The 136,272-nt window shown below is 57.3% G+C and overlaps 5 protein-coding genes across 9 annotated transcripts in view; 4 read left to right on the top strand and 1 right to left on the bottom strand.

Annotated features, from left to right (window-relative positions):
* DRG2 (developmentally regulated GTP binding protein 2) overlaps nt 1-12,965 on the top strand; it is a 19,063-nt gene extending 6,098 nt beyond the window's left edge. For both annotated transcript variants that reach the window (XM_059378409.1, XM_059378411.1), the window contains 11 exons: nt 2,030-2,119; nt 2,582-2,642; nt 4,220-4,310; nt 4,876-4,948; nt 5,041-5,131; nt 5,952-6,049; nt 6,452-6,528; nt 7,746-7,834; nt 8,611-8,669; nt 11,812-11,865; nt 12,212-12,965. In XM_059378409.1, the coding sequence (XP_059234392.1) occupies nt 2,030-2,119; nt 2,582-2,642; nt 4,220-4,310; nt 4,876-4,948; nt 5,041-5,131; nt 5,952-6,049; nt 6,452-6,528; nt 7,746-7,834; nt 8,611-8,669; nt 11,812-11,865; nt 12,212-12,298 (870 nt within the window). In that variant the 3' untranslated portion in view covers nt 12,299-12,965. The remainder of the gene's footprint in view (nt 1-2,029; nt 2,120-2,581; nt 2,643-4,219; nt 4,311-4,875; nt 4,949-5,040; nt 5,132-5,951; nt 6,050-6,451; nt 6,529-7,745; nt 7,835-8,610; nt 8,670-11,811; nt 11,866-12,211) is intronic.
* A 7,561-nt stretch (nt 12,966-20,526) lies between these two features.
* Nucleotides 20,527-71,104, top strand: MYO15A (myosin XVA). The gene is made up of 65 exons (XM_059380588.1): nt 20,527-24,108; nt 26,144-26,226; nt 26,822-26,885; nt 27,463-27,572; nt 27,915-27,989; nt 28,251-28,341; nt 31,676-31,681; nt 32,026-32,129; nt 32,256-32,319; nt 33,429-33,542; nt 34,008-34,169; nt 35,435-35,548; nt 36,007-36,065; nt 36,156-36,279; nt 36,516-36,611; nt 37,037-37,168; nt 37,619-37,744; nt 38,376-38,453; nt 39,254-39,402; nt 39,517-39,562; nt 39,734-39,858; nt 40,129-40,246; nt 40,526-40,701; nt 41,177-41,261; nt 41,916-41,969; nt 42,066-42,147; nt 42,233-42,363; nt 42,854-42,949; nt 43,921-44,156; nt 45,506-45,687; nt 45,972-46,044; nt 46,252-46,443; nt 46,751-46,902; nt 47,009-47,103; nt 47,561-47,681; nt 47,903-47,970; nt 48,045-48,122; nt 48,282-48,462; nt 48,581-48,713; nt 49,044-49,149; nt 49,290-49,362; nt 50,683-50,804; nt 51,038-51,097; nt 51,557-51,632; nt 51,974-52,089; nt 52,174-52,292; nt 53,309-53,450; nt 54,078-54,189; nt 54,268-54,342; nt 54,821-54,999; nt 55,617-55,732; nt 56,006-56,078; nt 56,338-56,410; nt 56,649-56,722; nt 56,971-57,053; nt 58,519-58,649; nt 59,682-59,776; nt 59,957-60,034; nt 60,353-60,449; nt 61,647-61,807; nt 62,202-62,335; nt 63,951-64,084; nt 64,396-64,529; nt 65,736-65,876; nt 68,677-71,104. The coding sequence occupies exons 1-65, from the start codon at nt 20,527-20,529 to the stop codon at nt 68,776-68,778; spliced, it is 10,563 nt and encodes a 3,520-aa protein (XP_059236571.1). The 3' UTR covers nt 68,779-71,104.
* A 2,764-nt stretch (nt 71,105-73,868) lies between these two features.
* On the top strand, nt 73,869-98,871 carry ALKBH5 (alkB homolog 5, RNA demethylase). Its single transcript, XM_059380699.1, has 4 exons — nt 73,869-75,418; nt 84,413-84,493; nt 93,680-93,835; nt 94,652-98,871. The coding sequence occupies exons 1-4, from the start codon at nt 74,649-74,651 to the stop codon at nt 94,827-94,829; spliced, it is 1,185 nt and encodes a 394-aa protein (XP_059236682.1). The 5' UTR covers nt 73,869-74,648; the 3' UTR covers nt 94,830-98,871.
* A 7,156-nt stretch (nt 98,872-106,027) lies between these two features.
* LLGL1 (LLGL scribble cell polarity complex component 1) lies at nt 106,028-122,541 on the top strand. Of its 3 annotated transcripts, XM_059379610.1 has the most exons (23): nt 106,028-106,164; nt 109,483-109,580; nt 111,685-111,766; nt 111,855-111,985; nt 112,934-113,092; nt 113,172-113,334; nt 113,413-113,548; nt 113,880-113,934; nt 114,097-114,251; nt 114,334-114,557; nt 114,769-114,836; nt 115,879-116,032; nt 116,109-116,213; nt 117,007-117,299; nt 117,623-117,770; nt 118,000-118,153; nt 119,133-119,425; nt 119,920-120,184; nt 120,379-120,493; nt 120,671-120,783; nt 121,062-121,182; nt 121,340-121,416; nt 121,975-122,541. In XM_059379610.1, the coding sequence occupies exons 1-22, from the start codon at nt 106,084-106,086 to the stop codon at nt 121,413-121,415; spliced, it is 3,189 nt and encodes a 1,062-aa protein (XP_059235593.1). In that variant the 5' UTR covers nt 106,028-106,083; the 3' UTR covers nt 121,416; nt 121,975-122,541. The 3 variants fall into 3 exon arrangements, with proteins under 3 accessions (XP_059235593.1, XP_059235591.1, XP_059235590.1); XM_059379608.1 differs by lacking the exons at nt 106,028-106,164; nt 109,483-109,580 and having other exon boundaries at nt 111,189-111,766; nt 113,416-113,548; nt 121,975-122,539; XM_059379607.1 differs by lacking the exons at nt 106,028-106,164; nt 109,483-109,580 and having other exon boundaries at nt 111,190-111,766; nt 121,975-122,537.
* Nucleotides 122,542-122,575: 34 nt separating this feature from the next.
* On the bottom strand, nt 122,576-135,482 carry FLII (FLII actin remodeling protein). Of its 2 annotated transcripts, none has more exons than XM_059379605.1 (30): nt 135,374-135,482; nt 133,674-133,784; nt 133,286-133,357; nt 132,022-132,102; nt 131,613-131,698; nt 131,329-131,490; nt 131,019-131,122; nt 130,446-130,621; nt 130,193-130,350; nt 129,473-129,557; nt 128,925-129,072; nt 128,604-128,740; nt 128,191-128,403; nt 127,728-127,907; nt 126,975-127,057; nt 126,764-126,838; nt 126,435-126,518; nt 126,161-126,332; nt 125,505-125,609; nt 125,224-125,415; nt 124,901-125,089; nt 124,651-124,790; nt 124,319-124,565; nt 124,025-124,179; nt 123,876-123,936; nt 123,660-123,788; nt 123,471-123,577; nt 123,269-123,374; nt 123,109-123,174; nt 122,576-123,021 (listed from the first exon to the last, which is right to left on the bottom strand). In XM_059379605.1, exons 1-30 carry the CDS (start codon nt 135,434-135,436, stop codon nt 122,887-122,889), a joined length of 3,822 nt encoding a protein of 1,273 aa, XP_059235588.1. In that variant the 5' UTR covers nt 135,437-135,482; the 3' UTR covers nt 122,576-122,886. The 2 variants fall into 2 exon arrangements, with proteins under 2 accessions (XP_059235588.1, XP_059235589.1); XM_059379606.1 differs by having other exon boundaries at nt 128,604-128,737.
* Between the last annotated feature and the right edge of the window lie 790 nt (nt 135,483-136,272).

Genomic DNA, 136,272 nt, shown 5'->3' with positions numbered 1-136,272 from the left:
GAGGCTGCTCTGTCCCAACCAAGGTCCATTCTAGGACCGCATGTGGCCCCTGTAGGTGTCATGCCTCTGCCTGCTCTACTCTGGAACGGTCCCTTTTGCCCAGACCCTAGCTCTAAAGAGACCAGATAGCGGCCCTGCAGAGAGTCCACGCTCGGGAGGTGTCCACTTGCTTCCCCGTGGTGTGCTTTAGCCAGCTCGTCTGTCTCTTGTATTTCCTGGGAGCCGAGAGTCAGGTGGAGACCCGGGACTTGTGGCCAGATTCTGCATAGGAGATGGGGCAGACCTCATTTTGTACCATGCCAAAGAAAAACCCCTGGTTGCATTTCCAGAATGGCTTAGGGGGAGGCATGCCCTGTGTCCCTTCTGAGTGGTTGCGTCAGTGTCCCCTCAAGTCCAGGTAACTGGGAAGTCCGCTGCAAGGTGCTGCCGCAGTGGTGTGCGGCAGTCAGTCCCTGTCAGCATCCCCCTAGTGACCTAGTGAATTGTCCTTGCCTAGGAGGTTTGTTAGCCGTGGTAAAATGTCAATTTTCCAGTTGTCTTCCTCCTTCCTCACTAATTAGCTGATGTTCCTCTGGGGAGTAGCGCTTTCTCTCATCGGGGTCAGCTCTTTGGTTTGCCTGAAAAAGTTCCTGGAAAGGCAGGACAAGTGCATATGTGCTGCTGTTAAATGACCAGCAAGATGTTGGGGTTAGAGCTGTCCCGCAGGGTGACCAGTAACTGTTTTTAAGCTTTAATTCTTCAAGTGTTGTGGTGGACTCCATCAATTTTCACCTGGTCTTGATTTTACTTCCAACCTGCCAAGGACTTCTTTTCCAAGCCCAAGCTGGGGAAAGAGCTTTGTTTACCAAGTGTGCCCTTGAGGGTCTGGCCCTGTGGCCGGATCCTACCACCCTGCTGGGGACTGGGGCTTTCCCACCAGGGGAGGGCCCAGGCCTCCCCCCCGTAGAGACCAGACAGGGTCAGAGTGCCCTCCTGTTGGCCTCCAGCAATGGTCACTCAGTGTTTCGGCAGCCCTTGCTCTCAGGGTCACCCCACTTACCCATACTCGTCTGCCCCACCAGGTTTTTATCTGTCCTTAGATTTCTAAGAGGCCCCCAGGACGGAGAGTGTCTGGATTTGAGGCCAAGGTTTCCTTCAAGGTGTGAGGGTATATGAGTGGGATGTGCCCCCAGCCTTCCTGGTTGCCTGAGAGGCAGGGTCCACGTGGCCCAGTCACAGCTGTGTCTCGGGCTCTGTTCCTGGTGCCCTGCTGACTAGGCTGGGGCCAGGGGGCCCGGGCTGGGTTTCTTCCCCTCTGGCTCTGCCCACTGCTTTGTTGGCCCTCTGGCCCACTGCACCCATTGCTGTGGCCTCACCACACTCTGGGCTCGGCACACCTTGTGCCTTATCTCCTTCCACCCCATGCAGCCCCCCAAGGTGGGGATCGAGCAGATGGCCAGCATGCATATGAAGGCCTCAGAAGCTCAGAGGAAGAAGTTTCTTCCCCGGGGGGAGCCTGGTCTCTCTTAACTCCCAGCCAAGCCACGGCTCTAGTCTCACAATGAACCGTGGCACAAGCATTCCTATCCAGACCCTTCCCAGCTCACCCCTCAAAAGGTGTTGCCAGACCCTTCCTGTCTGGCAACACCTTAACCTGCCATCTGGCTCTGTCTCAGACCACGTCTGTCCCCTTGCACATCTCACCCCTCCCTGGGTGAGCAGCGCTCTGAGTGCTAGGGGCTGTTGCCTGCTTGAAGTTCTCTGGGGCCCAGGAAGGGCTGCGGGTTTGGTGGAGCGAGGCAGAGGACTCCGATTTAGGAACCGGTTCCCTCTGGCCATGTGAGACAGGCCTTGAGGCCTCCAAAGAAGGGGGTGCCTTCTGGTGCCCCACCCGCCCTGGGCAGGGCCAGAGGTGACATTTCCAGCCGTTGAGGCTGAAGCTGAGGAGGGAGTCTGGGCTGCCTGTGTCCAGCAAGCACCCGGCCCATGGGGATCCTCTCAGGAGGCTGGGACAAGACTTCTCACTACAACGACCTTCTTTTCCTCCTAGTCCACCTTCTTGAGTCTAATGACCTCCACAGCCAGCGAAGCCGCGTCCTATGAATTCACCACCCTGACATGCATCCCTGGGGTCATTGAAGTAAGTTGGGGCATGCTTGGTTCCGGAAGGGGAAAGTGTGTGTGCTCGGGTTTGCAGGGGTGTAGATGGGTGTCATGGGGTGTGGGTTGTCCGTGGGGAGGGGGAAGACTGAACTGAGCTGCCTTGCCCTCAAGCACTGGGAGCTCACCGGTACCCGTCGTGCTCCACATCCCACACTGCCCCAGCTTGGGTCCCTTGTTCCCAGCTGGCCGGATCCCTCTGGCTCCCGCGAAGCTTCAGAGTCTGGGGCCACTGGGGTCCCGGGGCTTGGAACCTCCGCAGTGCAGGGACATTTCTGTGCACTGCTCTTACTGTCACTGGAGAGCCCCTCCCTGGCGGCTCCTCAGCTTGTGCGATAGCGTCTGTGCCGGACTGGGGTGGTGACAAGGCCGGGGTCCTGGGATCAGGCAGGCCCTTCCTGCAGGGACTCCTTCCCTGACCGTCTTCTCTTCCCCAATACAGTATAAAGGAGCCAATATCCAGCTCCTGGACCTTCCTGGGATCATCGAGGGTGCAGCACAAGGTAGGAGGTGGGGACAGGCGGGGGGGAGACAGGGTGGACCTCGACACCCCAGCCCATCCTCTTCCAGAGCCTGTTGAGTGTCCTGACCTCATTGTTAAAATCGGATGTGGCTGCAGGGCCTGATGGGTTGGGGGAGGCTTACAGCCGCCCACACCGCTTTGGCTTCATCTCATCCTGGCTGGCCGCGTTTTAAAGCCAAGGAAACCGAGACCCCGTGGGGTGAAGTGACTTTCCCAAGATCACATAGCTCACCTGATGGGTTTGAATTCACTCTTTCACTCCACGGGCTCCAGTGTAGCCCTGCAGGAACCCCTACAAGGAGTGGACACCTGTCACTTGTGCTTCTCGTCCTAGAGCCTTTGTTGTTTTGGTTCTGTGTTCTGAGATGGGAACATGCCCGTGGCTTCTGGTGGTGGTGGGGTGGCCTGCAGCCTCACAGAGATGGGAACCAGCTGACGGTTCTCTGGCAAGTGACGGGCTCTGTGCTGGCCGCTGTCCCGGTCCTCAGCTGGCCTTATGACTTAGCAATTGTCACCATTTCCTTTTCGTAGCTGGGAGAAGTGTCAGGGATGACAGATAAAGGGTCTGCCCTGAACTGAAAGGGGCTGCCACTCAGGGGCAGAGCTGGGGTTGGCCCCCACCTGTCTGGGTCTGCAGCCCCCGCATGGCTGGGCAGCGGGGCCTCCTCCCTGGGGGTCCATTTGCCGTCTCTGCCCTGCACCCTCCCATACCCCACTGTCCTATCAGGGCAAAGTCCCGCCTGCTTGCATTGGGGCAGAGGGAGTGGCGATGGTCCCCCAGGAACCTGCTGTCCTTCTATGTCGTGGGGTTTGGGGGTGGTCTGGCCACAGTGGGGGGCAGTGTGCGGATGGTGTCAGGAGGCAGCTGGCCCATGAACATCACTGGGCCCAAGCCCCTCTTTCTCAGGAGAGAGGCCAGTCATGGCTGAAATCTGTACTAGATCCTAGTGCTGTGACCTTGGCAAGGTGCCTGGCTTCTCTGGTGGCCTCGTAGCCACAGGGTCTGGTCCTTATAAAGTGGCGGTCCCCACAGCTTCTCTTCCTGTGGCGTCTCGTGTGATCCGCTCTGCAGCCCTCAGAGTGGGGCTGGGTCATAGCACCCGTTTCCAGAAAGGGCAGATGTGTTAAAATCCTCACACCACACTAGCTTTGTGATCTTGGGCAAGTGCTCAAGTATCTCTAAACGAGGTCTCCGTTTTCTCCTCTGTGAAATGGGTGTGAGAACGCTGCCGGTACACGATAGTTTCGAGGACTAAGTGAAGAAATGTTCATGAAGCACTTGGCAGGAGGCCTGCCACATGGTAGGGACAGGGGGAGAATGGTACTTCTCTGGGGGTGGCAGTGTCACATTGCCTTCTCTCTACAACAAGCCTCCGGGAGTAAGACAGCACGTGGAACAAAGAACAGGGCCCGGGAGATCCCAGCCCAGGGCCGGCAACGTGGCAGAGACCAGGGAGGAATGCTAAAGGACCAGAGTCTGGGGCCCCGTGGGCTGGGTGCAGGTCACACACAGCCTGCCTCTGTCACCATGTCACCATGTCTCTCCCACCCATCCAGGTAAAGGCCGCGGACGGCAGGTGATAGCTGTGGCGCGGACGGCAGACGTTGTCATCATGATGCTGGATGCCACCAAGGGAGAAGTGCAGAGGTCTGCAGGCTGGTGCGGGGCGTGGGCTGATCTGGGGAGGGCCCTGGGCGGGCTCATGGGATGCTGTGGCCCAACTGCTGTGACCCTGAACTCATGATGGGTGGCCCAGGGGGTGCTTGGGCGTCTCCCACGTGGGAGCAGTGGCAGGCCTGTCCACAGGCTAAACCCGTGCGGTCTGCCTGGAGCATCCTCTTGCAGAGGCTTGCGTCTGGCACGTAGACGTCTGGAGACTGAGGGCTGTGCTCTGCTGGCAGAAGCCTCTACCACTGGTCCCTCGCCGGCACAGGCCGTCCTGGCTCTGGTCCCCACCTACCAAGGCCGACGTGCCTCAGTTGCTGCCCAGACCCATGAGGAGCCTGGCCCCAAGCCACAGATTTGTTCATACCCTGACCTGCTGACTGAGGGGCACACCTCTGCCTGGCAGCAGCCTTGGCTTGCTGGGTTCCTCATTGGGGGTGAGAGGGCACTGGTCTCCCTCCGGGTAGGCAGAGGCTTCCGATATAGCACGGAAGCCGCCCAGCCTGCCCCCGGCTTCACTGGTGAAGGTTTGCCGCGGCTCTGCCAGGTCTCTGCTGGAGAAGGAACTGGAGTCTGTGGGGATCCGCCTCAACAAGCACAGGCCCAACATCTACTTCAAGGTGAGGCCCCTCTCACTGGGAGGCCAGGCCCAGGCAAGATGGGGACGATTACCGCTGCCCCTCAATGAGCAACTCCCCCTTCTCCTCTCCAGCCCAAGAAAGGCGGCGGCATCTCCTTCAACTCGACAGTCACACTGACCCAGTGCTCGGAAAAGCTGGTGCAGCTGATCCTGCACGAGTACAGTATCCTTTCCCAAAGCAGCACAGGAGGGGCAGCGGGAGACGGGCGCCTTGTGGTCCAGGATGCTGACACACCACACCCCAAGCTGCCCTGGAGCCATCCGAGCAGCTGCCAGGAAGGCTGCAGCCCAGTGACACGGAGCACTTCCTATCCCCTTTGCCTCCATGCTCCCCAAGCTACAGGCTGGTCAGACCACAGCTATGCACTCAGCAATGCCTTCCTTACTCCCTGCGGGTTCTGGGACTGGTAGCCAGTCACATCTGGAAGGAAGGTGACATGGTGAGGGAAACAGCCCCTGAGGACAGCCTGGATAAGCCTCAGGGAGAACCAAGGGCTAGGTGAGTGTCTGGAGGACCCTGGAGGACAGGGCAGAGCCCCAGAGGCAGAGAAGCTCAGCACTTGGAGAACTTTCCATGGCACAGGCTGTCTGCAAGGTGTTGAGGCCTCTGTCACTGCAGGTATGCAAGCAGAGGCAGGGAAGCCTCCGGAGGAGAGTGCTGCATGGGGGCAGGTGGGTTAGGCCAGTGCTTGCAGACAGCACTCGTGGCCCTAAAGCCTGGGCTGCCACTGAGCATTCTGGCAAGTGCATTTTTCTTCTCAGCTGGCAGGCGAGTGAAGCCACCGACTAAACTTTACATGTTCTGGTTTCTGTTGAAAACATGAGGGTGCTCCCCCACTTCACTGTCTTGTAAAACCTCCAAGGCAGAGGAGCTCCAAGGTCCCTTTCAGCACTCTGTTGCTTGCCTGGCCGTTTGGGCCCCTCCGATGCAGGGACCTGAGGGGCTGCTGGTGCACTGGTAGCCCTTAACCTGAGCCCCTCAGAGATCTTCAACGCGGAGGTGCTTTTCCGAGAAGACTGCTCCCCGGACGAGTTCATCGACGTGATCGTGGGCAACCGGGTGTACATGCCGTGCTTGTATGTAAGTGAGGCCACCCCCCCGCCCCCGCATGTGCAGGAGGGCTGACCCCCATGGGAGGCAGGCGGTCCAGAGGAGTGGGAGGGGCCTGGAGTTGCTCCCCCCCCGCCCCCCGCCTTTGCAGCTGCGTGAGTCCTGCAGACTATCTAGCTTGGCACCCGGGCTCTAGTCCAGCCTTCCCTTCTGGGCATCGGCAGCAGCCCCAGGCCCCCACAGCCTTTCCCTATCCTCAAGGCAGCAGGGAAGGGAGGCCACTGGCATTGGCCTCCCTAGCCCTGTGTTGCTGCGGCTTGCGGCTTGCAGAGGTAGGAACTATGGGCCGAGCCAAGGCATTCGAGGACCCATTTCCTGCACTTCTTTGTTCCTTTCCCTCCCTAACACCTACCTCCCTGGTCTTGATCCCAGGTTTATAACAAAATCGACCAGATCTCAATGGAGGAAGTGGACCGCCTGGCCCGGAAGCCCAACAGTGTGGTCATCAGGTGAGCACTCGGCTGCCCCTAGTCCTTCGTGTATGTGAGCTCGTCAGGCCTCCCGGGCACCTTGGCCACACAGGCCCTCTATGTGCACCCAGGGCTGAGGAGACCCAACTCAGTAACGGCTTTGACCTGGTTCTACCCTGGAGTGGCCTGGGCAGAGTGGGTGATGCGGGGTGGGCTCTGGCTAAGAAAACAGAAGGGAAATAGTGCCACCTATGTAGAAGGTTCATAATCACTGAGGCCTCAGAGCCTCATAGTCAACGGCCGGCCTCAGAAAGCCCACGGGTGTGAGCCAGCTCCTCCTGATCTCCGGAAGACGGGGCTTCCAGCAGTGGTAGCCTGGAGGGTAAAGGGAACTGAAGTCTTTGGGTGGGCGGGGCCATCCTGGCCGTGGCCCCCAGCCCTGCTTGGAGTTGGGGGTCTTGGGGTGCTACCTGCACCTTGGCTGAGGGCTGTTTGTTCGCTCCTCACTGCCCCTACAGTTCCCTCCTCTGGGCAGCCTGACCTGGGGGCTCTGCTCTGCCAGCTGCCCAGCTCAGACAAGAATCTCTAGCTTCACAGGCTTATGGGGAGCAGGATGCTGAAAGACTGAGTGGGGTGACTGGTGCAAATGATGGGTACGGGTTCTGGACCATCTGCTAGGCATTGCCAGCTACTGCCAAGAGCAGCAGAGAGCGGGCATCCTTCCCGAAGGACAGCTCAGTTCCTCTCCTGCTGTGTCCCAGGCTCCCTTCAGGGGCTGCCGAGAACATGTCATCCTCAAGGTGTGAGGTCACCTTCACACCACACCTTCACCTGCTGTGCTCACAACATGTCATGCTCAAGGTCATGTCTGCAAACGATCAAGCCAGGGGCTGCCCCATCACAGAAATCCCCACCGGGCAGTCCTGTGGCCACCAGTCTCCCAGCAACTGTCAGGAGGGAAGTCCCCCTCCAGGCGCCCTGCATCCCTCAGCGCTGCTGTGTGCTCTCCACAGAGCGCCATGGAGACCCCCAGGAGAAACAGCTGAGCTCTCCTGGGCATGACCATGGCTGTGACCAGAGGCGCCGGCAGCTGAAGTGTCAAGCTGCTGTCAGATCTGCGGGCTTGGTTCCCATGGGTGCCAGATGGGCTGCACTGGCCTCGGTGTAGGTTGTCATTTGCACGAGTGAGAAAGCAGGCAGCCCCGGTCTCTGAGCCCATGGGGGCTGCTCTGACTGGCTGCCTTCATCCCTGGCAGCTGCGGCATGAAGCTGAACCTGGACTACTTGCTCGAGATGCTTTGGGAGTACCTGGCCCTGACCTGCATCTACACCAAGAAGAGAGGACGTGAGTGTGGTGGCGGGCAGCCCAGGAGACGGGCTGAATCCCCCTCACGATGGGGCTGCCAGGCTCTGCCCAGTGCCCCTGACTCAGCTGGTCCGTACAGATCACAGCTTTTCTCCCATCTCACAGCTGGCACTGCCCTCTGCCCTGGGCTGCTAGAGACCATGGCTGAGATATGCTGCTTTCTGGGGCTGCTGGTCCTGAGGATGCCCCGGGTTGGGGGGTGGGAGTGGCTAGAGGCCGGCCTGTGGTTCCACATGGGCTACAGTGATCACCCCCCTCCCAGCCTCTTCTGGGTCAGGACTTGGGGCACGTGAATACAGGGGATCCTTCACCGTGTGGAGTCTCCCCCACCCCCACCACCTCTCAAACCCTGTGACCTTGCAGCTGAGTTCTGGCAGTTTGTGTAGCCTTGACCTTGTCATCAAGGAAGGAGCTGCAGCTGCCCCTGACTGGACGCCAGCAGCTGTCACGTCTTGCCAGTGCTGTCCAGATGCTCCCCGTGACTGGACTTAGTTAGGGCCCTTGTGTCTGATGGGGTTGCAGGCTGCCTGAGTCCTGGATGTGGATTTATGTTGATTTCCTGTGTTAAAGTCAAGGTTGCAGAGCACCACACAAGGACCTGTAGGGAGGGTGTGCTAAATGGCGAGGGAAAGGTTAAACCAAGGCTGGGGGCTGGAAGGGCCTCTGTCCCCTGATGGAAGGCAACCACAGAGTAGCTTGGGGCCATAACTGTGCTTGCTTTCCTGTACCCCCACCTCCAATGTCTACCTTCACAGAGAGGCCAGACTTCACAGATGCCATCATCCTCCGGAAAGGGGCCTCCGTGGAGCATGTGGTGAGTTGCCGAGTCATGTCCAGACAGTGAGTCAGGGAGGTCACTGTGCCCCCTACAAGGTCTTGCCGAAGGCCCTCCCAGCCCTCTGCTGGCTTGAGTGACACCAGCTGCGGTAGCAGAGTGGCCGTGGGCAGGCCCCAGAATGAGACCTGGGGTCGCCTCCCAGCCACCGTTCCCAGCTGCATAGCGAGCCTGCAGGCTGCGCCAGAGGCAGGCATATTTTGCCCACCCTGGTGGTGGCTAGGGTGTGCGGTTGCATGAGGTCCCCGGCAGCAGGCCAGGCACTGGGAAGGTCCAGGAAGTAGTGGTCATCCCCATCCTGTCACATCCTCGCGCCGCAGGCCTCTCAGAGTCCCTGTTTTCTCAGAGTCCTCTGTTTGGCTGCTCCACCATGGAGAGCTGCTGCCCTGGGGAATTTCTGTATTGTTAACTCCAAGTTGTGTTTCCCCAGTGCCCGCCTACGGCTCAGAGTTACCACCTCCCTGCCCATAGCCCCTCTTAGCTTCCTCTCCCCCAGTCAGCCCCCCACAGCCCTCCCTGCTCCCACTTCACCCCCCAGTAGCTCTGAATGCTTTTTGCATTCAACACACATTTACTGAACACTGACAGTAAACAGAGCAGCCCTAGTTCCAGCCAGAACAGGGTCCTTGGGGCGCAACAGATGCCAAACACCCAATGCCAGAGTCAAGAAGTCACACCTAAGGGGGAGTGCAACAGAATAAGGGAACGGGGAGTGACCCTGAGTCTACACAGACAGGTCAGATGGTCTCCGGGAAGGGGACCTTATTGGGCCTGTAGATCAGGGAGGACCTGACCTTGAAGAGTTAGAGGTGGTGGAAGCCCTCCCAGGCAGAGGAGTGAGGTATACAAAGGTCCTGGGGCAGAGGGGCCCTAGGCTGAGCCTGTGGGCTCCGAAGGGGAGGGTGCATTCCGGATCTAGAGTTTTGTTGCAGGCCCAAAGGTCACCTGTCCCTGAATGTGACCTTGCGCCCTCTCTTACAAAAGCATATGGGCTCTGTAAGAGCTGGTGAGGGCCCAAGAGCCTGGAACAATGTGCCAGGCTTTGGTTTTGAGGGGTTTTGTTTTCCATCTAGCTCATTTCTTCTCAGGATCTGTATGGTGGTCAGGTGGTGGGCTGGCCTGCAGGCTGGGCTCCTGCATTCGTTCATTCAGCAAGCCCAGCCCAAGGCCCCTTCCAGCTAGAGGCCCTGATACAAAAGTATGGGGCTCGGCCTTGAAGGCTAGCATGCCCGGCAGAAGCCACATCCCTTAGATGACTCATAAGGAGCTCCGTGGGGAGGTCCCTGTCCCTACAAGCCTGTTTCAGAACCTGTGAGTGAGGTGTGTCCTGGGGACCGAGCAGCTGTTGGTACAGGGGGGCCCCCCGGGTGCTGGCCCTCGGTGGGGTTACCCTGCCCCTTCTGTGGGTACTTACCTCCACCCTCTCAGGCCCTGGCTTCTTGCCCAGGAGGATGTAGGACTTCAGCCACTCCCGGGAAGAAAGCGGGAGATAGCAGGAGAATGATTTTCTAGGCAGGGGGAAGAGCAGGTACAAAGGCCCAGAGGCAGGAGCAGATATGGGGAGTGCTGGCTGTTTGCCGTCAGCTGCACAGAGGGTCAGAGGCAGGAGGTGCTAGACCCAAGGGTGAAAAACGCCCAGTGGGGTGGGGAGGGGCTTTCGGGGCCGACTCCAGAGCCTGGACTGTGTCCCCCAGAGCACTGCGTGCTCTTCAGTGACCACTGTTCGCCCTCCCCACAGGTGCCTCCCTCCCGGCACACCCAACTGTCCCAGTGCCACAAGGTATATACAAGGAAGCCTGCCCAGATGCTGACGGCAGAGACCCAAAGTAGAGAAACCAGGGAGACATTGGAGTCAGGCAGATGCAGGATCGTACCCTGGTTCCTCCATCCTGGGTCAGCCTCCCAGTGTCTCAGTTTCCTCTCCAGGGTGTAACTGACCCCCCAGGCTCCGGGCCTTTGATACACCCAGCCCTAGTGTGTAGTCCGTGACAGCTGTTGAAGGCTTTGCCTCCAAAAGGGTCACGGGCTGTACCCCCCGCCCCCCGAGGCAGCAAGCACCTTGCTGGGCTCTCAGTGGTGAGAGGTGTGGTGGGCGCAGGGGTGCAGGAGTCCCCCCATCATCAAACAACACCATCTCTCCCCCAGTAGAAAAGATGGCCTGGGATGACCTTCATTGTCCCTAACTGCTAGGGTCAAGTACAGAGAAAGACACCGGAGGCCCAGAGCAGGTGGGAAATGCTCTTACAGGCTCAGCATCCTCGCAGGAGCGGGGCTGAGGGCTCGGGGCTCTGAGCAGGACTTATAAGGCTTGCAGGCACGTGGGAGGTGAGGCAACACCACATGGCCTTCCCTCTGGCCCCCCTTCCACTGCCCCCGCTCTACTCTGCAACCGGGGGCCCCCGATCTTGGGAAGAGCTGGCTGCCCCTCCAAGGCCCCCTGCTTCTAGCTTCCTTTTTTTTTTTTTTTTTTTAAGATTTTATTTATTTGACAGAAACAGTGAGAGAGGGAATACAAGCAGGGGGAGTGGGAGAGAGAGAAGCAGGCCCTCCACTGAGCAGGGAGCCCGATGCCAGGCTCTATCCCAAGACCCTGGGATCATGACCTGAGCCAGAGGCAGACCCTTAATGACTGAGCCATCCAGGCCCGCTTCCAGCTTCCTTTAAGAACTCTGGGATTCCTGAGGCGTGGGGATGGATGACGTCCTGGGCGGGAGGCTCCAGCTCCCAGCTGTGGCCAGGAGACGAGGACCAGCTGTGGTGACTCCAGGCTGAGGTGGGGTGTCCTGAAAACCACCCCCACCCATCCGAAGGGGCATTTGCCGGGGTTGTCATTCAGGCAAGGCCAGCAGAAGGCTGCTGATAGCCAGATCCAGGTGTCTTATAAGGCTTTGAGAACATTTCTAATGGGCACCACAGCTTTCAGGCCAGCCTGGAAGTGGGAGCATCAGAGCAGCCTGCTGCGTGTGGCTTGATCCTGTGGTATCCACAAGGCCACTGCTCTCTTGAGCATCTGCCTGGGAAACTGCTGCCGCTTAGCACACAGCTGGGGCTTGGGGGTGTGGCCAGGTGCAGGGGGCTAGGGTTCAGACTCCTCTCACTGTCCTACTCTCCCATCCTCCAGTGCCACCGCATTCACCGGTCACTCGCCAGCCAGTTTAAGTACGCGCTGGTGTGGGTAAGTCTCTGGGCTGGAGATGGGTGGGGTCATACCCAGCATTGCCCCTGGGTTGGGCAGGAGCATGGCATCTGTGCTGTTTTGCCTGGCGTCCGGGTTTGGGGGCCTGCATGCTGACTTGTGCTGGCCTCTCCCACATTGGGATGCGGGGATGGTCAGACTCCTGGGGACATTGTCCTGTCTGCAGGTGGTTTTCCAGTGCTGTGGCCCCCACTTCAGACTCTGGCATTCCTGTCCCCCCAACATACCTACCGCCACACCTGCCATCCTCCTGTCATAGCTATTTCGGGCTTGGCCCTGCACAGGACAGAGGCTGACGTGGTCCCTCTGTCTGTCCCCCGCCTAGGGCACCAGTACCAAGTACAGCCCGCAGCGAGTGGGCCTGACCCACACCATGGAGCACGAGGACGTCATCCAGATTGTCAAGAAGTAGTGCCTCCTGCTGGGCCGCTTGCCTGCCCACCCTGTCTCCCCGGGGAGTCAGACCCAGCCGGACACACCAAAGCCCAAACAGGAAATAACGTGCAAATACATACACCCCAGGAAGGGGTCTCTCAAGTCTCCACTGTTTCTGGAAGTTTCTTCAGTAGGCAGATGTAGTGTGTTGGGGCAGAGGGACATGGTTGGGGAACTTGGGCTGGTCTGGTGGCATTTCCCATGAGAGTGGCCCCTTGGATGGAGATTCTGTGTTTGGAACCCTGGGCCTGTGCCCTACACTCAGCACCCTCAGGCACCGACAGGGCCTCATGCGGATGGCTCGCTCAGTGCCAGGGCGCGGAGCCAAGCCTGCCCAGGTCCCAGGAAGCTCTGTTTCTGGTGGGGCGCCTTGGGCCTTTAGCTCCCGCCATCCTCTCTGGCACTTGAGGAGCGGGTCTCCCAGGACAAGCCCTCTGCCCCACCCCAGGGCTGCTCCATCATCCCTCCACAGCCTGAGGAGCCCTGATGTATGGCCCTCCTGGGGCCACCCCTGCCCAGAGCCCACGACCCAGGGCCTACACGGACGCCAGGAGTGGCAGCTTCGGCATTGGGTTTCTGTACTTTTTCTCTAAGACCTTGGTCTTGGCTCTCCTTTCTACAATAAAGAGTGGAAACAATCCCTGTTCAGACTGAGGACAGTTCTGTCAGTTGGCTGGACTCTGTCACCAGGCTGGGTCGGGGCCAGCCACGAGCCTGGGGATCTGAGTATGGATGGAGTTCCGGCTGTGGGAGAGCAGGCCCAAGTCTGGGGTGCAAAGGAGAGTGTGGTGGACCTCCAACATGGTCTCTGAACTGGCGTGTGGGCCAGAGGCTGTGGGCCCCAGATGTGGCACCTTCCAAGGCTAGGCCTGGCTGCCAAGGTGGGGAGAATTCTCAGAAGGTCCTTGTGACTTTTGGGGTGGCAGGGAGGCTCCCCCGGGAGAGCAAGGTAGCCAAGTCTGTCATCTGTTACCTCAGCAGGCGGGGGTGGATGGGCCTTGGTGTGGGGCCAAGGAGGGGCAATACGTGGTCACTGAGCCTCTACCTGCCAGAGTGGGTGTGGGGCCGTCCCAGCAGCCTGGTCTCCAGGAGCAGCAGCATGTCCTGGGCTTCCACAGCTTGTGAGCATGCAGCTGGGATTTCAACTCCAGCTGAGGCTTCTCAGCCACAGGGGAGGCTTCCTGGAGGAGGTGGGCCTTTTGGGAATAACAGGTTTCATGGGGCTCCCAGGCACTGGGCTGGCAGGAGACAGCGAGGGCTCCCCTGGAGGTCTTCAGGTCCAGCTGGGGTGTGGAGCAGGCCCCCTGCCCTGCTTTCCAGGCTGTTGCTGGCTCCTCTGTCAGCTGCTCGGGCTCCTTTCCTGAGACAAAACAGGAATAATAGACATCATTAAATATACATGGGGCCCCAGGCGGTCGGCGTGGTGGGCTGGGCCTCTCTTCCCTGCAACACCGAGCTGCTGTGCTGGGCTGGCCATGTTCCTGAGGCCATCCGCAGGACCCCCATTAGGCGGCATGCAGGCAGGGAGCAGGCCACGGGACCCAGGTAAGAAGACCCCGGCCCAAGGCCCTTGGGGTCTGCCACAAGTACCTCTCCCCAGGCTGCAGAGAAGGGAAAAAGGGAGAGGGCTGTGGCAGAGCTGGGCCTTGCCCCTAACTCACAGTGAGGTGCTCCACCGGCCTCAAGTTTTTTCATCCATAAACTGGGCATGATGTGCACAGAATCTCCCTCTCAGTGATGGTTGGATGCCAGGACAGGTAAGTGCTATGTGACTTACCTCAGCCCTTCTCCCCACAGCCACAAGGCCTGGCCATGAGGTCCCATGTAAGGCTTTCTGCCAGGATGATGGTCACTGCCACTTTCTGCCTTGCAGTTAGGGAAGGGCTCTGCGTTCATGGAGCATCAGATCCAGGCCTACTCTGTGCACCAGGCTGGCTGGGAAAGGCTTGGGGGACAACAAGGCTAGAGATCAGGCAGTGTGGGCAGGCACTGTCGGAGTCTCCAGCCACTGGGCCACCATGCTCCTCACCACAGACAGGGTGTTTCCTGGGCCAGGTCTGTGTGTCCACAGACCACGGCAATCTGCCTCTCTGTGCTAAACATTTGGTTTTCTGGATGGGTGGCTCACGTCGTTGTACTGTCTGGGCCTACGTGAGAGCTGAAGGAACCATGGGCTGTGCACACCCAGGTCGGTATGAGCTGGCAGCTTGCAGGGCCTCATGCCAGAGAAGAGGTCCTTAGGGCTGGAGAAGCCCCCCCCCCCCCCACGGTCCCTGCCCCCACCCAGCCAGGCTGAGCTGGCAAACACTGGGCCCCGCCAGAGACAGCCCCCCTGTTCCCACCACTCACCTTCCCTGGGCCGCCTTCTGTGCAGGGAGGTTCAGGCCAGGTTGATCCAAAGCTCCTTCCTGCTCAGACAGCCTGTTTCCGTGAAGGTCAGTGAGACCCACACACTCCCTCAGGCCCGGCCACAGACCGCAGGGCTGTGTTCCCAGAGAGCCCAGCCTGCAGCTTTACAAGGCTCAGGGGCAAAGGAGCCCAGGGTGTGAATATTTATCCCCATCTGTGCATTTCTCTCCATGTCCCTCCTCCTCTCCTTAGATTTCAAGCTTCCTCCTTTCAGCAACCTCCGTTGGCAAGAATCTCCCTGGCCAAGGCTCATCTGCCTTCAGAATCCCCTCTGGCCTGGCCCCAGGAGCGGGACTGGGGGGCTTGTACCACCTGCTGGGGAGGGGTGCCCCCTCAGCAGCTCTTTGAACTGCCTCTGCCCCACCCCCACCCCCACCCCGGCCCTCAGCTAGGAAACTCATCTTCTCCAAACGCTCCAGGCTCCTCAGCACCCACTTCTCCAGGATGGAGAGGCCGAGTCTGGGCCGCCTCCTCCAGGCCTTCACCCTGCAAGGGTTGACTCAACCTCCCTCTGTTTCTCTCAATTTCTCTGTCTCTCCTGGGTCTATCCCACTGATTTGCCACCTAATCTGTATTAGTCGGTTGTGCTGCCAAAACGAAGTGTCACAGAATGGAGGTCCTAGACCACAGAAATGGATTTCCTTGCTGTTCTGGAGGCTGGAGGTCTGAGATAAAAATGGCGGCAGGTTTGGTTTCTCCGGAGGCCTCTCTCCTTGGCTCACAGGCTTACAGGCCCCCTCAGCCAGCATTTTGTGCACCTTGTCCACTGAAAAAATTATGAGCCCCTGGACATGTCATTCTCTTTGGCCACCTCCTTTTCATGGCTCAGCTCCTCCAACTACCTGCCCTCCCCCGTGTCAGTCTCCTCAGCCACCAGCTCTCCCCAGCCTGCTGCCCAAATAGCTCCTGCCTCAACCTGATGCCATACGTTTCTAGATAGCTGACCATTTCTAACCATGTCTACCTGGCCCAGCAAACTTGGCATAGCCAGTGAGCGCTCCCTCACCTCCATCCCTCATAGTCCATAAGGGCTGGAGTGGGAGACCCCAACTTCTTCCTCTGTCCTCCTATACAGGCTCACCCCACCCCCTGCCTCTGTTTCATGTGACTTGTGGATCTAAATTTCCCTGCCTCCTCATCTGGGCACCCCACGGTCCCCCCAACACTCCCTGTGCTAGAACAAACCCCAGGCTTTGCCACACAGGGGTCCAGGAGCTTCTCCCACACTTTCCAGGAAGAAACATGAGGCAATGGCCCAGAGCACGGACACTTGGGAGCCAGACCACCCAAGCTCGACTGTTTCAGGCTCTGTGGCCTCAGGCAACTCACTAGACCTCTCTGGGCCTGTCTCCTCATCTGTAAAGTAGGAAGAATGATACCTACTTCCCGAGGTTGGAGTGAGGGTTGGATGAACGCTGTGTGGCTGGGTAGTTCGAACTTCCTTGCTGGGGGTTCTCTGCTGAGTGATGGAAACTCTCTAATCCGGAGGTCTTCATCTATGGAGTGGGAAGAGCAGTTCCCGCCTTACATATCATGCAAATTTTGTGAGATATTATATATCTTAGATTATTATATATTAGAGTAAAGCATTCAGGACCAAGCCTGGCACACAGTAAAACTTGGCAACGTTGAATACTTTTGTTATTTTCAAAATACATATGTGGCCTTGGCACTCCTGACAGCCTAAAACCCTTTCAAGGCTCCATGCTCCTCCAGGGACAAAGACTGAAGTCCCACCCCGGCTGCCTCCAGGTCTCATGGAACAGTTCCCTCCTGCATCCTGGCCGCTTCTCACTCCACATGTTCTGCCTCCCCTTACATATCATGCAAATCTTGATTTGCCCCTCTCACCTCTTGGCCTTCCCACATGCTGTTCCACCTGGCTGGAACACTGTTCCCTCTTTCATTTGACCAGCTCCCACTCATCCTTCAGATCCTGGCTCAGGGGCACCTTCCTGGTCTTCCAATGGAGTGTTACATCCTGGCCTTCAAAGCCCGTCTCGTGGCCAGCAGTGTCCCCCTTGGGGAGGCTCTTTGCTTCAACTCTATGTCCCCATGACACTGAGAGTTCCACGAACACACAGTCTGTGGCTGGTTCCAGTCAACCATGGAAGCCCCTAGCACCCAACACAGTGGCTGGCACTGAGTAGTTAAACACCCCGCTCCACATCCCACTGGGCTCCTCAGAGCACCGTGGGCCCTCCTGCAGCAGGAGTAACCTCAATCTCTTCTGAACTGAGATTCAGACTGAACCTCAGTCTCTTCATCTGAACCAAGGACTCTCAACTTATGGTAAATGAAGAGTGTGACTCTGGGACGTGTTCTTGAGCCCAAACCTACCCTGCCTGCTCTCCCTGCCCTCAGTTTCCTCAACTGTCACATGGACCCTGGGAACAGGGTTGGATTTGTGGTCCCAGGCCAACGTTCTTCCCAAGAGCTCCTCTAATGGGGTGTTTCCACACACTGTTTCCAATCCTTTTTCTCTCCATTTTCGCTTTTCCTTTTTTCAGATGTTAGTTTTTTGTTTGTTGGAATCAGAAATGCACTCACATGGTTCAGAAATCCAACTGATACAGAAAGATTTACAGCTGGATAACCATTTTCATCAATTTCTTGAATACTTTTCTCAATATTTCTATATGCACATGAAAGCAAATAGCAATGTATATTCCTTCCCCTACACTTGTTGCAAGAAAGAAGGCCTGGGTATGAACCATAGTCAACACTGTTCTCCACCAGCAGATTCTGGGGATTGTCCCCTATCTGTACACAGAGATCATCTGAGCTCCTTTTTATGGCTGTGTAGTACTCCACCACGGAAGGCACTATAGTGTAGGTACCAAGGAGTAGCTCGGTGTGTATACCGTTCCTGTGTGCACAACAGGGCTCTGCAGGATGGAGTCCTGGCCATGGGCTCCTCCCTCCCTTTCTTTTTTCTAACAGCTTGAGATACAATTCACATGCCACATGGTTCACCTATAAAAGTGCGTCTGATGCAGTGGGGTCTGATACGTTCACAGGCATGCACGCTCTGTGACCAGAGCATTCCTGGCTTCCTTGAACCTTCTCCCATCAGGCTGGGACGACCCTCACCCCCGCTGCTCCACAGGGACCATCCTATGGTAGCACTCAACTCTCCATCTTTGACCAACCTGCCCCATGTGTCCACTGGGCGCAGCTGCTCTGCCCTCCTCCCCAGTCTACTTTCCCTCTCTTTGTCCCCAACAGTGTAGCCTTGTGGGGTTCATGCCTTCTCCTTCATCTGCACTCATTCCCTGGTGTCGTCCTTTGGAACAGTCCTTCAACACTGCCTAGGTGCTCCTGATGCCTAATTGATGTCGTTAGTCCTCATCTCTGTGGTGCACCCCCACCCATGCCCCCACTGAGTCCCTGGAGATGCCCGATGGACACCTGAGACCAACAGTACAAAGCTGAGATGTCTGGCCATTAGGCCTCTACCTGTTCTGCTCACAGTGTTCCTCATTCAGCCAGTGGCATCTCTATCCTCCCCCTTGGGCAGGAAGGAAACCTCAGAAGTACTCACAACATCCCTGTAAATCTTAGTGACTGTGCCTGCAAAAGGTACCAACATCCCACGACTACCCTCCAGCTCTGCCTCTGGCCCAGGCTCACCCTAACCACCATGCTGCGGCTTTCACAGCAGTCTCCTGCCTCTGCCCTCACCCGCTGCCCTCTATCCACCTGAAGCAGCCAGAGTCATCCCGGGAAGACCAAGGTCAAATTCCACCCCTTCTCTGCCACAACGCTCCCACTGCAACACCCTCACTTGCTGTCAAGGCCGAGTCCTCACCCTGACCTCTGACCTCACCTCTCATCTTCTCCTCTCACTGCACTCTGGTCACTCTGGTCTCCCTGCTTCTCCATCACATCAGGGCCCTCCTGTTCCCCCCCAGGGGTCCCTCCAACACCTCCTGCAGCTCTTGCCACCCCCCCCCATGTCCCTTCCCAGTGTCACCTTCCCCAGTCCTTATTCAGTGTTGCACACACACAGTCCCTCCCTGCTTTATTTTAACCCACAACGCTCATCACCATCTGAACAATTACAGTTCTTCCTTATCTTCCTTGTTTGTTGACAATCCCCCCGACCCCTGTATGTCAGCTCCCCAAGGGCAGGGTTTTTCTGTCTCCTTCTTACCTGTATCCCCAGTGCTCAGCCCATGAATGAACAAACAAACTAGGGCACGCTGGCTACAGCACCTGAGGGACAGAGGCCAGGCTGGCTGAGGAATCCAGGAGGGAGCCCCAAACAGGGACACGGCTGGGCGATCGCTATTGGCATGTCAAGAGATAAGCATCATGGAGGCCTTGGTGCCTGAGGGATGGAGACCTGACTGGGTCTCTGGCTTGGCCAGGGGTTAAAGCAGGGCCTTCAGCATCCCCTCTGGGGTGAGCTCAGTTAAGCCCTTGCCTTCACCTATCAGTAACTGAGGATCTGTCTTCCGCTGCTCTGAGTCCCGTATGTCCTGGTCTTTGATCTTTGGGCCAAGAGGGTAAGAGGACCTGAGGCCTCAGGTTTCAGAGCTGCTGCCCCTGAGTTCACACCCCCCAATGCCCCCTGACACCCACTGTCTAACAAGCAACAACCTATACCACTTATGACGCCAATTCTCAAAAGTGGACTGGTCATGGGCTAGATGGTGGGTGTCTGGCCTTGGGGCCAAATGTCCACACTGGAGCAATGAGCTGCACGCAAAGAAGGCAGCAGCCACAAGAGCATGGCCTTCTCCACAAGGGCAGAAACTGGGAGGAGATTCCAGGGCTGGGAAGGCATCCCAGATACGAGCCACACATGTGGCCCCTCTAGCCACTATGCTACCCAGCAACTCCACCAAGTCTTGCTTCCTCATGGAGAAGACAGGGCATGGCTTACCACTTCCATCCTACAGATGAGAAAACTGAGGCCCAGAGGGGATAAAGGGATTTCCCAAGGCCACGCAGCCAGTTGCTGGCAGAGCTAGGAGTCAGAGCCATGACTGACCCAGCCTCTGTTTCCTATCCCAGCCCCCTGGTGTGCAGCTTCACAAGGCCCTCCTGGAGTTTCCTGAAGACACCCCCACTTTTTCCTGCCTTCTGAGCTGGCTGCCCGTTTCTCCCCAATGCATTATTCATGTTCCCGAGAGCTGTCCAGCTCTGGTTACACTGACCACAGCCCTGGACACCTGCTCTACCCGCTCTCCTCCTCCATTGTCTAGGTCCTCCTGGGTCCAAGGTTCCCGTCCAAGGTAATTCGGTGGGCTTTGAACCTCCCACGCTGGCTCAGGAGAGATGGCTTCCCTCTGGAGCAGGACACATGTGCTAGGTGGATTCCCACAGGAAGCTTCCCTGCTCTGGGACTCAGAGTCTCCCTCTGTGGAGTGGCAGTGGTCCAAGCATTCACTTCGGTGGGCTGAGGTGGGTGAGCCATAAGGAGGGCTTGACCCCTCAGCTTGGTTGTCCTCCTGGCGATTCTAAAGCCAAGGTGGTCGCCCAGCACAGGCCTGGGCCAGACCTCCCCTGCTGCCCAGTAAACAACACCCACACACTTTCCACCGCCGCTGGGGTGAAACCCAAGGCGGCTCTGGAGGAGATGAATTATGGATCCGCCCTCCCGGAATCTGGTCACAGCCAGAAGCAGCTTGGCTGTCCCTTCCAGGGCCACCCGGGCCAGTGCTGCCTGCTCCCAGCCCGAGGAGGCCGCATATCCAGCGGCGGGCAGGAGACACAGCGTGTCCCTTTACCTCCAAGTCCCAGAGCGCGTGACACAGGGCGCAGCCCGGTGGGGAGCCGGCAGCCACCATGGCAAAGGAGGAGGAGGATGAGAAGAAAGCTAAGAAAGGGAAAAAGGGGAAGAAGGCCCCGGAGCCCGAGAAGCCCAAAAGGAGCCTGAAGGGGACGTCGCGGCTGTTCATGGGCTTCCGCGACCGCACACCCAAGATCTCCAAGAAGGGCCAGTTCCGGAGCGCGTCAGCCTTCTTCTGGGGCCTGCACACCGGCCCGCAGAAGACCAAACGCAAGAAGAAGGCACGCACAGTGCTCAAGTCCACATCGAAGCTCATGACGCAGATGCGCATGGGCAAGAAGAAGCGGGCGATGAAGGGCAAGAAGCCGTCCTTCATGGTCATCCGCTTCCCGGGCCGGCGCGGCTACGGCCGCCTGCGGCCGCGCGCCCGCTCACTCAGCAAGGCGTCCACAGCCATCAACTGGCTCACCAAGAAGTTCCTCATCAAGAAGGCCGAAGAGTCCGGCAGCGAGCAGGCCACGCTGGACGCCTGGCTCAACCGCTCAGACTCCCGCGTGGGCTCCCGCAAGCTGCCCTTCCCGTCGGGCGCCGAGATCCTGCGGCACGGAGGTCGCCTCCGGAGGTTCCCCCGCAGCCGCAGCATCTACGCGTCCGGTGAGCCGGTGGGCTTCCTGCCCTTCGAGGACGAGGCCCCGTTCAGGCCCTCAGGCTCCCGCAGGTCGCTGTATGGGCTCGAGGGCTTCCAGGACCTGGGCGAGTATTACGACTATCACCGCGAGGGCGACGACTACTACGACCGGCAGTCGCTCTACCAGTACGAGGAGGAGGAGCCTTACCTGGGCTACGGCGGCTACGGCGGCTACGGCCCCTACAACCCGGCCTGGCCGCCCTATGGAGACCACCCCCACGGGTACCCGCCCGAGGACCCCTACGACTACTACCACCCGGACTATTACGGCGGCCCCTACTACCCCACGTACCCCTACGGCTATGGCTACGAGGATTACGAGCCCCCATATGCGCCCCCAGGGGGGTACGCTTCCCCCTACAGCTACTATGATGGGTACCAAGGCGAGCCGTACCCGCACGGCTACTACCTGGATCCCTACGCCCCTTATGAGGCGCCATACCTGCCCTACAACCTCCCGTACGACCTCCCGTACGACGTACCCTATTTTGATCCCTACGGAGGGCCCTATGGCGCCCCCTACGCAGAAGGCATCTATGGTGGCGCGGACCAGGCTCTCTACCCTCCGGAAGCACCCTATCTTTACCCAGAGGAGCCGGCCTTCGCCTACCCGTGGGCACCGCCGCCCATCCTGTCGCCCCACAACCCGTACGCCCACCCCATGGATGACATCGCGGAGCTGGAGGAGCCAGAGGAGGCGGGCGGCGAGCGGCAGAGCACCTCCTTCCGCCTGCCCAGCGCGGCCTTCTTCGAGCAGCAAGGCATGGACAAGCCCGCCAGGTCCAAGCTGTCCCTCATCCGCCGGTTCCGCCTCTTCCCGCGGCCCCAGGTGAAGCTGTTCGGGAAGGAGAAGCTGGACGTGTCCCTGCCCCCGTCCCTGGACATCCCCCTGCCCTTGGGGGATGAGGACGAAGATGAGGACGAGGAGGAGATGCCCCCAGTGTCCCGGGTGCCCTACGCCCACCCCTTCTGGGGCTTCCTGACGCCGCGCCAGCGCAACCTCCAGCGCGCCCTCTCCGCCTTCGGCGCCCACCGGGGCCTGGGCTTCGGCCCTGAGTTTGGCCGCCCCCCACCCCGCCCGGCCACCTCGCTGGCGAGGTTTCTCAAAAAGACGCTGTCGGAAAAGAAGCCCATCCCGCGGCTCAGGAGCAGCCAGAAGGCCCGGCCGGGCGGCCCGGCGGTGCGGGAGGCGGCCTACAAGCGCTTCGGCTACAAGCTGGCCGGCATGGACGCGGAGCGGCCCAGCACGCCCATCGTGCTGCGGAGGGCCGAGGCGCGGGCCCGCAACAACAACAACTCCCGCCGGCCCCCCGCGCCCGCGCCCCCGTCCGCGCCCGCGCCCCGTCCGCCCTCGCACTGGAGCGCGCTCCTCTCCCCGCCCTCAGCCGGGCGGCCCCCCAGCCCCGGCCCCGCGGCCCCGCCGGCCCCGGCCCCGGCCCTCGCAGGCCTGCCCCGGCCCGTGTCGCCCTACGGCTCCCTCCGCCGCCACCCACCGCCTTGGGCCGCCCCAGCTCACGTGCCCCTCACGCCGCCCGCCGGCTGGTGGGCCTTCATGGAACCTCCTCCCGCGAGCCCGGAGGTGGCCCCCGACCCGCTGGCATACCCGCGCCCCCGGCCCTCCTTCAGAGGCTCCCGCCGGCTACCAGCGGCCTTCGGCCTTCCCTGGACCCCACTGCCCTCTCCCCAGGCCTCGCTGAGGAGCCTGCCGGGCGTGGGCTACCGCTCGCCCGTGGGGGGCCTGTCGCCTCAGCCATCCCTCCGCGCTCGGCCCTTCCAGCCTCCCTTCTCGCCCCCACCCCGCCGGCCCCGCTCGCTTCGAGACCCCCTGTCCCCGCGCCGTGGCTCTGGGCGCCTGGGGCCACCGCGCTCGCCAGTGCTGGGCTCCCCGAGGCCGCCCTCGCCGCCCCCTCTGTTGGGCCACAGCTCGCGGTGCCGGTCCCTCAACCTGACCTCGCGCCTGGCGCACACATGGCGCCGGCTCAGTGAGCCCCCAACCAGAGCGGTGAAGCCGCGGGTGCGCCAGCCCTTTCCCGGGCCTCCCAGTGCTGGGCCCTGGCCGGTGGCCGCAGCTGCCCCTGAGCCCCGGGAGAGCCAGCGGGAGTCTGAGGACTCAGAGACACCCTGGACAGTGCCCCAGCTGGCCCCCAGCTGGGATGTGGACATGCCTCCCGCCCAGCGCCCACCCTCTCCCTGGCCAAGAGGTGCAGGCAGCCCCCGGGGTTTTTCCAGGCCACCCCCGGTGCCAGAAAACCCCTTCCTCCAGCACGTGGGCCCTGTGCGGCCCCCTGCTTCCCAGCCTGAGGACCCAGCCTCGGACATGACCAATGTCTTCCTGTGTAGACACCATGACCCAGGGCCTGGACAGTTGCTAAAGTCAGCCAGCCCGATCCCTGAGAAGCCAGAAGAAGAGGCTGCTCTGGCAGAGCCTCGGCCACCAGCAGAGCCTGAGCCCTCCAGCCTGACACCCCCCAAGGATTCCCTGCCAGAGCGGAAGGCACTAAGGCTCAGCCTCTCCCACCCGCTGGCCACATGTGATAAGATGAGAGCCACGGGACCACCATGGCGCCGCTGGGGGACACTGCCCAGTGCCCCAGCCCCCTTGGCACCCTCTGGAGCCCCAGCACCCCTGCCCAAGGCAGGTGAGCGGCGCCAGGCAGGCCCTGGGCGCTTTGCAGTGGTCATGCCCCAGGTACAAAAACTCAGTGCTTTCCAGCGAGTTCGTCCTGCCGCCCTGCAGCCCCCTGTCCAGGTGACCCAGGACCCAGAGTCCCGCCCCAAGCCAATAGCCTGGAGTTTGCTCGTGTCCTGTTTCTCGCTACCGGAGGAGGCCCATCGACCCTGGCCACAAGTGCTCACCAGCCCCCAGTCCTGCCGCCTGGGCCCTGGAGCCAACTGCCTGCCCCATGGGGGCCCCTGGGAAGAAGTTGGCCCCAAAAGCTGGTGGAACAAGGTATGAAAACATAGGTCAGAGGGAGGGTTTGGGGGTTCTGTCCTGAGAAACAGGACAGGAGACAGCTTCACGATCCTGGTGAGCTGCTGCCTGCTTGGGCCTCAGTCTTCCCATCTGTAACCCGAGGAGAACAGCATTTGGGCTTCCAGAGCTTTTGGAAGATCAAACATGAAGGATGCCCAGCACAGGTGCACAATACAGAGACTCTGGAAACTCCTCCCAGTCATTTTAAAGGGAAGGGATCTTGTCCTAGGTCTCTGGGCAGCCCTGTCCTGGGCCAGTCTAGATGGTGCATCTGCCGCCAGCAGCCCCTCAGAAATCTTATCTGAGTACAGAACTTCAGGACATGCCTGTCCCCCCTTTCCCATCCTCACATCCATGTTCACACTGTTTCTGTTGCCACCTCCTGACCCTCCCCCGGGCTGGAGTCTTCCTCTTTCAACTTCCTGCTTAAGGGGAGTTCCTTAGGCTGCAGAATTCTGAACTATCCAAGGGTGAGAGGCCCAGGATCCAAACTTGCCGTGTCCTCATGGTATGGGGAGGAAACTGAGGCCCAGAAGGCCACACAGTGGATGAAAGACCGACCCAGGAGTCTGCCTGGGCCCCCCGTGGGGTGCAAGGCAGGTGGCTTGTCTGAAGGGTGCCAAGCTCATGCCTGGCTACCACACGCATGGCGGAACGCGAGCCTGATGCTGGGTGGCCCTTGGTGGAGGGGGGTGGTCACCGGAGACTCCCCCGGGACGCTTGGGGTGGGCGGGGCACGCAGGGCGGCCGGTGTTTCTCAGCCTCTGCACACGGTGCCCCGGGGAGCGGGCGGCCAGTTGGCCTGGCAATGGCGACTGGGGCAGCCTGGCTGCTGGGGGGGCCCTGGCCCCGGCGCCGGGTGCCCCGTGCCGTATGGGCTGCAGCATTGTGGGAGCGGGGCGCGGGGCGCCCAGGGGTGAGGGGCAAGGATGCCTGGGCCCTCCTCACCCTGGAATACGTGAGTGGCTGAATTATTCAGGGTTTGTGGCCACTGGTGCACATGGCCAGACGGGTGGGCGGGAGGCCAGGGCCTGCAGGGTGATACTCTCTGTGCCCTACTTAACAGCCTGGTGACAGGCCTACAGCACGCAGGGCTCCCTCCTGGTGTCCCCTTCCCTTGCCCGCTCAGAGGAGGGTGCAGGGAGGCTGGGAGGGCAGGATGCACACACGCTCTCACAGTCGTGTGGGTCACAGGCAGGCCTTTGGGCCTGGTACACGTTCTTAGGTGTACTGCAGCCAGACTTTGAGCAAACGTGGCATCCTTGGTGTCATGAGTGTGCACACAGATGGGCATGGTGGAGATCCCACAGCCCACGGAGGGGCGGGGGAGGCAGTGCACAGGACCTTTGTCTTGAGACCCCCGCCAGCTGTGATTGAGAGAGCCCCAGCCCTCCATGCACTTGAGAATGGGTCAGACGGACCCTGAGAGCGTGTGTGTCTTAGCCAGGCAGGCTAGGCCCACGTGCATGTCCACAGACATGTTGCAAGACCACTGGTGTGGGTGAGAGTTGCATGAGCTACGAATGCCTTTGCATATGGGTCTGAGCGCAGGGGTGTACGTGTTTGCCCTGGGCTGGAAGCAGAGGTGTGGTGCTGAGGGGCACAGTCTCAGTGTCCGCCCTCCACCAGCATGTGTATGTTCATTAGATGGTCACATAAGCAAAGATGTGGGGTCCACCCAGGGCCAGGATGTTGTCACTGGGACAGCATAAGGTTGGGAGGACTTCCAAGCAGTCAGAGGGAACAGTATGTGCGTGTGCTCAGCTCCAGGTCAAGGACACGGGAGCACCTGCCACAGGGGACACATGGGCACAGGGCAGGCCTGTGTCCCTGAGTTGCAGGCAGACTCCATGGGCCACAGTATTCCACAGCAGGGAGGCCCCAGGACCCAGTCTGGCTTTGGCCTTGGGGTTCTCTCCTCCCCAGCCGGAGCAGGTCCCAGGGGTGTGCAGGACAGGCAGCCGTGCACAGGTGCCCTCCATCTGGGCTGACCCCAGACTCTCTCTGACAGATGCACTCCATCCGCAGCCTGCCCCCCACAAGGTTCCGCGAGCAGTGCCGGGACGATGGCGTGGAGGACATGACGCAGCTGGAGTGAGTGGAGTGTGGAGGTGGAGGGGTGGCCAGGGGTCACCATGGGGTGGCCCACTCCTGGCCAGGGCGCCTCCTCCTGCGAAGGGGGCCTCTCACCTCCTGGAATGTTTCCAGAGCCTCCACATCCTCACCTGTGAAGTGGGGTCATGTGGCGTCACAAAGCCAGTGTGTGCTTGTCAGAGTCATACAGGCCTGATCAAATCCCAGGGCCACCACCTCCTGGCTGGGAGACCTTGGGCAGATCGCTTTGCCTTTCTGTGCCTCAGCTTCTCATCTGCAAGATGGGGGTGGGTGGCTGTTACTGTGAGGGTGCCGGCACCTTGGAGGGGCTCAATATGGTAGGATTGGTGTCATTATCGGTCGCGATGACTCAGCCCTCACGTCTGCTTCCCCAGAGGATCCCCTTACCCAGGGAGGTAGAGACAGTGATTAGTATAGACATGGAGAAACCAAGGCACGGAGAAGTTAAGGACCTTGCCCAAGGCCTCACACTGGGTTGGTGTCAGAGATGGGACTCGAGCTCAGGCCTTTCTGACCAAGGCCCTGCTGTGAGGGGGAAGGTGGGCCTTGATGTCTCCTCTTCGCGCCCTCCCAGAGACCTCCAGGAGACCACCGTGCTGTCCAACCTCAAGACAAGATTTGAACGGAACCTCATTTATGTAAGTCCCAGGGCTGGCCCTTTCCTGGGCTCAGAGCACAAAGGTGGCTGCCTCTTGGGACCACAGTGGGAAGCACAGATTTCTCCTGCTGAGCTCCCAATGTAAGGCCTCTGGTTGGAAATGTGGGCTTTCTACCATTTGAGTATAACATGCTAGAGTCTGGGGTTCTAGATGGTGGATGTCACCCACAAGGGCTCTGGCCACCTTAGAATGCCCTGGGCTCCTGACTCCCTCCCCACTCTAAGCAGGAGAGGTTTGACCTCACCTTGAGGCAGAAGTTTCTGGAGCTTAGTCCTGACTGTGTATAAATGGAGTACACAACTGCTGACATGGCCACCTTTGCAGATTTCGTGGCTGTGGGGTTTTGCTCACTTGAGCCTTCTCCAAGCCTCAGCCTGGTACAGTGTCTGAAATCCTTCAGCCAGAGTAGAGGACCCATTGAGCTGTCAGAGGGTCTCAGGTGTGAACACAGAGGCTAGGCGGCCAGAGACACCTGGCTCTGTGGAAACAGGCTCCTGGAAGCAAGGGAGGAGGTCTATGAGGAGGCATAGCATTAAAGCCACCGTCTACCCAGCAGACCTACATCGGCAGCATCCTGGTGTCTGTGAACCCATACCGAATGTTTGGAATCTATGGGCCTGAGCATGTGCAGCAGTACAGCGGGCGGGGCCTGGGAGAAAATCCCCCGTGAGTGTCTCTGGGGCTGGGGCGGCAGGGGGTGGGGGGGTGCCGCCCTGGGGTCTCCTGGGTCGCTCTGCCTGAGCTCGGCAAGTCCCTGCCTGTGCCCAAGCCATGCATAGGGTCAACTTACCTGTTCGGCCCAATGGTCTCTCCCCGAGTCTGGCCACAGTCCTCTCTAGGTCAGAGGCCTCCGTGGCTCCGACCAGAATGGGTGCAGGGAGCATTTTCCCAGGATGAAGGTAGAGCAGAACTGGCTGCTTGGGTGGACAGAGATGCTCTCCAGCTGACCCCCGAGGGGTTTGAGAGGCAAGGTCCTGTCCCAGTGATACCTGTGGCCTGTCTCTCCAGGCACCTCTTCGCAATTGCAAATCTTGCTTTCGCCAAAATGCTTGATGCCAAACAGAACCAGTGCATAATCATCAGGTGGGTCAGGCTGGGGACCTGTGTGGGGACCGTGGGGGCAGGGTGGGGGATGGGGGAACGTACGGGAGGAATCTCAGATGACAGGTCTGCATCAGGCCAGACCTGCTGTGGGAGCTGGGGTAAATCACTTGGCGTCTCTGGGCTGGGCTGGCCCGCCCACGTCCTCTTATGTCATAGGAGGTCAAAGAAAGGTAAGGGTAGGGGGACCCCAGAAGAGTCTGTGACCTTGTGGATGCTCACTCGGCTCCTTTGCCCGGTCAGCGGAGAGAGCGGTTCTGGGAAAACCGAGTCCACCAAGTTGATTCTGCGCTACCTGGCTGCCGTGAACCAGAAACGAGGCATCACGCAACAGGTGAGTCTATTGTGTGATCTGCCTGAGTCCCCAGGACTCCCGAGCTTAGTGCTCCCCCTGAGACAGGCTCCTAGGCCCCACTTGGAGGATGGGGAGGCTGAAGCCAGGGTTGCACTGGGAGGGCTCCTAGGTCTTTGGCTTTTTCTGCCACCACACTCCCCACCCAGGGCATGGCTGCAAGGGAGTCCCTTCTGCCCATGCTCCAGAGCGGCTCTGGTTCCTGCCCTGCCGGGCCTGGCCAGAATAGAAGCCCCCTTTCTCCTGCCTGGCCTCATCTTCCTGGTGGTGTAAGAGACAGGACAGGCCTAGGCATGGGGGTGGGCTGCAGAAGATGCTGGGGCACTGAGGACATGGAATCTGGGAGATGCAGGCTCAGAGCATTGTGGAGCATGCTAGGTCCTCCAAACCTGAGAGTGTTAGGCCCTCAGGAAAACTTTCCCGAGGACATACTGTGTGCCAGGCCTGGGCTAGGAGATGAGGAAGTAGGCAGCAGTGATGCAAAAAAATGTTCCCGCACTAATGGGAATTTCATTACAGTAGAGGAAACAGAAGGAAAGAAATACACAAGGAAATTACATCTATGTGAAAGGGTGGGAAGTTGTGGACAAAATAAATAAATAAATAAACAGCAAAACAATAGAGGAGGTTGGGGGGGGCTTGGGGGTTTGTAATTCGAAGCATCATGGTCAGTGAAGGCTCTACTGAGAAGGCGAGGGAGTGGGCCCTAAAGACATCTGGGGAAAGAGCAAGCAGGTGGAGGGAAGGGCAAGTGCAAAGGCCCTGGGGTGTGAGGAGGTTTGGTGTGTCCACGGGATGGCAAAGTGGCCTGGGGGAGTCCAGGTGAGGGAGGACAGTGGCTTTGACCAGGGAGGTAGTGACGGAGGTGGTGAGCACAGCTGGACCCGGGAGCAGTATAAAGGTCAGCCAATGACTTGCTGAGGGACTAGATTTGGGGTGTGAGAGGGGATCGGTCCAAGGGCAACCCCAGGCATTTGGCATGAGCCATAGGCAGCGTGGAGCTGCCATTAGCTGCATGGGCAGGGCAGCAGAGAAAAAACAGGTAGGAGTCTTTTCTCCCGGGGAGTCTGCTGGGCGTCCCTACAGCGGTGGTGGGAAGATGGTGGATATGCCACCAGCCTGGAGCTCAGGGAAGGTGAGGCTGGAGGCAAAGGCCCAGCAGCTCAGACTCCAGAACCTTCCTTTGCCCCAGGCTGGGCTTTCAAATCCTCTAAGTGTGGATTTCTAGAAGGACTGTCTAGGTGGGCAGGGCAACGTGGGCTTTGAGCACTCCTATGTCCAGTGTGATACGGAGTCACACCAGGGCGGCCCAGCAGCCCTGGAGGCAGGTGCGTTTGTGTCCGTTTACAGACTGGGAATCTGGGGTCGGGGAAGGGAGAGCACTTACCCAGAGTCCCAAAGTGTGGGGGTGGAGGAGCTGGGGTTTGAAGCTCAAGGCAGAGAGCTGTCTCGGCAGGGATAGGGAAGGATGATGAGAGTGGTAGGATGTGGCTGGGTCTGGGAGTTTCTGCACCAGGCCTTCCATAGACATGAGGATAGGCCTGCCAGCTGTGATGCTGTGGGCTCATTTCCTAGCTGCTGCTGGCCCCGCTCACATAATCTGAAAGTCCTTACCTAGGGTCGGTTTCAGGTACGGCTGGATCTAGGGTCTTAAACAACGTTCCTTGTTTTGGCTCCATCCCCATCTATGGCCTTCATTCATTCTCAATCTCTCTCCCACTGATCAGCAAGATAGGGCCACAGTGTGCCACCTGTACCTTCTAATGTGCCAGGGAAAGTCTCAGGGTTCTCTCTTGTTGGACTATTTTGGGCCTTGTGTCCTCCCTGGGCCCAGCTGTGCCTCAATGGGCCAAGGCCTGGGCCAAAGTCTCTGCCTCTGGGCTGGGAATGCGACAGGCATTCCCCAGGGTGGAGGGTGGTTGGATTCCACCCAGCCCAAACTTCAGGCCGTCACCCCACCTGCGGTTGAGCTAGGGGGCGCCCCAGGACCCCACGTTCACCCAGCCAGCCCAGCAGTCCTCTTCCCAGCCCCTGGCTGTGTGCTAGGGACAGAGGAGCGGCTGACTTCCACTCAGACACCCTCAAGGGGATTCCAGAGTAGGGGATAGCGTGGGCCAACATCCAGGCAGACACCAACTCACTGAACAACCCCAGGCCAGCTCACACTCTTGTCTGGGCTGTGGTCTACTCCTTTGTGCGATGGACATGGTATTTCCTGACTAAACGGGACCATGACCATGAACAGGTGGAAGGAACTGGCGCCTTCCCCCAAGTAACATTTCTGCAAAGAGCAGGCCTTCCAGCTGCTTCTTTCCTAAGAATTCATCCCGAGGAAATGACTCAGCCTGAAAGTGCTGTGTACACAGTTACCCACATGCTTGGCACGATGTTGTGATCTCACTTGTGGGACTCTGCAGTCCCCTGGCTCACACCTCACCTTTCCATGTGTTTCCTGATCTGTGAAACAGGTGCATCAGTACCTACCTCCAGGATGGTTCGCAGCCATATAATTAGGGCCACTAACCCTGTAATTCTGGTACGTGGTAGGTGCCACTGGCTCTGCCTTGGGCAGCTCTGCAGTCCTAAAACGCTGGTCTTCGTGTCGTTCATTCAGCACATATTTTTTGAGGGCCTCTGATGCTCCTGGTCTCATGTAGATGCTGGGGACCCAGAGATGGCACGCAAAGATTTTTGCCTGTGGGGGCTGACGTTCTAGGGTGGGGGAGACATGATGCAAGGAAGTGAGGGGGTTTGCCTGGTGCTGAGGGCTCCAGAGGGAGAGAACCCTGGTCCAGAAGCTGGCGTGGGCCTGGATCAGGAGGGCTTTGCAGGGCGAGGGAGGGAAGAAGTGGAGATGGAGCCAACCAGGAGCTTGGCTGTGCAAGGCTTGGGTTTGAGCCTGAGTGACGTGGAAGCCTGAGGGGAAACGTGACCTAACAGGTGTTCAAAGGACCCCTGGAGGGAGCAGGGCCAGGATCAGGAAGGAGACTCCCCTGGGAGCCCAGGTGATTGACAGGTGGTGATGGCCATGGGGACGGAGTAAAGAGGACATCCCCAGAGCTTTTTGGCAGGTAGACCCAGCAGACTCCCACACCCCGGGGCCACACGGCAGGCCTCATGCCTAGACAGCTGGGGTCTCAAAGATTCTTGGGTTTGCTCTCACCTGGCAACCCCCCTGCCCAGCCCAGGGGCCCAAAGGGGCCAGTGGTCGCTCCATGCCCCTGGTGTCCTGGAGGGAGAGGGCTTCAGTCCTATAGATGACCTGCTTCTGTTCTTATCCCTCTCTCCTCCTTCTCCGTCCTGGGCACTCCTGAAGATAAAGGTACTGGAGTGTGCCTGTGTGCGTGTGCATGTGCGTGCGTGTGCATGCGCGTGCACTCGTGTGTGATGGCAGGATGGGCAGGGAGGGGCATCCAGAACCCTGTCCTGGCTGGGGGCTGCTGTGGGAGGGGCCGGGGGCTGGGAGAGTGTAGCTGTGGCCTGAGTGTGGGGGCTGGCAGCATGAGGGGTGTTGGGGACACTGGGGAGACTCAAGGATTCTACAGAGAGCCCACCAGCAGTTGCGCCTCACATAGGGGGTTCATATCTGGGAAAACCTAGGGGTGGCCCTAGCTATACTCCCTACTCCGGGCCCCCAGAACAATTCCCGCATCTTCTGGGGTCCAGATCCTGGAGGCAACACCCCTCTTGGAGTCCTTCGGTAACGCCAAAACCGTCAGGAACGACAACTCCAGCCGCTTTGGGAAGTTTGTGGAGGTCTTTCTGGAAGGGTAAGTGGGATGGTGGTAGGAAGACCCCCCCCAAGATTTTGCGGTGCACCACATGTTTTAGTGCAACCCCTCAGAGCCCATGCCGGCCACCACCCTGCGCAAGCTGACTGAGCTCCCCCTTTCCAGGGGCATGATTTCTGGTGCCATAACCTCCCAGTACCTGCTCGAGAAATCCAGGATTGTGTTTCAGGTGGGAAAGGACCTCCAGGGGCTCTTGTGCACTGGGAGGGGCTGGGGGTAGGCAGATATGCAGAGCCTCGCACCTGGTGGGGCTGGGGCAATGTTGAATTAATGAACAAACACATGTTTCTGTGTGAGCATGTGATCTCCTCTCCTCTCTCACCCCCTACAGCCACACTGACACCTTCTTGTCCCCGAAGCACACCACCCATGATCCTGCCTCAGGACCTTTGTACCTACGATTTCTTCTCTCTGAGCACTCCTCCCCACCAGACACTCACGTGACCCAACCCCCATCTCCTCCAAGTCTCCCCTGAAATGGTACCTGCTTGGGGGAAGCTACCCCATTTAAGATGCAGCCCCTCCACTTGGGTGGCTCGGTGGGTTAAAGCCCCTGCTTTCGGCTCAGGTCATGATCCCAGGGTCCTGGAATCGGGCCCTGCTTCGGGCTCTCTGCTCGGCAGGGAGCCTGCTTCCCTTCCTCTTTCTCTGCCTGCCTCTCTGCCTACTTATGATCTCTGTCATAAAATAAATAAATAAAATCTTAAAAAAAAAAAAAAGATGCAGCCCCTCTCCACCCCCCCCCCCGAACCCCCACCCCCTCCCTGCTTTATTTCTCTCCAGAGCACTCTGTTCTATCTAACATGTCTTATTTTCACTAGCGGTTGGCAGGGTGTCTATCTCCACAGCTAGCAGGTGGGATATCAAGGGCTTCTGTGTCTCTTGTTCCCCACTGGGTCTCAAGGGCCAATAAGAGGGCCTGGGGTGCAGTTAGGGCTCAGCCGCCCAGGCTGAGAAACCATTATGAGGCCCGACATGTGCACATCTGGGCCTTGGACACAGTACAAGTAGCTGGGTATGCCCAGTGTACACATGAGACCTTGGTCTCATTCCTCCAAACAAAATTAAATCCTGACCAGAGTCCCCTTCCTACCACCATTCCAGGGCTTCTCTGCCCCTGCACCCACCCCCAATCAGAGCCAGGCTGGGGGCTCACTACTCACAGGTGCCCGGTCTCACCTGTATCTGTATGGGCAGGCACACCTGGCCTCGTATGTGTGTGGGGGGGTCACCAAGGTGGGTGGCTCCCTTCTCTGCCCCTGCCCACCCCTGCTACAGGCCAAAAATGAGAGGAACTACCACATCTTCTATGAGCTGCTGGCCGGACTGCCCGCCCAGCTGCGACAGGCCTTCAGTCTACAGGAGGCTGAGACCTACTACTACCTGAACCAGGTGAGCCCTGGCAGGCATCCGAGGGCCCCCAGGCCTGGTACCCCTGCCCCATCACCCTGGGCAGGCTGAGAGAACCAGCTCATGGTGTCCTGATAGCCAGCTAAGGGGGTGGGGATTGGCGGGGGGAGGGCACAGCTTTGGATTTAAAGTGTGTCTTATCACAACAAGGTGACATGCATCTTTGGGGTCCAGAGTGGGGGTAGAGGAGGCCTACCTGACTTCATTTCTCTACAACCTAAACAAAGATAAGCAGCTGGGAGTTTCGGCACTTCTGGTTTTGTGCCTCAGTTTCCTCATCTGTGAAATGGGGACAGCATAAGACCATGTTTTAGGGTTATAGTGAGGATGAGATGAGCAAATGTATATAAAGCAGTTGATCAGGGCCTGCCTCTTGGCCCATGGGAGTGGGACAGAGTTAGAGTGCCTGCCCAGGGTCCCTGACCCCCCGCCCCTGCCCTTGCCCAGGGCGGGAACTGTGAGATCTCAGGGAAAAGTGACTCTGATGACTTCCGCCGGCTTCTGGCCGCCATGGAGGTGCTAGGCTTCAGCGGTGAAGATCAGGACAGCATCTTCCGTATCTTGGCATCCATTCTGCACCTGGGCAATGTCTACTTCGAGAAGTATGAGGTGAGAGCCCATAGCCTGCAGGTCCTCTCCTCAGAGGTTTGGGGGCCATGGATATTGGCCTTTCAGGGCAAGCCATGCGCATTTCATATGTTCTCTCTCCCACCCCTGCCCCAACCATTGGGGTCACTCCTCTTTTTCTTATTGATTTATGAGAGCTTTTTATATATGAGAAGGAGACCAACTCTAGGTTCCTGGTGGAAACTGCCAATATATTTTCTGGCTTGTCATTTGTATTTTGATTTGTATCCAGGGTGTTTTGTTTTGGCGCTTTCTTTGGTGGTTGGTTGGTTTTGTTTTGTTTTATTTTTTGCTGTGTAGGTTTTTAGAATTATTTTCAGGTATTTTATTTAGGAACATTTTCTTGTATAAATTTTAGACTTTGTATCATTTTTAGAGAGGGACTTATCTCCCTAAATTGTAACAGCTGGGGCACCTGGGCAGCTCAGTGGGATAAACCTCTGCCTTTGGCTCAGGTCATGATCCCAGGGTCCTAGGATCCAGCCCCAAATCAGGCTCCCTGCTCAGTGGGGGGACTGCTTCCCCCTCTCTATCTGCCTGCCTCTCTGCCTACTTGTGATCTCTGTCAAATGAATAAACAAAATCTTAAAAAAAAAAAATTGTAACAGCTTTCACCCAGCACTTTTTCAAAATGTGTTACAGGGTGTGTGTGTGTGTGTTCACATTTAATCTTCGGTTCATCAGGAGTTTATCCCAGTAAAGCATGAAGTAGGAATCTGGTTCCTTTTTTTTTTTCATGTGGTTACTCAGTTACACTAATACTGTAATTCAAGAAATAGAAATTTATTTTGTACTAAATTCTCACATACATTTATGCCTAGTTCTTCATTTCCTGTTGTGCTTTATTAACTTATGTATTGTGTGTCTATTTCCCACTGTTTTATTTTGTTTTTTAAAGATTCTATTTATTTTTTTGAGAAAGAGAGAGAGTGTGTGTGAGTAGTAGAGGGAGAAGGAGAAGCAGGCCCCCCACTGAGCAGGGAGCCCGATGTGGAGCTCCATCCCAGGATCCTGAGATCATGACTTGAGCCGAAGGCAGACGCTTAACTACTGAGCCACCCAGATGGCCCTAAAATCCCCCTCAGTGCTTTAATTATTGTAACTTCATAACACATCTCCTTGTGCTCCTCCACTCCCCTTCTATCTCAGAAATTTCCTGTTTTTTCTAGCTTATTTATGCTTTTTACATGAACTTTAAGTCAAGTTATGTAGTTTAAAGCATGTTGCTGTTGATATTTGGCATATAGACAGATGCGCAGGAAACGGCCTCGGTGGTGAGCGCCCGGGAGATCCAGGCCGTGGCAGAGCTGCTCCAGATCTCCCCTGAGGGCCTTCAGAAGGCCATCACCTTCAAAGTGACCGTGAGTCCCAGGACTGCAGGGCTGTCAGAGCCTCCCCCCCCAAGCACCTGGATGGTATGGGCTGTTCCTTCTGCCTCGAATGCTATTCCTTCTAGTCCTTCAAGACCTGATGCAAGCATCCCCCATCCAGGGCACCACCCCTAAGCCCTGGGTGGGTCATTACCTCCCCTGGGGCTCCCACAACTGTTGGCCCTTCATCCCTTCCCAAGGCTATCTCGCTGGGTCTGTCGCCTTATGCATGTGTCTCCGCTTTAGACCAGTGGCCCTGCCCCCACCCGCAGCATAGTCAGGCAGAAGCGGGGGTGAGGGTGTCTTATTCCACCTCTGGCCAGCCATGTGCCTGAGACCAGTCACACCAACATTCCTGCTCTATTCCACGTGCTCCCCCCAATCCTCCCGGGGGCTTCCTGGAGGCAGCAGCCAGCCCGCTGCCATTCAAGGGCCTCATCCTTCTGCAGGAGACAATGCGAGAGAAGATCTTCACCCCACTGACTGTGGAGAGTGCTGTGGATGCCAGGTGAGGCCTTGCCCCTCCCTGCCTAACCCCCAGATTCCTGCACCCCACCCCCGCACCTTCCCACCTGTCCCAGCACCATCTCTGCTCCAGGGATGCCATCGCCAAGGTGTTGTATGCGCTGCTCTTCGGTTGGCTCATCGCCCGGGTCAACGCTCTGGTATCCCCTCAGCAGGACACGCTGTCCGTCGCCATCCTGGATATCTATGGCTTTGAGGTAGGGCTGCACGTTGGGTGAGGGGCAGAGGACATTAAGCCAGCTCTCCCTCCCTTCTCTGCTGACAGCCCCCCCCCCCCCGCCATCTCCTCTCTCCTCCTTCACATACCCCCCGGAGGCTTTAGAAGGCAAGGAGGGCACTGGGCATCTGGGGCCAGTGAGCGGGGCCCTGGGTGGGGACACGTGGGCTACTGGCCAAGGAGGGAGCTGGCCCAGCCTCACCACCCACCTGGCAGGACCTGAGCTTCAACAGCTTCGAGCAGCTGTGCATCAACTATGCAAATGAGAACCTTCAGTACCTTTTCAACAAGATTGTCTTCCAGGAGGAGCAGGTGTGCAGAGCCTCCCTGAGCACTCATGTCCCCTCCTGATGGGCCAGTGGGCCTCCTTGGGGCCAGGCAGGGCAATACTGGTTCTCAAAGGGCAAACTGGAAGTGGTCAGGTGGAGGGGAGGGAAAGGTGTTCTGGGCCGGGGGCCAGCACATGAAGGCTTGTGCTCTGGACACAGAAGATGCTGGGTGCTGAGCCGACAAAAGCCCTCTTGGCGTTGTGGGGGATCCTTCTCCCCCACTGCAGGGCTGTCCCAGGGGGAGGGTGGAACCGGACACAGAGATGGTTCGTGTTGCCCTCCCAGGAAGTGAGCTCTCTGTGGGAGCAGAGGTGCCCCTGGCCAGACCCTTTCACGGGGCTCCAGCCTAGGAGGCAGGGTGGGTGCGGCCTGGGCAGGGCAAGGAGGCTAAGCGCTGTATGCCTACAGGAGGAGTACATTCGGGAACAGATCGACTGGCGGGAGATCACCTTTGCCGACAACCAGCCATGCATCAACCTCATCTCGCTGAAGCCCTACGGCATCCTGCGGATCCTCGATGACCAGTGTTGCTTTCCCCAGGTGAGCCATGGGTGCTGTGTGAGCCTGGTGAGGTTGGTCAACGTCTCTGAGCCTCATGGCCTCATCAGGTCCAGGTCCTGCCTTCTTATCTGCTCTGGCCTGGGGGACAGGAGCTCAGGGCACCCAACCTACAATTCACAACCTGGGTGACGGAGGCTGGATAGGGGGCTGTGGGTGTCCAGAAGAGGGTACCAGCCTGATAAGTTATGGAAGGCTTCCTGAAGGCGGTGACCTTGAGGCTGGACCTCAGACTTTGATTGGAAGATGCAAGTCCAGGGTGGGATTCCGCTTAAGCCTCCCCAGTCAGGGCAGTGGGGCCACTGAGGGCAGCTGTGACTTGCTGCTCCCCAGCGCTCACCTGGAAGCAGTTTGGGCTGGAGGATTTGCCACTAGTCCCAGAACGGGGTGCCCGGGTCCCCTGAGCACCCGCTGACCCCCGCCTGCCCGCAGGCCACAGACCACACATTTCTACAGAAGTGCCATTACCACCACGGCGCCAACCCGCTCTACTCCAAGCCCAAAATGCCACTGCCCGAGTTCACCATCAAGCACTACGCAGGCAAAGTCACCTATCAGGTGAGACCCAGGACAGCCTGCACAGCGTCCGCAGTTGGAGACACAAGCACACCAGGGGCTGCAGACACTCCCCCTTGGTTCTAGTTCTGGCCCCCTGCGGATCCTCAGCTTTGTGACCTTGGGCAAACCGCTTTACCTCTCTGAGCCTATGTGGGGACATCTGGAAAATGGGGCTAATGATAGTGCCCATCTCCTGCGCTGAATGTGATAAGGAGTAGCTGTTACCAGTAACGACGCTGATCCCGTCACTCTGTTATCTCAGACATGTCCCTGCCCCGTTTTCCTCATCTGGAGGACAGATAGAGGACAGGGTTCTCCACTAAGGATGGGGCCAAGACCCAGACTGTTTATATGAAGCTATGGCTGGTGCCCCATCCCCGGAAGATGGGAAGGGTATTGGGGGCAGAAGGGGAGGGGACCACAGGAGGGGGAAGGGTCCCGTATTCTCTAGGACAGATAGGGAGATAGAGGCCCGGAAGGGCAGGGACAGAGAGCCCCTGACCCACTGTAGGGAAGAAGGAAGGAGGAGGGGAGCAGACAGACTGAAGCACACTGGGGTAGGTTATCCCCCTGCCCTGCCCCTAGGCTGCGTGGGCTCCAACCCAAGCTGCCCCTTGTTACCCCTTTGCAGGTGCACAAGTTCCTAGACAAGAACCACGACCAGGTGCGCCAGGACGTGCTGGATCTTTTTGTGCGGAGCCGGACGCGGGTGAGCAAGCTTCACCTCCTACCGCTCCTACCGCTCTGTCCCACACCCCCCACTCCAAGAGCAACCAGCCCACCATCAGGTCCCTCTCTCGGTCCAGGAAATGGGGAGGTCCCCTAGGTACCCAAGGTGCTGGCTCTGCCTCTCGCACACCCCAGGTCCAGCCAGGCTCTGACCCTGATCTCAGCCCTAACCCAGAGTCTTGCCTTGCTCTGTACTTTCTCCCATTGTTGGTCCTGACCCCTGAAGAGCCATGCCCTTAGCTGGTCCCACTGGATCACCCTGCCTGTCCCCCGGCCCTACCCACCCAGCCTGCCCTGCCCTGTCCCTTCACTGAGCAGTTTTCCCAAATAGCCCTGTTGTTTCCAGACACCCTCCCCCATTCCCTGGGTTTCCACCTTCTTCTCTGTCAAATGGGCACCCTGCTGAGGTCATTGCCAGAGTTCATGACCATGTGTGTGGAAGGTCACCTCAGGATCAGCTGCACAGTCAGACAGAAGGAAAAAAGTCAGCCCGACCACAAGACAGGTCCCTTGGAAGGTGCTGAGCACCTTGACTTGAGAGGGGTGTGGTCCAGGAGGACAGTGGCCTTGCAGAGAGGGCAGGGGCACAAGGAGGTGGTTTTCTGATCCCTGTGGTCTGGAGATTTGGCTCATTTTGTTTTTAACTTCTTTTTCCCCCCACCCCGGTCTCACCACCAACCTCTGTTTCCTTGTTTCTGTCTCTCGGCCCCTACCCTGCCGTGTCTCCCTGTTTCCGGGCACCTGGACCACTGCCCCGGCCTGCTGCCCACCCCTGCTCAGGTGGTGGCACACCTCTTCTCCAGCCACGCCCCACAGGCTGCCCCTCAGCGCCTGGGCCAGAGCAGCTCTGTCACCCGGCTCCACAAGGCACACACAGTGGCCGCTAAGTTCCAACAGTCGCTCCTGGATCTGGTAGAAAAGATGGAGAGGTGAGCATGTAGTGGGGTGGGCATCCAGCTTCACCTCTGACCCACATCACCACCTTTATGGTCAACACTTCCCTCTCTGGGACCTCACACTGCCGTCCTCCTGCCCCTGCGCAGGTGTAACCCCTTGTTCGTACGGTGCCTGAAGCCCAATCACAAGAAGGTATGTGAAGAGCCAAATCCTCTTCCCCATGATGTGTGACCTGGGGCAAGTGGCTGTGCCTCTCTGGGCCTCCATCCGCCCAGCCCACTGTGGGGACTGTTTGTAACTGCTAGTGCCTGGGGCACGTGGGTGGACTGGTGTGCAAACTCCCTATCTGGGCCGTTCTTACAGGAGCCAGGCCTCTTTGAGCCAGACGTGGTTATGGCGCAGCTGCGCTACTCGGGGGTGCTGGAGACTGTGCGAATCCGCAAAGAGGGCTTTCCAGTGCGCCTGCCCTTCCAGGTGTTCATTGACAGGTACCGCAGTAGGGTGGTTCCTGAGCTCCACAGATCCTTCAGCTCCCCCGCGGCCCCAGAACCCAGGCAAGACGCAGCCTGCCATGCACAGTTGCTCAGGTTGTTCACCACCCAAGCTCATCATCGGCCAGCTATCACAGAGCAGATTTATCCTTCCGCATTTTTTCCTAGTTTCACTGCCTGTGTGTGTGTAGGTTCTAGGAGTAATTTGAAGCTATTACAAATTTCCAGCAGGTGGCAGTAAAGTGTCTTATTCCACGGGAACCTTAGGTACCGCTGTCTCGTGGCCCTCAAGCACAACCTGCCAGCCAGCGGGGACATGTGCGTGTCCGTGCTGAGCCGCCTGTGCACGGTCCTGCCGAGTATGTACCGCGTCGGGGTCAGCAAGGTGAGCCCCACCCCACGCGCCGCCCCTGGAAGCCACAAGTTCAGGGGCTTCAGAGTGAGACGATGGAATGAGAAACGGCGCGACCGAACATTCCTGACCCAGAGAGCAGCGCGGTGGGGCTTGGTCCCGTCTGGGGACCGTTACTCGGGCCGGGCTCTCCACCCGGTTCCCGGTCGCAGCTCCTCCCACCTCTCCGAGCTGAGCCCGCCCCGCACCCACCCCAGCTGGTCCTCCCCCGCTGCCTCCCGGGAGACCCTCACGGCCGCCTGCCCTCCGCAGCTGTTCCTCAAGGAGCACCTGCACCAGCTGCTGGAGAGCATGCGGGAGCGCGTCCTGCACCTGGCGGCCCTCACCCTGCAGCGCTGCCTCCGCGGCTTCCTCATCCGCCGGCGCTTCCGCTCGCTGCGGCGCAAGATCGTCCTGCTGCAGAGCCGGGCCCGGGGCTACCTGGCCAGGTACCCTGTCCTCCCGGGGCAGGGCTCCCCGGAGGGGGGGGGGAGGGTACGACGACGAAGCTCCCTGGCCCCGAGGCGTGCAAGTAAGAGCTGAGCCTCAGCCAGAAGGATGTTCCCACTATGGCTCTGCCTTGGGCCGTCCTGCCCACCGAGCCCATGGCCCTCCTGATCTCTCCAGCCAAGAGGGGCCCCAGCCTGCATCTTAGGAGCCCTGGGAGGACAACCCATTGGGGTGGGCCTGCTCCCAGCAGTGTGGTCCAGGCCCTGCCACTTAATTGGCTGTGTGACCTTGGCCAAGCCACTGCCCCTCTCTGAGCTGTACAGGGCTCCCATACTGAACTCTGGGTGCTGATATCCTGGCCGGGCTGGCGTGGGCATCTCTGCACCTTGGCCACCCGGTGATCCCAACCCCTGCCTGCCCCATTCCCTCCCCCACACACTTCTTTCCACCCACCCATCCCCCCACTCCCTCCAGGCAGCGGTATCAGCAGATGAGGAGGAACCTGGTGAAATTCCGGTCCCTGGTGCACACATACATGAACCACCGTCATTACCTCAAGGTGCAGGCCGGCCCCTCCACCTGCTCCAGGGAACCAGGCCGCAGCGGGCGGGAGGAGGCACTTAGCACCTAGGAGGGGACTACTGGCCTCACACAGTCCTGGGTTCCAATGCCCACTCTGCCACTCGCTAGCTGTGACCTTGACCTTGCCCATCGTCACTTTACCCGCCTTCCCCAGGGGTTGTGGAGGGGGTTCTGTGAGATCTTGCTCATGAAGGATTTGGCCTGTGCCAGGTTCACAGCAAGGCCTTCAGTCGTCGGGTATGACAGAATTTGTCGACTGAAGCCACCCTAGATACAGTTTTCCTTTTACTTCAATGCCTGTCTTGGCCTGTTGTCATATAAACCAACGATGCAAAGGACAAATATAGTCCCAAAGCCTTGAAGAACTACCCGGCTTCTACTGAAGGCTTTGTGAAGGGAGAGGAGGGGACCACCTATGGGTCTTTCTCTTTCTCCCAAGTATTACTCCCTCTGCCTGGTGTCTCTGTCTCTCGCTCTTCCCTTCCTGTTTCTCCGGCCATATCTTTGCCTCCCTCTGCCGCCTGCAAGGCGTCAGCCACCCTCTGGGAGCCGGCTCAGGCTGCCCCCAGCCTGGGGCCTGCCGTCACCTCTGCCCACCATTCCCCTGCCTTGACCATCTGCTCTCCTGCAGCTGAGGGCAGAGCGGAGGCTCCGGGCGGAGGAGGCGCGGCTCCGGGAGTTGGAGGTGGGTGTGGGCGCTGGGTGGCAGCAGGGGTAAGAAGGGAGGCTGGCTGGCGGGCGTTGTGGCGGGCCTGCCCCTCACTCGGGGCTGTCCCTCCAGGAGCTGAGCAAGCGGGAGGTGATAGCTGTGGGGCACCTGGAGGTACCTGCTGAGCTGGCAGGACTCTTACAAGCTGTGGCAGGTCCGTGAGTGCTGGACCCTGGGGTGGGGGGTGGGTGTGGGTGAGTGCTGGACTCTGGTGCCCCACAACCTCCCTCTCTCCACAGGCCTCAGAGCAGCTCATGTGCCCCGGGTGGCCCCTGTGCGGACTCCCCGGCTCCAGGCTGAACCCCGTGTCACACTGCCCCTGGATATCAACAACTACCCCATGGCCAAGTTTGTCCGATGCCACTTTAAGGTAAAAGCTGGCGTGGTCCCACGTGGCCCTGGCCAGTGGGCACTGACAGACGAGAAGTCACACTGATGTCAGCCTGGGGCAGGCTCCTGGCCGTGCCCTGCGGCGTGGGGTATGAGCCCTTGAGTTGCTGGATCATGAGGAGGCTGGGGGCTCCGGGGGAGGGCTAGATGGAAGTGGGGGGCCCTCGGGGGCTTAGGAAGTGGCTGTTTGCCCACCAGTTGGAACTATTTCAAATGTCTAACAACTGGTCGAGCCACGGGACATCATCCCGTTTTTCATTTCCGACTCTCCAGGACGCTCAGATGGTCTCCACCCCCAGCTTGCTGATGGCCATGGTCTGCCCCCTTTCAGGCCTCAGTAGCCTCATCCACACCCTGGGGAAAGGAGCCCATAGCTCCCTGGCTCTTGTCCCCCTCCCTGGCACAGAGCAGTGTATCCAGATGTGCCCACAAGCCCCAGCTCAGTCCCATGCCCCGCCCTGTGTCCACAGGAACCTGCCTTCGGGATGCTGACAGTGCCCCTGAGGACACCCCTCACGCGGCTGCCAGCAGAGTGCCACGTGGAAGCCGTGAGCGTCTTCAAGCTGGTAAGGGTCCGCCCAGGCCGCCTTTGAAGTCTCAGGCCGTGAGGCTCCTTTTGCCATCCTTGGTCCTCCACTAGCCCAGGCCATTTAGCCCGGGGCTCTTCTTTTGAGGAAAGACTTCTGGTGTGGGATGGAATCTGGGCTCCACTCTGGGCTAGGGTTAATCCCACTCGGGGGATTGGGAGACTTTCTTCTCCCAGCCGTCTTCCTGGCAAAGAGCTTCCCAGGGACACCAAGAATAGATCTGGTTCCTCTCCTCGAGGCCTTCCTAGTCCAAGGGAGAAGGCAGAGTACACCTGACCAGTGACGATTAGCATGGACAGAGGTCAGGCACAGAGGCCAGGAAGTCTGACTGGAGCCCTAATCCCGTTCTGGATGGACAGAATCAGAGAGGGCTTCTTGGGGGGAAAGTGCGGGGTTGGGGGGTGGTGCAGCATTTGAGCTCAGAGTCTGCTAGCTGAGACAGATGGAGAAGGCACAGAGAGAAGAAAAACTTGATGTCAACACATCAGTTGGTGAAAGTCAGAAGGGCAGAGGCAGGGAGGGGTCCCAAGGGCCTGTCTGCCAGATCTGGAGCTTGGAGTTCATTCCAAGGGCCCTGGGAAACCAAGGAAGGTGCTTGGTCAGATGTGGATGTTATAGAGTGCTCTCTGGGGCCTGGAGCAGGAGGTGGGGGCTGGCTGGAGGCCAGGGATGCAGGCTAGAGCTGGGGCTGTATGGAAAGTGCTCGTGGAAGCTTCATGAGCAGGAGAGAAAGTCAGAATGTACTTGGGATCCCGACCTTTATCGTAGTTGGCGCAAATCGCCTGGTCATTTGGCACGGGGCATGGCAATTATACTGTGACACAGGGGGCTGTTATCTGGGCTTTCCAGGAACATGGGGAAAGGATGGGAGAGGGGTGCGTGTTGGGGGTGGTGGGACCCTGGCAGGAACCACCTTCCAAGAGGCCCAGGAGAGTCTGTTTGTGTCCTAGATCCTGCGTTTCATGGGCGACCCCCACCTGTATGGTGCCCAGGAAAATGTCTTCGGGAACTACATCGTGCACAAGGGGCTGGTGATACCTGAACTCCGGGACGAGATCCTGGCGCAGCTGGCAAACCAGGTGTGGCGCAATCCCAGTGCCCACAATGCCGAGCGTGGCTGGTTCTTACTGGCTACCTGCCTTAGCGGCTTTGCACCTTCCTCGCGCCTGAACAAGTACCTGCTCAAGTGAGTGGACCCGGCCAGGGCATGAGGATGGTGATGTGGGCATGAGGACCCCGGGGCGGGATGTAAGAGGTCAGGCCGGGCAGGAGTGAGGTCTCTGTGCTGGGAAGCTCAGGCACTGGGGCTGGACCAGAGGCTGGTCTCTGTCTCCACCGGGCTTGAGCCAGAAACGACGGCAGGTGTTCACTCTGGAGGGTAGGGCTCAGGCAAAACTCAGATGATGGCCGAGACCAGGGTCTGGGGAATTTGGGGAAAAGGCGCTGATCTGTCATGACATGGGAAAAGGGCCAGGTAGTTAGGAGTGGAGAGGCTGGACACACGACAGTCGGGGTTCAAATACCAGGTTCAACCTATAGAATACTGGATGTGGTGTGTGGGTGTAGATCTTGTTGGCATCCTCATCATATTGGTGATGCTGATGACAATGATGATGCCAGGTGAGAAAGGTGATTTGCAAAAGAGCGAGCTCAGGCAGGCCCCGGGTGCAAAGCCCAGCTCTGATACTTCCCTGCTGTGTGACCTGGGGCAAGTCAATGCCCTTCTCTGAGTCTCTTTCCTCACCTGTGAATTAGCATTGGTAACAGGACCAATGGGTTGGGGGCTGTGAGCCTCAGTGTGCAGGGCCACTCCTGCTCAGAGGGTCAGTGGGCAGCTCAGAGGGTCAGTCTTGGGAAGCTGGGGCAGCAGGTTAGGACCACTGCCTGCCTGTCTGGGGCTTCCTGTGGGCACAGCTCTGGGTTCCCTCTTGCGGCCACCGTGGGCCTGCTCCACGGCTGTTCCAGCAGCAGGGAGGGAAGGAGCCAGAGAGCCACGTATGTGGGGCACCTACCTCTGGAGGGGATCAGTCTGATTGGGCCTGGGTCAAGTTGAACCCTTTCAGCCATCTCTTGTATGGATAAGAAGCTGGAGGCGGGCTCAGAGGGGGCAGATGACCCCATGGGAGGCTTGGTGAAGGGATGGGAAGAGTGTTCAGAGTCCGCATTCTTGCCCACACCCTGCTGCAGAGCCCACCTTGTCAATGACGTTTTGCTCCAACAAGCTTTGGTGGGCCTTCCTGGAACCTGTTTGGCCTTTTGTTGGACCTCTGTGCTGGCTAAAGATACTTCTGGTTAGCCTGGGACCCTTTCAGCTTAGTCCTGGGACTCTGGGCTCTCAAGGGACCCCTTCAGTGTCATCCCAGAGCTCTGGACTATAGCCTGGGACCCTTCCGAGCCAGCCTCAGAGCTGGGGCCTTGTCAGTTTCACCTCACAGCTCTGGGCTAGCCTAGGCCTCCCTCAGATTAGGCTTAGAATCCCCCTCTATCTAGCCACAGTCCCCTCTTCATCCTGGCTCCAACTCCCCTGCCCATCAGGTTTGTGTCTGATCATGGGCAGAACGGCTTCCAGGCTGTGTGTCAGCACCGGCTCATGCAGGCCATGGGCCAAGGCCAACAGCAGGGTTCTGGGGTGGCCCGCACCTTCCCGCCAACCCAGCTCGAGTGGAGAGCAACCCAGGAGAAGGCCAGCATGGCGCTGGACGTGGGCTGCTTCAATGGTGAGCTGTCCTCTCCCCACCACGAGCTGCCTTCCCTAGTCCCTCTCTCCCTCCAGAGGGGCCACTGGAGTCAGCAGGCCCCAGTGCGCCCCAGGGATCAGGAGATGCTGGGGAGGGGCCCTCTGGGTGTGTCTTAGGAGAGAGGTCAGGACCTGGAATGGGGGAAGGGAGCGGGGGCCGGGAGGGTGCGGATCCAGCGTCCAGGACAAGAGCGGGCAAGCAGGCAGGGAAGGAGCAGGCCTGGGCCGCCGATGCATCCTGGCTGAACCCAGCATCTGCCCCAGGCGACCAGTTCTCCTGCCCGGTGCACTCCTGGAGTACGGGGGAAGAGGTGGCTGGAGACATTCTGCGGCACAGGTTGGCTCCTGGAAGGCCCCACCCTGGAAGGCACCCAAGGCCGGTGCAGAAGGAGGGAGGGGGAGGAGCAGGAGACCAGACAACCCCTCCCCCCACCATGGGGTCCACTCTGGTCATGCTTAGGGTCTGGCTCATGTTCCATGGTTTCTCCAGACAGTACCTTTTGGCTCCGTCCCTCATCCCTGCTCCTCCATGTACTGTCTCCAGGGGCCTGGCAGACGGCTGGCGGGGCTGGACGGTGGCCATGAGGCATGGGGTCCAGTGGGCAGAGCTGGCAGGCCACGACTATGTGCTGGACCTGGTGTCCAACCTCGAGCTGCTCCGGGACTTCCCGAGACAGAAGTCCTACTTCATCGTGGGTGCAGAAGGGCCTGTGGCCGGCAGGGGAGGCCCCAGAGCGTAGGTGGCTCCCCGGGCCCTTCACGCAGATGGCCTCTCCTCACACACGGTTTTTCTCCCAGCTGCTGGTTCAGAGCTGAGTTCTAAACCTAAGCTTTAAGCAACTTACACCCAGCGTGGTCTCGCACTCACTATCCCAAGATCAAGAGCCCGATGTTCTGCTGCCCCCTCCGGGTCCCACCTTTAAAGGGAGGGAGTCACCCATTTCCAGAGTCCAGAGAGAACATGGTGGTGGGGTTGGGGGGTGATTCAGGGAGAGCCACGATCTTGTAGGAGGGGAGCTGCTCCAGGGCCCCCTTCCCTACAGGTTGTTTGGGAACAGCTGGGACTCGGATGAGGACACACCCACCAGGCCCCAGGCCCAGGGACACGTGCCCAGAGTAGCTGACTCCGATGGGTACTGCAGCCACAACGAGGACGGTACAAATGGGACCCAGAGAGGGACAGCGAACTACCAAGGCCAGCCAGCAGTGGCCACTGTCTGGTGGGGAGGGATCCTGGAGGCAATGGGGAGATTAGCAGGAGAAAAGAACTTGGCTTTTGTGTCCCCCACCCTCCCAACCAGACTCAGACACCCCGGGAGAACCCTCTGTGCCCCACAAGGGACTGGACGGCTACCTGGACAGCCTCTTCGACCCCGTGCTGTCCTACGGGGATGCGGTAGGGATTGGCGAGGGTGGTGTTTGCAGACAGCTGGGACCACAGGGTGGTTCAGGAGCATCTCACAGCCAGGGCTGAGGGTGTCCCCGTGGCTCAAGATGCTCCAGGCTGACCCCAGAAGGACCCATGGGCCCCTCCTCCACCTCCAGTGGGAGCCAGCCCCCTCAGGCACCCTTGCTCATTCTGGGAACTTCCAGGAGCCCCTCCGTGGCATGATGTGGGCCCTGAGCAGGGCATAGCATCTCCTGGAACCTGTTCATTCACCTGTGGGAAGGGGGATGGGTTTGGGGAGTTTGCACAGCTGTGGGAGTACTGACTGGTATGCTGCATGACTGGAGGCAGGGCATGGAGCAGACGCCCCAGGGACAGAGGAGGTGGCTGGTGTCGGGTGCCCGTTGCCTTGGTGTCTGAGGAGCATGACAGTGAGGCAGACACTTGAGCCACCTGCTGCCCCCAGGACCTGGAGAAGCCAACAGCCATTGCCTATCGCATGAAAGGGGGAGGCCAGCCTGGTGGCAGCGGTAGTAGCAGCACTGAAGACCCCCCCAGGAGACCCCCAGAGCCAAAGCCAAAGCCAAGTCAGTGCCTGCCCCCAGGGTGGTTCTGGGGTCGGGCGAGATGAGGGGGGCTCTCCTGCTGGTTCTCGGGGCTCCTCTACCTGCTAGGATGGAGGCAGCCACGGGCCTGGCGGGAGGGGGTGAGGGGGACAGCGGCAGGGTGGGGGATAGCTGGGGAATTCCTATTTCCCTCTACCTCCCATCCCTTGGGATCTACGCCCTCCGACTCGGCTCCCCCCCAGTCCCAGGCCTAGATGCCTCCACGCTGGCCCTGCAGCAGGCCTTCATCCACAAGCAGGCCGTCCTCCTGGTGAGTGCCGGATGGGTGCGGGGGGTGCCCTGAGTTTGGGCCTGCCAGTCACCACCGCCACCACCTCTCCCCAGGCCCGGGAGATGACCCTGCAGGCCATGGCACTCCAGCAGCAGCCCCTGGGCCCTACCCCAAGGCCCTTGCCCCCGGAGGTGAGCCTGGCCTGCCCAGCCGAGAGGCGTGCTGCTCTGGGGCTTTTTTGTTCCTCTCTGGGGCAGTTGCCCCGCAGCCCGTCCTGGGCGTAAATGTGGGGTCCCTAAGAACAGGCGGGTGTGTCCCAGGAAGCACACCCTATCCCCTGTTCTCTGCAGAAACCCCTACCACCAGAGGCACGGCCGCAGTTTGTGGGCACTGGACCCCCAGCCAAGCCTGTGCTCCTCCGCTCCTCTCCAAAGCCTCTGGCCCCTGCCCCTCTGGCCAAGGCGCCAAGACCCCCCACCAAGCCCGTGGCCGTCCCTGTTCTAGCTCAGCACCGGGTTTGTCTAGAAACCAGTGAGTGTCCTATCCCTGTGGTTGGGGGTGGGGGGGCTTCCCGGGACAGGACTGGGATTGTAGTGTGTCCCCTGGGGCCTCACCCTGTCCCCCACCCCCACCCCCCCCTTGCCTACAGCTGCACCCTGTCCAGATCTGGTCCGGTATTCCACACTCAACTCAGAGCACTTCCCGCAGCCCACGCAGCAGATCAAGAACATCGTGAGGCAGTATCAGCAGCCGCCCCGGGGAGGTCGGCCCGAGGCCCTCAGGTCAGCTCTGCCCCTGTCCCCACCATCCAGCACTCTGGACGGTATGTGGGGGGGGCCCTCCTTGCTGTGGGCCCGTCCACCTGGGGAGCAGCCCCCTGCCCGGCACCCTGCAGGGAGTGAGTCTGCTCACGCAGATGGTCCCAATGATCCTTCAGCCAGAGGAAGACTGAGACCACTCTCTAGGTTGTGCTGTGTGACCTCAGGCCAGTCTCTGACCCTCTCTGTGCGCTCACATGTAATGATGGGGGTGGGGCTGGGGGTGGAGGAAGAAGTTCCCTGTTACAGGTATTTGTAGCTGGGAAGAAGAAAAACCCCTATCCAATCCATCAGGAAGGATGGCGGAAAGATGTTTGCGAAGCGGCCAGATCCACACGAGGAGGCGCTAATGATCCTCAAGGGGCAGATGGGCGACCCAGCGGCAGCAGGGGGCAGCCAGGTGAGGGACACGTTTGGGCTGCGGCCCTGGAGTGCCTCCAAAGCCATCTGCCCCTATAAGCGGCTGCCCCTGCCACTGCCCCCTTCCTGGCTCCCCGCCTCCGTTCTGCCCCCTGAGCACTCTCTTTGTGGTGGGAACAGGTGCCCAGAGAGGCTGTGGCCTTGGTCAAGCCAGTGACCAGCACACCAAGGCCATCCGTCGGACCCACTCCAGGTGAGAGGCCAGGAGGAAGAAGGGAGAGAGGGGCATGAGGGTCCAAGGGTATAAGCCTGTGTGAGCACAGGGGAGTCCCAGTCTTCATGTCCGTGGCATGTGTGTTTGTGTCCCTGAGCCCTTGTGGACCTACTCTGTGCAGATTCATGTAAGTATATCAGCACTTATGTAACACTGATTTCAGGCTAGACCTGCTCTGGCCTCAGTAAATCCCCACTCAAATCCTTCAAGGAAATACTGTTCCGGTCTCTATGTTACAGATGAGAAAACAGACACAGAGAGGTTACGTGACTTGTCCAAGATCACACGGTTCAAAGGGTCAGACCAGGAATATAAACTCAGCCCCCCTAGACTCATAATTGGAACCCTAATCTCTATGTTCTCTGCCTCATGGCAACCACAGTATATCTTAAAAGCTTACATCATGTTGGGGCACCTGGGTGGCTCAGTGGGTTAAAGCCTCTGCCTTCGGGTCTTGATCCCAGGGTCCTGGGATCAAGCCCCGCATTGGGCTCTCTGCTCAGCAGGGAGCCTGCTTCCCTCTCTCTGCCTGCCTCTCTGCCTATCTCTGTCTTTGAAATAAATAAATACAATCTTTTAAAACATGTTTTAAAAGCTCACATCATGTCTCTGCCAAGAACTCTCCCATGATTTCTAGAATGAACTCCAGACTTTTCACTATGGCCTATGAGACCCTGCACAATCTGCCCACCTCTATAACCTCATCCCCTCCCACTCTCCCTTTGGTACACTCTGTTCCTGGAACACAGCAAGTCCACTCCTACCCCAGTGCCTTTGCACTTGCTATACCTAGAATGTTCTTCCCCAGAAGATCTTTGCATGCCTGGCCCATCTCCTCATTCGGGTCTTGGCCAAGTGTCATCTCAGAGAGGTATGCCAGGTCACAGAGACTGAAGGACCCTCACAGACAAGCCCCTAGACTTTCTCCTAAATACACAAGATTTATTTCCATCCCAGCTCCTAGAACTGAGACCTTTGTTATTTCTTGCTGTTCCATCAACACCTAACACAAGACTGTCAACACAAGGACATGGGTTTTGTCTCTACTGTTCACACCCAGCCTCTAGCACAGACCGGCTTCATACACTAGGTGCTCTGTATATGCATCAAATGAAAGACTGAGCCAGAGCTGAGCTGTTATGATTGTTCCTGTGCCCTCATGACTGGTGTGTCCACTGTCAGGGGTGTGGGAAACCTCTTAGCCCTGGTCCCTTACCTGACAAGAGGTCGCCCCCAGTCCCTTCCCTCATCGGCCCTGTGTCTCTGACTCATGCCTACCCGACTCACTGTGCTCCCCAGTGCCGCCGTCGCGGTCTCTGGAGCCCCCTGAGGAACCCCGGCAGACGCGGCTGCACCGCCTAGTGAACCCCAACTTCTACGGCTACCAGGACGCCCCCTGGCGGATCTTCTTGCGCAAAGAGGTACTTGACACTGTTGAAGCCAAGGGAGGGGCTGCATGGGGGGGGAAGCCCTCTCCCCTGCAGGGGACAGGGAGGAGGGGCGGAGCTGGGGGTGGGGCACAAGAACGTGGTCCATGTAAGGGGGCGGAGTCAGAGCCAGAGGATGGAGCCCGTTGTATTTAGGGGATGGGGCCCGGTGGGAAGCAAAGCGAGGGGACTGTCCCAAGGGCCTCACTGGAGCCCCAATCCCACAGGTGTTTTACCCCAAGGACAGCTACAGCCATCCTGTGCAGCTAGACCTCTTGTTCCGGCAGGTGAGGTCTTCTCGTCCCTTTCTGCCTCAGTGTACTCACCAGGGCAATGGGTACATAGACTAGCTGTCTGCAGATTTCATTTCTGTACTCTTGGATATGGGGTCCTTGACCACAGCAAGGATGGGAAGTTGTTCTACTGAATTTCCCACCTCCACTGTCAAGGTCAGTAAGCCCACAATTTGGATTTAACCAGATACACCTGATTTGTATTGGGTTGAGCGGGAAGGTATTCAGAAATCAAATCTCAGCCCCGGTAAGTACAGGAGGAAGCTACAGCCCAAGGGCAGGAAGAGAGGAGGAAGGAGAGGGGCCTCTGTAACTGGGATCTGATTCACACAGATGACCCCACTGCCACATAAGTAGAAACCTCCGCATTCCTACTCCCACTAGAACAGTCCAGCCTGGGTTCCCAGCTGGGGGAGTCTCACCAGCCACCTGCATTGGGGTTCATTCCCACAGATCCTCCATGACACGCTGTCCGAGGCCTGCCTGCGCATCTCTGAGGATGAGAGACTGAAGATGAAGGCCTTGTTTGGTACCATGGGAGACAGGAAAGGATACGGATGGGGCATCCAGCTAGAGTCAGGCTAGCCCCTTCCACAGGGAGATTGGGGATGACGAACCCAGCCCTGATTGCCTCCTGGACAGCTCCCTTGGCTCTGTTTCTGGCATCTTCCCTGGCCAGGTGTCAGGCTGAGTTCAGATTTGCCTAACACACCATGTGTCCCCAGCCATCCTGTCTGTCCGTGGATCTTGGTTCCCCTTGTAGACACTGAGAACACAATTCCAGTATCTTCTTGCCAGGTGTCAGCCTCCCTCCCTGCAATGTGGGCTGGCAGGGGAGGGAGGATTCTGACCTGACCTGGCATCCCTTAGCCCAGAACCAGCTGGACACACAGCGGCCCCTGGCAACGGAGAGCGTGAAGCGGGCAGTGGTCAGCACCGCACGTGACAGCTGGGAGGTCTACTTCTCCCGCCTCTTCCCCGCCACGGTGCGAGCCCCCTGCTGGCCCCCACTCACCCAGGGGCTTCAGGGAGAAGACTAGAAGACTCACGTGTCCCTCATCCCCACCCAGGGCAGCGTGGGCACTGGCGTGCAAATCCTAGCCGTGTCCCACACAGGCATCAAACTCCTGCGCATGGTCAAGGGCAGCCGGGAGGCTGGCGGGCAGCTGCAGGTCCTGCGCACGTACAGGTGACCTGGGGACAGGCGGGTGAGAATGGGGCTGGCTGGAGGTGGGCGTGGACCAACAGCAGCTTCTCCTCCCAGACTCTTGCCCCAGCCAACTGCCAGCTGCCTGTGATGTGCCAGGCTCTGGGCCAAGTCCATTTTACAGACAGGGCAACTGAGGCTCTGTGACAGAAGTGGCTTGTCTCAACTCACAAAACCAGGACGTGGATGATGCTAGCAGCCCGCCACCCTGTCCTGCCTCTTAGCCTACACCCCAGACCTGCCCTCCCAGAGCTCACTGTGCAGTGTGGGTGTCTGTGTTGTGAACAGCCGGGAAGGGCAAGGGTGCTCCAGCATAAGACATCACGGAGTCTGCGGACCCCTCCTCTGCCAGCAGCCCCTTTTGTCCTCTGTCACACAAGCCCAGAGACAGAGCCTCGCTCGCTGGTTGTGTGAAAGCTCCTTGCTTTGAAAGATGCAGAGAATTTGGTCAGTGGGTGAAAGAGAGGCGTTTCTGTGGGCAAGACCTAGAAGGCTGGATTAAGAAACAAACAAACAGGGGCACCTGAGTGGCTCAGTCAGTTAAGTGGATAAGCCTCTGCCTTCCGCTCAGGCCATGATCTCAGGATCCTGGGATAGAGCCCTGCATGGGGCTCTCTGCACAGCAGGAAACTTGTCTCTCCTTCTCCCTCTGCCACTAGACCCCCCAACTTGTGTGCACGTTCTCTCTCTCAAATAAAATCTTTTTAAAAAGAGAGAGAGAGAGAGAGAGAGAGAAAGAAACAAACAGAGCAAGGCAAAGTGTAGTGAGGGCTGGAGTGTGAGTTCACAGGGGCTAAGAAATGAGCTGGAGCCACAGGCAGGATGGGGTGGGGAGGCTAGGCAGGCTCCCAGGTCCCGTGGTGGCAGGGGGCAGGGGGCTGGGGTGGGACTGGGCTTTGGAAACCATACAGGGCAGGAACAGAAGGACCAGGATGGGAAGGGAGGACGGCATCCTCCGGCCAAGGAGCCCTGCCTTCATGACTCTCCCCGTCCTCCAGCTTTGCGGATATCCTCTTTGTGACCATCCCCTCCCAGAACATGCTGGAGTTCAACCTGGCCAGTGAGAAGGTCATTCTCTTCTCAGCCCGAGCTCACCAGGTCAAGACCCTGGTGGACGACTTCATCCTGGAGCTGAAGAAGGTCAGGGTCCTCCTACAGATGCCCTTTCCTGAAGGGCCTGGGGGCAGAGAACAGGGCTCTTCTGCATCATGGACGTGCCTGCTGCCCGGCCTGGGAGGCATGGGTGTGAGTGTGTGTGTGTGGGTATGTGTGCGTGCCCGTGTCCACAGACATCTGGCATCTTTCGGACCTTTGCATAGGCCGTGTCTGGGACACCTGTTCCCACTTTTGCCAGCTCCCTCAAAGCCTTTCCTAATGCCCTCATCACAGGTGTCACCCCAGCCCCACCCCGAGCCCCAGGGCAAGTACCCACCTCAGCCTCCGCAGCCTCCCTTCCTCCCCACCAGGCAGCCTCAGGCCCAGCAGCTGGCCTCAGTGGGGCAGCTTTGGGGGGGTGGGATGGGTAAGGCCTGTACACGTCCTGACGGCCACCCAGTGTCCCTCAGACTCTCAGCTCCAGCCCTTCACATTTGTAGGAACCCCTTTGACTCACACAGCATCCTTCACTCTTGCACCCACGGAATGTTCAGAATGTTGCCCAGGAATCAGGGAGGAATACCTGTGGGAGAGAGGAGCCAGGGCATGGCCCCAGGCTTCCGGGGGGGTGGGTGGTGGGACCACAGCCCCTCTCCCGGGCCCTCCTCCCAGGGCTCGGACTATGTGGTCGCGGTGAGAAACTTCCTGCCCGAAGACCCAGCGCTGCTGGCCTTCCACAAGGGCGACATCATCCACCTGCAGCCCCTGGAGCCTCCCCGAACGGGTCAGAGATGCTGGGTACTGGAGGGGGAGGCCGGGCCAGGGGCCTCCTGGCCTGTGCTGACATCAGCTTGACCCCCAGGGTACAGTGCCGGCTGTGTTGTCCGCAAGAAGGTGGTGTACCTGGAGGAACTACGGCGCAGAGGCCCCGACTTTGGTGGATACCCCCAGATTTCTGCCCCCTCCCCGTCTAGCCTCCCTGGCTCCCAAACCTGGAAACCCTAACTGGCTTCATGAGCTGGCACTACACAGGCTCAGTGGGGTTTCTCCTGCCCCAGAGCGGTCCTCCTGGCAGCCCCCTAGCCCAGCCGTCTGTCTGTCCTCCTGGCAGCCCCCTAGCCCAGCCCTCTGTCTTCATGTCAGGCTGAGGGGTCTCTGCAAGTGTTAGTGTTCCCCTGTATGTGGCCTGGGTCTCTCTCTGCCCGAGGGTCTACAAGCACCATGTCTTCTCGTCCACCTCCACTGAGGGAATGTCTTCCCTGTCCCCGTGTCCGCATCTGTAGATAGGCTCCCGGTAGGGCTCCCTCACAGACCCTGGGCCAAGGGCAGGAAGGAGCTCGATTACCCCTTCAGGGGCCCCTTAATCCCAAGACAAGACCCTTCTGTTTGTCTCAGACCCCTTACCTGGCCCCTAGGCTGGAGGTTCGGGACCATCCACGGGCGTGTGGGCCGCTTCCCTTCGGAGCTGGTGCAGCCCGCGGCCGCCCCCGACTTCCTACAGTTGCCAGCTGAGCCAGGCAGGGGCCGGGCTGCAGCTGTGGCTGCTGCCGTGGCCTCCACAGCCGCTGCATGGGAGGTGGGCCGCAGGAGGGAGGTGAGACCTGCTGGGCTGGCCATGGGGCTGGAACGCAGGGGTTGCTCAGCCTGATAGTGGAGGCAGAGGGGAGCAAGGTCAGCCAAGAGTGTGACCAGTTCCAGGATAGGAGAAACTGGTAGGGCTAGCCAGATGTGTGACCTAGGGGATGGGACCTGAGAGGGCTGGAGGTATGGCCAAATGGGGTTGGGGTGGTGGGGGTCAGCAAAAGGATTGTGATGAGGCCCCTGGAGCAGGACCAGCCTGGGGGCCAGTAGGGGTGGGGCCGGCAAATGAGGCGGGGTTGGGTGTGTGGAATGGAGCTAGCAAGGGGTGGGGTGAGGTAAAACTAAGGAGTGAAGGACAAGGTCAGCCACAACCAGGCAGCTGGGGAAGCTAACCCTGTACTCAGATGGGGGGCATGGCCAGGTGCAGCAGGGGGTGAGGTCAGCTGGGCCTGTGGAAAGTGGGGCCAGGAGAAGGGCGCCAGGACTACTGAATGGGGGTGGGTTTCGATGGGTGGAGGTTAGGGGTAGCCTGAGAGGCTCAGGACAGAGTCAGCCTGGAGTTGGGTGTGGCAGCTATGAATGTGACCCCGTGTGGCAGGCCAGGACCTCTTAGCTCTGGCCCTCCTGCAGGGACCCCCGGTCAGGGCTGGCTGCCCTGATGGTGCGGAGGATGGCCCGACTCTCCCCCCGTACTCGATGCTTGAGTTTGCCCAGAAGTATTTCCGAGACCCTCAGAGGAAACCCCAGTGAGTGGTGGCCTCATCCTTTATCCCCACTCTGAGGAAGATCCTTCTGGGGCTTCTTACAGCCATCCACGTGGGGGCACCCACTTGTGATGGGGGGGGATGAGAAACCCCGCCAGATGTGAGGTCCGCCTGCAGCCTCTGCTTCTGGGAGCCTTCCTGCCTGGCCAACTGACGTGGGGTGGAGAACATTCTGGGTAGGAAGGGGATGTCGCCAGAGGCTCAGAGGCGATGCTAGTCAGCAGCGCCATCCCTGCAACCTATCTCCTGTTGCAGGGATGGCCTCAGGCTCAAATCCAAGGAAGGCCGGGAATCCAGAACCTTGGAAGACATGCTCTGCTTCACCAAGGTATCCAGCCCCAGGCCTGTTTCCCCATCTGTAAAATGGTGATGGCAAGATTCCCCCTTCCAGGCCCCTCGGGAAAACAGCCTTGTCCTCAGTGGGCCCCCTCCCAGCTCTCAGCACCCCAGCCACCTGATTCCTCCCAGGGGCAGGATCTGTCCCCATTGCAGAGCAAGCCTGGCACCTCTTCTGTGATGTGGACTCTTCCGTCATGAGACGGGAGGCACCCCCTGGCCCTGACACAGCTCCCTTCCTCCCCTTACAGACCCCGCTTCAGGAATCTCTTATCGAGCTCAGCGACAGCAGCCTCAACAAGATGGCCACTGACATGTTCCTAGGTGTGTGGGTGGGATGGAACCGTGGCCAGGCCCCCGGGACCAGCTGGGATCCAGCACCCCATGACCCTGCCTATCCCACCCCTCTGGTCTTGAGTCTTCCCCCTCCCCTCAACTCAGACTTGGGGCCCCATTAAGCCCCCAGCTGCCTCCTGGGGACGGACCCAACCTTGGGGTGCCATGGGGGTAGAGCAGGCAGCTAGGTGTCTGCTGGCCTCAGTGGGGCAAGTCTTTCTTATAGCTGTTATGAGGTTCATGGGCGATGCTCCACTGAAAGGCCAAAGTGAACTGGACGTGCTTTACACCCTCCTGAAGGTCAGTCCAGCAGACTTCGCCAGATGCTCCCTTTCCGGCTTGTGTGGCTCAGTTTCCCTATCTGTTACCCAAAGTTGCAAGACTTTGGGCAGAGGGGAAGCCCAAAGAGGAGTGCATCCTGCAGGTGGGGAGGGGGCTGGGGAAAGGACACCAGGCCTTTCTCCAAGCACACACCCTGTTCTTTTGTGTCTGGGGTGTGGCATGGGCCCTGGCCTGGCCTTGCCATGTAATGGCCTGCCCACCTTCAGCTGTGTGGGGACCATGAAGTCATGCGGGACGAATGTTACTGCCAAGTTGTGAAGCAGATCACGGACAACACCAGCACCAAGCCGTGAGTGAGCTGGGCCTTTCCCTCTGTCCCCTATTCCCACGCTGCGTCCTTGCTCCAGGAGTAACCAGTTTAGACTCTCACCCCCTACCCAGGTCTTCCCTCCTAATTCTCTTCCCCTCATCCTCTTCCTCACCCAATGGTTAGAGTACACATGTTTGGAATTGCTTGGTCTGAGGCAAGCTGCTGCTGCTCTCTCAGCCTCATTTTCCTCGTCTGTAAAATGGCATTGATCATGTGATAAATCCAGGATCTTGGTTGCAAGTGACAGAAACCCAGTTCAAGATGGTTTAACCAAAAGAGGATTGGACTGAAAAGCCCAAATATGGCTTCAGGCATGGCTGGATCCAGGTGTCATTGGGAACAGGCTTTCTCTACATTCTAGCCCTGCTGCTCTCCATGTTGTTAGCGTTCTTTAGTAATATCTCCCATCCACTGGCAAGATACCAGTTCTGAGAAGACATTTGCCAGTCTAGTATTCTTAGGGAAAGCCAGATTGACCCAAGTTTTTAGCAAAAATTCCCCAATCTAGTCTTTTTGGCTTCAGTTAGTCCCATGCCCATCCCTGAACCAACCACAATGGCTGGAGGATATGGAGCTTTGACTGGCTAGAACTGGGTCAGATTTTTGTCCCTCAATCAGTCACTGGATCCAAAGGAAGGTTGAACTCTGATTGGCCAGACCAAGATCAACAAACCATCCCTAAACCAATCACTGTGGCCAGGCAGCTACAGTGTTCTAGTTCTAGGCCAGACCTGGCTCCCATGTCTGTCATCAAACCATTGTGAACTGGGGAGGAGTGGGTGCTTTCTTAAAGGAAGCCCAAGTGTTGGCCACAGGCCCCAGCTGGCCCCAGAAATGAAACCTTGCCTGCGGGGCAGTGGGAAGGTGAATGTGTCTTACATGGGACTGGCACAGAGCAAGTGGCCAGCATGGGACGCTCTTGCTATCACCAGATCTACCCTCCTGTCCCCATCTGGTCTACCTCCCCCACTGGCTCTCTACTCCACCCCCAGGACTTTTAGAAGCACTCAGCATATCCTCCTGCCCCTTCCCACCCCCTGGCCCTCCCTGCCATCCCTTGTGCCCAGCCCCAGCAGGTTCTTCTTGCCTTCCTTCAAGGCCCTCCACCCAGGAGCCTCCCCAGAGAGATTATACCCAGAGAATACTTGTGGGTTTTTTTATTTTGGTTTTTTTGTTTGTTTGTTTGTTTGTTTTGTGCATGTCTGGCTTGTCCTGTCAAGGGCCTCATCTCCTTCTTTCCCTGTCTCCCACCTTGTCTTCCCAAGCACAATGTACTTTCTACATGGCTCTGGGGCCCCCGCCCTCTCTCCCTGGCTGGGGAGCACCGTCAGCCAACAAGCTGTCTGAGAGCCAGAGACATCCAGCCCCATCCCTGGAGTCTCCCAGCATGGCCCTCCAGGGCTGCGGCCAGCTGTGATGTGGTCCTGTATGCGTTTCCCCATAGGGACAGCTGCCAGCGAGGCTGGAGGTTACTATACATCGTGGCTGCCTACCACAGCTGCTCCACGGTCCTCCAGCCACACCTCGTTCGCTTCCTCCAGGACGTGAGCCGGACTCCAGGCCTGCCCTTCCAAGGTGAGGGGCCAGTGAGTGGCAACCCTGGGTAGTGAGCACACGGAAGGGATTTCTAGGTGGGCCAAGTGGCAGGAGCAAAGGCCTGGAGGTGGCACTGTGAGGCATGCAGGAAAAGGAAGGGGGTAGCGAGGGCCTGGAGTGCTGGGTAAGGCCCCACTTCTCTCTTGGCCATTGAGAATCCCCAAGAGTCTTGAGTGGGTCTGTGCAGGGGTGAGACCCAGCTGGTGGCAGGGTCTCAGCCTTTCCTCCCTTGGAGACTGGAGGAAAGGGGCTTGTCCTCAGCCTCACCCCTACCCTTGTTTCCAGAGCAACCCCTGGGTTCCCCTTAGGAAAAAGGTCATCAGGGACGCCTGGGTGGCTCAGTTGGTTGAGTGGCTGCCTTTGGCTCAGGTCATGATCCCAGCATCCTGGGATCAAGTCCCACATCAGGTTCCTTGTTCGGCAAGGAGCCTGCTTCTCTCTCTGCCTCTGCCTGCCACTCCATCTGTGCTCGCTTGCTCTCTCTCTGACAAATAAATTAAAAAAGAAAAAAAATATTTAAAAAAAAGTATTAAAAAAAAAGAAAAGAAAAAGGTCATCATAGCAGTCATGAAGGAGATAGCAGACCTCTTTGTCCGCCCTCCGCCGAGTCCTCCTCTTTCATTCGGTTAACATTCCCAAAGAAACAAAGGGTGGCATCTTCTGCACCCAACTCTGGGTGAGGGAGGGGAGTTGGCAAGGGGGTCCCAGCTGACAGGGGAACATACCCCCGGGGCAACAGTGGAGGTGAAGGCTGTTTCCAAGGCCCATAGGTAGCTGGGGGACTGTGGGCTAGACAAAAGGCTTTAACCACATGGGCCATGAGTTCGAATGCAGCTCTTGTCTTTGGGCAAATTCCTGCCCCTCTCCGGACTGTTTCCTCAGCTACCACCACGTTGGGGAGTAGATACCCTGTAGATTTTGGAAAGAAACCAGTAGGCTGGTGCTGGTGGCCGGAAGAGCCTCTTTCTTGCACTGCCTACCCTGGGCAAGGCCTTGACTCTGTCTCTGCAGGGATTGCCAAGGCATGTGAGCAGAATCTTCAGAAAACCTTGCGCTCTGGTGGCCGTGTGGAGCTCCCCAGCAGTATGGAGCTTCGGGCCATGTTGGTGAGTGTCAGGTGGGGTCAGGAGGAACAGGGGGGAAACAGGAGCCCAGCTCAGAGACGCTGTGGGCACTCAGCCCTCGCCAGTCCAGAGCCCCTTGGCTTGGGCACTTTCGTGGCCGGGGACAATGGCTGGCCCACATCCCAGTACACGGCCTCTCTCGTCTCCTCCTCTCTATTCCAGGCGGGCCGCAGTTCCAAGAGGCAGCTCTTTCTTCTCCCTGGAGGCCTTGAACGCCACCTCAAAATCAAAACATGCTCCGTACGTGAGGGAATGTTTCTGGCAGGCAGGGGCAGGAGGGTGGTGGTGGTGGGGTGCCCTAGGGTGCTGAGTCCCGCAGGGCAGGACTTACATCTCAAGGAAGCAGACTAAGTCTCCAAGAGGTAAAGGGTCATACTGCCAAGAAAGAATTTGAATTCCAGAAGCTGTGCTTCTTCCTGCATGAGGCCGTTTCTCAGAGGATCCTTCACGGCCCTGCAGAGGGCCTGAGGAACTCTGTGCTTGGCCTTGCAGGGCCTGGGCCACCGGGAGGACAGGGGTCAGCTCAGCTGGTCTGGCTTCACCCTTCCCTCCCTCCAGGTGGCCCTGGATGTGGTGGAGGAGATCTGTGCCGAGATGGCTCTGACCCGCCCGGAGGCCTTCAGCGAGTACGTCATCTTTGTCGTCACCAACCGAGGTGAGGGGCCAGGGGGACTGGGGACGCTGGGCCCAGCCCTTAAGTCCCAGGTCAGATGCCACTTCTTCTGGGTAGTCCGGGCTGCAATGCCTAAGAACTCTTCTGTGCGCCGAGCACCCCAGCTCTGGATGTTGGTTTTGCCTACCAGACTGGAAGTTCATGGAGGACAGTGGCCTGCTTGGCGGGAGCCCATGGGCCCTGCCTTCAAGGAGCTCACATCCTGGGACGTTTCCTTGAGTGGACCCTGGCTTCTGGAGCCCGCCACACATGCATTGCTTCCTGTCTCTCAGGCAGTAGCAGCGGTCTCCCCCAGCCCTTCTCACACGGCCCTAAGCCCCTTCTGTCTGCTGCCCACTCTGGACTGTGGTCTTACCTCCCGCCACCCTGGGCTTGGTGCCAGCCTCCTGCCCCTAACACTTGTGGCTGCCGGGTGGGTTCTGAACTGTGTGTCCTCGGCCCTGTCCGCCTGAGTCCAGCTAACACAGGGGGCAGGGGATGGTGGTAACAAAATTGTCCTCATAACAGAAATGTATGGACCAGATACGGTGTTCCAGGCACAGTTCAAAGCATTTTAATTATAAAAACTCCTGGAGGGGGTCCATTGTTCAGTGGAGGTTAAGGGGTTTCCTGAAGGTCACACCATGGAGATTTGAACCTGGGCACTCTAGCCTCAAGAGTCTGGACTTTATCATCACGCCATACCTCCTCTTTGGTAAAATGTTACTGAAGACCTGGGATGGGCAGCAGAAAAGTCCATGTGAGAAGGAAGAGCTTAACGCTCCCTCAAAGACTCAGAGCTCCCCCCCACATTGCCAGGCCCCCATCTTCCCCACCCCCCACCCATTCCAGGAGCCATTCCAGGCAAGGGGGTCTCCCCTGAAGGAGTTCTGTAGGAAGGCATTCATGGGTCTCAAGCCCTGGGGCCTGTGGTACTTCTCCGAGTCCCCAGCCTCCTCCGGAAAGGGGCTGGGGTTCCTTGAGGCATGACCCGAGGCACTTTCCGAGACCTAGGTGGGCTATAGCTTGGAAGCTTGGATTGGAATTATTCCCACCTCTGCTGATCAGCATTCCACAGGCACGGGGCACTGTGTTCCATACACATGCTCCCCTTCAGGGAGGACCCCATGTCCTGGAGCAGGGAGGGGCCCTGCCCGGGCTCTGCATGTCTGCTCTGCAGCTGCCCCCATCTCTCCACAGGCCAGCACGTGTGTCCACTCAGCCGCAGTGCGTACATCCTAGATGTGGCTTCAGAGATGGAGCCGGTGGATGGGGGCTACATGCTGTGGTTCCGGCGTGTGCTCTGGGATCAGCCCCTCAAGTTTGAGAATGAGCTCTTTGTGACCATGCACTACAACCAGGTCAGCACATGGGCTCTGGAATCTTCTACGCTTGCCTATGTGAAGTTGGACTCCACAGCCTTGGCACCTGAGACCTTCCCGGCTATAGTGACTCTGGTGCAGACTCTGTTTTCAGAAACCCCGGCCAGTTCCCAAATGCCGCAATGCGGATGTCCAGGACACTCTTCTCCCGCCACTGTGGGGACTCCCATGTGGGCTTCCGGGCTATGGCCCCCCCCACTCACCTTCTTGTACGTCTCATCATTCCCCAGAGCCCAGAAGGGTAGCCGGTCCCCCCCAGCCCAGAAGCAAGCGGGACTGGAATTATTGCAATCACATGTGTTCACGTGTTCCTCTGAGGAACAGGTGAGTGCAGGGTGACCTACAGCCCCTCATTGGAATTCTCAACCTGCAGGTCCTGCCCGACTACCAGAAGGGCCTCTTCAGCAGCGTGCCAGCCGGCCAGCCCAGCGAGCAACAGCTGCAGCAGGTGTCCAAGCTGGCCTTGCTACAGCACCGGGCCAAGGGCCACTCCCACCTGCCCAGCGTGTAAGCACCTGCCACCTGTCAGCCCCCCACCTCACCACCACCAAGCTGGCCCTCCCAGGTCCCTGCGCTCTGCTCCTGCACCACTGTCTGCCAAGCTGGCTGGGAAGTGGAGAGCGGTTCTGGCCCTGGGGCAGAAACATTCACTGCAGTACTGCAACCCCAACCCCAACCCCCCATGATAGGAGATCCCTTAAATAAATCCTGGGTGTCAGGCAGCCTTTAAACTGAGTTCCCCAAGGAGGCGATACATTGGTCATCCTAAGACTTTCGGCCTCAGAACATTTTTACTCTCTTAAACATAGGACCCCAAGGAGCTTTTGTTTATGTGGGTCATACTTACTGTACTGGAAACTGAAATTGAGAACCGCCTTAAAATATGTATGGTTTGAAAAATAAGGATAATGTATTACACATTAATATAAATAACCATATAATAATTGTAGTTCTAAAAACATGTGAGAAGCATTTGTAACTCAAGCAGTAGAAATTAACGTTACGTGCTAATGCAAACAACTTCTAAAAACCAACTGTGCTTCCCCAAAAAGATCTAGTGAGGAGAGTAGCACTGGTTTACATTTTGCACATCTCCTTACCAACTGGCGTAATGGAACACAGCTGGGTTCTCAGGTGTGCTTCTGTGGGTGGGTGAACTGGGACCTCACAGGTCATGGGGTCTCCGGCAAGTTCCACTTGTAAAAGAACCCAAGGGGGAAAAGTCCAACTAACATCTTAGCTCTTCAGATATTATCAGGGAAATGGCTTTGACCTCCTAGGCCCTCAGCCACACCCTGAGAAGCCGTGGTATGAATAATAATAAGATAACATAGGTATGCTCTATGTATTTCCAGGAACTCATAATAAGGTAAGATCTCCGAATATAAGGCTCTTTTTATGTTCTAATTTTAAGAAAAAAGGAAGGATGGACAGCTATAATCCCAATATTGGGCGAAAATAAATCACTGAGTTTTACTTTTTGGAAGGTACTTAACATCTCAGCTAATCTTTATTTTCCCCCTTACAAACAAGGAAACTAAGGCCCACAGAGGTTACAGGGCTTACCGAAGCTTACCCAGCTAATAGGTGGGAGAACCAGGATCCAAACAGAAGGGACAGAAGTGTAGGGTCTGTTGGCGCAACGGGTTCAGCCTGGAGCCCCACACTTCTCTGCTCCATGCTCTGACCCACTGCTGGTGGTCGCTTTGCTCCCTGCCCCCATATTTCCCCCACCCTAGTGCATCTCACCCTCATGGCCTGGGCTTCCCCTTGGGGAGCGGGGCTACAAAGGACTAACCCACCTTGGGTTCAAGTCTCAGCCCCACAGTTCACTCAGTCACCGTGTCACCCGGGGCCAGTCAGGGAACTTCTCAGAGCCTCCATCCCTGCTTCCTCATGCAGGGACCCTACTGGTAGCGGCCACGGTCATGGAGTGCCTGCCGTGGACCGGGGCACCGAGTGAGCCCATTGGACAGGCAGCACTGAGCCGTCTAGGGAAGTGCAAAGATCATATCCCTTTGGCCTAACACCTGCCTGGCAGCGAGGATGGCGGAGACTGCATGCAGGGCGTGAGGAGCCTATGATGCCGGGTGCTCAGGACCATCCTTCCTTCCACACACAGGCGAGAGATTCAGGACTACATCCCAGCCCAGCTCTACCGCTCCCTGGCCGGCTCTGCCTGGCTCGGCCTGCTGGGCCAGCACCGACAGCAGACACAGGCGCTCAGCCCCCACCAGGCCCGGGCCCAGTTTCTGGGTAAAAGTCTGCAGCTGGGGTGGATAAGTGAAGGGCACCCCACTACGGAAGGGGTTCTAGAGGCAGGGGAGGGAGGCACCTTTTTCTTTGCACAAAGGCATTTTCAGTGTTAGCAGAGCTGAGCAGCTGCCTGGAGAAAACACCTTTCCAAGAAGTTCACCAAGACACCACTGAGGCTCTGGGTGGCTGTGGGCAGATGCAGGGGGGGCTGGAGAGGAGGAGGAGCCTTGGGGTGAGGACACAGATGCTGGACACAGCGGAGGGAGGACACAGGCAGCAGGCTGACCGACCACCCCCTCTCCCCTCCCTAGGTCTCATCAGCGCCCTACCCATGTTCGGCTCCTCCTTCTTCTTCATCCAGAGCTGCAGCAATGCCACGGTGCCAGCCCCCTGCATCCTCGCTGTCAACCAGAATGGCCTCAACTTCCTCAGCACTGAGACCCACGTGAGTGGCCTGAGCCTGGCACCTACCCCCTGTCCTCCGAGCGTACTCCCTGGGGTGGGGGACACTGAGCTGGGCAGCGGTGGAAGCCAGCCCCAACACACCGCAGGCCCGCTCTGAGCCTCACATGCCCATCCGGAACATGGGTATGATAGCAGAACCCAGCCCTCGGGCTGTCCTGAATGTTAGCATGGTGGGCGCTCACATCTAGCACATGGGTCTGCTCCGCCTGCCTGAGCAGCCACAGACTCTGATTTCTCGAGGGTCTGGAGGCCCCAAGCCAGAGAGCAAGGACCTGGTGGGGTTCGTTTCCCCTGAGGCCTCTCTCCTTGGCCTGTATAGATGGCCGCCGGCTCCCTGGGTCCTCACATGGACTTTCCTCAGAGTGCACATCCTTGGTGTCTTCCTCACATTCAAGTTCCCTCTTCTCCTAAGGACTCGGGATGGATTTGAACTACGCCCACCCACCCCGATGGTCTCATTTCAACTTAGTTCCCTCTTTCAAGGCCTTGTCTCCAAATATAGTCGCAGTCTGAGGGACGGGGCTTTAGGACTTTATTGGAGGTGATCTAGGAGATGCTGGAATGAGGAAGTGAGACCAGGAAGGGACAGGCTCACGCACCTTGGGAACACACCTTCTGGAAGGTTGTGTGAGCAGCCAGTGGGAACTGGCGCTCAGTGGGGAGGGGGAGGGGGCGGGGCTTGAGACAGTCTGGGACACACCCCTGGCAGGATGTTCTGGGGGTGAGGGAGCTGGGGTGTCTAGGCACCTTGTCACCCCCTGTCACTAATCATGGCATTAACTCCCATTGCCCTGGCTTTCTATGCATGGGCACAGGGTTTGCTTCTGGGGGCGGAAAGAAAGCTCCAGGCAGAGAGGGGCCGACTTAAGAGGCAGCTTGGGTGGGAAGGTCAGGGCACCGCTGGTTTCTACCGCACTCTGGGATCCCAAGCATTCAGAACAGAGCCCAGCACCATGGAGATGGGTGCGTCCTATTTGTAGAATCAGTTTCACAGGGGAGGAAACCGAAGTCCAGAGAGGTAAAGTGACTTGCTTCATGTCACACAGCAAGTTGCTGGGGAACTGGCACTCCTGCTCCGGGGGTTGCGGGGGGGGTCCTGCCTCCTGCTGATCTGATCTGCAGGGGAGAGGTAAGGGTGGGTGAGACTGTCCCACCCACTGGCCTGTCTCCTCCCCTCTCCCTCCAGGAGCTGATGGTGAAGTTCCCCCTGAAAGAGATCCAGTCAACTCGAACCCAGAGACCCACAGCCAGCTCCAGCTACCCATATGTGGAGATCGTGCTGGGGGATGTGGCCACCCAGCGCACCATGCAGCTGCAGCTAGAGCAGGTGGGCCCAACCCTGGCCCCAGGCCTCAGCCTCCAACCCAGCCCCTCCCTCATTAGTTATACCCACCAGGACCTCTGCCAGGCCTGCCTCCATGGTAGGTCAGGTCCTGGCCATACCCGCCCCAGGATCATCCAGCCAGGTGCTGGGGACAGAGCTGACCCAGCTAACCCAACTGAGCACAGAACTGTGGGTCATTAGGGTAGTCTGGCAATTAAGCATCTTAGTGGTGGGCTCATGGGAAAGGGCCAGGTTATTTGTAGAAGATTGAAGAGTTTGATGGGGAACTTGGGAGACACAGCTGTCCTAGGGGAGGTCTTAAAAGCCCTTAAATGTCAAGATAAGACTCTGGGGCATTCCGAGGGCACTAGGGAGCCACAGAAGGTTGGTGAGAGGGCAGGGACACAGGAAGTCTGAGGAAGCTCACCTGGACTGAGGCTTGGAAGATGGATGATGAGGTCTGGGGTTGAGGGTGGAAAGGGTGTGTTCCCATGTGACAGAGGGAAACTGAGGTCCTCCTGTCCTGTACCTTCCCATATCTGGAGCAACTTTGGCTGCTTCTTAAAAGGCATGGCTGATCTCTAGACTCTTTTCAAAGTCTCACATCCCTGGGGAGAGAAGATTGAGGCCCAGGGAAGGTCTGGGACCTGAGCTAGGACATGCATGTCTGCACCTGCCAGCCTTCCACACCCCCTCAAGATCTGGGCCCATGACCAGCCTCCACACCCGGGCCTCCCTTGGAGGGACTGACCTCCCAGTGCAAGACGGAGGGACTCCCGTCGCCCTGGCCCTGCCTCTGAGGGACACAACAGAGCCCTCCATGTACCCCTTGCAGAGCCTGCAACTCAGGACCAAGCCCCCTGGTCTGCTTCCCACCACACTCCAGTCCCGCTCCTGCCAAGCTCACCCCCAGTCTTGGCCTTCCTTTCTGGCCTGGCCTGCTTCCCAGAACCTTCCTTTCTGAGCTCACACCACAGCAAACTTACCTTCCATATCTTCCTGGGCTCCTTTTCTGCTGCCCCCTCTTCTGGAGGATGTCTAAGTATGGCTGAGTCTGAACCCCTCGCCCCTTCTGGCCCTGAGGCCTCCATCAGTGCTGTGACAGCCCCCATATTTCTGGCTCCTGCCCTCACCCCTCATCTCCCTGGATACCAACAGTACTTACCTCAGAACCCTCACAGGCACTCGGGTCCTAACCCAGGGGCCCTTTCCATCCCTCTTGCCTCCTCTCTCTATCTTTCTGGCCTCTGCTCTCACCCCCCTCCCCTCTGCACACAGCCCTGGCCTCTTCCAGCACCCTGATGCCAAGCTTGCCCTTGCCTCTCTGCCCCAAACCCTTTGCACTCACTGTCCCGTCTACCTGCAGTGCTCTTCCCTGGTTCATTCCTTCTCTCTATTTGGGTGGCAGCACAAGCATCACCTCTTTCCAGAAGCTTTCCCTGACTCTCCTCCCGGATGTATTACTGTCTTCACCTGGGCAGACCTCCCTATGGCATGTAGATCTGTCACTTGTTTAAATATTGTCTGTCTCCCCAACCAGAACACCAGCCCCCAGAGGCCTGAGCTGTGTCTATTTTGTCCACATTGGGTCCATAGCACAGCCCCTGGCATGTAGTGGATGCTCACTAAGTGGTTGGTACCGTGGATAGTTGGATGGGGCCTTTTTGGCTTTTCCACTTCCTTGCAGACCTCCAACCCTTTTATGCTGCTGCCTCTGCCTCTGGCATGTTTGACTGAGGGGTGGGGCGCGTTCATTCAGCACATAACCACGGAACGTCTCTATGTAGCAGGCTCTGCACTGGCTGTAGGGATCCCCTCAGCCCTTACCCCCACCGAGCCCGGAGTCAAAGAATCTTTCCAGCAGACCCCATGATCAGTGCTAAGGACGATGTAGCTGAGCTATCTGGGATGTAATTAGCGAGGGCTTCCAAGAGGAGGTGATACTGAGTATGGTGGCAGTGCAGCCAATAGACCTAGGTCCCTGCCTCGCCCACCTCTGACAGGCTGCTTGAGGAAATCTCAAGGCACCCCCACTTCTTACTGAGCTTCAGTTTCCACATCTGTCAAGTGGGGCCACGGCTCCATGGAGGCCTCGCATGTGGCACGTGGGTGGGAGGGCTGGCTAGGGCATCGGCTGGCATGGTGTGGACCAGAAGGGGTATGGTGCAGGAAGCTTTGAGAATGGTGCCTGGCACACCATCCCGTTCAGTCAGCATCCTTTCTCTACCTCTGTCAGAGCAGCTCCCGTGGCCCCTTGGAGATCCCTGTGGGGCTACCACCACTGCCTGCGGTCTGAGAACCATGCTCAGGTGGATTTTCCACACTTTCTGCCGCCTCTCCTCCCCACCCCATCTGGGAGCCCTGAGGCTGGCCCATGGCTTATTCTCGGCCCTGGGTGCCAGGTGGTAACCATGGCAACACATCACTAGACGCTGACCATTCATCTACTACACTAATATTTTTTCCTTGCAAAGAGTTTACATGTAACAAAACGTCACAGAATTCACGTGCCCATCCGGAACATGGAATTCTCCCTGCAGCCCTGTGAGGCAGGCCCTGGGAAACTGAGACCCTAGTGATGAGGCCGCTGAGACTCTGAGAGGTGAAGTCACCAGCCCTAGGTCATACGCGTCAGGTGCAGCAAAGCTGGAAGATGCACTAGGTCTTCTGCTTACTGACTCCTTTCAGCCTAGAGGTGGGGACAAGGGTGGGACCTGCCAGTACTCTCCCAACCACACCTCACCCCAAGGTGAGAGCTGGGGAAGTGTTGCTGGGTGCGGGACTCTCACCATCTCTCCTGCAGGGTCTGGAGCTGTGTCGGGTGGTGGCTGTGCACGTGGAGAACCTGCTCAGTGCCCGGGAGAAGCGGCTCACGCTGCCCCCCAGTGAGATTACGCTGCTTTGATCCAGCCCCCAGCCCTCCTGCTGCCCTTTACCAGAAGGCTTGCTGTGTGGCCCCAGGGGACTTACTGGGCCTCTGTGGGCCAGTGACCCCTGGAAGGGGCCAGACCCTTGATGCGGAGACCAAGATTGGGTAGGACAAATGACCTAAGTCCCTGGGAACACAAGAAGACAGATCCACAACTGGGATGGAATTGCAGTGTGCAAACTTGGGTCAGATAACAGGAAGAACTTCCAAAGGCTGGCCCATGGGGACTGGAGTCACATACCCCATATGGGCCTGGCCCCGACTCACACCCATGGCAGAGAAGCCCCACACCAATGGCCTAGTCAAACTGGACTGTGAATTTGGTTTACCGCAGGTCTGACTTTTTTTTAAAGATTTTATTTATTTGACAGACAGAGATCACAAGTAGGCAGAGAGCCAGGCAGAGAGAGAGGAAGGGAAGCAGGTTCCCTGCTCAGCAGAGAGTCCGATGAGGGGCTCGATCCCAGGACCCTGGGATCATGACCTGAGCCAAGCGCAGAGGCTTAACCCACTAAGCCACTCAGGTGCACCAGGTCTGATGTTCAAGTCTGCCCCAGCCCCACATCTCAGCCCCTCACGTGTCCTCCTTGAGTGTTCCATGCACTGCTGGTCAGCTGGGATTTGGGACCCTTGGTCATGTCTATGCACATAAAAGATGTGCCTGGCAGCCATTCCTCCCCCCTCCCCCCCGCCATGCAGTTGCTGAGTAGCTGGAAAAGCGGTGTAAGGGAGGAGGCAGGAACTGGAGGCCCAGCTGGGCCCCTGACTCACTGCCCGTGATTACAGCTTCTAGCAGAGACCTGTCCCTACTTCTCCCTGCAGACCCCTGTCCCCCAACTCCACACTCATTAGGTGGCCTCGACCCCAGGGCCCCATTGCTGAATGGCTTACACAAGGTTTGAGGGGTATAGTGGTGGGAGAGAGAAGTTTCACATCAGAGTCTGGGGAGGAAGAAGTCTGGGAAAGGCTTCCTTAGGGAAGGGAACATTGGTGTTGGGTTTTGAAGGATGGGTAGATGTTTGCTAGGAATAGATGGAAGGAAAGTGAATGAACGTTCCAAATAGAGAAAACAGTGTTCGTTCCCTACTGTTATCCCCCCAGAGCCTAGGACAATGCCTATCACAGAGTGGGCACTTAAGTGTTTGTTACACGGATAAAAGAATAAATAAATGTTGATGGAAAATGTTGGTGTTTTGGGGAACTTGGGGAGGACAGAAGCACTAGGCTTGCGAGAAGAAGGCTGGATAGCTATGTGAGGGCTGGAGCCATGGTGCCCCGAGGACCAATGTATTTACTCATTTGGTACCTATTAAGCACCTGCTGTGTACTTGGCAAATGCCAAGCCCTGGGACTTGCTCACAGTGAAATGGCTATAAACCATGACAAGGTCTGTGAGTGGGACTTAGGCAGGTGAGGAGGGGAGGGAACAGCATGTGGACATTACTCATGGAAGACTTGAGACCGAAGAGGCCAGCGTGGGTGGATGGAGCCAGGCTTGCAGGCTACGCTAAGGATTTAGGATTTCATCCGAAGAGTGATGAGGAGCCTTCAAGGTTTTTCAGTGGGAGAGGGGGTAATCTGCTCAGATCAGACTTTGAAGTGGTCATTTGGACCACAGAGCAGAGAGAACGTAGGGGCCAGGGAGACCAAAGTGGGGGCTGCTGTTGTGTCAGCCAGGGAACTCTGTGCTGTGGACACTGGTGGTGGTGACAGGTGGGGAGAAATTGGCATCTCAAGGAGATCAGTCAGGCTGTCCTGAGACAGAGAAGGTCAAGGAAGAGCCCTTCATACGCCATGGGGCTGTCCTACTTGTAGCACTGTCGGGCTGGCTTTCCCCAAAGCCAGTCCAGCACATGTAGCTGACTTGGGAGGTGAGGGAAGTGGAAAGGGGCCAGAAAGAGTGCGTTATCCATCAGGCTACCCCTGCTGCAATTACTCTGCCCAGGTGAGAGGTGAGGCCTTCTGGGTTTCAGAATCCAGGTGGGCCATGTGAACATGGCCCCTTGGAAGTGGCTCCTTGAGGTTGAGCAGCCCGGCTAATGCGCATGGAACCGAGAGGAGCCTTCTAGCCACCCCTGGCTGGGGTGCAGATCTGAGCTGGAAAGGTGACTGAAGGCTAAGTTTTGGGGGTAGTTTGCTATACATAGCATTGGATAACACCAGAGCTTTGGGGATTTCAGGACCTACCAATTCAAGCCCTTGTAAAAGGAGGTCACAATCCTACAAGGCAGAGAGGAGAGTCAGGGGTGACAGGAGAGTCAGACCCTGCTGTGTCCCTCAGGCACTGTAGGGGTATGACACTGGGTCCTTCTACCTAGACCAGGCCCTAGAAAGGAACTCCAGGTAAGTGTGGGGAGATCCAGAGCAGAAGGGACCAAGCCTTAGGGTCCCCGGTTGAGCGTGTGGTGAGAACCATACAGTAGATAGGTCTAGGTGGCCCGGGAACCCGACAGTCAACTGGTACAGGCTTGAGGTCCCAGATGGGTATGGCAGGAGGCATCATATTTGGGCACCGAAAAGTAACCAGAAGGACTTCACTGCATCCCCTGTGTGGGACAAGTGGCTAGACTTTGCAAGTTCCGGTGTCCACATACTCTCCTTGCTGGCTCCCCCTGCCTGGGGGTGCCACCTGCTGCCCAGAACCCACAAGCCTATTAAGAGAATCTTCGCTGTGGAGCCAGAGAGGACTGTGTTCAAATTCCACATTTCCTGTTTAGCTGTGTGGCCTTTTGTCTCTTGCCCACTCTGAGCCTCTGCTTCCTTCTTTGTAAATGGGAAGTACTGACAGAGGTGTTAGAGCAAATATTTCCTAAGGGGTATTATTATGTCCAACACAGGATACAAACACATGTCTGGGGTGGGGGTGGGGAAGACATATTTTCCTTTAAAAAGCTAAATCTTACCAAGTTTTTACTTTACACCAGGCATTTTACATACACTAATGCACTTAACCCTCAAGTACCCCAGTGAGGTGGGTACTATTATCACTGTTTCATAGATGGGAAAACTGAGGCCCACAGAGATGAAGCAGGTAACCACTAAGTGGCCTAGGCAAGATTCGAACACAGGCAGTCTGGTTCCAGAGTCGGTGGCTGTCTCTCACTGAGGCTCAGAGAAGGGAGGGCCCTGGCTCCAGAAGAATCAGAAAAGAGCACGTGGAAGCTTACAATGAGGGGTCTGGGATGGGAGGGGTCGTTGAGACCCAGAGAAGAGGTGATCCTCATCCTTGGCTGGGTGAGAGAAGCTGGTCTCTGCAGAGTCGTCTCTGGAAGGATTTTCTTGACTGTGTGATGGTGACCTCCCTGTTAAGCAGGTGTGTGGACAGAATCCAGTGCCCCCCCCCCATGTTAGAGGGCAGTTTAAAGGTGGGTGGGTGCTGGGTTCTGAAGGGCCTGAGTCACCACAGGCCAATTGCTCATTATGCGGGCAAGGGGTCCCTGCCCATGCGTTCACACAGCATGGCCCAGGCACAACTGAAACGGGAGCCCCTGGCTGACCACAACCTTGCCCACTGGCCACCTTCTCACAACCTGCAGCTGCCTTCCTACCACCACCACCATCAGCACTCCCACTACGCTGTGTCAGAAAGGGGCAGGAGCCAAACTTACTATAGGCTTCAGGCGTGCCGCATTTTCTGTTGCACCTGCTGTTGCTTAGAAAGGTGGCCCAGCAGGGAGCTTGGGGACAGCTCTAGAGTCCCAGCCATCAAACAGGCCCTGCCAGCCTAGCTTTGCCCAGCAATAACACAACGCACACTTCCCAATAGCAACTGGCAGGCCCTTCAGTTTGGAAACTGAGACCCTGACTACCGGTGTACAATCCCCTCCGCTTAACATACATGACCTCGTTTAGTTCTCACAACTACCAAATGATGGGGTACTAAGGTTATGCCATTTTACAGACCACTAGTCTGAGGTTCAGAAGCTAAGTCACGGCCCGGGGTCAGAGAGCCCATCCACCCGTCCAAGATTCAAACCTCTGTCAGTCTGGTGCTTTGGTAAGTTGGGGGTCGGGTGGTGGGTCGTGGTGAGCAGCCGTGGAGAGGATGCAGACACACACGTGAGCTGGGAGCAAAATGGCTAGGGAGGTGAGGCTGAAGGCAGAGGCCGAGGCCAAATCACGAAACCAAAGACACATCTCATTTTAGTGCGTGTCCGGGAAGGCTGTAGGAAGGTGAGCTGAGGCTCAAAAAAATCAACATAAAGGAGATGGGTGGAAAGGAACTGGCATTTCAGGAGGAAGAAACAGCTTGGGCGAAGGCCAGGAGGTGTGACAGAGTTTGTCTGAGCAAGGCTGGCGCTCAGAGTTCGCGGGGAGGGTAGAGGGGGCGAGGCCCAAAAGGTCTCAAACAAAGGCTTGGAACGCCAAGCAAAACAGGAGAACTCAATCCCGGGAGCCACGGGAGGTTTTTGTCAAGAAACCCTGGCTGGGGACCCGGCCCTCGCGGAACCGCCACGCCATTGCCCACGACGCGCACGCTGTCCGAGCGCACGGCTTCAAAACTTTGGAATCGTCCCCGGTAATCAGCTATAGTTTTGCCTTCACCGTGAGTCTACTTGTCCCCTTGAGTTTCCTTCTGTCGTTTCGAAGAGGAGCCCCTATACCCATCTCTAACGCGAAGGAAAACCGACGCCAAATCCCTGCGCGCCCCGCGGCTGCGCACGCGCCCACCGCCACCGGGACGTGACTCGTGGAACGTCCACTCCGGACGACGGGGGTGGGGGGGCTGGGAGGTGCCCCCTGAGTCCCGCTTCTGCGGCCGTCGCCGTTTGGACTTAGAGCTGGGACCCAGTGCTCTCGGCCCAGGAGTTTGAAAAGTTTCTTCTGGTTTCATAAGTTTCCTAAGGAGTCTGAGGGCTTTTCTCCGTTGGCGTCTACATTCCGGCACTTACATAGCCACCCATTTACCCTTCAGGGGTCCTCGACGCCCTCCACGCAGCTAATTAAGTGACGGACGCAGTAGCCAAGGCGACCGCTTGATCGACAGGCTTGCATGCAAACCAACTTCCGGAAGCTGCAGTCTGGGCCCGCCCGGCGCGTGGCCGGTGACCCAATGAAAGAACTGGAAACGCCAAAGGGGGCGGTGACGGAGCACCCTAGGTTGTGGCGGTTCCTCGGTGGTTGCGCGTTGAGGGCTGAGGCGTTTTCGAGCATTTGGACGATGCCGTGACGCAGCATAGCGACAGCGTTGACAGCGTGAGCGCACCCCTGTGGAGGGAGCCATTCGGTCGCGGAGGTGGCGCGTCAAGAAGGCAGGTTGCTATTTGAGGGTGCTCCCTCGGAGCCCTTCAGTGAGTGGGGGAGGGGCGGCGGACGCCGAGCGGTCCCCGTCTGCGCTTGCGCCGGCGCCTCCGGTGACCCGGCCTACACGGACGCGCATGCCCGCTGCGCGTGGAGCCGCGGTGGCCGGCGGTATTGCGCGTGCGCGCCGAAGAGCCCGCTGAGGAGCGGCGCTGGCGGACGTCGGGCGGACGGCCCGTGACGTCGTGAGGAGCGCTTTAAAGTGCGGGCTGGGCCGGGCGTCTGAGGGTCTGGCTGGGAGTCGGGTCGGTCTTCCGCGGCTGCCCTCCGCGGCATGAGGCGCTGCCGGCGCCTTTGGTCTCTGGGACGTGGAGAAGGTGGAGGAGGAGGAAGCCCTGTTGCTGCCACCGCTGCATGACCCCCCGCCCCTGAGGCCCGACCCCGCGCCCGGTCCCTTGACGCCCCCCGCCGGGTCCCCCAGTCTCGCATGGGGGCTTGGCGCTGAGGAACACTTTTTCTCCCGGGGCGCCGGGGCGCGTTCTCCAAGAGCCATGCCCGGCCGCCCCTCCCGCCCCGGAGGACCCTAGAGCAACGTCGCGGGGGCCATGGCGGCCGCCAGCGGTTACACGGACCTGCGTGAGAAGCTCAAGTCCATGACGTCCCGGGACAACTATAAGGCGGGCAGTCGGGAGGCTGCGGCCGCCGCCGCCGCCGCCGTAGCCGCCGCTGCTGCTGCCGCCGCCGCCGCCGAGCCTTACCCGGTGTCCGGGGCTAAGCGCAAGTACCAGGAGGACTCGGACCCCGAGCGCAGCGACTACGAGGAGCAGCAGCTGCAGAAAGAGGAGGAGGCGCGCAAGGTAAAGAGCGGCATTCGCCAGATGCGCCTCTTCAGCCAGGACGAGTGCGCCAAGATCGAGGCCCGCATCGACGAGGTGGTGTCCCGCGCCGAGAAGGGCCTGTACAACGAGCACACGGTGGACCGGGCCCCGCTGCGCAACAAGTACTTCTTTGGCGAGGGCTACACGTACGGTGCCCAGCTACAGAAGCGCGGACCTGGCCAGGAGCGCCTCTATCCGCCGGGCGATGTGGACGAGATCCCAGAGTGGGTGCACCAGTTGGTGATCCAGAAGCTGGTGGAGCACCGCGTCATCCCCGAGGGCTTCGTCAACAGCGCCGTCATCAACGACTATCAGCCCGGCGGCTGCATCGTGTCTCACGTGGACCCCATCCACATCTTCGAGCGCCCCATCGTGTCCGTGTCCTTCTTTAGCGACTCGGCGCTCTGCTTCGGCTGCAAGTTCCAGTTCAAGCCTATCCGGGTGTCGGAACCGGTGCTTTCTCTGCCAGTGCGCAGGGGAAGCGTGACTGTGCTCAGGTAACCCACCTGGGAGGAGGGGGCGGCCCTGCATCCTGCTGCCATAGCTGCCCACCCTCAGCCGCGGGGCAGCAGCAGACAGGAGCCCGCGCTTTACATTTCTGACCCATTCGTCTGGTTTTGGGGGGAGGAGGGTGTGGAGGGAAAAGGGGTCTGTGTTTAAAACACGTGTAGTAATAAAGTAGGGATCGGTCAGGATAACAGTCTAGAATTTTGTATCCCGAGGGCAGGTTTGTCATGATCACACAGGCTTGACCAAGAATTGATACAAAGGCGTCTTTCTAGAAGGCTGAGATTTAAGGAGGCTGTTTCCGTGTGTGATTTTAGCAAGTCACTTTCCCTTTTTCTGGGTCTCTGTTTCCAGATCTGTGCTTTTCTGAAAAATAAGTTGAACTCTTATCTGAAAGTCTCTCCAACTCTGCCGTTTTCATGTTTGTTAAAAAACAAAAACAGAAAAATGAAGGACATGTGTGAGGATTTCTTAACAGCGAAAATGTGGAAGGAAGGTCCCTGAGATTAATAGATGCACATTCTCTCTTCCTAGCACAGGGAGTGACTTCGCTGGAATCAAATAGGTTAGTGGCTGGGGCAGAAATAGGGTGCAGCGGACTCTGAAAATTCAGCCCCTTTTGTCTGCCGAAGAGCCTGTTGGGCCTTGGTAAGAATGTGTTACCTGTTACCGGGGCCCTATGAAACCAAATAAAGCAGATCTCTTTACCTGGTATTTGGCTTTGTAGTTGCATCAGCCGCAGAACTTAGGTTCTTGGCCTATTTTGGGTCTCAGATCTTGCTGAGAATTCACTCAGTACCCTGGCCCCCAAAAAGGTTGCCTGCTGGAACCCCTTTGTTGTTTATATAAAGTGGAATATTTGTTTGGAGGCTGCGTCCTTCCAGCCCTAGAACAAGTAACCTAGCACTGTACTTCAGTAATCCCCAAAACCTCTTAGGAGCTCTAGATTGCAGCTTCTCAGAGCCACTGCTTGACCACCGAATTCTAGTATAGGATCAGGACATGCTGAGTTTTTGTGATCTGCTTAACCTCTGAAGTCTGTGCCATGGGCCCTGGTCCTGGGGAGAAGCGGGTACCCTGGAGCCCTCTTAATATGAGGCAGGCCACCAGTCTCATTTAACAGCTGAGGCTGCTTCTGTATTTGAGGGTGGCAGCAGAGCCTTGTGATACCCCAGCGTCTCCTCACGGGGAAGTTTGGGAAGTCATTGGTAGCCAAAACAGTACTTTGCATCTGAAATGTAAGACAGCCACTTATCCTCAGGTGCCCCTTTGTCATTTGGGCTTCAGAGCTTGTCTTTATCTAAGTGGTGATCCCAGATTGATGTCTTAGTAGAACCCTTTAAGGTGGGATTTCCAGGGCAGACCCTCACAAGTGGCTTACTCTGTAAGGCAGTTTGGTGTCTGACTTCGTTGAAGGGCTCTTGATGCTAAAAGGACCTCACACAAAGGCCATTTAGTCTCTTAAGGGGATAGTAATTTTCCACGTAGTCACAGGTCTTTAAGGTTGTCATGAGCTGTAGCAGTGGTTGGACATGTAATGGGTGGTCATAAAAAATAGTTTGTGACTCTGAGGCTTTCCTGTTCCCCAGCACGCGTGCACACACACATTCTGCTGTATTGAAGAGCAGAAGTTTCAAGTTCTTAAAATGCAGGTCTGCTAGTGATCAGCAACAGGATTGCATCATCAGGAAAATTTTCTTCATCTTTTCCTTGGGATAGTGAAGTCCTAAAGCTTTCCCAGTCTCTTCCAGCTCCCTAATTCTGACTTGGCTGTAGAGTTAATGTGGGAGGCTCAGCCATATCCTAAAAAGTGCTGCCCCAGGCTTTGAATCCAGCTCGGCTGTCATTTGCTTTGGCACCTTGTGGGTGTTTTTTGAGCTGGCTTTCCCGTCTGTAAAGTGGGGGTAATGCCAACTTCAAAACCTGTTAGAACTAAACACGGTGATTGGGTGTTTATACAGAGCCTGGCACGGAGTGGGCTCCTAAATGGATATTTGCTTTCATACACAACCTTTTAATGATCCCTTGCTCTCTTGTTGGGGAAAGGGCTAGGCATTTGGTGGAGCCTACAGCATGGCTCTTCCCTTCATGGAGTTCACAGCCCAGTGGAAGCCACGGGCAGTTACAGCCCAGGTAAGTAACTGCAGGAGTACTTTGAAGGTGGGGGAACTCATTTTGGAGTGTTAGGAGTTTTTAGGAGGAAATAAGGTAGAACTTGAAGGGTGAGTAGAAGTTAGCCAAGCAAAGAAGTTAACAGGGAGATCACGGAAGCTTTGGTGGCAGTAGCAGAGAGTAGCCATAGGTAAGGAGCGGGGACAGGTAGATGCTAACTTGAGGCTGATGGAATTCAATTTTAGTTCTACCTTTCAACCTGGACATGAAGTAGAGAGTCTGGCGAGGCTTGCCATGGGAAAACAGTACATCAGATCTTCTCCGTAGTAATACTGTTGACATATTGGGTTGGCTGATTCTTCGTTTTGTAGGGGCTGGTCTGTGCATTGCAGAATGTTTAATAGCAGCCCTGGTCTTTGTCTACGAAATAGCAGTTTCATCTTCATGGTGACCAAAAATGTTTCCCAAGTATTGCCAGCTATTCTGGGGTAGGTAGGGCTGCAAAAATCCTTCCAATTAAGAGCCACTGCTCTAGGGTTCTGGATGCCCCTACTAATTTTAATTATCTAGCACCTGCTTACTTAGTGTACTCTGTTTACTTGGTATTCAGGTGGGTGAACACCTGTCTGTTAGTAGTGCCTCTTTAAGTGCTCCTTGGGCTTTTCCCCAGGCTGGTAAGAGGGGATGCTTTCTTTGACTTCCCGGGTGTGTATCCCAGCCCAGAAGTGATGAGCTGTAAAGCTGCAGATTGGAACATGGGGGCTGATGATTCTCTGCAGGTGGGGAGGGTTTTTAGTAATTCTCATGTGACTCAGACATTAGTTGTTGGTGGCAGTAGAGTCTATACCCGTTCCAAGGCTACATGGCAGGAATACTGTTTTATGTGTAATAGTTGTCAGCGTAGACGTTAGCATGTGGCAAACATTGACTCAGCAGTGTCCAAATGTGGGCATTTAGAGCATTGCCTCACAGACCCCTCTGAAAGTGCTTTAAGTGTCTTTCCAAACCCAGTTTTTGTTGTGGTTGTTTTTGTAACCTTCCCATGTTGGGCCTGGTTGGGTCCCTCTTAATACTGTTCTCCAGGGAAATAAGGATCTTTCACCTCTTTCTATCAGTTCTTTTCACATTCTTTCTCCTGTTTTCTGTAGGGTGAAGGGGCAGATTAAAACACATTTTAGTTGGATTAATTAGAATAATTACCTCAAGACTAATTGCTTACTTGCTGCTACTTTAATCACTGCTCCATGGTCTGTGGTTGTGGCCGCATGCCCAGAGACCCAAGCCTTATTAGCCACCTGTTTGGAAATGACTGTTACCACCCAGCCATGGGACATGCAGAGGTGGGCATAGCCTGTGCCTTCTAGGTAAAAACTGATATTGGGTGGAATGGGCACCCCTGTTCATTCTGGGCTAAGGGCTGATCTTATTCAGCTTTTGAAAGCAATATTTAGCTTTCTGGCTTAAAATAGTTGGGAAAGTAGGGCAGATAGGTCCTGGGCCACATCTCTTGTGTGCAGTCTGATTCCATGAAAGGGGGAGGAACCTCAGGATGAAGTCAGGGCTGTGCTCTGCGTTCTTAGGAGGAGCTCTGGGCCAAGGGGATTGGCTGGCTTTGGTTGTGCCAGGCCTAACAAGAAGGCAGCAGCAGCAAATGGAAGGAGGCTAGCAGGTAAACCATGGTCTTAATCATGAAGCTCAGAGCAAGCAGAAAGTAAACAGGCCGCACAGATTTCAGGGCTGGCTGGCCATTTTCGCCTGGGGAGTTGGTGTTCAGCCTTTGCTGAGATACGGTGCTAGCTCTCTGGAGGCATGGGCTCGTCTTTGCAGACTTCTTCCTTGGGGGTGGTAGGTATTAAATGTCCTTTTCTAAGGCCAGTGAGGTCCTCAGGATAGATTGGACCTTGTTACCAGAAAACACAGATGGGCTTTTCTCTCTACACCTTATTACCTACCTCCTCCCCCAACCAAGAAACCAAAAACCAGGATAGCATAGATACTGAAATCAAGAGTTTGATTAGAGTTCCAGCGTCACCACTTTAGCTGTTTGACCTTGGGTAAGTAACTTAACCTCTCCGGGCCTTAGTTTTTCTCTGCAAAATGGACTATTGATGGCATAGAGTTGTTAATGGAGATTGAATTTCACACTGTTGAATGCTTGAAGTTTAGGTAAAACGTCTTTGGAGATGAGCTACTTTCTGTGCTTAGCTACTCTCTAATTATACCTTGATGTGGAGAGAATTGGGACCTGGAACAGGTTGACCTTCCTTCTGTATTCATTCCCAGGACTTCTCATAAAGCTAGGCCATGTGTCCTCTTAGAAGGTTAGGTCTGGTTATAATGAGCATGAGCTCACAATCCCACCCCTGTGCCCAGGTGGCTGGCCTGCTGTTCCCCAAAGCCCAAGTTTCTTAATCCTCTAGGCTCATTAGGAATGTGAGGCAAGCTTGTGGGGGCTGTCCAGAGCAGGTAGCTATAGCTGAAGGAAGGTTGTCTGGCAGTGCTAGTGATCTTGGCCAGTCCCTCCACCTCTGGTTCTGTTCTGTCCCGGGCAGGGCACAGAGTGGATGGAAAATGGTCACTGTCTTGGAAATTCACCTTAACACTGTCTCCAAAACTGTTCCCTAGAGGAGAGATGTACAGTCCTGCACAGTCCCTTAGAGTTTTTCAGACTCATTTAACTTGCACCTAATCCTCTAAGGAAGGATTTGCTGTGAGAACTTTTTTTTGTAGATGTAGGAACAGAATAGTTGAGTCCAACACACATTTCATTTAGTGTCCATTGAGTGCAGAGATGAATAAGGCCTTTGCAGCACTTTGTCTTACAGGGAAAACACAATTTCCACAGGGCCAGACATAGTAGTAAAGGAGGGTGGGTGGGTGGGTGGTTGGTTGGTGTGGGGGAAACCCATCCTGGGGGATTTGAGGAAAGCTTCCCTGTGGAGAGGAAAGACTCTTAAGAGTCACTGTAAGGCATAGTGCTAGTGGGTTACAGAGCCAGGTCTGTCACTCTTGATGCTTGTGCTGGTCACTGCTATATGGGGTGGGGGGAATTTGAAAGGGCTCAGCCCAGGCAGGGAGCAGAAGGCTGACCAACATGAAGTATTTCCTCTTCTTTCCCTGTGAAAACAAAGAGCAGGAGGCACTGAAACTTATCTTCATGCCAAGGGTAGGGCTGGACCCAGGGCGTATTAAATTTCAAGCTGGCAGACTGGGACTTGCAGATAGTTTCTCTTGTGGTAAGTAGGTTCCTTAGCAGTAAGTAATCCTCTGTGGTCTCTGCTGGACATTTTCTGTTGAAGTTTAGCCAGAAGAGTTTCCTTGGCCAGGACTTAGAGCCTCCTGCTCCCAGAGGAGCCTGAGATACTGAGGAGGGGTCAGTGGGCCATGTCACAGCTGCTTGGAAGTTCTAGAAGACCAGTGCTAATGAGCTGTTCAGGTGCATTCAGTGACACAGTCATTTCTGGGGTTCCAGGTGGTTTTACCTCTGCACTAGCTCTTTTGAGGCCTGTGTTCAGTGGCACAATTCTGGAGCCCTTGGGGAGTGGGGGCAATTAAGATTTATTTGTTTTTTAATTTAAATTTTAATTTTTTTATTATCATATAACATATTGGGCAGATAAGTTTTTTTTTTTTTTTTTAAAGATTTTATTTGTTTATTTGACAGAGAGAAATCACAAGTAGATGGAGAGCCTGGCAGAGAGAGAGAGAGGGAAGCAGGCTCCCCGCTGAGCAGAGAGCCCAATGCGGGACTCGATCCCAGGACCCTGAGATCATGACCTGAGCCGAAGGCAGCGGCTTAACCCACTGAGCCACCCAGGCGCCCCGGGCAGATAAGTTTTGACAGACATCTGGGTTTACTCCTTCTGCATTAAGGGGAGTGGGTCCTTGCTGAATAGGGAGGTGGGGTCCCCAGTTGCCTATAGCCGTGTCAAACAGACTGATACTTATTAATAGTAGGAAAGATTGCCTGTGGCCAGTACTTCAGGTTCAGGCTTTAGAAATGTGCCTTGGATTACCTTTGGGGAATTGGACTTAGCTCTTTGGGGGAAGTCCTATGTTCATACAGGACTCTCTTGCACCCTACACCTGTATTTTCCCAGTTTGGAGTGACAAGAGCCTAGAATGAGCTCTAGAACTAGTCCTGGCCCATGAGGCCTCCTCTGCTGGCAGATCCCCATAAGAGGAACCCAGATCTCATTTCCTTGGCGTGTACTGAACCCAAGTCTCTAGCTTCCCCCAGGGTGGTCCAGGGCCTCTGGCTTGTGTCCTGTGCTTAGTAAATGGGAATGCTGTGCCAGGCACAGTGCATTATCTAAGTTAATTCTCACAACAGCCCTACAGTTTTCAGGGGGTGCCAACCCTGTAGTCATAGAACTCTAATTCTTTCTTCAAGGGAAGAGGCAGTGTCCCCCTTTTTAAAATCTTAAAATTGGGGCGCCTGAGTGGCTCAGTAGGTTAAGCATCTGACTTGATTTCAGCTCAGGTCATGATCTCAGGGTCATGAGATCAAGCTCGGTGTTGGGCCCTGTACTCAGTGCGGAGTCATCTTGGGATTCTCTCTCTCCATCAGCCTCCCCTCTCCACTTCTGTGCATCGCATCCATGGTGTCTCTCTCTCTCTCTCAAATAAGAAAGAAAATCTTATTAATTGTTAGTGGTCATAAAAGAATACCTAAGTTGTAAAGCATAACAAAATAAACACCCAAAAGCTACTGCTGTCCTTATTACAGATGAAGAAACAGGTTTAGGTGCCCAGCAAGTGAATTCCCTAAGGTCACAACGCTAGTAGGCAACAAAACTCAGATTCTCACTCAGGCCTCTTCAACTCCTCCAGCTCTGTGTGGCATTTTTCACTGTAGGCCTACAGATATTAATAGGTGTTATCTGAGAGAAGGTTCTTTGGTCAGTGCTCAATTAAACAAAGTCAGCAGATTCTTTTGCTGTAGTAATTCTCAGATCTCTTAACATAGTCGTGCTGTTTTTTAACTCTTCAATGTTTTCCACGTTGATTTGATTGTGGACACTTATCCTTAGTCTCTTCTAGGACTTATGTTCACAGAGAAAATTGAAAACCTCTGGTCTAGGAGCAGCTCAGAGAAGGAATCTTTAAAAGTTCTGGGAGCGCCTGGTTGGCTCAGTCAGTTAAGCATCTGCCTTCGGTTCAGGTCGTGATTCCAGGGTCCTGGGATCAGGCCCCGTATCGGGCTCCATGCTCAGTAGGGAGCGTGCTGCTGCCCTCCCTGCTTGTGCTCGTGTGCTCTTTCTCTCTGTCAAATAAATAAATAAATCTTAAATACATAAGGGGCGCTTGGGTGGCTCAGTCGTTAAGCGGCTGCCTTCAGCTGGGGTCGTAGTCCTGACCAAGCCTCACATTGGGCTTCCTGCTCCGTGGGAAGCCTGGTTCTCCCTCTTCCACTCCCCCTGCTTCTGCTCCAGCTTTCACTGTCTCTGTCAAATGAATAAATCTTAAAAAAAAAAAAAAAAAAAAAAAAAATCATTTAAAAAACAAGCCACAAATAAATAAATAAAGGTTCTGGGGATGCCAGGGTGGCTCAGTCGATTAAGGGTCTGCCTTCAGCTCAGGTCATGATCCCAAAGTCCTGGGATTGAGTCCCACATCAGTCAGGGAGCCTGCTTTTCCCTCTGCCTGCCACTCCTTCTGCTCGTGTGTGCACGCACGGTCACATGCATGGTGTGTGTGTGGGTGTGTGTCTCTCTCTCTGACAAATAAATAAAATGTTCAAAAAATAATAATAAAATAAAGGTTTTGTCTCTCCCAGCATGGCCTCAAAGCAGAGGGTTTTTTTTCCCCCTCTTGGACTTACTTTTTTATTTGTCTTGCTTCTAGTTCTTGTTCACATTGGGGCAACCTGACCATTTTGAGGAGTTCCTCCCAGGCCTGCAGTGTTTCTAACAGTTACATGGTTGTATTTTTAGTTGCCCTTGAGAAGGGAGCTGATGAGCAGCCTTGGAGAGGAAGATTTGCGGTCTAGGGGTGGCCAGGGAAAAGCTGAGCGAGACCAGACGAGGTGTTCACCTCCCACTATGCCTGTGGCTGAGCGTGGGTCTGGCTGTGTAGAGCCCTGCCTCAGCTCCATGGAGGAACTTGGGGTGGGAGTGCCTCTTGGGTGCCAAGCTCCTGGCGAGGGCATGTGAGGAGGCTCAGGATGCTGAGTTTGCTTCCAGAGTTTCAAATCGGAAAGATGGTAACTGTGAAGAGGACAGTCATCTACCCACATTCATTGGTCTAAGCAGTTTTTTAAATTGTGTAACTTGATGAAAATAAATAGATATTCGAGTGTGATGGGAATTCTTAAAATATCCCAAACACAGCTGTCTTCAAGATTTTTGGATCCCCCCAAATGGAGGTTTTTGAAAGCTTGTTTTCAAGTAGACAAATTGTCTTTTTAAACATTGCAGCCTTAGTTCTCTCTGGTGACTCAGGGCTGTCAGTGTCTGCCTAGGCTTCCTCTTTGTGCTGAAGGGTGGGGGGCGGGGAGAAGAGGAGGAGGTGGAGTTCTTGTCTTCTCACCAAGGTTTGGCCTGAGTCACTCTAGCTGTCTCCAGAGTGATTAAAGGTGTATCTTCTTGGGGGCCCTGTAAAAGAAGGGCTCTTGGCTTGTGTGGAGGGAGAGATTGCTACTGTGGTTTATACCTTCAGGCTTGTCTTTGCCTCATCCCAGGTTTTTTTCTTGACTGGCACAACCTGGATCTTAACAGATGAATTCCCTTTCCATGTAGATCCTTGAACCTCTCAGAATAACATGGCAGCGGTGTCCATAAAACCTGGACCATATTTCTCTCTCTCTACCCTCTGGGAACTTCGGTTGTCTGTTCACTTTCCAAGCTCATATGCTCTGTGTTTATTTTCAGTGGATATGCTGCTGATGAAATCACTCACTGCATACGGCCTCAGGACATCAAGGAGCGCAGAGCGGTCATCATCCTCAGGAAGTAAGTGCCCCGGTGTCTGGCACCTGCAGGCCTGTCTGGAGATGTAGGTCTGGATTCCCTTAGAACTTGGCTCCTCTGTATCAATAGCATAGCAGCATGAAGCCTGGGAGAGGAAAAGGCTATCAGGTCTCCTACTTTTTTATTTTAATTCTTTGAGGAAAAAGCTGTTTTGTCTTTTCTTCATTGAAAAATTAAGTTCTGTGGTTGTTTAACTAGGGAGTTGGGGGCTGAGCAAAAGCGTATGCTCCCTGTGTTTATGGATACAGTCTTGAGACAAGATTTAGGGACCCCCTCTTCCAGACCTCCCTTCCCCCTCTCTTTTTCCCCATCTCTTTGGTTCTGATTTGTCACATGTGATCTTGCTGATTATTTTTAGACTGCGCCTTAGCAGCCTGCTTTAAAAATGCCTGGGTTTTCACTTCTGGGAGGAGCAGGGAGTGAGAAGAGGAAACGAAGGTGGGAGGTTAGGCTGCAGTGTTTAGCAGGTGTATAGCTTGTGGCTGTCTCTCCTCTCTGGCCAGGAAGTCAGGGATATATTGACCAATATCACCAGTCCTGGCCTCTTACGCACTTCTGGTTTTCTGCTCATGGGATGAATGGACTGAACCAAGCGGATGCTGGGTCAAGACAGTCTTGTCTTTAGAGTGGAGTGCAAGAGCCTAGATGATTGTCCAGTGTTGTACAGATGACAGTGAGGAGAGCAGAACCAGTGCCGGGACATCCCCTACCCTACCCTCCGCACTGGCTAGAACACAGTGTCCTATAGCTTGTCATCTTTTTTTTCTTCTTTTAATTTAAATAAACATTATTTTTAGAACAGTTTTAGATTTACAGAAAATCGTAAAAATAGTACAGAGTCTCTGTACTCCAAGCACCATTTCCCTGATATTAACGTCTCGTATCAGTAAGATATGTTTGTCATAGTCCAGAAAGCAAATTGATATATTATTATTAACTGAAGTTCCTATGTATTGGGATTTCCTTAGTCTTCTTGTGACATACTTCTTCTGTGCCAGGACCCCACATTACATTTAGTTGTCAATCACCTTAGGCTCCTCTTGGCTGTCACACTTTCTCAGACTTGCCTTATTCATGATATCACTGGTAAGATATTTTGTAGAACATCTCTCCATTGGAATTTGGCGTTTTTCTCCTGGTTCTACTGGGGCTCGGGGTTTGGGGGAGGAAGACCACGAAGGTGAGGCCCACTCGTCTTCCATCCTATCCAGGGCACAGGACTTCTCACTGTTGACGGCGACTGGGAACACCTGGCTGAGGTTGTGTCCACTGGCTGCGCTCTGCGCTCTAAGTTCTTGCTTCCCCTGGGGTAGGAGGGAAATCTCCGTGCACAGCCGGCCCATAAGCAGTGGGGAGTTAGCTCCAGCTCCCTGAGTGGGGAGTCGCCGCCCAAGTTATTTGGAATTCTGCAAGGAGATTTTGTTTCTTCTCCTGTTCATTCATTATGTCTTTATTCACTTGTTTACTTACATCAGTATGAATTCATGGGTATTTGTTTTATGCTCCAGTTATGCCAGCTTTGGCCATTAGGAGTTTTTTCTCTTCTTTTTTTTCTTTCTCTCTCTTTTAAGTACATCCTTATTTTCTGGTTTGCCATCTTTTCTTTATTACTTATTTATTTTAAAGATTGTATTTATTTATTTGACAGCGATCACAAGCAGCAAAACAGCAGGCAGAGAGGGGGGGAAGCAGGCTCCCCGCTGAGGAGAGAGCACAGTGTGGGGCTCGATCCCAGGACCTGAGCCGAAGGCAGGGGCTTAACCCACTGAGTCACTCAGGTACCCCTGACTTAACATCTTTTTAGCTTCAGTTTATAACTGAAAGCATCTTGGCCTTTTGGGTCTAGAATGCCAACATAATGTGGTGGATGAAGTCTCTTTGGCATGTCTCTGCCACTTTGTCAAGTCAAAACTTTGAGTATCTGTTGTACCTGTGTAGCATGGAAATGATAGAGACCTAAAGGACGATCCTGGGGTGCAGGTATAGCACCAGGCACATGTGGGAGCTGCAGACAGGAGTCTGTACAGGAGCTGGCAGTGTCTCGCCTCTAGCCTACAGATATTCCCAGAATTCATCAGAAGAAGGGTTTTGATCTGCCTTTCTGCTTTCTTTTCCTGTGGTTCCCAGCACAGGCCAAAACCCAGAACATGGAAGTGATGCTGTCCAGAGTGTAGCTCCCTTCTGGCCTCTTCTCCCCAGTCATTTCTTCCTGGGCTGTACTGGCACTTCAGCTACAGCCAGGGATAAGTGCCCCACCTAGGCCAGGAGCTTGGAGAGGAACCCCCAGGGTGATACAAAACCAGAGCAGCAACTTCCCAGGTGTTCCCTGCAAGGCTCTCAAAATAGTTTATCCCAGGGAAATCTTCTCTGGAGGTGCAAATGAAGTGGCCATAGCTGGAGTGTCAGATCATTCTTCCAGCTGTTTCCTTCCTCTTCGGCAGTTACTCCCTTACTTGCCATCTCAGGCTGGCTGGGTTGGATGCTTCTCAGTAGAGTTAGGAGCCTACACTGTTAATCAGGTCCCCTGGAAGCTCTTTGGCTAGCCGGGCTCCTGGCAGTGGTCTGACTTTGGAGAATGACTGTTGAAAGGTCAAAGAGCATCAGTCATCTACCAACTTGAATGGGCCCAAGAACCAACCACAGCCTGGGTTAGATGGCAGAAGCACAGAGCTTTGGTATGAGGGGGCTGGAGAGGAATGGGAGGATGGCCTTCCGCTTCCCTGGGTCAGCTGAGCTAGAATACCGCCCAGCTATAGAGAGACAACTCGGGACCAGACGAGAGACCCGGGATAAACACTAGGCTCCTTGTTGGATTTTGCCTGTCCATCCAGCCTAACCTTTTGGAGTTTTCCTTGTTGTCTTGTCCTCCACACTTACGTTAAAGTATTGCAGCTCCTAGTGTGGTCCACGGGCTTGGATCCTTGCAACAGTGTGACCTCTGTTAGAAATGTTTTCCCATCAACATGTTCATCTTCCTCCACATCCTACCCTGCAAATGACCCACCTATGCACAGTGAAAGTTGGTTGACCTAGCCATCCCTCAAGGCTCAGGTGCTGACTGTTTTGACACGCAGAAAGCATCAGACACATACCTGTAGCCCTATCAGTGTATCCCCTCCCTCTTTAGATTGTTAGAGCCCGTATACTTGCCATTGTGAATTTCCAGATCTGCATTCTGTGGGGACGGGGACCCTGCTCATCCAGACCCAGCACTGAGGCCCAGCCCAGAGGAGATACCAGAGGGGGACAACGCAGGTGAATGAGGAGCAGCTCCAGAGTAGTTATATGGGCTGTTCTTAGAAAAGGACAAGCTAATGATGGGATGAAAAACGGAGCATCCTGGCCCAGACACTGCCCAGACATTAAGGATGTGGTCCTGATGGGCACCTGGCTGACTTGCTTGCTGGTGAGGCCACATCTGGGTGGGTGGAATCTGGGCATTGAGCCTGGCCCTGCTCCATAGACAGAGGGGATGGAGCCAGGCTTGCTTTCTCTTAACTTTGGATAAAAATTGCACAGGCTCTTGTGGGAGGGCCTAGGGCCAGTCAGAGCTGGGACAGTCTTAAACGCCTCATGGGGGGAAATGGGTGGGTAGCCACCAAGTGCTTTTTGATTCAACACAGTGTGGCATCTTTGAATGTGAGTCTTCAAGTGTGTGGCACCATTGTTTGTCACAGAGAAGACTCGAGGCTAGGAGTGATCACCTGAGAGTTTCCCCATGAGTGGAATCCTTGGGCTGCAGCTCAGTGTTAACAGACCTTTCGGGGTCACAGCCGGTAAATGGCTGAGGAAGACCTTGAACCCGGGTCTGCTGGTGTGTAATGGAGCTGGCATTTTGCATGCTAGTACACCACCATCAGAGTGAACACTGTCTTAAAACCACAAAGTGTATCTGCTGGAGCCCAGCAAATAGATTTAGCAGTTATATCCAGCTTGGTAGGGGTTGGGGATGGGCCAGGACAGGGTTGGTGAATCTGACTCCTGAGCTAGAAATTGCTGGCCAGGCAGAGATGGTAAGCCTGGGACTACTAGGTGGCTCAGCTGGTTAGTGTCTGCCTTCAGCTCAGGTCATGATCCCAGGCTCCTGGGTTCGTGCCTAGCACGCGTCAGGCTCCTTTGCTCAATGGGAGTCTGCTTTTCTCTCTCTGCTCCTCCATGTGCGTGTTCTCTCTCTCTCAATTAAATAAAAATTCTTAAGAAACACAAAAACAGCTCAAAGGCTAGAAGGTACAAAGTATAGAGGATCTCTGTAGTTGCAGGGAGGTGTGGGAAGGAGGTCTTGGATCAACACTTGATCATCAGAGATGGGTTGTGGGCCTTCAGAGCCTTCATTTGGTGGCCAGGGCACCCAGTCCCTTGGCCTTCAGGAGACACCCTGGTCTGCTTATAAGACCTTATATTCCTGCGCAGCTAATCTCCAGTTAATCAGATAAAGTGGCTCAAGGCAGTGTTAATCGCCCATTTCTTTGCTTTTGGCTAAGTGAGCTCAGTGCAGTGGGTTGAAGCTGGGAAGAGCAGCTAGAGGTTCATTTGCCAAATGTTAACCAAGGCTGGTGTGTGCCAGGAAGCAGTGGGGTGAGGGATTTGCATGAGAGAGATTGTAGGCAGCCGAGCTAAATGGCTTATTTGGTCCTTCAGACCAGGGGTTTGCAGGGGTCAGGGGGAGACTGTTCCTGAAAGCAGAGTAGCCCAAGTATGAGGCTCTGTGATGAGGGGAGGGTGGGAATGGAGGGTGTATTCTGGGCTTCGTCCCTTGGGGCAGGGGTGGCCAGCTCTTGGCTTCCCTGAGTTGGCCTGAGATATTGCCCCCATCAAGACATGTGCCATTGTTTTGTCTCCAAGATTCTCATCCCCTGGGCCAAGAGTTAGCCCACCTTAGTTTCCTGGTCCAGTGAGTATGTGTGTACATGTGCATTTATCCTGCACAAGGAGTGGGAGAGCATTAAGACCACCTGGAGGTGAAATTGACTTGGGCTCCTGGCCGGCCTTGCCCTTTCTTCACTGAAGACAAGCTGGTTACTTGAGCCCTGTGTTTTCTCATAAATTGGGGCAGCAGTGGTGCTAGGGATGGTTAAATCGAAGAATGCCATGCCTGCTTCTCTGAATTTGATGAGTTAGGGGTAGGGGATGAGGAAGGCTGTGTCCAGTCAAGGTAGGATATGAGTACAGGCACAGCGAATGAGAGGAAAGGGAACCTGGAGATAGGTTGTTTACTGGCCCAGGCCAGGGAAAGCAAGCTTGTTGTCTGACTGCCTGGTGTTGTGGAGGATATCAGTACCTTACCAGGCCTGAACGGGAGCTTCCTGGGCACCCACGATGCTGGCCCTGTTGTCTGGCTATCATCTGTGCAGCACTGGCTTCTGGAGCCCTGAGTTACAAGTATGTGGTATGACATGTTGGTAATCAAGTTGAATGATTTGGAGAGGCCCTTGGGGCCTTGTTATCTTGCAGGCCTGGGTATGGAGGTATTCTGGAAGCCTTGCTAGGACCATGGGCCTTGGGTGCCCTCTCTTTGGGTTATACCCCTCACATGCTTTTTAGACTCTTTGAGACTGGTGTGGAAGCCTGCTAGGGTCAGAACTGCCTTGCAGGCAACAACATGTGATGTTGGAAGGAGTTTGGTGGAAGATGGGGAGTGGTGGCAGGAGGTCTGAATGCTGTTGCAGGAGAGACAATGGTATAGGTCTGTGCTTTGTGGGAATCTGACACTCTGGTGCTGGAGCTTAGACCTAGAGGCCCAGGTCACTCAGTAGGCAAGGGTTGCTCAGACAGGCTTGCCACACTGCCTCTCTGCTCCATTGGGAATGTCCAGCTTTGTAAGCACAAGGGTGCTTGGTGTGAGGGTGGAGCCAGAAGTTGAAGCATGGTTGGCCTGAGGCGCAGGCTGGTTCCTGGTCTCCTAGAAATGGTGTCTGCCTGGACAGCAATCTGTTCTGTTGCAGTGCAGTGAGCCCACCTTCAGAGGCCTTCATGGGATAGTGGCTGTGTGGCTTAGGCCAACAACTTGGTCTCCAATTAGTATTGCTTTCCCATCCTTACAGTGGGAATAGTCCTCCTCAGCAACTTCTCCAGAAGATTAGAGGATTCAGTGAGTAATAAAGGAACAAGAGGAGAGCTCCTGGGATGGTCAGCCCCCTCTCTTCACCCTCAGGTCACATGTTAATGTGTTAATATTAATGCTCAGTCATCCTCCCTTTGGTTTGGCTTCCTAAGTACCTCTGCCCAATCCCTGCTTTTGTCCTGGGGGTGTCCTGATGCCTGGGTGACCTGGTATACCTGGGGTGCCTTTCTGTAACCCTGTTGACTCAGATCTTAAGCCAGGTGTCTTTGCCTCTTGTCATCTGAGGAGACCCAGGCCCAGCCCTTACTGCTAGAACTTCCTGACTTCAGAAGTTTATGGATATGTTTGCTGAACCCTGAGGGGTCTAGCATGCTCCTTGAAAGTTAGCTGCCTTTTAAGAAGCTGTTCTCAGAAATTAAGCTACCAGTGGGCACTGGGTTTGGGATCTTGCTTTAGCCTGGCTTCCTGCAGCATGGTAGCTTTTTGGAAATGGAGGGAGGGAGGAAACTCCTCCAGCTATTCTGAGATGTACTTGTAAAGCCCCAGGAGCACTTTCAGGCCCCAGAACTTATACTGTCCCAGAAGTAGGTACAGGAGGCAGGGATTTTTTTAGTAGGGCCACCTCCTGATCATCTCTTCTCTTGAGGCTGCATCCTGATGGCAGTGGTATTGTCATGTGCAGAACCCCCTTCCCCTCCTTCAGGCAGTGAGAGAGGAGCAGAGCCAGTCTGTGTTCTTGGCCTGACTAGTCTCATACCTTGCCCCTAACCTCTCCAGCGGCTCTACACCCATAATGGGGGGGATGAGGCCTGACCTGTTAAAGAGGAGGTCCTTGGGTTCTAGTGATTTCTGATTCCCACCCTTGTGTCTGGGTGTTACCTGGCACCTTCTCTTCCCCTTAACCCCTCTCAAGAATCTTAGACGTGAGGGGTGCCTGGGTAGCTCAGTCAGTTACGTGTGCCTTCAGTTTAGGTCATTACCTCCAGGTCCTGGAATCCAGTCTGGCTTCCTGCTCAGCAGAGTCTGCTTCTCCCCCTCCCTCCCTCTTTCTCTCCCTCCCCTCTGCAACCCCTCCCCTTTTTAAGTAAATAAATAAAATCTTTTAAGAAAATATTTTTTAAACTATTTTTTGTGATTTTATTTATTTATTTTTAAAGATTTATTTATTTATTTGACAGACAGAGATCACACGTAGGCAGAGAGGCAGGCAGAGAGAGGAAGGGAAGCAGGTCCCTGCTGAGCAGAGAGCGGGATGTGGGGCTCGATCCTGGGACTCTGGGATCATGACCTGAGCCGAAGGCAGAGGCTTAACCCACTGAGCCACCCAGGTGCCCCAGTGATTTTATTTATTTTGGGGAGAGAGAAAAATGGTGAGCATGAATAGGGCAGAGGGAGTAGCAGATTCCCTGCCGAGCAGGGAATGACGTGAGTCGAAGGCACACCGCTTAACCAGCTAAGCCACCTGGGCGCCAACCCCCTGCTTTCTTGAAAGTCCTAGCCTTGAAGGAGGCCACTTGATTTCTAGACTCTTAGAACTGAAGGAGGACCTAGGGACAGCCACATTTCTCCCTACTTTGTTTAGATGGAGAAGGCCCAGAAAAGGATGGTGATTAGCCTGGATTCTAAGTGGCACCATTAGGGTTGGATCTTCTTCCTTTTGCTGCTAGATAGGTCCTGGTTCCCTGGGCCTGGAGGGCTCAGAGTGGAGGCCGAGACTGGTGGGCCAGTGAGTACAGCTGACCGTTCTGGTTTCCCTGTACATAAGGCCAAAGCAGGGAGGCAGGCAAAATTGCTCTGCTGGTCTGCCCACCACTTTGGGCCTGAGGGTGTTAGAATGTTGTTTCCCAGCTAGAAGGCGTCCCCTGCTGGCTTCAGGAGAAAAACCACTGCCTGGCGTCAGAGCCCTGTCATTCCTGCTTGTTAGGCTTGTTTGGAATCTCACCTGGGCTTAAACTTTTTTCTCCCACGACTTCCAGGACCCGTGAATTACCATAACCTTTGGGATCTAGTTTTCCCCATCTGTTTACAGCAGGTTAGCCAGTTGGGGGTAGGTAGAGGGATCTGTGAGTTTTGCATGCAGTTGTTAAAAGAACACTGTGTGCCTTAGGCCAGGGCAGCTCTTGGATTTCCCTCCTGCTGTCTTCCCTGCAGTGTTCTTGTGAAGGTGCTCTGCTCTGACCACAGCACCTTCCTCAGAACCAAGTGACTACTTTGTGCACAGCTGCCTACAGGAAGGGTGCCTTTAGGGCCTTCTGCCAGATGTGTTCCCATCACTCCCCAAACCAGGCTTCTCCTGCCCCTTGCTGGTACCAGCCTGACTTGCCAGCCTTCTCTGTATCACACAGGAGTCGGGGTTTCTTCGAGGTTTCCCAGGCTTAACTTCCTCTTGGCCTGGCTTTATAAAGGACTTCGATCACTGCCCCGTCCATACTTCCATGTTTTCCCTTTATTGGGCAGCATGTTCCTTAAAACTTAGGCCTAGTGCTCAGCGGGGATTCTGTCTTCAAAAGCCCTTTGGCCTTGACTTAGTTAGCATCCCGTAACCAGCAGAAGCTGCCAGGTGGCTGTAGTGAGATCAGAGCCAAGTGTGTGAATGTTGAGTTGGGCCTGGACTTTCCTGGCTCTCCCATAGCTTTAGTGTTACTGTGTAAGAGAGTAGAAGAGTCTCTTTTCCTTTTGTAGGCCTGGACCAGGTGAACCTTCCTTCCTGTCTTGATATTTCAGGAAGGATGAGGGCATCTGCTGGAGTATTTTGGGGCCCTCAGGACTCTGGCAGGTGGAGTGGAAGCCCCTGGAGAACCTTTGGGCTGGAGTAGGGTGAGTGGGGCTGCTTGTCCAACTGAGAGAGCGAGCCCTGGATCTTTCCCCTGGTGTAGCAGATCCCTATCACTAGAGGCCTCCAAACAGAAATGTTCCTCTTCCTACTCCTAAGCCTGAATATAAGAAGGTAGGTGTTTGCAAGTCAGCCAGATCTTTTTGAACTAGGAAGAAACTGAGGCACAGAGCGAAGGCTGCTGGCTCCCCTCTCCCTGGCCAGAGAATGGGTCTCATGGGGCCCACTCCCTTCCCAAGGCCCACTGGTGACCCCATGCGTGTTTCCTTTGCAGGACGAGATTAGACGCACCCCGGTTGGAAACAAAGTCCTTGAGCAGCTCTGTGTTACCACCCAGCTATGCTTCAGATCGTCTGTCAGGAAACAACAGGGACCCTGCTCTGAAACCCAAGCGGTCCCATCGCAAGGCAGACCCTGATGCTGCCCACAGGTACTCAGCTTCCGGACCTTCAACAAGAGCCAACAAAGCAGCCCCATGGCCTGGCTGCAGGGTGAAATAGGTGGGGGAAACCTGGGGTATGTGGTTAGAAGCGTGGCATTGACCACTTTTCCAAGCCTTAATGTCTGCTTCTAGGTCAGTGGAATTGGCGGCATTCCCACCTAGCCCGTGACCAGCTGCCTGCACCCTTAGAGAGCAGGGCTTGGGCTGAGATTCTGACAAGTGGGAAGGCTTTGTGGGCTTCCCATGACTTCCTTGTTCCATCCACCCAGACAAATGCTCTCATGAGTACTTAAATGTTAGGAGGGAAGCTCGGGATGTGGAAGATAGCAGACCAGGGATCCATTTCAGAAGAGTTGGGGAAGACTTCTGGGAACGTGTTTAAGCTGTGATGAAAAGGATAAGGAAGCCATATGTGAAGTCCCATCTAGGCTAGAGATACTGGCCTGAAACCCTGAGGCAGGAAGAGCTTGCTGGTCAGGGGCTAGTGGAGTGGGTGAGCAGAGCGCGGGGAGGTGATGGCAGGACCGGGCAGGGCCTTGAGGCTGTACTAGGGAAGGCCGCCTCCTGTCTGGCAGCCTTGGTGGTGTCCTCGACTCAGCAGATCCCCCAGGGTAATTGGGAAGTGTTTCCGAGACTAGGTGTGGCTGCTGCACTTAGTGGGCAAAGAGACGATGCCAGTGTTTCTGCCATTACCATCCCTTCTGCAGAACCGCCGAGCTGGAGCGCACCATCCTGCAGATGGTGAGGGCCCAGCGCAGACACAGAGGTGTGAGGGAACGCTTCCACCCACCCCTTTCCTTGCAGGCCTCGGATCCTAGAAATGGACAAAGAAGAGAACCGGCGCTCGGTGCTTTTGCCCACACACCGTCGGAGAAGTAGCTTCAGCTCTGAGAACTACTGGCGCAAGTCCTATGAGTCCGGGGAGGACTGCTCGGAGGCGGCAGGCAGCCCCGCCCGCAAGGTGAAGATGCGGAGGCACTGAGGTGTGCTGTGCGCCCCTGGGAACTCTGGTTACTCCTCACGTAGTTGCCCCCTCCTTTTGTTCAGTTCAGTTTTTTGGCGTTTTGTTTTTGTTTTTGTTTTCATTTTTTGGTTTTTGTTTTTTTGATCCTGAATTTTTTTCCTCGGGTTTGTTGCCTGTTAAGGCTGAAGAACAGAATTGGCTGGGACCTGATTCTCGTGTTCTCGGTTTTCCTACGAAATGGAAAGGCTGTTGGCATCTATAGGGGACAGAAGCTCATGCTGGAGTGGCCAGTAGGGATGTGGGGTGCAGCTGTCCTCAAGTGGGGCTGTCAGGCTGGGTTTATTTAAAAGCAACAAAATGTTTTGGTTAAGAAAATTCTTGTTTTGCTTTAAATGTAAATCTTCTCAGTGTTGTAAATGAAGTTCAGTCTTCTGCCCCTTTCCCTTCCACCTGTGTCTGCGTGCTGGGTTGAGGTCTCATGCTCCTTATTGGTTCTGCCGGAGGCCTGCTGTCCTCCCACCTCTCACCTGTTCTCCAGGGCCTGGAAGCCTACACAAGTACCCTTTCCTCCCACAGCAGAGTTGTTCAGGATGACTGGGTGGAGGTTTAAACAGTCCTCTGCCACCCCAAAGCTATTGGCTGAGCTCCCGGGCTTCATCTGTGTCCACTGGCCTGCTCTGCCCACGGGTCCCTGAGCTGCTGAGGGGCTGGCTACAGTGGTCCTGACCTTTCTTGCCAAGAGCACACGTCTTTGCTGGGTTGCTTCTTTCAAGCATATGCGTGTGATTGTACGGAACAGTTAGACTTACCATGTTGGGGCAGTTTTAGGAATGGTTTCTAGCTAGAGGGACTGGTGTCCTTCCAAGTCTAGCATTTGGGGTATGGAAAATTGTTGTGGTGTGTGGTAGGGTTTTTGTTTTCTTTTGTTTTTGAGTTATTTTTTTCATTTGATCTCCAGACTTTTTCCTAACCCTTTCCTTTCTCCTTCATTGGCCAGCTTGGGCCTTCTCTCCATGTCATCCCCATAGGAAGGTGCCTGCCCACCTGCTCTGTCTGCCTGTAGCATGCATCCAAGGCCAGAGCTCAGGTCTGCAGACTGGGTTGGCGCCTCCTCTGCCTCAGGGGTGTAGGAGCTGGGGAAGGGGCTTTTAAAAAGTAATAAAAGGAAAAAGATAATAAAGTTTTTGGCAGTTCCCACCTACTCAGATCCTTGAAGGTTGCAAGGTTTTGATGATGTAGGTTCATTAGGAATGTCTCCTTGCCAGCCATGGCTGAGACCCGGGCCTGCTGAGAGCAGAGGCTTTCCCAGTCCCCAGGCTGCCACCACCCCAGGGGGCCTTGTCTTACAGAGGCCCAGGCCTGAGGCTGCAGAAGTCTGGGGCAGCCATCATCAAGAAGTCCCCTCTCAGGGGCCAGAACTCCTTTGCCAGCGTGGATTCAAGTCGGACTGCATAACTAAAGCAGTTGCAGGTTTATTTTTCTTACAGCTTTTTTCCCAAAAATGATTTGTAGTTGTGTGTGCAGCACTTTGCCCTGATATGTGTGCTCTACAATAAAAACCAAATCTAATATATTTTGAAACAGTTGTCTGATACTGTTAAAAGAGAGGATTTGCCTTTGGTGCTTCCTTAATCCCCTTATTTTCTTAACTCTGAACCCGGGCTGGGGAGGCCAGACAGAGTCCTTTGCCCATCCAGGTCCTCACGGGAGATAATAGGGCTGAAGGCCGACAGTGAACTTGCCCTCTGCTTACTGTGCTCTCTCCCACTCCAAGGAGGATGGACCAGGTGCCCAGGACGCCGTGGTCCTGCAGGAGCCAGGATCATACCCTGCTGAATTTTGAAGCCCTTCCCCCTTGGTGTGATTAGATAGGGTGTGTGCCAGTGAAGGAGGGACAGGGTGAACAAAGGCAGGGAGAGCCTGGCCTTTATAAAAGATAGGCAAGTGGTTTTGCTCGTTAAGCAAATTCTTGAGTTCCTACTATGTTCTGGCCAAGCCCTCATTGTGGCCTCATCAGTGAGCAAAAGTCTTGGTCCTTGCTTTCAAGATGTGTACTACAGAGTTGTGGGATACAGTAAGAGGCTTCAGCCAGATGTGTTTGTGTGGACTGGCATTGGGGCCCAGCGGGTTTTAGTCCCTCCAGGTCCTGGACCTGGCTGCCAGATTCTGTTCAGCTTGGGTGTAGAGTCTCCCTCATTGATTTCCAGTGCCCAAACCAGTCTGGCCAATTCTTTGCTGTGGAGACCTGGCAAGTCACTTACCTGCCCATTTCAGAGAGGAGAAGAGAGACTCTAGAGGGAGCAGGTGACCGGCTAGGGCTCAGTCCTGCAAATCGGTGACAAGATATGAAGGGCACTGGGGGAGAGCCTCCATATGCTTTATAGCTAGTTGGGCCTCCGGGGGTAGACAGGGCCACAGTTGCCCCAGAGAGGAGACATTAGAGCTGAAAGGGATGGTAACTTGCTCAAAGTCATCTAGACTACATGGCAGAGGGGGACACCTCCCACTCTAGGGCCCAGGCCCCTGACTCGGACATAGAATGGGCGCTCATATGCAGGCCTGGGGAGCTGAAACTCTACAGTAGCTGTGACAATCACACCTGGGCTCTTCCTAGTTCCAAAAAGGCTCTTTGCTCTGCAGAAATAAGGGACAGAGAGACCAGGGGAAGGGGCTTTGGCCCTTATGGGTCCTGCTGTATCACTGGCTTTAGTCTCTGCCCAGCAGTTCCACAGCATCCCATCTCTGGACTAAACTAATTTTCTGAGTAGTCCCTAAGCCTGTGGGGATTCCGTACCTGACTCCATGAATCTGACTCTGCCCGCACCCCAGTCTTGCACACAGTGGGTGCTCTAACAACATCTGGCACCAGCCCTGCCTTCTTAGGTACCTCATCCCATTCCTTCAAGCCTCCTGTGCTGGGGGAAGTTGAGGCCCAAAGTCCCCTTCATTCAAAAATATGAGTGTCCTACTGTGTGCCAGGCTCTGTGCAGGGTACTGAGGATACAAGACCTGGTATAGATCTCTCACACACACGGCTGTTCCAAATTGTGCCAGCATGAAAGATGTGTAGCACAGAAATTACGAATAAAATACACAGTACATTCTAGCTCTGTATAGCCAAGTGTTCTTATAGAAGCCTTTTGTTGATCTTTTTTGATAGGTTCTTTTATTTGTAGCGTGCCGGTGGTTGTAATTCAACCGTGATACGGCAAATGGAGTTGGATCCCATTGCTGATAATAGTTTTCCAGGGCTCCTGTAACAAATTACCACAAACTTTGTGGCTAAAACATCAGAAATTTATTTCTCACAGTTTGGAGGTCTGAAATCCAAAATTATGATCACTGGGCTGAGATCACAATTCAAACCACGCTCCTTCTGGAGGCTCTAGTCCTTGCCTCTAAAAGCTTCTGGTGGCTGTTGATGTTCCTTGATCGTGGCCTGGTAACTCCTATCTCTGCCTCTGTGGCCACATGACTGCCTCTTCTGTGGGTACCAGATCCCCTTCTGCCTGTCCCTCACAAGGACACTAGTGATTGGATTTAGGGCCCACATGAATGATCAAAAATAATCTGCCCATGTAATGATCTTCAGTCACATTCACAAAGTGAAAAAATGTACAAATTCCAAGGATTAGGAGCTGAAATCTCTGGCGGGGGGGCACTGTTCAGCCTACTACACTACTCTTTTCCAGATAGTCTGTCACTAAATCTTATACATGGCCTACTGATTTCTCATTGTTGGAACAAACTATGTTAATTGGATTGAAATTTCTCAGCCTCAGCACTGCTATTAAATTTGATCCACATTATTTTCTCTACTGATTTCTTAAATCTAGACCTGTGCTGTCCAATATGGCAGCCACTGGACAGTTTGGCTGTTGAACACTTGAAATGTGGCTGGTTTGAATTGAGATGTGCTTTAAGTGTTAAATACACACTAGAATTTGAAGTTAGTATGAAACAGAATGTAAAATATATCATTAGTTACTTTATATTGATTACGTGTTGAAATGACAATATTTTGGACATACTGGGTTAAATAAAATACACTTTAATTTCACCTGTTTCCTTTTACTGTTTTAAATCTAGCTACTCAGGGCGCCTGGGTGGCTCAGTGGGTTAAGCCGCTGCCTTCGGCTCAGGTCATGATCTCAGAGTCCTGGGATCGAGTCCCGCATCGGGCTCTCTGCTCAGCGGAGAGCCTGCTTCTCTCTCTCTCTCTCTGCCTGCCTCTCCATCTACTTGTGATTTCTCTCTGTCAAATAAATAAATAAAATCTTTAAAAAAAAAAAAAATAAAAAAAATAAATCTAGCTACTCAGATTTGAAATCACATATGTGGTTTTTACTCTGTTTTTATTGGATGGCACTGGTCTAGAAAGTCAGCAATAAATTCAGCCTGATCCGCGGCGTTTGCCGATCTCTGTGGTGTAAACATTCGCTTGGTGGCTGACTGAAAGCTGTCAACGTGAGATCACAACACGGAGTCCTGAAGACAGGTGGACAGAGCACATGATTGTACAGGGTTTCAACCCCCCAAACCCCACAGATGGAAGGAATGAAAGTATACAGTCTGTAGCAAAACCTTAACATAGGAAGTGCTTTGTTTTGAATACTATCTTTGTTTTCAACAAAATTTTAAGTAATTTTAAGAACGTTTAGCAAATGAATTGCAAAATTCCGTAAAATTTGACAATTTGACTCTTGCGAGTAACTCCCCATGAGAGGGTTTTGAGCAGAGGGCATGATCAAACATAGGATCCCTCAAGCTGCTATGTTGAAGACAAGTCAAAATCATTAAAAGATTGGTATTGGCAGGAGATTAAGGGGCTCCAAACCCAAGAGCTGCCGCCTACCGTGGGGCTGGGAGTCTCCCTGCTGGGTGTCCACATGCTCACCAGTGCAGTACCCCCCCCATGCCCACAGGGTGGCAGCAGAGCCCAAGCAACAGTGCTTGGTTGCGAGGTGAGGGGTGGGGAGGGGTTGCAGGGGGCTGCTGTCTGGTTGGGGAGCTAAGGCCCCAGAGGCAAGAACTTAGGTTCCCCACTGCATCTGCCTTGCTCTGCCAGGACCCCAGGCTTAATGGGTGTGTGGAGGGGACCCAACTCACCTCACCAGGGCATGATTCTGTGAATCATGTGCCAGTGCCCACTGCCGTCTCTGGCCCCCACCCAGATTCCTCAGGGTTGCCTCTGGGCTCCCCAGACCCCTGGCTGGCTTCAGCACAGTCCCAATTATGCTGTGTGGTCCCACTGCTTCCACTCCAGCCTGGGAGACTAAGACCCAACTCTCCACCCTCTCCTGGACTCTCTGAGTGTGGCCCTTTACAAGCTATCCCAGTTTATTTTCACCACAAACTCTGATACCTTCCTTGGGTCCTGGGCTCAAATCCTGACTGCTGCATACTAGCTGTGTGACTTTGGGCAACTTACTTAACCTCTCTGGCCTTGGTTTCTTCTTTTGTAAGATGGGCATAGGATTAAATGAACGACAGTAGTGCCTGGCACAGATGAAATACTCAGTGCTAATAAATGGTAGCAATTAATATTTCCCCTGTTCTGCAGGCAAGTAAACAGGCCTAGAAAGGTGCTGTGGAAGAGGCAGGATTAGAACTTGGGGGGCCACAGGAATGAAGCATAGATGAGCCTACCACAGGGTCAGGCTGAAGCAGGAGGCAGGTGCACGTGAATCCCACTGTGGCGCAGCATGAGCTGAAGAAAAGCCCAGCTCAGGATCCAGGCTCGGAGAGGATCAGGAGTGTCAGGGCTGAGTCCTGCACCCAGAAAAGGAGCCCTGTGAGCCCGTTTCCTCCCTGTAAAATGAGGACAGGCTGAGTCTGCTCCAATACTCTCCCTACTTGTTTGGCCTCTTTCTTTCATGGAGGCCCAGCACACTGTTCGCCTTCTGCGGACTGAGGGCCCCAGATCCGCTGGCCCTTCGCCTGTCCGGCCCCTGAAGAATGGCCCTCAGAGCCAGTTTCATTTTGCATGCTGTGCAGGATGAGGGGGTTTCTCCTCCCCACCTCTAGGCCAGGCTCCCCTGTGGCCTCTCAACCCCCGCCCACCTTTCTCCCACCCTAGGCCCTGCCCACCCTGGGCCCCAGCCCACACCCTGCTCCAGGAATCCTCGGGCCTGCCAGGTCCCTGGAGGGGCCACCAGGAAGAAGCTGCGTGTGTGGTTTGGGCAGCAGAAGAGGGTCGTGGCCTCAGCCGGGATCTGGGCCAGCTCCTGGAAGGCAGGGCCTGCCTCCCTCAGCCAGGTTTTCCTCCCCCTCCCTCGCTGCCTCTACTCTGCCTTTTTGGGGCTTTCCCATGTCACCCCTTCTTCCCTCCTTCCCCACTCAGGGTGGCCTTGGGCAAGTCACTTCTCTGACCTTAGCTTCCATTTACACTCAGGGACACCCCTCTTTACCCTCCTGCCTCTCCGCATGCCATCCATGCCCTTTTCTATGGATTTGACTCCTAAACAGTGTGGATTATTATTTTTTTAAGTTTATTTTATTAAAGATAGAGTGTGGGAGCAGGGAGGGGCAGAGAGAGGAGAGAGAATCCCAAGCAGGCTCCATGCTCCCCAGGGACCCTATCACAGTCCCACGACCCTGAGATCATGACCTGAGCCAAAATTGAGAGCCAGATGCTTAACAAACTGAGCCACCTGAGCATCCCAAAATCAGGGCTCCTGTGTTTTACCTTTAAAAAAAAAAAAAAAATTATTTATTTATTTAGAGAGCATGAGCAGGAGGGCAGGGAGAGGAGAGAGAATCCAAAGCCCAACTCTGCACCAAGCATGGAACCTGACGCAGGGCTCCATCCCATGACCCTGAGATCATGATCTGACCTGAAACCAAGAGCTGCATGCTTACCAGACTGCACCCCCTGAGTGTCCCTGTGTTATATATATATATATATTTTTGAAGATTTATTTATTTATTTGACAGACAGAGACCACAAGTAGGCAGAGAGGCAGATAGAGAGAGAGGGGGGAAGCAGTGTCCCTGCTGAGCAGAGATCCCGATGCAAAGCTTGATCCCAGAACCCTGAGACCATGACCTGAGCCGAAGGCAGAGGCCCAACCCACTAAGCCACCCAGGTGCCCCATTTTTTTTTTTTTAAGATCCTGTGTTTTATATTTTTAATGAATTATTTCAAACACATTGAAAAATACTCGAACAGAGAAGCCACAGGAGCACCCACCGCCCACACACGTTAATATTTTGTTGTACTGGCTTCAGATCTTTTTCAAATTTATTTTATTTACCTATCTATTTGTTTACTTTTTCTTAAATATTTTATTTATTTATTTGTCAGAGAGAGAGAACACACAAGTAGTCAGAGAGGCAAGCAGAGGTGGAGAGAGAAGCAGGCTCTTTGCCAAGCAAGGAGCCTGATGCGGGATTCCATCCCAGGACCCTGGTATCATGGCCTGAGCTGAAGGCAGTGGCCTAACCCACTGAGCCACCCAGGCGTCCCTTTGTTTACTTATTTTTATGTGTTAAGTACCTACTCTGTGCCAGGCACTGTTCTGGGCACAGTGGACACAGCAGTGAACAGAATTAACCAGAAAGACCTTTGGGACCCCTGGGTGGCTCAGTCGGTTAAGTGGCTACCTTTGGTTCAGGTCATGATTCCAGGGTTGTGGGTTCAAGCCCCGTGTTGAGCTCCTTGCTTGGTGGGGAGCCTGCTTCTCCCCTGCCTGCCACTCTCCCTGCCTGTGCTTGGTGCGTGCTCGCTCGCTTGCTCTCTCTGTGTCAAAAAAATAAAAAACAAAAATCAAAAAAACAAAACAGCAAGAGCTTAGGGAGCTCACTCTCAAGCTGGGGAGACAATATACACATAAAGAAGTCAAGGGTCTCCTGGGTGGCTCAGTTGATTGAGCATCCAGCTCATAAATTTAGGGTCTCGGGTTATGATCTCAGGGTGATGAGATCCAACCCCGATTCTGGCTTTGCATTCAGCGGGAGTCTGCTTGAGATCTCTCTCTCTCTCTCCCTCTTCCTCTACCCTGTCCCCACTCATTCACACTGTCTCTCAAGTAATTCTGTAAAAATGAAAAAGTCAAATAGATGGTGGTTACAAAAAGGTCATCAGAAGAATCAGGCAGAGAAGGGCATCACAAGTGAGGGAAATAGGCTTATCTGAGCAAATGTTATTTAAATTAAAACCAAAAGGATGTGAGGGATTTGGCTAAGTGAAAACCTAGGGGCAAAGTGTTCCAGACAAGGAATCGGTGAGTGCAAAGGTCCTGTGGCAGAAGCATGTCTAGCATATCTGAAGCATGGTGAGGCATCCAGCAGGTCCTGGAGAGAGTCCTAAAACCAGGTGGCTCACTAAGGTCCAGAACCTACCCCATGCTTAATTCCTGTTTGGAATAATTTCATATAGTCCTCGGTATATTTTACAGTTGAGGATGGGGGAACTGAGGCTCGAGCTGGACAAATGGCTTACTTGAGGTCATCCAGATAACAAGGAGATGTCTTGGGATTTGAAGCAAGACCTGAGTCTCACCTCAGAGCTAGGCTGGGGCCCTGGAGTGCCTGAGGAGGAGGACAGAGGAGGGAGAGGCCACCCCACCCAGGAAATGCCGAGAAGGGAACAGTCCTTCCCTGGCCTGAGGTTGACCCAAGGCTGGAAGATTCCAAGGAGGGACCTGCTTTCCCTTCCAGTGCTCCCAGGATGAATATGGTGCCTGAGATCACCGAAGGTCCTGTGTTCACGCCCTTGCCCGGGCTTCCCAACCTCTGTTTCCTGCATCAAGCAATGAGCTGGGGTGGGGTAGGGGCCCTGTTGCCTTGGGCTACTGTAGTAATCACAGGCCTGTTGCGGAGGAGGCTCTGGGGGAGGGGAGTGACGGAGTCATTAGTGCCCCAGGCCCTCCCAGCCTGGGTTGATACCCTCCCTGGTGCCATTCCTAAATGCTGCCCTGTAAGTGGTTAGGCTGGACCAGTCTGCTTGCATCTCAGTTTACCCATTTGTACCCTAGTGGACCCCCTGAGCCCCCTTCAAACCGATCGGATGAAGCCAAGCTGGTTCTCAGTCACCTGAGAAAGCGCTAGTTTAAAATCCACATTCTGGGCCCCCACACCACAGGCACTCAAATTTGGGGGACCTAGAATCTGCATTATTTATAAATGTGGAGGGTGCATTCTGACACTTTATGTACCCCTCCTTGCCGCAGGACCCTTCTCTGTCTACCCCCAGACCTCCAGGACACTATCTCAGGTCACTGGGCTCCCGCAGCCCCCACACATTTTCCATCGCAGCAGAATAAACCCTGGGTGGTCATGGTCTCCACTCAGCTCTGCACCCCACCCCCCTGCAATTGTGAGCTGGGGGTGGGGTGGGGAGGCATGGCTGCTCACTGCATGATGACTAAGTCCCCTTTCAAAGACAGAGAACAGGAGACTGAGGAAGGGCAGGGACTGGCCCAAGGTGATGAGGGGAAGAGCTCCCTTGGTAATTAGCAAGAACTCTACTCACAGGGCCCTGCCAGTCTGCCTGGAACTTCCTAAGGGCTTTACAAGTCCTAATTCATTTCATCTCCATAGCAACCCCTAGAGGTAGGTACTAATAGTCTCCACATTTTCACAGGTGGGGACTGGAGGCACAGAGAGTTTAGGAAACTTGCCCCAGGCCACACAGCTTCTAAGCAACCTTGTGGGAATGTAAATTAACAACTTCACACTTCCCATTGTGAGGCTTCCATTTTGCGGAGGAGGCAATTGGGGCTCAGGTCTTGTCACTCAGTCAGTGGGTGGCAGGGCAGGGACCAGAACCTGGGCCTCCCAGTGGCCTGAGCAGCCTGTGTTGGGGCGTTCAGTGGGCTCTGCGGCCACTCTGTCCAGCCAGCTCTGCCTACAGCTCAGATCAAAGCCCCCACTTGCCTTTGCCCATCAGTCAGCTTCTTCAACAGTAAAGCAGGAATACTGCTTCCTCCCTCACAGATAAATTGAGAGCATTAAGTCAGTTGAAATGAGAAAGGCTTTGGAGTAGTGCCTGCCACCCGGGAGGTACCCTTCAACTTTGTTACGTTCATTTTTCCCTGCACTCACCTCCCTGCTCTCCCACCCACTCCTCTTCCAGATGTAGCCCCAAGCCCAGGGAAGGGCTGAGCAGGGCTGCTCTGAGCGTGGGCGGGCGGTGGGGGGGACAGCAAGGCTTCAGTCACTTGGCAGCTACTTCGGGGTCAGAAGTCAGGCCCTCCTCCCCTGACCCAGCTCTATGGGGCTGGGCCCTGGTCCACCTGTCCCACCTGCTCCTGGGAGTTCCCTCCTGCCTGGCCCAGAGCCCAGGTGGCCTATCCTCAGCCTTGGAAGGAAGGATTCAGCCTTGAGGCCATCCTCCAGATGAGAAAAGGCAGGTGGGAGGTGGGTGGGTACAGGCCCAATGGTCCCTCAGAGTCTGGGGGCAGGGTGCAGCTTTGTTTATACCCTGTTCCTGTGCCGGGGTGGCCCTTCCCCCATCTTGGAGCGGCCCAGATCCAATCTCAAGATCATCCCAAATGCCACTTCCTGAGAAAGGGCCTCTTACCTGCCCCTCTCGTTAGCTGATGGCCTGCCTCAGAATCCCGTGCTGTTACACAGAACCATTGATGGTGGACCCTGAAGGATGTGTAGGAGTTGCCCAGGGGAGGAGGGCATTCCTGACTGACCACCCAGCCAGAGCGAAACATGGCGGTGGGAGCTGTTCTGGCACACAGGGGAACAAATTGGTGTCCCGTGAAACTATAAATATAACTCGGCAATCACTGAGCCGTGTCGTAGATGGGGAAACTGAGGCTGAAGAGTCTGGGAGTTGGACCAGTCGGAACTCTCCTGGCTTTCGGGACAGGTCTGCCTCAATACCTGAATAAGCACGCTGCTCCTCGTTGGAGGACGGAAAAGTCCTCCTCCAAGTTCGGGAACACCCGCCGGCCCCCTCCGAAGCTCGTCCCCAGCCGCCCAAGGAGGCGGCCTGGCTCATGGACTACAAATCCCGGCAGGCCCCGCGCCGCGGCGCATGCTCGGCGGGAGTACTTTCGCGAGCCCGGCCGAGCCCGGGGGCCCAATCTTCCCCCATTGTCTGGCCGGTAGGGGCGGGGCGAACAGCGCACGGGCACACCCATTGGTCGGCCTGCACGTCAGTCGCTGTCTGCGGCCGCCCCCGTGCAGGCACCGCCTCGCGCGCCCGCGCCCGGGCCGCCTGGCGCCCCGCCCGCGCCTCAGGACCGGCGGGGCCGCGCGGCGCATCCTGCGGGCGGCGGCGGCGGCGGGCGCGGCGCCGGCAGCCGGACGCAAGATGATGAAGTTTCGGTTCCGGCGGCAGGGCGCCGACCCGCAGCGCGAGAAGCTCAAGCAGGAGCTCTTCGCCTTCAACAAGGTGCGGCGGCGGCGGTTCGGGCATAGGACGGGAGAGGGCGGGAGGGGGCGGGCCGGGGGCCCGAGCCGGGGGCCCGGGGGCCGGAGCCACGTCGGGCCCAGGGGGAGGGGGCGCCCAGCTGGGGCGCGGCGCGGGGAGCGGGCCGCGCGCCCCTCGGCGGGTCCCACTTCTCGTCTTCTCCCCTGCTCCACTCTCGGACTCTGGGTGGGTCTGGGTCCCTCGCTGACTTTCCAAGTCAGCTCCTCCTGGTCCCTGTGGGCCTCACTGGCCCTGGCTCTGCGGGTCTCTGTGTACTTGGGTCTGTGTGTGTATGTGTCTCTGTGCGACTCTTTGCATGCCTCTGGGTCTCTGCCCGTCTCTGCCCAGGATCACCTCCCTATCCTCAGCCTGTCTGCTTCTGTCCCTGTGTGTCTCTGCGTATCCCTTCTCCGCCTTCCTTCATCTCTTTCTGTCTTTTCATCTCTGAGTCTTCGCCTGTCTCTCCTGCGTGTGTCTCTGCCTACATGCATCTCTGTGCAGTCTTTGGGAACTCTCCCCCTGGCTCTTGCTATCTCTTTCTCTCTCTTCCTTTGGGGGAACTCAGCCCCTGCTCAGCCCTTGGGGCAGCCCAGGGCCCCAGTTTGTTTTGCTTTCGCACCCAGGCGGGTGGGGAGGAGTGAGGAATGGAGGCAGATGTTGGGGGAGTGGGGCTGGGAAATCCCGTCCATGTTCTTTTCCTCTCCTCCCCCAAGGTCCTAGGCTGTGCCTTCCAGGGCTCTGACCTGCCCTGCTCTGCTGGGGCCTCCAGGGAAGATGCCTGGCTGTGTAGGCAACTACACTTCAACTCTTGGGGCCTCAGTTTCCTTTGCTATTAAATGGGGCCACCTTTTCCCTGCTGTGGGCTCTGGCTCCCTGTGTCACATGGTGCAACTGACCTATCCTTTGGGCCAGGTGGAGGTGGTTGCTCCTTCCTTTCTTTTCCTTGGTAGGGCAAGAGGGAGCCATGGGAAAGGGGCTGCCTTCAGCTCCCTCCTCTCCCCAGCTTTTGCACTGATGTGTGGTAGATCCAGGCTCCCGCCTTTCCCTTGCTAACTTCTAGGGTATTTCTTCTATCCTCACTTTTATTCCCAACCTCTGATTGCACAGCCCCTCACTGTTCTCAGGGATTAGAGTTATTGTTACCATTATACGGGTGAGAAAATTGAGGTTCAGAGAGGGATGATGACTTGCCCAAAGTCACAGACTGCGCTGGGGCTCTCTGTCTTTGTGGCCCCTTGTCGACAAGATATGACTTGAGTCTTGAGGGGCAGGGATTTTTGGATGGGCTGCTGTGGTCCTGAGCCAGACGCGAGGAGACCCTTGTTCAGGAGAAGGCTCCGGAATGGCTAGAGGTGAAGTGGCCGAGGTGGGAATGTCTCTCAGGGCAAGCAGGGTTTCCTGGTGGTGGTGGGGCTGCCAGGGCCTTCAGATGTGGTGGCTGAGAACCTGCCAGGGGCCTGGGGAGCCCAGAAGGGTGGCTGGTGTCCTTCATGTGCTGGGTGACAGTGTGAGTGAGCCCCTGTGAGGTGTGAGGTGGATGGTGGGGACAGGTGAGTCAGGGACTGTGAAGTGGAGACTGGAGATATATGGTGGGTCCTCCTGGCTGGATCTGGGTTGGCAGAAGCCAAGGGCTCCCTGCTCAGGAGAGTGAGGCCCCATTCCGAGTGGCAGCGTTGGTGTAGTTTGGGGCAAGGGGCTTGGTCACAACAGGAGATAGGTGATCACTAGAGAACAAATGGGTCCTAGATCCTGAGTGGTGGCGAGCGTCAGAAGCAAGCGTGGACTTTGGACTGCCTTGCATCCAGATCCCTGTCCTGCCCACACCGTGCCCATGGGATATCCAGTCTATGTCACTTTATATCCTGAGCTCCTCCTGTGTGAGGGCCCCCTTCTAGGTATTGAGGACACACCACAGTGACCCAAGAGGGACAAATGCCTTTTCACTTGGGGTGCTGAGGTACTCGTGGGGGAGGCAGTGAAAGCCAAAGCAGAAGTGTGAAATATGCAGCAGTTAGGATGATGGCCAATGTTGGGAATATAATAAAGTAGGGTGAGGGTAGGGAGTGTGGGGACAGGGAGCCGCTAGAGCAGGGTGATTCAGGGAGGGCTTTGAGGAGGTGACTACTGAGCTGAGACCTGAGTAATGAGGAGGAGCCCTCCTTGGGGAATGCTGGGTGAAGCACTTTCCAGGTAGAGGGGCAGTAGATGCAAAGGTCCTGAGGCAGGAGCCTGCCTAGTCAATTGGAGAGCAGAAGGCCGTTGGGCCTGAATCAAGTAAGCTGGGGGAGAGAGAGAGGAGGAGGACAGAGAGGGGCCAGGTGGTGAGGTGGAAGCTCGGAGAGGGCCCTGAGCAGAGGATGGGACTGGCTAGACCTGGTTAGCTCTAATACGGACATGGCGAGGCTGGTGGGAAAGGGAAGGGCACTCCCCCGCCGCCCCCCGCACTGCCAGCCAAATGGGTGACTCTGTCCTCAGGTGCCCTCACTGCCCCTAGTGCCCACATGGGAGACTGAGGCTTAGAGAATGTGGTGATCCAAGCAAGCTGCATAGAGGGCGCAGTCTCTGGCCTGGATTGGTTGAGGCAGGAGGGAGGCTGGGGCAGCAGGCCTGGGACCACGGTTTCTTTTGAAATGTGTGCCTTACTGAGGCACTGGTCAGGAGATGCCTGTGCCCACTTGTGGTGTCCCGCGTTGGTGTTGAGGACAGGGTGGGAGCCCCTTCAGGCAGGCCTCTGGGGATGAGTGGGAGTTCCATGGTGGATGTGGGAAGGTGGCCGAAAGCATGAGCTGGTGTAAGGAAGGACTGAGAACCCGGAGGGCTGGAGTCTGCCGTGGGACAGGCCTTGCCAGAAGGAGAGGCCCTGGGGGAGCCGGACGAGCTGATCCCGGGTGTTGCCCTCCGATCTCCAGTCGGGCCCGTGGGGAGTGCCACACACATCATACAGGACCTCAGAAAGCATGGCAGCTCATCTCCAGGAGTGGGGCACAGAGCCCCACTCTGTGAGATGGGTAGGGTCGACTTCTGTGCCTGCACCTCGGGGTTCCTGCTTCTCTCTGTTGTCAGAGCTCTGCACACGGCGGGCCAGATGTGGATGCAGAGGAGGACAAGGCCTTGGCTGGGGGAGGGCCTGTGAGGTGTGGGTTGCAGATGTGATCACCTGTTTCATCGAGATGCTGAGCTCAGATGGACGGGTGCCCGTCCTCACCGTGCAGCTACACTAGTCTGGAGGCTGCCTTGGGGTGGGCCTCAGGTGGGCCGGGGGCTTCATGCCGCTGCCCATGCCCTCCCCTTCCCCCACAGACCGTGGAGCATGGCTTCCCCAACCAGCCCAGCGCCCTGGCCTTTGACCCAGAGCTCCGCATCATGGCCATCGGCACGAGGTCTGGGGCCGTCAAGATGTATCCTTTGCGCACCGAGGCCTTCAAGGCCGGTCGGGACCTCCTGCTCGTAGCCCCCTGTGTGCTGACTCCTGGGGCCTGGCCCACTCTGGGAGGCCACAGTCGGTGCCTGGGTCCTGGTGGAGGTTTGTGCGGCCTCTACCCCTGAGACTTCTTTACAGAAATGGTTGTGGGGGAGGGATCAGCTTGTAGTGGTCACAGCTGTCCCTAGCTGTGTTTCAGCCGATGAGTTACCTAGGTGACCCTGCCACTGCTCCAGCAACTGACCGGGAACACTGGGCCGGGAGACTGGCCAGGCGCAGTACCCAGCAGGGGTGGCGAGTGGGCCAGGGTCGCCTAGTGGGCCTTGCCCTGATGACCAGGCACACACGCGTGTGCGAATGTGAAGATACATGTGTGCGGCCGAGGGGCTGGGGGCCGTGCCAGGCTCAGCATGGTGAGCACGGCAGGGCCCCCACCTGGGTGCTGGCGGCTGCACAATGGGCCATGTGAGCCGCACAAAGCGGGCATTTTCCTGCCAGGACGGAGTGGGGGCTGGGTGGGGCACGCCGGCAGCTGACTGCCTCCCTGCCTGCTATGGAGGACCCCATCCCTGCTGCTCTCCGGGAAGCCCCTCGAATGGGGAAACTGAGGTGAGGGCCCACTGGGGGCTGCCTGCCCTTCCCCCCGTGCCCCGTGATCCTCCGGCTCTCAGTACCCTCACTGGGGATGTTGGTTGGCCAAAAATTGAGTCAGTGCCTGGAAAGGGGTGGGGGACTGGGCCTGTAGTTTGCGAGTCTGCCTTCCCTAGGAAGTGTGGTGGGGCCAGGGTGCCCCTCTCCCATGGGCTCCCAGGGAGGCACTGTGGAGCAGGTAATGGGGTGGGGAGGGGACAGTGCTCGGATCCCTTGCCCTGAACCGCCCCCCCACCGGCCCTGGCCTGCTCCCGCCCCTCTGGTTGCTGTTGTACCCTCCCTGCACGTGTATTGTGTTCCCGCAGCCCCTTGCTCAGTGCAACCCCTTGCTCAGTCCCGTGTCCAGGCGACTCTGGTAGCCGCTTGAGCTGTCCCTCCATGGTGTTTCTCGTGCACGGCCTCTGCGTGCTCACAAAGAACCTGATGTACTGGTGAGGAGACAGCCCCAGAGGAGGAGGCTGGGGTCCTCCTCTTTCCCCTCCTTCCTTCCCCCAAGCTACCAGAGCCCTGGGTTGGGAAACTGAGGCTGGCCACAGCAGCTACCCCTCCCCCTCAAGGGCAGCCGTCTCCTTGGCAACCCTGGTTCCCGCCCAGCAGCTCCTGCCCTCTCTTTTGTCCCCTCTTCTTGTGTTCTGGTTCCTGCAGGGAATCCCAGCTCTAGCTCCAAAGCAACGAGCCCCTGTGTTGTTGCTGGGCAACGCTGACCCCTCCCTAGCCCTCCCTCCTGACTCCCCTCCCCCAACTTCGGACCCCTGTCGGACCACTGTCGGACCTGGAGCTGCCTGGAGCTGCCGTGACTCTGGCACTGACCCCAGGGACTTGCGGCAACTCACCCAGCCTTCCAGCCTCCATGCAATGTCTGTAAAATGGGCTGGTCGTGGCCTCTCCCTGATCACAGCAGGGGCTGCTGGCTGCCAGCTGCAGGGGGAGTTTGATGTCCTTGCTTGCAGCTGGAGGTTGGCCTGGAGTTGTGGGAAGAGGCAGCCTGGACTCTGCTGTGCCTCAGGCTTCTGTGCTCAGGCCCAGCCTGGCCTCTCTGCCTGTGTGATCCCAACCTGTGGGGCCCAGCTCCTAATGTACACAGACATGCTCTGAGGCTGACACAGAATGGGAGCCTGGCCATGTGCCAGGCCTGGGCCAAAGGTGCTGAGTGTGTTTGTATTCTCACTTGCATCAGCCCTGCAAGGTGGGAGTGGGACTCAAGCCCATTTTACAGATGAGGAAGTAAAGGTCACACAGTACCAACTTGCAGTGCAGAGTGAAGCCTGCTCTCTGATCCTGGGCGTATCTTGGGGGTACAGACTTGTGCTTCTTCAAGGATGGGTGTCCCTCCTTGGACCTTGGAGGGCAGGCCTGACTGGGGCCCGTTGGAGGGTTCTTGGAAGGGAGGATCTCCTATGCCTGCTTCTGCCCTTGACCTCTGCACTCAGCTATGGTGCACCTGGTGTGGAGTTTACCGGCCTGCACCGGGACACAGCCACTGTCACCCAGATGCACTTCCTGCCCGGCCAGGTGAGCCTCTCCCCTCCTCGGCTGCCCGAGCCTCTGTGCCCTGCCCAGCTCCCGCCTAGCCCGGTCTCTGTCTCTGCTCATCCACCAGGGCCGCCTCCTGACCCTGTTGGACGATAGCAGCCTGCACCTCTGGGAGATCGCCCACCACAATGGCTGCGCCCACCTGGAGGAGGCTCTCAGCTTCCAGCCACCAAGTCGGCTGGGCTTTGATGGGGCCAGGTACCAGATGACTTGGCTGGGAATGAGCTGTGGGGCCTGGGGGACCCTGGTGGAGGTGGTGGGAGCCGGCCTCTGCTCTGGAGGGGGGCAGAGTCCATCGAGCTGCGCCTGGGTTCTGGTGGATTTTTCGGGTGTTAAATAGGGGGTCCCGGCTGAGTCTCAGGTGATGCTCTGGTGGCAACTAGGGCCATTCATGGTTGGGGGTGGGGTAATGGGCCGTAAAGTGCATGGCTGACAGGGCAAGTTTGGGGGCAAGGAGGGTCCCACCAGGCTGTGTGAGGTGCCAGAGAGGACCCTCTAGGGGGCAACTGAGTGGGCATGGACCCCCGATGAGAGTGTAAGGGGCCTCTCGGTCCCCGGCCCTGCTGGCCCTTGCTGAAACTGTCTGTGTGGGCAAGTCCTTAACCCTTCAAGAATCCTGTACTGCCTAAGTGGGCGGCTTGTCCTGCTCCTGCTGGGGTCTGAGTGAGACCCCCCCAGACATCTAGCCCTCCCCCTGGGATGTGTCCCCCAGGGAGGTCTCTCATCTTCTGCAGGCAGGGTCAGTCTGGGGCACCTCCAGTGAAGTCAGGGGGCCATTTGTGGGCTGGTGATTGGGGACCCCGGGTTGGGCTCAGGAGGGTCGTGTATGTCCTGGAGCCCTTGGTCCTGGCCTGGGCACTGGCCTGGTTCCTGCCTTCCCCTCCTAGTGAGTGGGAGGGGCTCGGGAGTCTGTCTCCAAGACCTGGGGAACCTATTTTTATCCCTCTCCTTCCCAACATCCTGATGAATAATTGAGCTAATTACGAGGCCCGCAGCCGTCACCGTTGCCTTCCCGGTGTGCCAGCCCACTCGAGAACCAGGGCTCTGTGAGCGCAGAGGGGCCGTCATGAGCAGCCCCGCCCCATCCATACCCTTCCTTAGCAGGGCCTGGGCTCGCCCTCACCTGCCTCCCCTCCTCCTGTGCAGTGGCCCGCTCAGCCTTGCCCGCGTCACAGTGGTCCTGCTGGTGACAGCTGGTGACATGGCAGCCCTGGGCACTGAGGGCGGCAGCGTCTTCTTCCTGGATGTTCCCACCCTGACACTGCTCGAGGGGCGGACTCTTGTCCCAGACGAGGTTCTTCGCAGGTGAGAGGCAGGCGGATTCCCCTGGCAGCCAGTCCAGGCCTGGGGGTGCTCCTGCCAGCTCACATGAGCCCCTCCTCAGCGTGCCAGACGACTACCGGTGTGGGAAGGCACTGGGACCCGTGGAGTCACTCCAGGGACACCTGCGGGACCCCACCAAGATCCTCATTGGCTACAGCCGGGGCCTGCTGGTCATCTGGAACCAGGCGGCGCAGTGCGCAGACCGCGTCTTCCTGGGTAACCAGGTATGTGGGGGAGGCCGGCGGCCCCCGCCGAGGCCCTCTGCTCACACCCCTGCTCACACTCCCCCCTCTGCCCGGCAGCAGCTGGAGAGCCTGTGCTGGGAACGCAGCGGCAGCACGCTGGTCAGCTCCCACAGCGATGGCAGCTACGCCGTCTGGTCCGCCGACACCGGCGACTCCCTGATGACCCAGCCCACAGTGGCCACCACGCCATATGGTGAGTGCCGGGAAGGCCGAGGGCGGCTCCTGCCACCTGAGCATGGGTTGGCCGGTGACTCCAAACTCAGGCACTTGGGGCTGCCTGGCCTTGGTGGGGATGTCCAAGAGGACTGGTGGAAGGCGGCAGTGCCAAGCGCCATCCTCAAAGGTGAGACCGCTGGGGGGGTGCACGGTGGGATAGTGGGCCTTCCCCTCAGGGAGTCAGGAAGCAGCTGCGAGGTGGGGAGCGATGGAGGCAGACTAGGAATGGGAGAAGCTTGGAGAAGTGTGACCTGGGGCCCTTCCGGTCCTGGCGAGCGAGTGAGCCCGACACTGTCCCACCCCTCCAGGCCCCTTCCCCTGCAAAGCCATTAACAAGATTCTGTGGCGAAACTGTGAATCTGGGTAGGTGGGGAGCGGGTGCTCAGACGTGGGCTGGGGGCTGTGTCTGCAGCGGGGAGCAGGGTGGGCGCGGGGGCGCAGGGACGGCCTGCATCGCTCTCCTTGGGCTGGGCAGTGCGCACCTGGGGCCCTGTGGCTCATGCGACTCCCCTGTCGGCCCTGCAGGGACCACTTCATCATTTTCAGCGGAGGCATGCCCCGTGCCAGCTACGGTGACCGCCACTGTGTGAGTGTGCTCCGGGCCGAGACCCTGGTGACGCTGGACTTCACTTCCCGCATCATCGACTTCTTCACGGTGCACAGCACACGGCCTGAGGATGGTGTGTGCCCGCCCTGGCCTGTGCTCCGTGCCCTGTGCCCCATGCCCTCTGCCACTGGGCTCACCTAGCCCTCATCCCGCAGAGTTTGATGAGCCCCAGGCCCTGGCTGTGCTGCTCGAGGAGGAGCTGGTGGTGCTGGACCTGCAGACGCCTGGCTGGCCTGCCGTGCCCGCCCCGTACCTGGCCCCACTGCACTCGTCCGCGATCACCTGCTCTGCACACGTCGCCAATGTCCCCGCCAAGCTGTGGGCCCGCATTGTCAGTGCTGGTGAGCAGCAGAGCCCGCAGCCTGCTTCCAGCTCCTCGGTATGTGCCCGGGGCCTGCGGGGCCAGGGATGGGTGGGGGATGGAGGATGGCAATGGTGATCCAGGCTCTGACAGGCCCGGGCCCGGAGTGGGGAATATGGCAGACATGCATAGGGAACTCAGGCAGTTTGGGCCCTGGGTACCCGGCCCAGGGTTAGAAGAAGGCCTTGTCCTGACCTTCCGCTTCCAAATCTCTGCCTCCCTCTCCCAGAGCTGGCCCATCACTGGGGGCCGGAACCTGGCCCAGGAGCCATCCCAGCGAGGGCTACTGCTGACCGGGTAGGCAGATGTGTGTTCCATGGTCAAGCACAGATGTGACATGTTTATGTGTGCGCGTGTGTGTGTGTGTGTGTGGGTATGTATGCAGATGGGGCCTGGTGCAGACCCCACAGGTGCAGGAGAGCCTGTTTGGGGCCTGGTGGATTCTGATCTGCCTGATGAGCCAGGCCCCGCCCCTGGTGGGACCAGGACACCCCCTCTCCTGCAGGGTGGATTAGGATGAAGCTTCCCTAGGCCCCGCCCTGCCCTGCCTTTTGGTCTGGAACTGAGCTCCACCCACCCGGCCTGCCCTGGGACCGGAAAATCTGGGCTGGCCCACGCGCGGATCTGCCCTGGGCAGGTGCTGCAGAGCCCAGCCTGGGCCTGGCGGGCGCTGACGTGCCCAATGACTCAGGCCCTAGCTTCCTGCCTTGCCTCTCTCTGCTGGAACCCTCAGGCCTCTGGCTCCAGCGTCGCCTCCCCTGCTGGGGAACTGATCGTGGCTCTGGAAGTGTCCCAACTGGCCCCTGAGACTCAGGCACCTTTTCACACCCTGGCTCTGGGCTCTCACCACTGTGCGGAGGCCCCTGACGTGGGCCCTGCAGCTGTGTCCTGAGGCTGCACCCCAGATCTGTCTGCTCCTTCCCCCTATTTCCCCTCCCTGCTTCCTCCCAGCCTCCCCAGGCTTCCTGCTGCTCTGCCTACATGGCTGCCTCATCCCCCAGCTGATCCTTCTGCTCTGTGGCTAGCTCCCGAGGGCCTTTCCTGGATGTGCCCGTAGTCCTCTCTTCCCTGCATTTTCTCCTCTACCATCTCCTGCTCATCACACTGGTGATTATTTCCACTCCTTTTCACCCTATTTGAGAGGCCCAGGTGCATGGGGTCTGGCATACAGTGGGCGCTCAGTATGTGTTTGCTTGCTGCAGTTGATGCGTCCTTGTGTGCTGTGGGAGTCTGGTCAGTGCTTGGCGTCTGCAGTGGGTGCTCAGTGAGTGGTCGCAGGATGAGTGGCCAGGGAGGCGCAGGGGGACCAGGGGTGGGGCTGATGTCGCCTTCCCCGCAGCCACGAGGACGGGACTGTGCGGTTCTGGGATGCCTCTGGTGTGGCACTGCGGCCGCTCTACAAGCTCAGCACAGCCGGCCTCTTCCAGACAGACTGTGAGCATGCTGACAGCCTGGCCCAGGCCGCCGAGGACGACTGGCCCCCCTTTCGCAAGGTGGGCCCCTCCCCGAGCTCTGGGGACCTGGGCCCTACTCTGCCCTGAGTCCTCACTCCTCCATTCTGCCCCCCAGGTGGGCTGCTTTGATCCCTACAGTGATGACCCTCGGCTTGGTGTACAGAAGGTGGCCCTGTGCAAGTACACAGCCCAGATGGTGGTGGCTGGCACAGCAGGCCAGGTACGGCAGAGGTGGCTTCGGGTTGGGGTCTCCAAGGGCTTTCTGGAGGAAGTAGATCTGACCCAGAGTGGGGCTCCAGGTGAGGGTGGCTGGGTTGAGGCCGGCCAGGGAGGTGGAACCTCTTGGGGGCCTTGAGGCTAGACACTGGCTCTTGGGGAGCCATGGAGGGTTGGGGCTGGGAACGGGAGCACAAGTGTAAGGTGAGCTCTGGGAGAATGGGGACCAGCAGGGCTCGGTCTCTGCGGTGCCCCCAGCACCCCGCACGATACATATGTGTTCCACGGGCACTTACTGTTAAATGGGAGACTGGTGAGTGGAAAGGAGTTTGCTCCAAAGGCCAGTGGCTCTTGGTTACTGCTTTGTCACTGGCACTCATGCAGTATACAAAAGGTATACTCTGTATACCTTATACTTTGTAGACCTTACACCTTATAGCTTATACCTTAAGGTATACCTTAATATATATAAGAACATAAGAACTTAGTAAGAAAGTACACTCTGTATACTTTATGCCTTGTACTCTGTATAAACTCTGTTTAATGAAGACGGGCTTGGAGGGATAGGATACTTGGCTGATAAAAAACAAGGAAGCAGGTTTTGGTCACCATTGTGTTCCCTAGTGCTCAGTGAAGGTCCTGGTATACAGCAGGCATTCAGTAATTACTTATTAAGTAGATGAACTAGAGACGATACCACTGGGACCACCCTGACGGCCTTGGCAGGCTTGGGTGGGGCCTGGCTACTCTCATCCGCCTCTATGCTGACCCCTCCGCCACCCTGACTGTGGGCTCAGGTGCTGGTGCTGGAGCTAAGTGACGTGCCCTCGGAGCAGGCGGTCAGCGTGGCCAGCGTGGACCTCCTCCAGGACCGAGAGGGCTTCACATGGAAGGGCCACGAGCGGCTGAGTCCGCGTACGGGACCGCTGCCGTGGCCTGCTGGCTTCCAGCCCCGAGTGCTTGTTCAGTGCCTGCCACCAGCTGCTGTCACTGCTGTCACGCTCCATGCTGAGTGGAACCTTGTGGCCTTTGGCACCAGTCACGGCTTTGGCCTCTTCGACTATCAGCGCAGGAGCCCAGTGTTGGCCAGGTGTGTGGGGGGTGGGGCTGGAGCCTGGTGATGAAGGGTCTGTACTGCCCCCCTTACCCCTACCCCCGACCCCAGCCTCCTGTCTGGGCCTCGCTTTCCCCTTTTAAGGTCTGAGATAATGGAGATAGGGTGCCCTGAAAGCCCCCTGCCCCTCTGGCAGCCCTGTTCTTAGGGGAAGTGCTGCTGGGGAATTTAAGCCCCAGCTGCTGGGATGGTGGGGCAGCATCCCTGGGCCTCTGGTTCCAGACCCCTGGGGCTGGCGGCTGCATGGTGGCCACTCCCGGAGTCTGCTCTGGACCCTCGCTGATGTAGCCTGCCTGCAGGTGCACACTTCACCCCAATGACTCTCTGGCCATGGAGGGCCCACTGTCCCGGGTGAAGTCCCTGAAGAAGTCTCTGCGCCAGTCCTTCCGGCGCATCCGCAAGAGCCGAGTCTCGGGCAAGAAGCGGACTGCTAATACCACCAGCAAGGTGAGCTGGGGCTCGGCTGCCCGGGTGCCGCCTGGCTGCCTCTGCGGGCTGGGCATAGCTGCGGAGCCAGGCCCCAGCCCTGGCCTGGGCCCTGGGCCCTGGGCCCGGTGTCTGGTCGCCACGGTTGCCCCGGCCAGCGTGATGAGGACAGGGCGGGGAGGGTGCCGGGCTGTTGGGCACTGGGCTGTGGGGGAGGCGGCGGGCGTCCTGGAGGCCGCTGCCCCTCCAGTTGCAGGAGGCCAACGCGCAGCTGGCTGAGCAGACGTGTCCCCACGACGTGGAGATGACCCCGGTGCAGCGCCGCATCGAGCCCCGCTCTGCTGATGACTCCCTCTCTGGCGTCGTCCGCTGCCTCTACTTTGCTGACACATTCCTTCGAGATGGTGAGATGGGGGGGTGGGCTGGGGGATGGGCCTCAGCTGGCCATCTAGGCCATGTTGGTGGAGGGCACTGCACCTTCCAGGAAGCAGGAAAGCCGACCGCATGCTGCCCGGAGCTGGTCCCCCAGGCACACTTGGTTCCTGGTGCCTTTGTCCATTCATCTCAAGAACACCTCCTTATGCTTGGTGTTGGGTCAGCATCTAGTCAGGCCCTGCTTGGCATCTTTCTTATGGGACTTCCAGTCCCTGGGTTTGCGAGGGGAGCACCCCCTCCTGGTGTCATTTTTATGTCGGGGATCCTATGTCCCGTGGCTCTTCTCACTGGATGTGGCAGCCCTCCTTACCGCGTTCTGCTGTCCCTGTGAGGCGGCCGATGGGTCACGGCTTCCCAGCGGCCAGTGTCCCTTGTCAGGGCCTGTAGTGAGCTGCTGACTTTCCCTGGGGGTTTGGCTCCCCCTGACGGCTGCTGCAGAGGCCAGCGGTTCATCAAGTGCTCATGGCAGTGACTGGCACTTCCTGCTGGCTCCTGCCTCTGATTCTAATGGAGGGCCTGTCCCCAGAGTTGCAGCTCACACGGGCCAAGCTGGCGAGACAGTGTCCCCGGGGGCCCCAGTGTCTTCCAGCCCTGGCCTGAGGGCTCCATGTGTGGCTGTGAGGCGGCAAGCACCCCGAAGGGGGTTGGCCGCAGCCAACTGGAGCATGTCTGTAGGGTGAGGGGGGTCCCTGGTACAGAGCTGGGGGCTGATGGTGCCACGGGATGGGGTTTAGAGGCCCGGGTGTATGTGGGAACCTGCATGAAGCCGTTCCCCTCATGCGAGGGCTGTATCTCAGGCCCCACATTTCATCAGCAGCACAGGGTCTGTGCCTTGGCCTCTGGGGAGGTGTGGGTCGGGGGAGAGGTGCTTCTGGGGCCTTGGGAGGAGAGAGGAGGCACCCGTGGGGCGCGGCCGGCAGCCCGCCTCACAGGTCGGGCCTCCCACAGCGGCCCACCACGGACCCACCATGTGGGCAGGCACCAACTCGGGCTCTGTGTTCGCCTACGCGCTGGAGGTGCCAGCAGCGGCGGGTGGTGAGAAGCGACCCGAGCGGGCGGTGGAGGCCGTGCTGGGCAAGGAGGTGCAGCTGATGCACCGCGCCCCCGTTGTGGCCATCGCCGTGCTGGATGGCCGTGGCCGCCCACTGCCCGAGCCGTATGAGGCCTCCCGGGACCTGGCACAGGCTCCCGACATGCAGGGCGGCCACGCCGTGCTCATCGCATCTGAGGAGCAGTTCAAGGTAAGCCCCAGGGAGACACTCCAGGCTCCTGCCCAGACACCATTGGACCCTCTAGAAACTGCCCTGTACCCCTCATCTGCTGAGATCCCTCCCTCTCCCCGAGACACCCCCGGCTAGTACAGGTACCCCCTGCAGAGCCCAGGTGGCTGTAGTCCCTCAGCACCCTCCTGCCCCCCTGAGTCCCCACCAAGACCCTCTGAGCACTCCTTGGGGCTCTGCCCGGCTGGAGGTTGGGATCTGGGGGGGTAGCAGCCACCTGACCCTCACAAGCCAGTGTGGCTGGTTTGGCCATAGTTGGCGGGGCCCTGGGCCCTCAGCGTGGAGCCTGGGTGGAGTGTGAGGAGAGGGTAGCTGGGGGCGGGTGAGTCCTGGGCGAAGGCGGCCCTGTGGCCAAGCTGCACAGGCCCCGCTCTCGCAGGCTGGGTCCAGGGTGGGGGCTGCTGCCTGTGCTTGGGACTCCAGGCTCTGCTCATTGGCTGCCTGCCCGCCGCCAGGTGTTCACGCTGCCCAAGGTGAGCGCCAAGACCAAGTTCAAGCTGACAGCCCACGAGGGTTGTCGCGTGCGCAAGGTGGCACTTGCCACATTTGCCAGTGTGGCCTGTGAGGACTACGCGGAGACCTGCCTGGCCTGCCTCACCAACCTGGGCGACGTGCACGTGTTCTCGGTGCCTGGCCTGCGGCCGCAGGTACACTACTCCTGTATCCGGAAGGAGGACATCAGCGGCATCGCTTCTTGCGTCTTCACACGCCACGGCCAGGGTGAGGGCAAGGCTTCCTAGGGCGGGCAGCCTGAGCAGGGCTGAGAGGGTCACTGGGGAGTGTTGGCAGAGAGGGGCCCCAGGGCCGGCGCGGGACTGGCCCCAGAGGCCGGGGGGAGGGAGAGTCTGCTGAGGGGCTGGGGTTGGAGTCCCAGTCCTAACTGCATCCCTCTCCTCGCCTGCACCCCTCTCCAGGTTTTTACTTGATTTCTCCGTCTGAATTTGAACGCTTCTCTCTGAGTGCACGGAATATCACAGAGCCGCTCTGCTCTCTGGACATCAGCTGGCCCCGAGATAGCACCCGTGCCAGGTGCATGGAAGGCCCGGCCCAGGCGGCCTACCATGGGCGCTCTCATCCCCATGCCCCAACTCTGCATGGAATGAGGGTGGCCCTCCATGGTGGCACCCCTCTCTGTCCCTGGGGCCTGGGAGAGGGCAGGCAGGGTCTGACATGTGTGGGGTCCCCATCATGACCCCGTCTCTGCAGCCACAGGCTCCGAGAGTCACCCAAGCTGAGCCAGGCTAATGGGACCCCAGGCATCGTCCTGGCCTCACGGAGCCGCGATGGAAGCCCGGATCCTGGCCACAGCAAGGGAGCTGGTAAGGGGTACTGGGGTGGGGAATAAAGGTGGCCAGACTCCACACAGCTCAGACCTGGGGGCAGGTCTCCGTGGGAGGCAGTAGCCTGGCCCTGGCTAGAAGCCCAGCGTGGGGCAAGCTAGGTAGGAGAGGGCTGGAGGTCAGCCCGTGGTCCTGAGTCTCACTGTGGGCTGGGTTTGGGTCTGGGTCCTCAGGTCTGTGGGGATGGAAGGTGGAGGGCTGAGGGTGCTTGGTGCCGTGGGGCTCCAGGCAGGGGCCTGACCACTTCATCCCTGCAGACACCCCAGAGCCGCCTGAGGCCATGCTCTCGCCCATGTCCATCGACTCGGCCACTAGTGCAGACACCACACTGGACACGACAGGGGACGTCACGGTGGAGGATGTGAAGGATTTCCTGGGGTGAGACATGTGGGCAGGTGGGCGTGCGGGAGGGTCTCCCCAGGCTCCCTAGCCTCCTGCTTGCACCCTCTGGCTTCCCTTCTGTCGGAGCTGGGCACGGAGGTCTGAGGAAGGGCCCAGTGCTAGGACCTTCTGATGACCATCCCTTTCCCCCCAGCTCTTCAGAGGAATCGGAAAACCTGAGGAACTTGGCAGAAGATGAGGCTCGAGCCTGTGCCATCCTGATCAAATAAGGTGCTGACCAAATAAGGCCCTGAGTCGGCCTGCTCCGTGCCGTTTGACAGCCCTGATTTTCATACCTGAGTCTTAGAAAAACAGGGCCGGCCTGTCAGCTCCTGGATGTCATAGGTGGTGTGTGGAACCAGTCCAGAGCAAACAGCTTCGCAGTGCTGGCAGCTGGGAGCTTGGGGGCTGGCTCGGCCAGCACATTTTGCAGATGAGATCCCCCAGGCTCGCGTGGTTGGGTCTAGCACGGTGATCCCGGGGAGCAGGACCTGGATCTGGGGTCTGCGTCTGGGGGGTCCCTAGGTCTGCCCCACCTGTTGGCTGTCTGGTGCCCCCACCCAGTGTGGCCCTGCACTCCAGCTCCCACTTCCTGTTGTTGGGGTTACTGCTGCCAAGCCTGACCTCGGTGGGGCCAGATGTGCGCAGTGCTCCGGCTCAGCAAGCCCGCCTCCAGCTGTCACTGCAGGTCTGGGGGGGTGCAGTCAGCGTGGTGGCCCCTGCAGCTGGGCTGTCGGCCGCTCTGGGGCTCTTTGCCTTTCTCTGAGCCCTCTTCTCTTCCTTTACCAGGAAGGCCAAAACTACGTGGCTCCCAACTGCCCTGCTCCGAGCTGGCATCCAGGACTCCCTGGGCCCTTTGCCTAGACCCACATCTGCTAACCTGTGGCCTCCACCAGGACCTGCCTGCCCGACCCCGGGGCGGTGCGGGACTGTGGGCCTAGGGCTCAGCCCTGAGCCTCTGGGGCAGATTCGCAGCAGCCCCTCCTATGGGCACCTGTTGGCCAGCTGCCATAGGGAGAAGACAGCTGGGGCTGGCAAGCCTACACCACCTCCCATCAACATACCGTCCTTCCCCAACCCCTTTGCAAAGAGTATTTTTCTAACGCCTGTGCTGGGCTGGACGGGCATTTCTAAAACTATTTTGGTACTTGCTCCTGGGTCAGCACCCACCTCCACCCCCCAGTCTGTGCACGAGTGCGTGTGTGTGTGTGACCGCGTGATTGGGGTCTAGTTAGAGGTGTGTGTAGGTGTGTGTACACGTGTGTGTGTACGTGTTGGGAGGGGGGTCAGTCAGGATGGGTTTCCCTGTAGATTGTACCTTGGGGTTTTTTTTCTTGTCATTTTGTTAAGATTAGCTCTGTTTTAATATTAAAAATACTGATTTTTAATATTGAAAATAAAAGCATTTAATATCTCTTAAAAGGCAACCACACTGCTTTCTCTGTGGTAGGGAGGGGGCATCACACAATAGCTCTCCCCAGAGGGACTCCAGCTGCCCAGACCCCTGAGGGCCTGGGTCGGGGCGTCCCCCCTGGTGCTGCTCAGGCTGTGCAGCTGGGGACCGTGGCACTGGGGGCCGGGTGGCCGAACAGGGGCTGCCACCTGCGCACAGCCTCTGCCACTGGCAGTGGACGGATGGGCCACCCTGGCCCCGAGCTCGGGGCTGCGATGGGGGTGCTACAGATGGGGGCGCTTGCTGTCCTAGGCCAGAGGCTTGCGGAAAGTGCTCCAGGCGTGGAAGCAGCGGGTGAAGGCATACTGCTCGTTGCCCTTGCGGACCAGGCGCAGGCGGCGTGGCTGCTCATGCTCTTTGGATCGCATGTGTTGGATGTACACCTGGCCGGCCGGACAGGGCATGAGCTGGGGGCAGTCCTCGCAGATGCCCCCCTACCCGGGCTTAGCCCTCCCCACCAGCTGGCTCACCTGGCAGGCCTTCAGACTCAGTTTGATCTCCACCTGGCTTGTTTGGGTCCCCACCCACATGTAGACCTGTAGGGACAGTAGGGCAGGGGGTCTCAGCTTCCCACCTAGCAGTGGGTGGGCCCCCTGGGCAGCCGGATCAGCGGGAGAGGAGGGTCTGCACCTCTTGACCATTGTCCAGCAGCATGATATCGTCATCCGCCAGGTCGTCCTGACAGAAGTCTGAGCACTTCTCTGTTACCGCAAAGTAGCCCTTCTCGTTGGAGCACCTGCAGGTCAAGGGTCAAGGAGAGGCTGTGAGGGTGGCAGGCACAGCCAGCCCCGGGGGGAAGCTGGGGGTTGTGGGGTCTGGGTCCCAGCCTCACCGGAAGAGCCTGGTGTGCTTCATGTACTCGGCGTCGTCATCGTAGGGCTTCTGGGCCCCGATGCCCACCCAAAAGAAGTTCTCGGGCTCTTCACCCTCATTGATGACCTGTGGGAAAGGGTCTGTCTGGCCCAGGGTTCGGGTCTGCTCCCATAGGACTACCTGCGTGCCCACCACTTGCCCCTGTCACCTGCTTGCTGTAGGAGGCGTCAAACATGGTGTTCAGGATATCTTCTGCCAGCTTGGCCTCATCTGGGTCTGATGCCCGGCCCACCCACGCGTACACGATGCCCTGGTTGTCCTCGCTCTCAAAGGGAACCTGAGAAGTGTGCAGGGGAGTTCAAGTTGGGGCCAGCCCACAACCCGTGACCCTGCTCCACAGTCCCCGCCACACCCACAATCCCACCTTGAGGATGAAGCAGAACTCGGAGTTGAGGAGGCTGGAGTCAGTGTTGATCTGGATGCACCTGCGGGGTGGGAGGTGTCAGCGAGGGGTCCCTGCTGCCCACTGACCCCCGCCTGTCCACCACACGCGCCCTCCCCCCAGCCAGGCACCGGGTGCAGAGGGCGCTGCCATTGGTGCGAATCTGGTAGAGGCTGGGCTGCTGGGCAGCCTGAGCCACCTTCCTCTTGCCTCGATGGATGATGAACTTTCTCTTGAAATGGGACAGGAACTTGGGGTTCTCCTGCTGCTGTGTCATGCGTACCACCTGGAGGTGTGGAAGCATTAGGGGCAGCTCCCTGGACACCACCTCCACCCCCCCACCCCTGCCACGCCTCCCCAGTCTTTGCCTGCCTACAGAGGCTATGGGGGCACGGCCTGGAGCAGGTAGGGGCGTGCAGGCACACCTCTAGTTTGCCAGGGAAGAGGCTCTCGAACTTCTTCTGCAGGCTGAAGGTGAAGGTGAGCCAGCCCATGTTGGAGGCCTCCCGGCCCTGCCAGAAGTACACGATACACTGGAAGTCCTCCTCGGGCTGCTTCTCCTCCGCCTCAGCCGCTGCCTCCTCGCCTTCTTTGCCCTCAGCTCCCGCTTTTTCCTCTTCCTTCTCTTCCTTCTTCTCCTCCTCCTCCTCGTACTCCACAGGGACCCAGTACCTGGGGGGTCAGAAGACGGTGAGCGGGGATGGGGCTCGCACCCCTAGCATCCACGGAGGAGCCAGGTGGCGCGCCGAGGCAGCACCTGCAGAGGAAGACGTAGCAGTCCTGCGTGTAGAAGTGGCCGAACTCCTCCTCTGGCAGCCTCGCGAACTTCTTGCCCTCCAGCACGAAGCCCTCCATGCCATCCAGGTCCTCATTCCACTCCTCCATCAGCTGCTCCGCCTGCATGGGGCAGCAGCGAGTCACGGGGCAGCCCCCCCCCCCAGAGCCCCCTCCCACTGCCGCAGGGTCCTGCCCTGGGCCAGTCCGCCCCGCCCCCGGCCCACCCCCACCTCTGCCAACGCCATGGGCGGCTGCCGCGGCAGAAACAGTGCGGTGAGGTCAGCCTTCATCTGATCTTTCTTCTCCGCGTCGCGCTTCACCTTCCCGGTGAGTCCCGGGCCCTGCAGCACAGACTCCGCATTGCGCGTGTAGTCTACCGTCAACACGTCGTCCCAGTTCTTGAACTTGGCCTTGAACACCTGCCAAGCATGGATAAAACTCAAGCTGGCCGGGAGGCTTGGGGGCGGGGCCTCACCGTGGAAGGGCGGGGCCTGGCTGGGCCGAGGTGGCTCCCAGGGGCCATGGCCTGTGCCAGCTCGGCTGGACTCCGCACCTGCGCCTCGGTACCCTCCAGGCTGCGGCTGACCGTGGCGTGGCGCGGCCTGTGCAACATCCCGCACAGCTCCTGGCCCAGCTTGAGGGCGGCGGCGCGCACCAGGCGCGGGGATTTGCGGCCCAGCCAGATGAACACGTCGGACCAACAGTCCAGGATGTATACGCAGCGCGTGTCCAGCAGGCTCTGCAGCTGCAGGGCAAAGGCTGGAGGTCACAGCCCACACCGGGCCACCAGCGAGAGATTCCGGCCCTGCACCCTCTGCCCTCCATGTGTCTCACCAGTCGCATCTTGGGCAGCAGTTCCACCTTGGGACGGGTCTTATGTTCCACGGAGAGCTTGTAGTTGATCTGAGGCAGCTCCAGATAGCCCAGGCCAAGGCCCACCTGGCAGCAGGAAGGGGTGGGCGTGGCAGGGGTGAGCTCCGGAATACAGGAGCCCCACCCCCAGCAACCCCCTGCTTTGAAGTCCAGCCCTTTCCCTGCTGTGGGAGCTCAGGACCAGGGCCTGCTCCTCTTCCGACCTGTTTCCTCCCTCCACTAATGTTTGAAGGACATTCTATCAGTGGAAGGGCTTTTAAATGATGCCTTCCCTGCCTGCCCTCTCCAGGTCCTTATTGTCATTCCCAATTCTCTGTCTTCTTGCTCGCTACACCCCTAGGGGCTTCCTATCACCTTGAGAATCAAGGCCAGGTTCTCAGGCCTGGCACCCAGGCACGCTGCAGCTTCCCTCTTCCGCCCCACCTTCCTGGAAATGCACAGTCTAACACTACTTCTCCTGGCCTCACTCAGAGCCAGCCTCCTGATCTTTGCTCTGACTATTTCCTGCCCAGAAAGCAGCACCCTCTCCCCACCAAAGTCCAGATGAAGACCACAGCCACCATCATGGTGCCAGCGGAGGAAGTCAGGCCAGCACTGCCTCCCGCACCACGGCTCACCTTATACAGCTTGGGCTGAGGTGGCCAGAAGTCATCCGGCACGTGCTTCTTGATCTCGGAGGGCTCCCCGCCCAGCACCTCCCAGAACTCTGGGGGCTCCTGACCTTGCACCAGCAGTGTGATCTCTGCCTTCCCTTTCCGCTCGTTCTTGTTAATTTTCTCCGCAAAAAGCCTTGTGGGGGGAGTGGGAATATACAAAGCCTTTAGTGAGTCCCATGTCCCTTCTTAGGTGACAATCTGTCTTTGCAGAAAATACCCCACTGTGTCCTCATACCTGGCCTTGGTAGTGCTACTCAGTGTGGCCTGGGTCCCCCGCCACACGTAAATGTCCAGCCCTCGATCCAGCAGGAAAACAAACCTGGGCAGGAGGGGCAGGAGGAACAGTGATGGACAGGGACAGCGATTGCCCTCATGCCCTTGACCCTGGCCCAAATCCCTCATTATGGGGTTTCACGCCTTACTGGTCCTGCCAAGCTCAATGAGACAGGGGTTAAAAGGGTTTCTGAAGGTCTTTTTTTGTTTTTCTAGAACCCAAAACTGCTCCCCACTAATGGGGAGGGAGTGTGGGCTCAAGTACTCCCCCTGGAGGCATGGGTGGCCTACCTTGGGTCCAGAGAGGACCCCTTGAGAGGCACGGGCTCCAACTTGATGTTCTTTTTCCCATAGACACGGTACATCCTGGGGGCCAGAGCAAGAGTGACTGGGGAGGGGGCCGGGGAGGGGCACAAATGGGCCGATTCAGCCCTAACACCCTCTGGCCCCATCCTTCCCACTGGAGTGCAGGCCAGCGCCAGCCACGCCCACACCCCCTCACCTGGTGATGTAGTGTGTGTCCTCCACAGTGTAGAAGCCGCTGGCTGTTCCACCCTCGATGTAGGAGATGTCATTGTCAAACACCTGTGTGTGTGAGGGTGCGGGCCTTCATCACTGAGCCACCCCTTCCCCCGCCAGACACCTCCCACCCCCGTCAGAGGGCAGAGCTGTCTACAGGTGCCTCACGAGCTATATATCCGGGATGAAGGTAGGGTAAAAAAAGGAATAAGATCTGTGTCTATAAACAAACACGTTAGAGCGTTAGGATGGGTAAAAATATGTGTTTGCTGGTGTTAAGGTTTAGGAATGCACAGCATGCTTAGATACGCCTGCATGGGGCACAAGACCAAGCAGATTTATGCAAGAGGGCAAGGGGTGAATCAGGGTAGAATCTTGGGTGGATGGGTGTCTACATACGAACAGCTGGCCGAGAAGACAGCACAGCTCGCTCACCCTACTCTGACTCAGGGTCCAGCCCTGGGCCTGCCTTCTTGGTGTCCAGCCGGCAGCCCCACCCCCTCGGTACTATAGCCCCAGCTCCCCATCTCTCTCTCGGCTCCCCCTAGCCCAGGCTCCCCACCTTTGGCGGCATCTAGCCCTCCTGACCCTGCTGTCTGCCTGAGGTCTCAACACCCCCCTACCTTTGCGCTCAGCACTGTGAGCAGAGTTCTTCACCCCGCCCACCAGCCCCGCCCCAGCCCTTGCCCACGCCCATTCTCCCACCCCACCCTGGGCCTTCCCCTCCCACAGGCACCTGCAAGAACTCCTCGCTCTCTTCGCCCATCTCCTCCCGCACAGTGCGGCACTCAGCACCCAGGTAGTTGCGCAGGTTCACGGCGTGGATGGCAGAGCAAGCCTTCTTGTCCAGAGTGGCCTCCCCGCCGATCCAGTAGTAGATCTCCCAGTTCAGAGAGCCACTGTCATCCAGAAAAGTCTGGGGGCAGGGCACAGGCCGAGTCAGGCCTTGCCATGGGGTCCTGGCTTCCTGGCTCACCCCCAGAGTCCTCTGTAGCTGCCACAGACTGCCCCGCCCTGGGAGGGTGGGGGTGATGCACTGATGCACCCTGGCCTGGGCCATCACCATCCTGCCCCCTGTGCAAAGTCCTCTCTCTCCCACCTTCCCTCAGTGAACAAGAGAGTGGAGCTACAGACTCGGGGTCATCTGAAATAAGGTTTCTGGGGGTCCCACAGCCCACGCCAACATGCCCAACCCTCACCTTGAGCACAATGTAGCAGTCAGCCTCATAGAACTTGCCATGGAAGGCCTCCTCCACCAGCACAGGCACGAAGTTCTCGATTTGCCAGATGGTCAGACCAGGCAGCTGGCCCACGTCCTCCGTGAAGAACTCAGAGTAGTCAAGGCGTGGCTTCTCCAGGCCCTGGTCCCAGCGCCGTGCCTTGCCCCCAGGGGCTCGGGCATCAATACTCTCCTGGGGTCACAGTCAAAGGCATGGCTTGCCTTTATACAGCCACTCAGTCTCGCCTCTTTATTTGCTACCCACCTCAGGACCTTTGCACAGGCTATTCTTGCTACTCAGGACCCACTCTCCCTCTTGGCCTAGGTTGCACAGCCTGTTTTAAGCAGAGCCCAGGATCACTTGCTCCTGTCCCAGCCCCTGGCCTGGCTTACCTCCTGCTTTTTGTTCTTCTCCTGGGCCACATCCGACATGCCCTTCAGCACCTGCTTAGCCTGGTCATCCTGGGCTGAGTCCTTGCGCCTCCGGAGCCGCATCTTGCGAGCCAGGGGGTCCTTGGGCCCGCTTCCTGCTTAGTGGGGGAGTAAACGGCTGGACACTAGCTGGGCCCAGCCCCTCGGGCATACAGGCAACCAGGGGCCAACCCGATGCACAGGGATCCAGAAGCCATGTATGTCCCACCCAATGTACAGATGGGTAAGCTGAGGTCCGGAGAAGCACCCCCTTGGCATCCCGGCCAGACCTGCTCTGCTTACCAGCTGCTGCTGCTGCCACTGTGGCAGGTGAGGCCCCTGCCAGCCGCAGCTGGTTCTGCAGCGAGAAGTCGATGTTGTACCACTCAGCAGCGCGGTCCGCAGGCTTGGGAGGCATGACCAGGCTGGGGTTCTCCCGCACGTCCAGGACCTGCCTCGCAGGATGAGGCAGAGGGGGCAATGAGCTTGAGATCTACCTCGCAGTCACGCTGGCCCGACTTTCTGGCTCTTGGCAGCCAGGGGCCTGGGCTTGCATCCCAGCTCCACGGCTGGCCCTCTGGGCTCTGCTTTTCCTATCTATTGAGTGAGACCTTGCAGGCTGGCCGCGGGGCTTAGAGGATGCTGTCACGCACAGCATGGACACCGGGGTATGGTTTGCCCTCTTTCTGTGGCACTGTCACCACCTCCAGGGACCTCTGCCAGATCCACACCCCCCTCCTCAACTGCAGTGACACCGCCTTGTTTGGTTTTTCCCTGAGGGGCCATTGTCACCTCCATCCTCCCCCTCAGGCCCCTCCTCCCACTCTGCAGCAGCCCTGGCCTGCCCGGACCTCGATCTCCGTCAGGAAGTGGATGGCCTCTGGGAGGGTCACCAGGCGGTTCTTGTTCAGGACAAGTTTCCTCAGCTTTGTGCACCTGTGTGGACAGAGCCAGAGCCTCAGGGAAGTGACAAAGTGTGGGGACAGACAAGGAGACCTCCAGTCTTGGAGATGGGGGGCCAGGGAGGGCCAGAGGAGCTGACAGCCCAGCTAGCGAAGACACCAATGGGTTTAAAGTAGCTGCACATGGAGGGAGAGGCCGTGCAGCTAGAACAGGGTGCCCGCACAGCTGAGCGGCTGGAAAGGACTTTCAGTGACTGCTATGGAACAGCACTTTTCAGAGTGGCCTTCTGCAGAAATAAAGACCCCTGGGTATGAACCACAGGATGCTAAAACACGTATTCTATCCTCAGATTAACTTGGAAGCCGCTGAAAGGCTCTCTGTTCTGAGTCCTGACGAGGCCAAGCTAGCGGGCACTGTCACCACTAGAGGGAGCTGTACATGGTGCCGTGTCCCAAACTCTCATGGACAGGGAGGCCCTCCCCTGCCAGTGTCCTCCCACACTGTGCTATGGTGCACCCACATTGGGAATCACTGGCACAGGACTGTGTGGGCTTCCTCCCTAAAGACAAATTAACCCATCCGTTTTGCATGCTGTGCAGCAGGCGTAGGGTGGGCTCTGGCTGAGATGCTGGGGTCTTCTGTCCCCCTGCCCCCACACGCCCTAGTACCTGCACAGGCTCTCAGGGATCAGCTCCAGGTTGTTGTTGGCGGCCATGAACTCCTCTAGGCTGGTCAGCTTGCCGATGCCCGAGGGCAGCCCGTCGAAATCCAGCTTGTTGGAGTTCAGGTACAGCTTCTTCAGCTTGGTGAGCTTGCAAATGGCGGACTGGAGAGGTGAACCGGGCATGGGTTAGGGGGGTCAGGGGCAGGAGCCAGGGCAGCTCAGCAGCCTTCCCTCTCCCACCCCAGGCCTGCACGTACGGGCAGCGAGGTGAGCTGGTTGCGGGACAGGTTTAAGGTTTCCAGGTGCATCCACTGGTCGATGCACAGGGACAGCTCAGTGATCTGGTTGCTGCTGAGGTTGAGACGGCGCAGGCTGGGGAGGGTGTACAGGCACTCGGGCACCCGCGTCAAGTCATTGCAGGACAGGTCCACATCTGGGGTGTGAGGGTGGGGCACATCACCAGGGGCCCCGTGGCCAGCTCCAGGGGCAGAAGCCCCAACGTGAGCCCCACCTCTGCCCGCTCCAGGCTCTGTGGTCTTGAGCAAGTGACTTAATCTCTTTAAGCCTTGGTTTCTCTGTTTGGGAAAACCCACACACGGGGGGTTGAGGGGGGTTGGTGGGGGGGGTGGGGGTCGTCTAGGCATCAAGCCAGTGCTTGTAACTTGGAGTTAGCACTAGTTGTCACAGTAATGAAAGAAATGATCATAATGTAACTGTGTACTTTTCCCTCTGGGAGGTGGCCAAGAAAGCAGGGTCAGTGCCTTCCTGCATAAGGAAGCCGGGGACCTGAAGGGGCCAGAGCCTGCGGAGACCACCCAGGGACTGCCCACCTGCGAGGTTGCTCAGGCCCTCCAGGCTGGTAGGGAGGTTGCTCTGGGTGCGCTGTGTGTTCCTCAGGTGCAGGGTCTGTAGGGCCGTCAGAGCCGGAAGCTGCCTGCAGGGAGAGAGCACGGGGCTGAGTGGGGCTGAGAAGCCCAGGTCAGGGGCAGCTGTGGTGTGGGAAGGGGGCTGGGGGACAGAACACCGAACTGAGGTAGGGCCTGACGCTTTGGAAGGATGGGGTCTGCCCCCATTGGAGGGGTGGGGGTGGGGTGGGGCCGGGGCGGGCTCTGCAGGGGTGTGATGTGCGGAGGCACCCACCGGAGCTGTGCGTGCAGCAGCGGGTTCCCGTTGAGCACGAGTGTCTGCAGGTGCACCAGGCGGCGCATCTGTGGGGGCAAGCTCTCTAGGCGGTTCTCACTGAGGTCCAGGTACAGTAGGTCGGTGAGGTTGATGAAGAGCTGGTTGGGGATGGTGTCGATGCTGCGGGCGGGTAGGAGTGAGGCAGGCAGAAGGCGTCAGTGCAAGGTGCACAGCTCCAGGCCCAGCGCACCCAATGGGCCACAGTCGTCCTCCCCCCACCCACCCCTGCCGCTGACCGGTACCTGTTGTGGCTGAGGTTCAGCACCAGCATGTTCTTGGCGTTCTCCAGCTCCCGCGGGCACTCCGTCAACTGGTTGTAGCTCAAGTCCTGGGCAGAAGTGGAACAGCCAAGCGAGGGGTCTCAGGCCCAGTGCCACCCTGCTGGGCCTCTGCCAGCCTTGGGGATCAGGAAGAGCACTGAGCAAGGAGTGGATGAGGGGGTTTCAGAGCCAAAGGGAGGCAGTTGGGACCCTGGGAGAAAGGGTGCCTGGGTTAGGGCTCTGACGCTGTGAGTGGGCTCGGGCAAGGCACTCTACACCTCAGTTTCTCCATCTGTAAAATGGTTTACCAGGGGCTGCAGGGACCACTCTAATAGATGAGGATGGTCTCATGGACCAGCACAGAGGCCAGGTGGGAGGGGAAACCACTGACCAGAACTGAGAGGTCGTCCAGCTTGAAGATGTCATCGGGGACGCCGGAATTCTTCAGGCTGTTAGCTCGAGCCACAATGGCCTGGGAAGAAACCACAAGAGTCTGTGATTTCCAGCTTCCACCCCCAGGAAGCAGCAGAGAGATCAAGGAAGGACAGCACCTTGGGAAACCCACCAGAGGCCCAAGTGCTGTCCCCGCCTGGCCTTTGCTCATAGTCCCTCCACCTGGCGAGCTCTTCCTGGCCTCCTGACGAGCTCCTATCAACACCTCAAAGCCCAGTTCACGTGTGTCCCAGAGCCCAGTATGGGGCCCTCAGGGAACCTGAGGAAGAGCTTCCCCATTCCCGAGGCCTAGATAAGGGAGTAGCTCTGAGGCAAAGGTTCTAGGACAGAGAGAGAGGGGTGGACCATAGTGAACTCAGAGTGTGGACCGAGAGCAAGTCTGTTTTGTATCCTGTCAGGACTAAAACCTCAGAAAGTCTGAAGGGGAGAGAGGACAGGCCATAGGATGATGCCACGACCGTAAGCACCAATGGGGCTGCTGCCACCTTTCCCTCCACCACAGCGTCTGTGTAGGACCACACTGCGGCTTCGTAGCTGTCACCAGCTAAACCCTCCCCAGAACATGGAAGGAACTTGTCCAAGGTCACACAGCCAGGAAGCAGCGGGGTCCAGATCTGAACTCAGGCCGCCCTGGTCCAGAGGCTGTGCTTTTAACACCTGAGGGCTCTGGCCTTGGATGGGAACAACCCTCACCCAGGCCCAAAAGGTCTAGACGGGCCCGAAGTTCTGGAATGTCAGAGGCTCCGAGGGGCGATAGGACCACCCTGACTACTTTTTGTCAAGGCCAAACCCCACCCTACTCCAGTTCTCCCACTGCATGGCTGCGTGACCTCAGCCTCAGTCAAGTGACCTCGGGCAAGTGACCTGGCTCTCTGGCCAAGCATCTTCATCTGTGATCTTGGTGAAGGTCAGGATTATATGGAATCAACCAGGAGGAAGAGTTGGAACCGTGCTCGGCTGGTATCAAATGTTCTTATGACACTTGTCTAAAAGCGGGTGGGAGTTTGGGTTTTTTACCTTTTTTCTCCATGCACTACTGACCATGAGGCATCATGGTATCCCTTCGCCTTTAGAAACAGGCACGAGAATCTGACATTGGACAGGCAGCGGGGCTGGTCCACATGGGGTCTGGACCTGCCCTCACACCACCCACTGGACTCCGGCCCCCACTCCCGGGCTCGACGGCCCATCTCAGCACTCACCCTCAGCGACGGCAGGCTGGACAGCTCCCCGTGAAGCGTAGTCAGGTTGTTGTGGCTCACGGACAAGTGCTCCTGGGCCAGGACAAGGGAGCAGAGGCTCAGCACTGTGGGTAGGGCGCCTACGGAATCCCCATCCACCACCAAAACCTTGTACCACCCAGGGGGCCCTCAGCCACACAGGCCTAGACCACCATCTGCAGCCCCCTTCCCCCACACAGCCCGTCTTTTCTTGCACATCTCCTGGGACAGGGTGCTCACTCCCTTCCTGCTGGCTCTTGTTCATGGTTGTCAGCGTCTTCCTCTAGGTCATTTCCCTTCTGCGCTGGCTCTGCCCACTTGGCCCAGCCCCATCCCCAGGGTCCCTCCCTGACTGCCCAAAGCCCCTTACCAGCTTCTGCAGGGCGGCCAACTCCTCTGGCAGGTAGCAGAGGCCCGTGCGGTTCAGCTTCAGCCACCGCAGACTGGTCATGGCCTTGACATTCTCAGGAAAGTAGCCTCCCTGGGAGGGTGGGTATTATGATGAGACTGGTCTGGGCGAGGGGTTTTCCTGCTCTACCACCCTTAGTGGCCCCCACGCCCATGGGAGCCTTTGGAGGACAACAGAGTCACCTCTCACCAGCTCCCTGGACAGGCCACCTCACTACTCTGTGCCTCAACCTCATCAACGGAATAGGGCGAATAAAAGCCCCCCATGCCGAAAGTGTGAGGACAGACTAACAATCATGACGGCTGTTGGCCTAAAATCTCTTGTTGGATTCTGACCCCTGAATGGGCCAGGATGGAACTGGCTTGTCCCCAGCTCGGGTCAAATACCTCTGCCTGCCATTCCAGGCCCTCGCTAGGCCACCTAAGATGGGGGTACCCCCGAGCTTCCACCAAGGCCGTGCCTATGCCCCCACCTGACCATCAGCATACAAGCCGTTCTTGGCAAGGTCCAAGCCCATGTGAGGCCCCAGGTCCCCACCCGCACAGGTACAGCCTCGTACATACCCTCATGAACACCTTCAAATGCCTGCTGCGGTACCCCCAGCCCTTAAGGGCAGGCGATCTCATGCCTCTGAGGCCTTTGGCCAGTGTCCCCAGCCCCCTACAGCCACATTCCAACCTGGTGACTCAAGACTCAGGCGAGGTCAGTAAGAGGTCAGTGAGACCCCAGGTGAGGACGGTGGGGATGGGGGCAGAGAAAAGTGGCATGTGCACATGTGGGTAAATGCAGGAAGGCCCCACTTGCCTCTTCAGCAGTGGCCCAACCAAACCCCAAGGAAAGCCTGGGCCCCCCCACACCTGCAGACCCAGGCTGACCCTCCCTGTATTGGGCCAGCTCTCACTTCCACTTCTGCCCAGCCTGCTCTGGTCACCAGCACTGTTCACCTCATTCCTGCCCCTCTAGAACCGTCTCCTCGACCAGCTGCCTGTAGGCTGGGATCCAGTTCCCGGTGGCCCTCCTCTATCAGTTCCTACCACCTGCCAGAGGCCTCACACCTGCAGGACGGTCTCCACACCAACTAACCCATGCCCACAGCAGGGCTACTTGATTGCCCCTTCACCGGATGAGAAAACCCAGGCTCTGAGAGGGGAAGTGACTTGCCCAAGACCACACAGGATGGAGTGGCGGTGGCAAGGACGGGGCGGTGATGAGTGCGCTTCAGACCCGCCCCCCGTCAGCCCGGTAGCAAAGCCGGCCATGAGTCAGGGCCTGGCCTGGGCGTGTGACCTCAGAGGGGCGGGGACGCAGGGCCGGGGAGGCGGGAGCAGAAGCTCGCAGACCCCCAGGCCACTCTCCCGCCCGGGTGGGGCCCAGACCCCCGGACTGGGACTCTGGGTGGGGGCCCCCAGCTCTGCCCACTCCCTGGCGTGTCTCCGCCCGGCCCTGGCCGGCCCCGGTCTTCCCGTGCGGGCCCGGAGCGGAGCCACTGGGGTCTGTTCCCGGCGGGGTCGCGAGCGCCGGGAGGAGCCGCACCCCGCGCCGTCCGCGGTTCGGGGCTGCGCAGGGCCCGGAGGCTGGCGGGACAGGAAGCGGAGACCGGCGCGGGCCAAAGCGGAAGAGGTGGCCTGGAGGGAGGTCGGCCCCACGCCCGGCCGGCTCACCTTGAAGTCGTTGCCGCTGAGGTCCACGCCGCGGACGAACGGCAGCACTCCGGTGGCCTCCATGGCGCCGCTCTCGCTGCGGGGCCGGACAGGGCGCTGGGGGCGGTGGGGCGAGGCGCGGGCTGGGCCAACGCCGGCCCCGCCCCTTTAACCCGCCTCCGTCCGGGCCCGCCCGGCAGGCGGAGCCCGGGCCGCGCCCCTAGCCAGCCCGCGCACCCGCGCGCTGGGGGGAAGCACCGGGCCCGCGGGGGGCTTTGGGCCTCCTTGGGCGTCAGTGTCCCCGTCTGTCTATTCGCTGGCCGGGGGGCAGGGGGCTCGAAAAGTCCGGGCTCCCTCTGTGCTCCCGCAGCTTTCCTAGGCTAAGTTCCAGCGACCTATGGGGGAGGGGCAGAGTATCAGACCCTGCAGGTCCAAGCACTGTCCCCCGGGCCGCTGCAGCAGCTGGCCACGGCGTTTGGAGAGATTATGGGCCCAGGCCTGGGGGCGCACGGATCCGGGAGTCTCTATCCCCTCACTGGGACCTGCATGGCGACCAGTGGTAGCAGGATGCCTCGGTCCTTGGGTCCTAGGGCTCTGGGCAAACCCCAGGTCGGCTCCTGGCCTGTTCCCTCCTGTGTGAAATGCTTCCTGAGGTTGTGGCCGGAAACAAACGCAGGTGTAGGTCGTGGCATACAGCAGTCACTCAATAAGTGGCATGTTACTATTTCTGCTTAAAGTCAACACTCACCCCCTCTCTATTTCCTCGATCCTCCACTAGCCGGCACATGGTAGTCCCCAATAAATAAATGAGTGAGCCCCAGGTTACAAGCACAATCATCCTTCGTAGGGGAGGAGGGGGCCTGTGATACCCATTTCACAGGAAAGAAAACTGAGGCCAGAATGGAAAAGTGGCCCGTACA

The sequence above is a fragment of the Mustela nigripes genome, chromosome 16 (assembly GCF_022355385.1).
Source record: "Mustela nigripes isolate SB6536 chromosome 16, MUSNIG.SB6536, whole genome shotgun sequence".
In the NCBI taxonomy this organism is placed as follows: Eukaryota; Metazoa; Chordata; class Mammalia; order Carnivora; family Mustelidae; genus Mustela; species Mustela nigripes.
This window is presented reverse-complemented; position numbering and strand designations above follow the sequence as displayed.

Bases quoted from the DNA above. Each gene is read 5' to 3' on its own strand.
- FLII (XM_059379605.1), bottom strand. From the start codon at position 135,436: ATGGAGGCCACCGGAGTGCTGCCGTTCGTCCGCGGCGTGGACCTCAGC. The intron at 131,123-131,328 runs GTGGGTGCCTCC...CTCTCCCTGCAG, and splicing joins CTGCTGCACGCACAGCTCCG to GCAGCTTCCGGCTCTGACGG. The intron at 126,333-126,434 runs GTATGAGGACAC...TCCCCCCACAAG, and splicing joins AGTAGCACTACCAAGGCCAG to GCTTTTTGCGGAGAAAATTA.
- MYO15A (XM_059380588.1), top strand. From the start codon at position 20,527: ATGGCAAAGGAGGAGGAGGATGAGAAGAAAGCTAAGAAAGGGAAAAAG. The intron at 42,950-43,920 runs GTAAGGGTCCGC...TTTGTGTCCTAG, and splicing joins CCGTGAGCGTCTTCAAGCTG to ATCCTGCGTTTCATGGGCGA. The intron at 46,903-47,008 runs GCCAGCCAGCAG...CCTCCCAACCAG, and splicing joins AGGGACAGCGAACTACCAAG to ACTCAGACACCCCGGGAGAA.
- LLGL1 (XM_059379607.1), top strand. From the start codon at position 111,362: ATGGGAGCCTGGCCATGTGCCAGGCCTGGGCCAAAGGTGCTGAGTGTG. The intron at 111,986-112,933 runs GTACCAGATGAC...CCTCCTGTGCAG, and splicing joins CTGGGCTTTGATGGGGCCAG to TGGCCCGCTCAGCCTTGCCC. The intron at 113,335-113,412 runs GTATGTGGGGGA...TCTGCCCGGCAG, and splicing joins GCGTCTTCCTGGGTAACCAG to CAGCTGGAGAGCCTGTGCTG.
- ALKBH5 (XM_059380699.1), top strand. From the start codon at position 74,649: ATGGCGGCCGCCAGCGGTTACACGGACCTGCGTGAGAAGCTCAAGTCC. The intron at 84,494-93,679 runs GTAAGTGCCCCG...TTTCCTTTGCAG, and splicing joins GCGGTCATCATCCTCAGGAA to GACGAGATTAGACGCACCCC. The intron at 93,836-94,651 runs GTACTCAGCTTC...CTTTCCTTGCAG, and splicing joins GACCCTGATGCTGCCCACAG to GCCTCGGATCCTAGAAATGG.